The sequence below is a fragment of the Prionailurus bengalensis genome, chromosome A2 (assembly GCF_016509475.1).
Source record: "Prionailurus bengalensis isolate Pbe53 chromosome A2, Fcat_Pben_1.1_paternal_pri, whole genome shotgun sequence".
NCBI lineage: Eukaryota > Metazoa > Chordata > Mammalia > Carnivora > Felidae > Prionailurus > Prionailurus bengalensis.
The window spans coordinates 109,494,390-109,638,568 of NC_057348.1; the positions used below are offsets into that span (position 1 = coordinate 109,494,390).

Sequence of the window (144,179 nt, forward strand, 5' to 3'; positions counted from 1 at the left end):
CACAGTTATTAGGTTTCAAATAATTATTTTGTTTCTAAATTTTAAACTTGAGGGGAAAAGGTTATTTGCTTTTGCTATTAGTTTTTCTTTTTATTGTGAAAATTTCAACATATGGAAAAGTTGAAAGCATAATACAAATACCTCTATACTTTTCACAGTGGTATATATGTTTGTACCAACATGCATATATGCGTATGTTGGTGTGTATTTTTTTTTTTTTGGCTAGATCATTCTTAGATTAAGTTACAGACACAAGGCTATTTCACACTTAAATGTGACAGCAAGCATTTCCTGAGAATAAGGATCTTCTGCATTACCACCGTACAACTGTTGGTCCTGAAAATGTTTATGCCCAGGCTACAACCTACATCACGAAATCAAAATCTTTGTAAAGAAACCCTAGACATAAGTATTTTTTAAAGCTCCCAAGTGATTACAATGTACAACAGTAGAGAACCACTGTTTACAGATCTAGTAAATCCAAGTTAAACATTTTCAAGAAAGAAAACATTGTTTTTGCTTTTTAATATGCATAAGAATGTGGTAATCTTCAGCAGGTCTACATTACAGATTTTAAAGCAAAATGTCACAATAATTTACATTTCCTTACGTTTTCTGTACATGTTTAATATGATTTTTAAAAATATCTCTTTCATATAAATATATTTGATCTTCCTTTCAATTTCTTCTATATGATCATTTAAAGTGCATAAACTGTATCGTTATGGGAATCTCAAATACATTTATCTTTAAAGTTAAATAACTTTAAACAAAAATATTTATACATGTGTAATTTAATAAATTTTTAATAAATCAGATATGAATCTTAGCATGTAAAACATAAATCTTCTTCATAATCTATCATGTCATCAAATTTCACATTTACAAGAATACAAGTTCCAGCAAGCAAAAGTCAAAATCTAAATGGAATACATGTTAATATTTTAAGAATGTTCTTTCATGTGTTAAAACTCTTGATGTTTCTTATAACAAAACATTAACCCTAAGTAAACAAAAATAATTTTGACTAATAAAATTTTCCTACATTTTATTGTAGTTGACTTGTTCATATTAAGATTAGTATTGGCCTAAGAGGTATTTCTAAAAGTTTTCAACACCTATTAATCACTTTTTATTTTTGGCTTCTGCCTATGACATTGTCATAGATTATCCAAGAAGGAAAAAAGGTATTAAGCACTTAGAAATAGCCATTAGATATTTATGTCTGATCTTTAGTGTTAGAGTCAAAGCAAGTGATGTATAAACTGATTAATTTTTAAGAAATGAATCAAACCAGTACACAGATAAATAAAATATTTTTGCCTGGAATAGATGTCCTAAGACCTGACTTCTAGGCTATCATAAGCAGGCCACTTTATCTCCCTGGGCCTGAAGCTTCTCATCTGTTAAAGGAAGGGTTTAGCTATGTCACAGATTCCCAGACTTTCCCAGTTCATGGTACTCTTAGTGTCTCAGTAACTTTTTTCACAACATCACAGGGTAAAAGAAATACTTTACAATTCCCATTATTAAGTAGTTAGGGCCAAAATCACATATGTCTGTCTTAACCACTTTGTAGCTATTTAAAAAAATTTATTTCATTCTTAATAAGATGTGCACATCTGTCGGCACTTTACAAATTCTCAAATCTTGAAATTGGATTAGAATCACTACCCTCATTTTCCGTTCCACCGTCATTTTCTCATGGTCCTTGTGTTTTATAACTACAACTTAACAAAACCCAGCATCACAAAGGTATGATGTCATCAAAAGGAAGAAGTATGATAATGTTGAGGCTCTGAACTACATGGAGCTGGTGGTTTGCATAGTGTCCAGCTGATGTCATTGTGTTGGCTAAGTGAAATGGATGAATACATGTACTGTGACAGAATAGGGTTAGCGTTCAATTTAGTTATTTCCCTTTATTCTAAAACAGCTACTATTTATAATAGCATTCCTAAAACCTACTTCTTTTTCTCACAATATGTAGGAGGAAAAAGGAACACACAGACCTATAGCTGCGTCTGAAACCTTAAAAAGCCATCCGACATAAATGAAATAAGAAGGTAACATTGCTTTGATAAGGCAGTAATGTATTCATAAACTCCTAAAGGCATTTTTTTTTATTATAAGAAAGAAAGAATGTTATTACATAAAAATTGCTCACAGAAAACTTTTAAATCTTAGTGATGGCCAGAAACCACACTTTGAGAATCATGTTCAACAGTGGTCATGTTAGAAGTAGCAAGTGATAGTTTTTAGAAAGTGACAACATTTTTTTTTTAAGGGCATTATACTACAAAGACTGATTTCATTGACATACTAAGCAAAATTTGTCAGGGAAGTGCATGATGTCACTATTAAAATAAATCCTGAAAATCATATTGTTGGTATACAAAAATCAATTACTAAGACTGTAATATAGTATAGCATCATAGGATTTCTGGATAATGAAAATAGTCCTGAAGTCAAGCAGAAAATTAGGGTATGGAAGTAGGAGAAAAGACAGAGAATGACTATACCAAGTAACTAACAACCTTAAAAAGGGTGGACATTTTGACAAATCAAAACTACACTGAGATACTAGGTCACCTTAGAATCAGGGTGGCTAAAACTGATAACTCAGGAAACAACAGATGTCGGCGAGGATGTAGAGAAATGGGAACCCCCTTGTACTGTTGGTGGGAATGCAAATTGGTGCAGTCACTTTGAAAAGCAGTGTGGAGGTCCCTCAAAAAATCAAAAATAGAACTACCCCACAACCCAGCAATAGCACTACTAGGAATTTATCCAAATGATACAGGAGTGCTGTTTCTAGGGGCACATGTACCCCAATGTTTATAGCAGCACTCTCAACAACAGCCAAATTATGGAAAGAACCCAAACGTCCATCAACTGATGAATGGATAAAGAAGATGTGGTTTATATATGTACATATAATGGAATACTACTGGGCAATGAGAAAGAGTGAAATCTTGCATTTGTAACAACGTGGATGGAACTGGAGGGTACTACGCTAAGTGAAAAAATCAGTCAGAGAAAGACAGATGTCATATGTTTTTGCTCTACGTGGAATTTGAAAAACTTAAGACCATGGGGGAAGGAAGTGGGGAAAAATAGTTTCAAACAAAGAGGCAGGCAAACCATAAGAGACTCTTGAATATGAAGAACAAGCTGAGGGTTGGTGCGAGGGAGTGGGGGAGAGGGGAAAATGGGTGATGGGCATTGAGGAGGCCACTTGTTGGGATGAGCACCGGGTGTTGTATGTAAGCAATGAATCATGGGAATCTACTCCTGAAGCCAAGAGCACACTGTATATACTGTATGTTGGCTAACTTGACAAGAAATTATATATTGTTTTTAAAGGTGCACATTTTGTAAAACAAACAAACAAACAAACAAACAAACAAACAAAAAAACCCTAAGATTGCTTCATGGGATTTAATTCATTTCATATACTTCTTTTCTAAAAGGAGCTTCAAGTTACACAATCAATAAATTAAGTTTAAAAATGCATTTTTCACCCCAGAAGTTCCTCTGCTAGGAGGAAATTATTTGTTTACACTTTATACATTTTACATAGAATGGTGATGGACAGGAATGCAGAGATGGAGAAATAAAAGAGAAGGTCAAATAGAGACAGCAAAGTCTGTCATTTTTGGGAACTTGCTCCCTCTTTTGCCTTGAGCTGAAAGCTAGCTTTCCCTGAGGCTGGACATCTCCCAAATGGTGCCTAATTATTTTCTCTCATCACACATCCAGGGTATGGGGTCTATGTCCACTTCCTTCCCTGTTGTCATTTCCCAGATCACTTTTATTTTATCAACTTGTAAAACTAAAACAAAATCATCAACCACAAAACAGACCTGGTTTCCTTTTAGGTCATGCTAGAATACCCTCCTCATCACATCTTTATCTTTCTGACCAAAAATTACCAGCTACTGCATCTCACCCATTGTCCTTTCCTCCAGCTTCTGTGGTGTAGTGCTCCTCAAACTTTATGTACACTTCAGTTATCAAAATTCAGAATTCTAATTCTGACTCAAATTCTATTCAAAATTCAGATTCTGATTCTGTAGAGACACCCAAGTGAAGTCTCCATTTCTTATAACTTCCCGAGAAGCCATGGACCACCATGAAGAGTAAAGCACTAGAGGAGATTTTTCTGCCATTACCTAATCTACTATAATCCTAATTCTCCTGTTCTGCTTTGGAACTCATTCTTCCCTGCCCTTACTATTTTTAATATCTATTGTTCCTTCACTACACCTTGTCTTTCTTAACTGCTTAAGTAGCATCCATTAAAGCCTGCAGGCTCACTCACACACACACACACACACACACACACACACACACACACCTACCTCAATTTAACCCTTTACTCCCCACTAGCTACCATCGCAGGTCCCTCCCTTTCACAGCCAAACTTTTTTAAAAAAGAAACTATTAGAAAGAAAGAACTGTGTTTGCTTATGCCATTTCTTCACCCCCAATACAGAAATAGATTGGATTCTGTATCTGCATCAATCTTACTTGCAGGTCATTAGTCCATCAACATAATGTTCACTAAAGTCACCAATGGTTGCATGTTGAGAAGCCAACAAAGACATTTTCAGTTCTCATCTTATTTGAACCTATCAACAGCATTCATTTCTGTGAACCACACCTGATATTTTTCCACATTGTTCTCTATGACATGATGGTCTTATTTTCCTGTTATCCTGTTATTTTCCTGTTTCTAGTGACTTTCTCACTTGGTTTTATAGGACCACAATCTTCTATCCAGCTATTAGATATTATATATTGAAGTTCTTTGGGACATAGTCCTTTTCCAGTACATATTTTCTAGTATATATTTGTACCGTATAAACTCCATGCTCTGTCAACCAAACACTTTTTTTTTTTTGAGAGAGAGAGAGAGAGAGTGCATGCATGAGCAGGGGAGAGGGGCAGAGGGAGAGAGAGAAGAGAATTGCTCTTCTCCATGCTGAGCATGGAGTCTGATGCTGGGCTGGATCCTGGGATCCTAGGACGCTGGCATCATGACCTGAGCTAAAATCAAGAGTCAGACACTCAACTGAATGAGCCACCTAGGTGCCCTTAAATGCAAATGACTTCTAAATTTATGTCTCCAGCTTACACATCTTCTTTGAATTACAAACTTGTATGTCCTATCACCTACTTGACATCTTCTCTTAGATGTATCAAAGGCACTTCAAACATAAGAGATCCGAGCTATATTAGTGATTTCCCAAAAGTACATGCCAGTATCACACAGCCAGGTACATAGTCCAGAAAATTATTAAGTTTTTGATACATCCTCTTCTCTGTCATATATCCACTCTATCTTCTGAGGCCTCCCAAATGTCTATAGAATGTAGTCTACTTACTTCATCTCCACCATCATCTCCATCCTAGTATCAATGATTGTCATCTCTGGGCTCAGCTACTACAAATGATTTCCTAAGGAGTATTACTTCCATCCATTCTACTCTGCTCCTCCTTCTTTAATCTATTCTACACCCTGCAGATATGGTATTATTTTTGAAACACAAATTTCACCATTTATGCCTTGAACTTGTTTTGATCCCTTGTATCAGTCAAGCTTTTTCCCACTAAAGCAATGTTGCTTGTACTGTTTCAATGGCTTGGAATGTTCTTCCCTCCTTTCTCCTAGGTAACCCTGCTTATCCTTCAGACCTCAACTCAATTACCATTTTGTTTTTGTTTTTGTTTTTGTTTTTATTTATTTATTTATTTATTTATTTATTTATTTATTTTTGGAAAGCCTATCTTTGCCTGCATGACTTGGACAAATTCATTTACTAGATCACCATATTCCTATATTCCTTGACAGGCTGTTATATTTCTGGTTTTGTTCACCATTATCTTCCCAGTACTAGAACAATTCCTGACACATAGGTGTTACTCTCAAAATATCTCTTGATGAATTAATGTATGGAGAGGATAATATCAGTTGAAGAATCCCAAATGGTATGGGATTTGAGCTGGGCACTCTCTGTAATTATTGAAGAATAAGGTAGAGGGAGATGAATAGGGATATTGCAAAGAACAAAATGTAATAGCACTTTCTTTAATAATTAGGAAGGAAGTCGAAGAGGAGTTGAAGATATTTCATAGGTTGATCTAGAGAATGGTAAGGCCAATGATAAAGCAGTTTCAGCTAAATAAAATGATAAGCTCAATTTATCCATCAATGGCACTTGAGGTAAGAAACTTACCAGTCTGGAAAGGGCTTGAAGACGTGTTAAAATGTAGGATAGAATATGGTGTGAGATGTCATCTAGGCATCCTGGTCTAGATGCACTTTGTTGCTGACAAGCAAATAAACTTCTCTGTGTTCACTATCTTGGTTACCAGCACAGAGTAAGAAATCATGGGCCATTTGAGTGCGCTTTCTTCTATTTTCTTATCTCTTTTTATCATCATCTATTTGTTCTTTTCTGTCCCACGGCCACTTCCTTGGACTTTCACCTGAACTATTTCAACAACTCTCTTACTACTCCCCTTGCATCCAGCCTTGCTCTCCTGTAATACAGTTTGCACTTTCCTCCCAGAGTGATTTTTCTAGGACACCACAATGTCACTTTCATGCTGCGTATCTTTAAAAGGTTTCCACTGACTACAAAATAAAATCTAGACTCTTCATCAAGGCTTTCTGATTTGATCCTAGAAGTCCTGAAGTTCTCTTCCAATGCGTCTCTCCAATCATACCAGACCACTTCTTATCTCTAAGTGCCTCCTTTCCTTCTTCGTTGTTTCCTTTCCGTCCTATCGAAATCTGGCTGGAGAGTAACAAAGTTATTCTGACTGGTAAGGAAACAACAACAACAAAAGACCAAGGAAACTCTTAGCCTTCCAGTTCAACTCAGATGTGGCCTCCTGGATGAAGCTTTCCCCTCTAGGAAAATATTTAGAGTCCCATTGGTTATCTGCCAGCTCACTGTAACTCTTCGCCAAAAGTTAGCTGAGTCACTGTCTCTCACATAGGTGAAGTTAAGCTCACTATTTGGCATGTCTCCTTGAGCTAGTCTAGCTACAGAGTTTGGCTCTACGTAATCTGTTGTCACACCTCCCTTCTAGAGGTGTGGAAATGTTTCCACAGAATCCTCCCCTTGACCTAAAGAAGACGGCTACGCGGAGGGGGGAGGGCGTCGTTACGTTTTACGTCATCACGCGCAGGGAGGGTGGGGCCCTCAAGGGAATGTAATGAGGGGCGTGGCCAAGTGGCATAGGGCGGGGCTACAACGAGCTGGGCGGGGCCGCAGTGGAGTCGGGGCGCCTCTGCTCTTCAGCCGCTGTGCACTGAGTCCAGAGGCAACGCTGGGAGAGTCCCCTCGACGCTCGGTCCCGAAAACGTGATCAGGACCACCGGCTCAAAGCAGAGGCAGCTGCGTAGTCTAGCGGACGCTGGTGGTACGGGAGTGCGGCCGAAGTCTGAGCTCTGCAGGCGGGAAGCACCCGGGATAGGGGAAGCCCCAGGAGCAGCGGAGCTGCGCCTCCCTTACCCGAGGGGCCGCGGCGACGGTCACGGGGCGCGGCGCCACAGCGCGCGACCCAGGCCGGTATTGCAAACAGGCTGCCCAGGCTCCTCCTCCACCCGGGCCGCCTACCTGCGGACAGCGCTACGCCGCCTCTGCCGGTGTTGAAGGCACCTGCGCCGCCTTGCTCTCCGGTCTCCGCCCCTCGCCCCTCAGCGCCAGGCCCGGGCGGCGCACCTGGACGCGCGGGGGCTGCGGGAGCCAGGGTTCGGGGCGCGCGGCGTCCTCGCGAGGACGCAGGTGGAGCGGGCGCGACTTCGTGGAATCCGGCGCCGGCCGCTGCAGTCGTCCGGGTCGCTCCGGGTCCCGGGAACCTGGCCGTCTGCGCCCGCTCCTGGGGAGGAGTCGCCGCCGGCGGGGCACCATGAACAGCAGCAGCTCTCACATCACCTACGCCAGTCGCAAGCGGCGGAAGCCGGTGCAGAAAACGTGAGTGTGCAGAGCTAGTCTTCCGCGCGGAGTGTGCGCCACTGCACCCCGGTGCGGGAGGCGGCCCCACCCCGCCTCCAAATCCCCGCCGTGCAGAGATTAGGTTCATTCGCGGTACAGTCCGTGGAATCGAGATTTAGAGGCCGGCCGACAGACCCAGGCCTTGGATTTTTAGTTTTTAATGATCGCGTTTAAAAAAATGCACCCCCTCCCACTTCGCGGTGCACACGCACCCTCCCGCACCCCCACCCATCTGCACCTCTCTTTTCTGTTGTCTTAATTTGTTGACTGGTCTAGCCTGCCCAGTGGGACTGGTGGATTAATTAACACAAAACCGCCTTGAAATCCTCTTCGATTTTTAATATTCTCATTGGTTGGGTTAGAGGACGGTTATTATTTTCATCCTGGTAGGGCCAGATGTTTTAAAGAGCTAAACACGTGCCGTCTGCAAAAAAGGGTCTGAGTTCCTCTGAAGGTATTTTTTGGTCTCTGCAACCGGCTTTCTCTTAGCTCTTATTTACTTATTTGGCAGTAATTTTGTAGCGCTCAACGTGATCATATCGGTGAAATGTATATACAGGGGAGCAGGGATGAATTGAGTGTAGTGGACAGGATACAGCGGGGGATTTGTATTTTCAGCCACCCTTTTGGGGACTTTTCTTACCACTTTTGAAGTGATTTTAGGGTCTGTAAAGTGAAAGATTTAAAGCTGGAATTACTGAAACACGTTTGCATTCTTAGCATTTTTCTCTTTTTCCCTTCCTTCAAAGTTTTATCGATTCTAATAGATTAATTAGAAACTTAGATATTTGTTTTGGTGATATATATTTGTGTGAGATGGTAAATACATTAAAATAATGTTTCAGGAAAAAAATTAATGCTTGACACAGATTGCTGAGATCGTTATATTCACGTGTTTATTACTAATTTGATCTTTGAGCTACTTAACATTTTTTCAAATCTTCATAAACCATTTTAAGAACAGAAACGTTTACTCAGAACAAGTCAGAGTGTACACTTTGCTTAAAACTCAGTTTAGATCACTAATCCAGATCAGAAAAATCACAATTCAGAATTTGTGTTTGGAACCAGTAACAGGTTTAAAAGTTTCATTATTCTGAAGTTTTAATTTCCTTTTAGAATTTCAATTATAGTTCTTCAGGTCTAGACTTGGCCTTAAGAGGAGATACTAACCTATAAGTAGACTGATTAAAATTTGGAAGTCTTATCCTGCAGTGTGGCTGGCATTAGGAATACTGCCTAGTCAGCAGTTTTCTGCCTTGCCAATTCTGTGGCATTGGCTTAAAATACTTATATTTTATAAAGGAGTCCCTTATATAAAAATGTATTTGTCTAACTCGGCCTTGTGTTTGGTGGTTATTTAAAATAACCAGAGGCATCCCAAATGCCTCTTCTATGTATTTGTTAATACAGTAGTATACTTAGCCTAATTATAAAGGCAGTATCATGGATTTTATGTGTATGGTCAGAAAACTTGAAGATCTCCGTGATGAATTTTTAGGTTTTAATCATTGTCATAGCAAAGCATCTAGATGACTTTTTTTTTTTTTTTAATCAAAAGCCTTAATGTTGTATTCATTATAAAGTTTAACATCTTTGGCTTTTAGTTAGCATTTTATTTATGTAAGATCTATCTTTCGTTGTTTTATTTTAGCGTTTTAATATACTTCAGAAAACTTGTAAATACATTTGTATTTAACAATCTCTTGTAATACAGTATAACTAAAGCATTATCCACGTTCACATTCATTTTATTTTAGTATAGATTTTATCAGATCTTTATTGAGCACTTTGTGTTGCTTGTAGTCATATAAATGCCTTAACATGTCACCGTATCGCTCCCTTAAGGAAAGCCCAGTGCTGGCATTTGCAGAATCACGTGAAATTGATTATAAGTTGTTTTTACCTGAATGAAAAACGGATTACTTTATAATGCAGTTAGTCAAGGTTTATTTTAGGAATGTGGCCATTAAACCTAATGCTACGTTTAACATGCATTTAAATTACTAGTTTTTAGCTAATGAGGTCTAAAATATGCCCGCATTATCAGAAAAACACTAGTCTGAGCTGAAAATGGTATTTAACTTTGATCCCTTAAGTGAGAGTCATTTTATTTTACTTAAAGAAAAAAAAACATATGTTGTATCATAATTATAGGACTGTTAACAATACAGTCAATTTAATATCCAGTTTCATAAAATTTTATAATCAAGTATGTGACAACTTTAATCTGAAGCTCTTCCAGTGCCTCTTCAATTGACTGTATTAAACAAGATAATCTCCCCCTAGTGGCAAGTCTAACATTGAAAATTATCTAATTGGCACCAAATACAACTTAAATGTGTTAAATTTAATCCCACTAAAGTATCTTGTACATAGTAGATGCTCAGTAAATGTTTCCCTTCTTTTTGCAATAATTAAGTTAGGAAATTAAAGGATCCTAACCAACCTTGCACCAGACCCATGTTCCTAAAGGAAATTTCCAAAGATACCCTTAGGCATGGATTCTACCGTTGCTTTCCTTAAGGTGTTGCTCTATATGTAATCACTCTGCTTAGAACACAAACAAATGAAATTCTTCTTTTTAATTTAAATTAGGTTCCTGTTTTGTTTTCTTTGGAGATGAAAATATTGTTCATTTGTTTAGTTACTTTGTCTCATGAAGGTAGGTGAAAAGGATACCATTGAATTAAATAGAATCTTTTTTTCCTGTTGATAATAACTTTGTATATATTTTTACATTTTTTAAAGTTTTGTTACTACTGGAAAAGTCGAACGGTACTTCAGTTTACTGTTTTTCTACAAAGTTATTACTGATTGTTGGTAAATAATAGGTGTTGAGTAAATGACATCTACACTTAAAAATGATAGTCACAGCAGTGGTGATCAAGACAGCCATCATGAAATGCCTGTATGGGTAATAACTTCTCAGTATTAGATGATCCTGGTTACCTCATTAATATACTAGTTATATAATACAAAAGCATGGTCTTTGTTGCTGTATTTGCTAAGTTACTGTTTATTTAAGCTTCATACGCCTCATTTATATATAGTAGTGGAATAAAATTATATATTGTTTTACTGAAAGTATTTCATATAAATATACTATGGTATCATTTCCCAAATAGCTTTTAAAATAAAGGGATAGGTCTTTTCACTTCCATAATTATTATTTTATCATATTTTTCAGATAGCTTTCCTTAGTTTATGCATAATGACTACAGAGATCCTTACATATTGGAACTATGAAATGAATAAGTGAAAGTGTTTAGTTGTCAGCATTTATGAAAAATAACTGGCAGAAAGAGGGAAAAATGAGAAATAAATGGAAAGAGCATTAGGTCTAAACTAAAGGATGAGGCCTAGTTTCCTTGCTCTTGTAGATCCAAGCAAGTGATTGACCAGTAAAGGAGCATAGTCAATACCTACACAGTCAGTCTCACAACTAAAATGAGAAGAACAGAACTTTTTATAAACTGTAAAGACTGTAAATCATTGTTTAATGATATAAATGAAATGGAAAATTCTATTCTATAAATAATTATAGCTTACATTATCACAGAACAATCAGTTCTCCTGTAAGAGGCAGTATATGATTATGTTCTCAATTATGATTATGGCTGAAATGTGGTACTTCACTGACATCTAAACTTATATAGTGCATGCTTAGCATTGTATATAATTAGGACAGTTACTTAGAAATAAATACCATGCAAATCTCTAACAACAGTACCTTTCTACTTCCGCAGTTTTTTTTTAAATGGATTTTTTTTGCCCAAAAGTTTATCAAAAAGCTACTGTTCATTAGTACTTATTGTGATATATATATGCACGATGTTTTACATTTTATTTTATTTTTATGATGGTAGCGTGAAAAGGTATTACTATTTATTTTATAGATAGGGATCTGGGATTCAGATTCAGAATTGTTAGGTAGCAAATGAGAAAGCTGAGTTTGAATATCAGATTTCAGGTCTTATGGCTACAAAGCTTATGTTATTACCAACTTCACAATAATGCTCAGGTAAGTAAGTTTAGTGATTTTTATGGCACACCCATATACTAGGGATTTCCTTAATGCCCCCATTTCTCCTTAAATAATTAGTGTTATTTGCAATAATAACATTAATTAGTGTTATATGAAATAAATGATTTTCTGTTTGCCAGACTTGTGCTTACCTCCATACTTGCATTCATGGTCTTTCCTCTTGGTCTTTCTTATGATTTACTACCTGCCTCCCTTCCTTTATAATTCCTATATGGTTTTCAGTGGCTGCATAGTACTCCATTCTGTAAATGTTCCATGGTTTATTTAACTATTTTGGTTTTGGGGGGAAACTCTGTTACTTCCAACTTCTTAATATTTTATCTGGTATTTCAGAGAATATCCTTGAGATACATGAGTTTCTATGCAGATTCTTAGTTGTTTCCTTAGGAAAAATTCCTTTATGTGGAATTTGGAGGTACAAAGGTGTGTATGCATACTTTCAAGGTTGAGCCAAATATACTTTGAAATAGTATCAAATTACTCTACAAAAAAATTTATTCCTGTGGATAGTATGGGAGAGTGCCTGTGTCCTTGCATTTTTGCTTTAAAATGTGAATTGTCCATTTCATAGGCAAAAAAGAGAGGAGGGGTAGGTAATTCAACTTAAATGTTGGGTTTGTGAGTGTGTGTGTGTGTGTGTGTGTGTGTGTGTGTGCGCGCGCATGCGTGTATGAAGTTGTAATACTAGTAGTAATAGTTTATTTGCAGATTTTTCTACTTGAAGTGTATTGTTTGCTTTGTCTTATATTTTTCATTTTGCTCTTTTCCCTTTGATCGAAATACTTTTTTGGGACAGTATTCCTATTAAATAACACATGCATGGTTAAACAAGTCGAGGGTATGTGTATCATGCTATCTTTTCAGCATATTAGGTATTTTCTGTTGATGTTTTATTGTCATAGTTAAAGTGATTGTTACTTCATATCTCCTCCCCCCTCACCTTCTTCACTCTCCCAATATAACTTTTTCACTGTTACAGATTAAATTAACTTTGGGTGTTTCCGTATTTTTTAACTGTAAATATTGTTTACTGCTGAGCTAAGTAATATACTGTGAGTACATTTTCCTTCCTGTTCTATGTTATCATTGATTTTGTTTGTACCTATTTTTCATCTCCGTATTATTTATATCTGGGTTTAGCTATCTTTTAGGTTTATAGGGTTCAGATTGTTTCTGTCTCTTGTTTTCCTTTCTAGCATGAATTATCTGAAGAGAAGGATCTTTTTAGAGAGCTGTGTACTTGGCTGTCACAAAACCAGAAGTGACTTACTTACCTGTCTTTTTAGACCTGGTTTAGATGCCAGATCTTCATGAACCTTCCCCTATTGTTCTACCTGCTCTTACTTTCCTGAACTCCTGAGCATCACTTTTATGGCAACTGTATGGCACATTTGTTTGATATTGCCTTCTTATAATGCATCTCCTCCTAGTAAGAAAGATAAGTTCTTCAAGGTTAGCTCAGGCTTTTATTTGCGTTTGTAGCCACCAGAGCTTCTTAATACCATGCACACGGTCAGTATTTACAATTATTTACTAAACAATTGACCACCTCTTAAAATTGTCATGTTTTAGTGATTTTAGTATAGTAGATACTTTTTATATGGGTTCCAAAGGACATACTGAAAAAAAATGTACATTCATATAAGAAAGGAAAAAGGAAACACTTTCAGTGACTTTTTTCAGGATTTTGGAAGTAACTGTAATTTCTAGGGCATCTTTCATGTTCCAGGTTTTCACTGTTAAAGTCTTGTGCTAGAGATTATGTGCTGTTTGAACCTTATTGCCTATCCTTAGGAATAGCAAAAAGGGGGAAAGGGGAGGACTCATCACAACTATACAGTGGCAGCAGCAGGTGATTGAAGAATTCTGGCTCATTAAAAGTGACTTTCAGCTAGAATTCTCAGAAGTTTCTGTAGATTTTTCCCCCTTCATCTGGGAAAGTAAAATATCCAGCTGTATTCACCCTGCCAATGAAATAAGGCTTTATTTGTGTCACAGATCACCTGTCCAATGTTACATTAATCATATAATTTATGACTTGAAACATTTAACATTTACTTTCAGAGATAAATAAGTACACACTGAAGCCATTGAGGTGGAAATGGTGAATGAATGGCTTGAGTAAAGTCAGTATGGGGCAGAGATTGATTGAGGATTATTTCAGTTTCATAGCCATTGGCTAAAGTGAAGAGTAGTACCGTATCACATGCTAAGAAGGGGGTGCCTAAATTCTGGAAAATATAAATGAGAAGACACCCAGGTACAGGAGCTGGAAATAAAGATTAGCAATTTATTGGTAAATTGACAGAAGCAGTGGGAATAGATTAAATCACTGAGAGGAAAAAGCTGATAGAGCAGACTCAGTACTGCGATAGGTAATCTGTTAGAAAACGTTGCTTTAATCTCATAGGATTACTGAAACTGTATCTTTGCGTGACATTTGAGGTTTTATGATAAATGTCATATGAAAACATAAACATTTACAGCTGTAGTAACTTATAGTAACCCAGATTAAACTGGGTTAGACATTTAGCTTGTTTTCAACACTGGGCGCAAGTGAGGAGTCTAATAGACACTCTACACTGGGATACTGAAAAGGCTTTAAAGATGGCACTCATACTAGCATTGGATGTGGCGTTGGGCTTGTCAATAGCAGTACTTACAGCATGCAGGGCTTTGAAAACAGAAGCATGGCACACAGTCAGCTAGAGTCTTGATTTCACAACAGTTTTGATTTGCAGGTTGGGACAAGGTTTTGAGGTAAGGCTTTAAGAAAATAATAAATTGCTTCTTCGCTTTATCAACATCAGTGGTCTCTCTATGTCAAGAGATATCTTAACTTCAGATCTCCCAAGTCTAAGGTTACAGGGATGTTTGTTTATATTTCAAATATAGCCTCTCATTTAAATAGGTAGTTGGCAGTATATATTTTGGCATAGATTTAAAGGCGATACGAAAGTAAAAGTACTAGCATAACCCAAGTCAGGTGTAACTGATGTAAGTTTACTTTTTCTATCTAATTATTATGCGCATCTTTAAGATGTGTAGATAAGAATGAAATACTTTCACAAAATAGTTGTAAACATTTCTCACAAAATCAGTGACAGAGTATGCCACGTTGGTTGCTTTAGTTTTAACAGTAGTGCATTTGAAATGCCACATCCGGTGGGTACTTCTCATTTAATTTTTCTGTGTATTTGATTTTGTTTTGTAATATCCAGAATATTCCAACCTGGTTCTTTTCCTGTCTTCTTGTAATTCCTCCTCTGTTGTCTTTGCCTGTGCCTCTTCCCCAATGCTATGCCTAAATGTCTGTATCATCAAGCTCTGTCCTCTCGTCTCGTTCTCTTTGTTTGGTGTACCTTCCATTAGGAAGTATAGTCCTTACCCCAACCTGCTTCTTCCTCACTCCATGTTTTCCTCTTCCGTACTTCCTGTGCCCCATCAGCAAACATTGGAGTCTTGCTATATAGCAAGCTTTATGATGGGCATAAAGTGCTGTGTTGAAGTATCTCATACCAGGCCTTACTTACTTTCTTTCCTATCACTGCCTTTGGTCAGGTCCTGATAACTCTTTTTCCAGATACTTTTGATCAGCAAACATTAATTGAAGGTCCACTCTGTGGATAGTACTATGTTGAGCACTGGGGATACAAAAACGATCAAGTTTACAGGCATAAGAGCAATAAACAAGTCTAAGTATTACCAGTTGCATAACACGTAAGAAATTTGATCTCATGCTAAATATTCCATAATGTGTATGATAGATAACACATTAGAGCTGTGGAAGGTTTTATGTTTTGCAAAGAAGTAGGTTCATCTAGCTCATGGTTGAGCATTGCAGAGAGACAGCACAAGATGGACAGCAGGACTTCATGGAGCAATATCTTGAATGATTTTTTTTTTCTTTTTTTGTATCGTGATTGTTATTTCTCTGCGTCCTCTTAGTTTGTCTTGGTTCATTGTGTTACTGTCTTGTCCCCAATGTTTTATAATCATTACTGGAAAGCTACCAAGAGTGCAAGACAAAATGCGTTTCCAGTTTATTGGAAATACTATCTGCACAGGATATTCCTTAATGGAATGGTTGTATAAGACATTTGCTTAAGATGCATAAGGTACAGAAGTAGTACAAGAGGGATCCATTGTGAGTAGGTCAGGGAGGACTTTACAGAAGTCATCTAACTGAGCACGGCTTTGTAGCGGATGAGACAGAACAAGAGGATTCCGGGGAGTAACATGTATGAAAGCACCAAAATATATATTGATAACTAAGTACTTTCTTCTGTCTGGAGTATAATGGACAAGAAAGGCTTTGGCTGCAGGAAATGAGACCCGAGGAATAGTTAGGGGGCTATAAAAGATCAAGAGGTGTTTTGCTTCTAGGCTAAGGAACATGGGCTGTCCAGAGCGACTGAAATTTTTAAATCCGAGGAGTGTTGTAGATTTGTATTTTAGAAACAAGTGCTAGCTTCACTGAGAGTTGCCCTACATTTCATGCTCGTCATCGCCAGAGTCAGCTTAGTAAAACACAAGACTGGTCATGTAAATCCCAGCTCAGAGCTTAAGATGACTCCCAGATACCAGACTCTAATTTTACACCATTTCTGTGAGGAAATTGTCTGTTTGCTCTATCTTGAACATTTTTTTTTTTTCATCAGATACCCGCACAGCTCACTCCTTCGTTGTATTTATGTCTGTGCTGAAATGTAACATCAGAGACCCTTCCTGGCTATCAAAACCAGCATGCTTGTCACTCTTTAGTTCCTTATCTTGCTTTATTTTTCTTTTTAACACTTAGCAGCTCTGAAAGTTATATGTTTATTTATTCACTCAACTAGTTATTTATGTTTCCTGCCACTGGAATGTAAGCTTCATGAGAACAGGAACATTAGTACATGTAATATAGTTCACTGCTGAGTCTTCTGTGCCTTGCCCATGGTAGGTGTTTACTATTTGTTGCATGAATGTGGCCACAACCACTTTCCCCTTTCTCTTCTCTCTTGTACTCTATGCTTCACACTCCGGACAGGGGACTTTTCACAGGCCACTGTTTCTCAGCCCTGCCTCCTCCTGAAATCCCGTTCATCTTTAAAGGTCCATATCAGATACTACCTTGTCTATAAAGATCTTAATTCAAGTAGTTAGTTGCTCACATACTTTGCTCCCATAACACTTTTTGAATATGTAGGAGAGGAATGTTTTCCTAGACTACCCAGGACATGATAACTGCAAGTAAATATTTGTGTCAACAAGAAATTAATCAGAGAATTATTCAGGGAGGTAGACATGCATTATAGGTAACTTTTGAAAATCATTTGATTAATTGAAAAAATTTAGAGATGACTTGAATTTGATTACAAATGCAGTATGATTAAGGAAAAATAGAGAAAGAATCATCTGTTTCTGTTAAGTATGCAATTACACAGTCTGGAGAAAGTACCTGATTTATTTTGTATGTATGCCATATACTTTATCAATTTATTAATTCTTATTTTTGTAGAAATAACATGAACTGGGGGCGCCTGGGTGGCTCAGTTGGTTAAGCGTCCGACTTCGGCTCAGGTCATGATCTCAGTTCGTGAGTTCAAGCCCCGCGTTGGGCTCTGTGCTAACAGCTCAGAGCCTGGAGCCTGCTTCGGATTCTGTGTCTCCCTCTGTCTCTGCCCTATCCCCACTTATGCTCTGTCTCTCTCTGTTTTAAAAAGTAAAACATTAAAAAAATAAATAAATAACATGAACTGTAATAAAAACAGAAATAGATAAGTTCTGAAGAAATTACTTGTTGGGAACAATATATAACAAACATTAAAATTTTTATTGACTTTATAAAAAGATTTTTTAATATTAGTTTCTGAGAGAGAGAGAGAGAGAGAGAGAGAGACAGACAGACAGACAGTGAGTGAGTGGGGGAGGGGCAGAGAGAGAGGGAGACACAGAATCCGAAGCAGGCTCCAGGCTCCCATCTGTCAGCACAGAGCCCAACACGGGGCTTGAACACGTGAACCGTGAGATCATGACCTGAGCTGAAGTCAGATGCTTAACAGACTGAGCCACCCAGGTGCCCCTTTATTGACTTTTTATTAATTTTTAAATAAATTATTACTTCTCCACATACAACATTGAAAACATAAAGTATCTAGAAATATTTCGATTAAATCAGCACTATATTCAAGCCAATTTCTACTTTTGAAGATGCCATCATTTGAATTGTCGAAAATGCCTTTGTCTTCTCAATAAAGGCTGGAGGGAAATGTCTTTGTTGTAAGAATGCCCTGCATAAGATTTTATTTTTCTGGCAAATGGAAAGGTGAAGAGGCATGATCTTTGTTTTTTGGTTTTTTTTTTTTTTAGTATCTTGTCTATATTTCATTGTGTGTGTGATGATCTGTCAGTTCATTTTAAATAATGAATTTCTGCTGTGAAATTCTGGCTAAGACCTTTCTGTGAAGTTATGCAGTTTCTCATATCTGAACTCAGGTTCTACTCTTAACTATAAATGTCTTTTCTCTCAGATGAAAATCATGCTACATGTTGGGGATTCATTGAATTTTCTAAGACATAAGCTATGAAAGCTAATAATTAAGTAGAATTATTGACCAGCCCTAAATGCAAAATTTGCAAGGAATTACAGTTAACCTCTAATATCTGTCACTCAACAAATATAAATAACCAAAGCCAATTTTTTTTAAATATTGGAGGACCCCATTAAATGCCTAGATGACCATATAGAGGTGCCAGAAGGACTTTGAATAGTTGTCACCGACAGGATGAAAGTGTTAAATATAGGAAGCTGGGGTGATTAGGGTAGCTCCTATTTATCTACATCGTAAATGATGCCAAGATGCTTCTTGAGGAAGATAGCAAAGGAAGCATAATCTTCACATAATTAATTGCAGATTTCTTTTTCATTTCTTTCTGGAACAGTGTCTGGGTTTGAAAAAATAATCCTACTGGATTTGTTACTGGGAATCACTGTACCACAAATGTATGAAGTGAAGGAAGTATGAAGTATATAAGATGCACTCAGCATTTTCTTGAGTTCATAAGCTTTTAATAAAACATTATGAGGAATTTTACCAATTTTTTTTTGTTTTTCTTAATTACGATACAAAGGAGCCTTTTGAAGGGATTTACGTAAACTTGAGTAGACTTTTTGGTGTGTGTTTCATTAGAGAAATACCTGAAGAGCTATAATGCAATATAAATTTTTACTTTATCTATCTTATTTTGTGGTATTTTGTTTGTTTTTCAGTGTCAAGCCAATCCCACCTGAAGGAATCAAGTCCAATCCTTCCAAGCGACATAGAGACCGGCTTAATACAGAGTTGGACCGTTTGGCTAGCCTGCTGCCTTTTCCACAAGATGTTATTAATAAGCTGGACAAACTTTCAGTTCTCAGGCTCAGTGTCAGTTACCTAAGAGCCAAGAGCTTCTTTGATGGTAAGAAGAAGTTTTGTTTATTGCTATATATTAAAATTTAAGTAGCAGAGCCAAACTTGTAGTATTTCTAAAAATACATGTTCCAGGTTCATTCATCAGAAAGATGCTTCCACTTGCCTGATTTGTAGTGTCATTCTGTGAAAATCATAGGTTTGAAAGTTATGCCCATATAGTTTCCAGTTCCACTACTCCTTCCAATGCAATTGTTTAAAGTCTCTGTCCCCCCCCCCCCCTTCTCTCAATGAAGGGAATAAAACACATATACTATGACATATTTTTGCTTATTTCCTTCAATATGTTTGGGTAGATATTTATTCTTTAAAAAAATTATGTACACTTCTACTACTATATATTAACCGTGTGTTTACTCCAGGAAAATGTAAATAATTTTTTTTCCACCAGAAGAAGTATTACATTACAGGAGTCAGAATTGGATTTCAATCTCATTGTGCCATGATAAACTATTTGATTTTAACCAAACCATTTACCATCCCTGTACCTCAGTTTACTCAGCCATGTAGTTACTTTCTAATCATATATGATTTCATAGCAATTAAGTATTTTATTGGAAATTTTTGTTGAAAAATAAAGTTTCGTTGTATATTCTTATGTAAAATAATTCCTCACTTTCTCTTTTTATCTGTTTATATGTCAGAAATAGATTTTTTTTCGGGAAATGTTGATTCTTTTAAATATATCATGCTATTTAACAAATAGTAGTAAAGAATTAGTGATAAAATCTGAGTGCCCTAGTCAGTGCTTCTCAAACTTTGAGTATCTACAAATCATATAGGGATCTTACTAAGATGGGAGTTCTTATTTAGTAGGCTTAGGTGGTAGTCAGAGATTTTGCATTTTTTTTTTAACATTTATTTCATTTTGAGAGACAGAAGTGAGACAGAACAGCAGTGGGGGAGGGCAGAGAGAGATAAGGGACACAGCATCTGAGTCAGACTCCAGGCATCTGAGCTGTGAGCATAGAGCCCGATGCGGGGCTCAAACTCACAAGCTGTAAGATCATGACCTGAGCCAAAGTCAGACCCTTAACCGACTGAGCCACCCAAACGGGCCAAGATTTTGCATTTCTCACAGGATCTCAGATGCTGCTGCTGCTGCTGCCCTAGATCCATCTACAGATACTTGAATTTATAATATGTGTTTAGAATATTGGAAAACAGTTATTCCCCTGCAGGTTTGTATTTAAATGGTTTGCTGTGTTTAGTCTGGGCATTTTTTTATTTGCTTGCTGTGTATGATCTTTATTTTGGATAAAAACTATGTAGTTTAACAGTTGTGATTTGAGCAATGCACACTGATTATGAGGATAATCATTTCAGGTCAGATTACATGTTTAAAGGTTCATAGTAGACACTTAAAATGGTTTCTTATCTATAAAGTCTTTGAATTTTCCTTTACACCAGATCCTTCATCTCTAGGATGGGTTATGTGGGATTCGGTGTGTGTGTGTGTGTGTGTGTGTGTGTGTGTGTGTGTGTGTGTGTATGTGTGTGTGTGTGTGTGTGTGAGAGTGTGTGTTTATCAACTAAACAGTAATTCTTTGATAGAGTTGGAACTAGAACCCTGGTTTCTGGATGCCCTGTGTTGTTTTTCCTAACCATCTTCCAATTACTTCTCTTTTCTGGGAACCATTTATATAGCACAGTCCTGAGGACTTTCCCCTGATCTGTGGTTCTCAAAGCATAGTCCCCAGATAAGCAGCAGTAGTGTCACCTGGGAACTTGTTACAAATGCCAGATCGTGGGCCCACCCTAGACCTGCAGAATAAAACTCTGGTAGAGTGGTGGGGCTGGATGTATGTGGAAGTTTGGGAGCCCCTATCATAGACTGTAACCACTCCCAGCTTTGTGGAATAGCTGTCCTAATCCTCAGCATTAGTTCACATGCAGTGCTTACTGCTTGACCTTGTGGCAAGGGGTTCTATGACAAACAGGATCTGGTTTCTGCCCTTAGAAAGTTGACTGACTAGAAACCAGAGAGATGTTATTCCTTGACTTTGGTAAAGATGCATTGATGTTAGTCATTTTTGCCTTTTTGTTTCTTGCTCCTATATGATAGGAAATCAAACTATAAATGTTAGAAAAGGGGCACCTGGGTGGCTCAGTTAAGCATCTGCCTCTAGATTACCGCTAAGGTTATTATCTCACCGTTCCTGGGATTAAGCCCCATGTAGGGCTCTGCCCTTTAAGCATAGAGCCTGCTTGGGATTCTCTCTCTGTCTCTGTCTCTGTCTCTGTCTCTGTCTCTGTCTCTCTCCCTCTCTCCCTCTCCCCCACTTATTTGTGCATGTGTGAGCACAAGTGTCCCCTCTCCCTCTCTCTCTGTCTCTCTCTCTCTCAAAATAAATAAATACACTTAAAAAAAAAAAAAAGAAAAAATGTATACATTGTGCCCTGTTTAGAAGTAGTGGGTAAGGGGCTCTTGGGTGGCTCAGTCAGTTAAGCATTGGACCAATCTCAGCTCAGGTCATGATCTCACGGTTTGTCAGTTTGAGCTCTGAATCGGGGTCTGTGCTGAAGGTGCAGAGCCTGCTTGGGATTCTCTCTCTCCCTCTCTCCCTCTCTCCCTCTCTCCCTCTCTCCCTCTCTCCCTCTCTCCCTCTCTCCCTCTCTCCCTCTCTCCCTCTCTCCCTCTCTCCCTCTCTCCCTCTCTCCCTCTCCCTCTCCCTCTCCCTCTCCCTCTCCCTCTCCCTCTCCCTCTCCCTTTCTCTGCCCCTTCTACACACTGATTCTCCCTTTCTCTCTCAAAAAAAATTAAAAGAAAAGAAATAGTGGGTTAGCATTGAACCTACTTAGCAAGTAGCCAGGTACCATTTAAGCGCTAACATAATTACCGTTTTCTAGGCAGTGTGTGTGTTTATATCTATGCACACACACATATGCTAATTAAAGTAATATATGTATGTTTAATGTATAAATTTATATAGATATATTTTTTTCATGAGACACATGTGTCCTGTTGAATACCACAAGTAAGGTAGATTTCAAACCTACCTTACAAAGAATGTTATTATAGCATAGCTGGGCTCCTTTTGGAGATCTTACATATTAACAGTTATTTTCTTAGCTCTTCATTAATGAGTTAATTTTTCATTCTGGTTCAGTGTATTTAACAATAGGATCTTATTATCCTTCATCATTCCTTCATCAGTTACATTACCTTTAATTTTAGGTCCTTTGCATTACAGTTTTTATTTTTATTTTTTTTATTTTTTTATTTTTTTTTTTAATTTTTTTTTCAACATTTATTTATTTTTGGGACAGAGAGAGACAGAGCATGAACAGGGGAGGGGCAGAGAGAGAGGGAGACACAGAATCTGAAACAGGCTCCAGGCTCTGAGCCAACAGCCCAGAGCCCGACGCGGGGCTCGAACTCCCGGACCGCGAGATCGTGACCTGGCTGAAGTCGGACGCTTAACCGACTGCGCCACCCAGGCGCCCCTGCATTACAGTTTTTAAACTTCAGTGTGTATCAGAATAACCTGGAAAGGTTATTAAAAGGCACATTCTAGGGCATGCCCCTCTTATTGCTGATTCTGAGTGGCTTCAGTGTAGAACCAAGGAATCTGTATTTTTATTATGGATCCTAGATGAGTCTGAGGCATTGATTTAACTTGGTTTTGATTATGCCTGAATTACTTAAAAAATTTTCTCTTTGCCTTCAGAAAAACAAATCCAAATGTACAAAATTTTAAGAAGAATATAAATGTGTTTGCTTAGGTTTTAGTGGAATGTATACCCTAAGTAGTTTCTAAGTTGTTCACGGAATTAGACGGAAACTGAGAGATACAATCAGTAGAAAAGATTCCAGTCTTTTCCAGGCCTCCAGTGATGTAGGATGGCAATTCAATATTTTGAAAGGACGCAGACAATTCATTTTTCAAGGTAATGTTTAAGATCTGAACAGATGCTAAATGCTACAAACCAGGAGACTTGGAGCATGCGGACAGTTTAGGATTCTAATGTGCAGTAAAACCACTCTCCTACTAGGGAAAACAGTATAGCGAAGTGAGGGGAAGCTCTAAGTGAATAACAGGATGCAAACAGGGGGTGTGTGATTCCTGCGGAAAGAACAATATAAACGAGTAATCATACAATCTTGTTAAAAAGGAAACTCAAGTTTTACTGTAACAATAGATATTTTTCCAAGAAAATACATCTATTTATTGCAAGTTTAAATAATCCAGCTTGGGTGGATCTTCTTAAACTTTGGAGCCATGACTCTAATACTGCTCTGACTGTCTGAAAAGCAGCACTTAGGATTTAAGTACACTACTATTTATCCATTTCTAATTGATCAAAACATTCTGAAATACAACTTTGAACAAAATATTTATTTTTCAAGTATGATAAAGTTAGCACTTTCTTTGACACTGTTAGATTAAAATTATTATATAATACATTTGTAATTCAGGATTGCACTTTATTCTAAACCCTGTGCAGGTGCCGAATTCACAAAAAAGAAAAAGAGGTAGAAAAAGATTTCTGCTCTCTAATAGCTCAAGGTCTAGTGTTTCAGCAACTGTGACAAATATAGTATGTGAAATCCTTTAAAAATGTACCTATTCAGTATTTATAATGCACTACTTAGGGAATATTTCAAAGTAAGTAAGAAGATTAGAAGTTTTGTTAGTTATTTTAGTTTGAACTGAAGAAATAATTGAGGGAATCTTTGAATGCTGAATCCTTGAAAACTTGTAAACTATATTCTAGAAAATAAAGCTCAGATAATTATTTTTCAGTTCGTATTCTGTTTATGCCACAAATGAAGTAATCATTACAAACATTTTCATTTCTATATTATAGTGCTTTGGTTTTTCTGGTGCACTTAAAATTCCTATATATCGCCTGTTTCACTAACTAGAATGGAAACTCCTTGAGGGTATTATGTGTACTGTTGTACCTTAACACACTTAGAACAATGTCCGTCCCATAGTAGGCATTCAGTAAATATTTATTAACTCAGTTTCACTAACTTATATCTGAAAAACAATGTAAATTTCATGTTGAAATTTTAGATTATGGATTTAAATGTACAGTTGTGGGACTTAGTTTCAGATGTTAATATTTTGCTTTTGCCAGATACTCTCTCTGCTAGTAGCCAATTACAGTTATTGGTTCTATTGGGTTTATTTTCTATCTATAAATATGCAGATATGAGAAATATTTTATGGAATTGTAGCAGTAAATTTTTTTACATGGTCTCTGATTGGCTGGGTCATACAGTGAAGTGTGTACAAGAATTTAAAGATGCAAATGTGAAAGCTACATACATCTTTTTAGGATGAATTAGTATCAACTGTATCCTTCTCCAATCAGTACTTCCCTTTGCATTCCTTGCCTGTCTCTCTGCTCCTTTGCCTTCTCTTTATGAGTATTGTTCCTGATTCGCTGGTTCTTTGCTTCTTTGTTGGATGCTCCTTTTGTACCTGCCGGCAGTCTGGCAGTCTTGGGACTTAAAAAAAAAATTTTTATTAGTGTAGATGGAATGTGCAAATAGAGCTAAGTATTAAAAAAAAAAAAACTCCCTTTTGTAAATTTGATAAGAATAAGGTGATACTTTATTTTTAATTTATGGACAATGGACACACGTAGACATATTTTAAGGATTAATAACAATATTAATAATGATAGATTAAAATAGTAAAAGCTGTTGAAGTTCTATTCAATTTCCTCAGTAACATTGCTCTTCTGGGTTCTCTTTTATTTTTCTGTGCCTATTTCTTTTTATAAAGACTCCTCTAAATTATGTATCTTTGAAGTTTCTTTGTAGAGTCTTTTCTGTCTTTAGAAAATTAATACCCAGGGGCACCTGGGTGGCTCAGTTGGTTAAGCGTCTGACTTTTGATTTTGGCTCAAGTCATGATCTTGCAGTTCCTGGGATCGAAACCTGCATTGGGCATCTGCTAACAGCAGATTCTCTCTCTCCCTCTCTCTCTGCTCCTCCCCACTGACTGTGCACACACACTCTCTCTCAAATAAATAAACATAAATCAATATTGAAAAAAAGAAAAAAATACCCACAATCCAAAATTGATGTTTTCTGATGTTGGTGATTAAACACAGTAAAGTGCCATTTTTGCCTGTCAAGGCAAATTAAATCAGACCAGAGGGGAGCCTGAGGACAGTTATAGGATCACATAGAGCTGTGACCTGACAAGTCAGTGTGGACTTAGGTCCTGGAAATACAGAATGGAAGACTAAAGTCTTTAACATTATATTTAAACTTTTTCACCAAATTCTAGAATGTTAAGATTAAATCATACTTTTTTAATTAAAAAGAAAAGAGGAGCATAAAAGGAAGACCCAAGTTACAAAATGAGTATTAAACTCAAATATCATGTTACCTCTGAGAGGGAAAATATCTAAGAAGTTTAAATAATTTACTGACTGTGACCAGTAATAGTTTATTCAGGGAGACTAGGATTTGGGTGGTTATAACCCAGCCTTTAAAATTGGGTGGTATTAAGGGAAAGGCTTGTTTCCTCTTGTATTGTGTCTATTAGTTCCAAGTCTAACAGTGGACATTGGGTTTGTTGACTGATTGGAATCAGTATGGTAATGTCATATTCTTGGTAAGAGTAATTGTAGCATCTAAAAAATTTGAGTTAGATTTCATTGTCTCTTTTTAAAATATTCATTATTATGTCAGTGTTGCATTTAAATTACTTTACTTTTGGACAGCATTCCCAAAATTACAATTCATATGTCTGCTGAGGCACAGTATCTAATGAGGTAGAAAAGGCAGAAAAGTTTTCTTTCAGTGAGGCAATAGTACGGATCAGTGGCATGTAGTATTATGTCAATAAAATATTCATAGTATATATTACACCATTAAAATATAATTATTAACTGTGAAGTCTTTTATATACTCCATTATATATGTCATGGGTTATATTTTGTGACATCTTTATAATTGAGATACATAAATTTAACCTGTGGAAAGGAAAACTTAAACACAAGAAAGAGATGATTTTGTCTAGGTTTCAGTAAGCCTGACAAGTTTGAGGACCTGAGATCTAATTCCCAACTCCTGCATAGGCAGCTGTTATAGGGGGTAGTTTCTGGTTATTTTAAAAGCTAAGTAACATAGGGGAAAATCATTCTGAACCATTACATGTACTTAAAATAATCACCATTTTATAAAGTGTAGTATTATTTACATAGTGGAATGTTCTAAATTCATGAAGTCTAAAAAATGCTCTAAGAGGGGAGGATAACAATAGTTAACTTACATGATGTGGTGATCTAACATTTAGTCAACCTCATTGTCGAATATGGATCTTTGTTGACTTTATTTTAAATTAAAAAATTGCCCGTGCTCTTTTCTTGGTCTTCCTTTTGTCTTTAGTTAACAGTTCATTTCCAGTTCATTAGGTTTTCAAAAGAGAGCTATTGTGTTTATTCATCTTGAGCTTGTGTGTTTCTCTGGATTTCAATCCTGTTTTGGTGTCTGAGTAACCCAGAACACTGTCTTGAGAAACATGTGCAGAGAATGAGCTTGAACAGGCAGAGAAATGAATTAAATAAAAAGCCCTTTCAGGGGTTGAAATTTTATAAAGTTTAAGGGTTTTATTATATGTGTGCTTTTCATTCATGGGATTTGTATGCTAATTTCATCTACATTAATTATATAATTTTGAAGTTACTGTATAGCAAGTAGTTTGCAAAAGTTTCAGCAATGTGGTACCACAGCAAATGTGATTTCTTAATTCCAGAAAGTTCTATGGTAGGTTTGTTTGCGTAAATGATGAGCATGTTTGAAATCATCATATAGGATTCAGTTTCACTTATGTGTGGTGTTATCTACCTTACTATAATTGAACTATATATTTTTTTCCAGAATTCATATTCTAAACGTGAAACTAATTATAACATTCATGATAACTACATAATTAAAGCTATAAAATGTAAAGATTTAAAAATGTAAAGGTTCTTTTAAATTTTAATGTATGGACTTTCTATAATCTAATCAATGTAAACTGAAACAGGGACAAATAAAAGGAATAGTAGAATATTTTTGTTGAGTCCAGTTGAAGTTGTATTAAATCCTGGCTCTTACATTTAATAATATGATCTCTTTGGATAAGGAATATACTTTCTCTTTTCTTCAGATATTGTAACTTACAAGATTCATTAGATTCTGTGAATAAGTTTAACATTTTATGATATTTTATATAGGATACTTTCATCACTGAGTATTCATTTGCTTTGATAGGTATTTTCAAAAAAGACAACAAGTGCATATTAAAGATTCAGACTGAACCTGAACTTGCTATATCTTTTATTATGTTTTGCTTTTTTTCCTCTTGTAAATTTACTGCTTTTTAAATGGGTTTTCTCTTTGATCATACTTAGCGTTGTATGTCTGTAGGATCCTTAATTGCTTGGCCATGAGCAGGTCCAGGTGGTCATAAATTGATGCGTTTAGCTTTTTTTTTTTTTTTTAGGAAGATTACCATTGGGGTAATATTAAAAACAATTTTTTTTAATGTTTATTTTATTTTTGAGAGAGAGAGACAGAACATGAGCAGGGGAAGGGCAGAGAGAGAGGGAGACACAGAATCTGAAGCAGGCTCCAGGCTCCAAGCTGCCAGCACAGAGCCGGATGTGGGGCTCAAACCCATGAATCATGAGATCATGACCTGAGCTGAAGTCTGACACATAACCTACTGAGGCACCCGGGCACACCCATTGGGGTAATATTAAAGCCCTCCAACTTGCAATTTTTCCTTTTTTCCCCCAAATAAAGATTTTAAATGTCTGTAGTTAATTTGATATTTTTTGTGTGTTGATTTTTGTGTGTGTGTGTGATCTGGTTAATGCAAATCTACAGCAGCATCTTGTTGTAGTGTTTTAGAAATTGTATTTACGTATAGTAGAAAATTAATCACTTTAAGGCCTGATATAGTTACATTAATTAATCGCTTTAAGGCCTGAAATATAGTTACATTACCATTAATCATTTTTAGTTAGTAATCATATTTATGTCGTATTTTGAAATCATGCTTTTACAGCTTTTCTACTTTTTTTTTTTTTCAACGTTTATTTATTTTTGGGACAGAGAGAGACAGAGCATGAACGGGGGAGGGGCAGAGAGAGAGGGAGACACAGAATTGGAAACAGGCTCCAGGCTCTGAGCCATCAGCCCAGAGCCTGACGCGGGGCTCGAACTCACGGACCGCGAGATCGTGACCTGGCTGAAGTCGGACGCTTAACCGACTGCGCCACCCAGGCGCCCCCAGTACTAACCAGGCCCGACCCTGCTTAGCTTCCGAGATCAGACGAGATCGGGCGCGTTCAGGGTGGTATGGCCGTAGACTTTCTACTTTTTGATCAACCATTTTTTCAAAAAAATTTTAACGTTTATTCAATTTTGAGAGACAAACACAGAACATGAGTGGAGGAGGGGCAGAGAGGGAGACACAGAATCTGAAGCAGGCTCCAGGCTCCCTGCTCCCAGCTGTCAGCACAGAGCCTGATGCAGGGCTCGAACCCACAAACCGTGAAGTTATGACCTGAGCCAAAGTCAGACACTTAACTGACTGAGCCACCCAGGCACTCCATAGCTCAAATTCTTGTTTGTTCAATAGCTGGAGATTTAGATTTTGGAATCATTATAATACAGTTGAAATAATATTTTAAACCATGAAAGTGAATAAAATATTCCAGAGGAGAGCATATAGAATAAGATGAAAAATACCAGAGATTAGATGTTTTAAGGAGCAGTGAAGGAGAGCAAATCTGTGTGTACATGGAGTATGAAACTGTGCTGAGGTGAGACTTTGCTTAAAGATGCCTTCATTTGGATGTATTACTTGGCAGTCAAAAAGAATGAAATCTTGCCTTTTGCAACAAGGTGGATGGAACTAGAGTGTATTATGCTAAGCGAGATTAGAGAAGTGTCAGAGAAAGACAAATATCCTATGACTTCACTCATATGCGGAATTTAAGATATAAAACAGATGAACATAAGGGAAGGGAAGCAAAACTAATATAAAAACAGGGGGACAAAACATAAGAAACTTAAATATAGAGAACAAACTGAGGGTTGGTGGAGAGGTTGTGGGTGGTGGGATGGGCTAAATGGGAGGAGCATTAAGGAGGATACTGGATGTTATATGTAGGGGACGAATCCCCGAATTCTACTCCTGAAATCATTACAGCATTATATACTAACTAACTTGGATGTAAATTTGAAGATGTATATCCATGAAAAAAAAAAGATACCTTCTTTTGCTATTTCAAGTTCTTAGAGGCTCAAAAGAAAATTGCACATGAAAGTGTAAACTAAAACGACATCAGAGTCCAGAGAGAAAAATTACATTACTGCAGGAGATCATTTCTGGTCCCTGACTGTCCATAGAGGCCAGAAAGCCATTCAGGTGCTTGCCGTAGAGGTTGGGAAGGGAAACAAGCAAGTCACTTCGAATCAATCTAACCTAAAATTGATTGAATTATTCTGCTTTCTTCTAGCCTTAAATTTTCTCATATGATGTGGCGTGCCTCTTATGGTCACTTTTACAGATATTGTTGTCAACTGGAGTGTTAATTGTGTCTAGTGTCATTACGTCTGGTCTCTCTGTTATGGAGTCAGCCTCCTGTCTCTTTATCTTAGGATGGCAGAGGCGGATTGTCACGGAACAAAAGCACAGGCAGGCAGGAGACATAGAGGCTAAGCCTTTGGCCTTAGATAAGACCTTTAACCTCACTGTTGCCCAGAGCCTTCGTCTCAGCATGGACAATAAGAATGTTTGCCTCCCCCATGTGCTAAGTTTGTGGTGGATTTATCCTAAAAGTATGAGCTGTATGAAGTGAATTTTACAACTAAAATTTTATATAAATTATAATTATTAATTACGGAACACTGATATTTTACTTCTTTTAATGGGCAATTTTGTTGTCATTGTTGGATATGCGTAGAGGCCTTTCAGACCTGGCGTTAATATTCTCTGACAATCTCTTGAGTTAATATTATATTTTGATTTAGAGATAGAAATTTGCTAGTAAACTTTTTAACGTTTAAGCATAATATGTAATTATTTCCCCATATTGTTTCCTCTTCAGAAGTGGCACACACTGAAATCTAGACACTTTGTTCAGGGAAAAGTGACATGGCTTGCTTTGGTGAGGAATACACTGTGGGCTATGTGCTACTTGCTGTATTTGTATATATACAGAATTTTTTGTTACTGCTTTATATTTTAGTCTTAAATTATGTGCTTCTGTTTTGATCTTTATAAAAGTGGCATTGAGTCATTTACTGAAGACATTCATATTAATGAAAGCACTCTTTAAGCAGAGGAATAATAATTTTAAAAAAATAATAAGAGAATGAGATTCAGAACATTTAAAAGTTTATGAATTTCTAGTCACTGGTTCTCAAAATGTGTCACCTGGTCCCAGCATCACTTGGGAACTTGTTAGCAACGCAAACTATAAGGCCCCATCCTAGATCTCCTAAATCAGAAATTTTAGAGGGTGAGGTCCCGCAGTGTCTTTTAACAGCCGTAGCCTTATAGGTAATTGTACTGTCTATGAACGTTTGAGAATCACTGCTTTAATTGGTTACATTCTTCTACTTGGAATGCAGTTTGAATTCCAGTCTTGAATATGTAGAAAGCTCAGTGCAACTCTTTCCCCACTACAAAGGTAAACTAACTGCTCTTGTTGGTTCCATTACCTCAGGGCCCTAACACAGTTACAGTAGAATTGATTATCACTAAATGGAAAACTGGGGAAAAGTTAAATAACATCTTTGGAAGTCAGTTTCCACTTACTTGAGAGCAGGAATAGGTCTAACTTTTAAGGACTTACTTGGCTTTAAAATAATGTGTTTTAGATTGGCTAAAAAGATAGACTACCAGTCATGCAACCTACATTCATTCTTAAAGATAGAAGCGTGCATTTGCATTTTCAAAAACTGAATTTACTTTATTTCTGCCTTTGGTGATTAGAAATTTGTAGGTAGAAAAAAAAATCTGTCAATATCATAGGGGGAAGTATTGTGTAAACTATATAGACCTAGTCTTTGTGTCCTAGGAACTCAGCATGTTCAAGAACTCAAGAAAAGTAGCATACTTTTCTTGAATTTCAGTTTCTTCCTTCTTTCCCTCAAAAGAAGAACACTTCATTTACAAACAAAAACTTAGAGTTGAAATATTTCTTTTACCCCAAAGTATGTAGAAGAAGCTCTCCTTAGGTACAGTTAATATATTATTTGGAAATTATTTATAAATACTTATCCATATTGGACTAAACTAGGAATGTTTTGTTTATATTTAAGAATTACTGCATTACTTAACTCTTCCTAATTTATAGAAGTTTATGTGGTTGAATTTTATAGTGATAGCTTTGCTCTCTCTTATGCTTATATCAGTGTGCAAATGGAATTTAACTTTTTCTGCCAGAAGTAATAAAGGGGATAATAATTATTATAAAATAAATTGAATTTAAATCAATAAGTAGAGATTTAAAAATCTTATGCTTTTTCCTGGCAAGATACTTACCATGTCATCTTTCTGTTTAATTACAAATACAGTAGCCTACAAAATATAATTTACCATATGCAATATCTCTTCCTCATGAATTTCTCTGTTGAACACTTCAGAGCATGCTTTCAAAGAGGAAATATTTAGTTTATAGGAGAAATGGAAATCCAAGCTTAGATGTATAAGGAAGGAAGGTGTCATATAGGAAATGGATATGGTTAAATACACGTGGGAGTTAAGACTTGAATCACTTGTTTAAATGACCATTTGATAATGCTCTGATGATATTTACCCTCTAGATTCATTCATCCATTAGATTAAATTCCTGTATAATGGCTTCAGTGACTTCTCAATGAAGAATTAGGTGAAATATTTTGATGCTATAAAATCTTAATATTCCTCAGACTGTTCAAAGTCACATCTTTATATTTTAGAAAGTGTATTCTTGCAGATGGGGAGGATTTTAACAAGTGTCTGTTTATTATAGCAAATGCTTCTCATGTAACAGAATTGGCTGTGACTTACTTTCAGATGTTACATTTTGTTTCTGTGAAATATTGTATATTTCATTCCAGTGATGTAATGTGTAAGTGTCCTATGCATCTGATTATTCATATAACTTTTGTAACAATTCATCATTGTAAAGTGCTTTCAAATCTATAATGTATAGGCATCATAACAGTCCTAATAGATGATATTCATTAATACTCCCTGTTTAGAAATGAAAATATGCTCAGTTATCTCTGGTGTGCATTAAAAATTTTTTTTTAAGTTTATTTATTTTGAGAGACAGTATGAGTGGTGGAGGGGCAGAAAGAAGGAGAGAGAGAATCCTAAGCAGACTCCATACTGCCAGTGCAGAGCCTGACGTGAGGCTTGAACTCATGAAATCTCGAGATTATGACCTGAGCTGAAACCAAGAGTCAGATGCTTAACCGACTGAACCACCTAGGTGCCCCTCTGATGTGCATTTTCAGTGTCGATTTTCATAATGATTTCAGGGTATATCAACTCAACATATAGCCCATTATCTCAATTATCTCAATCCTGGGCTGTAAATTGTGATTCTAAGTATTACTTAGGTACTCCACATCTTACTTTAGCTCTAACAAGAATTTGTCTCCAGAAGTATCCTTGTCCTCACTTAAAGATGAAGACACTAAAGGTCAAAGGTTGGCATAGGTGAGGAGTCCAGCATGTGGTTAATAATAGCTTGCACGAGTAGGCTACCTGGGTTTGATCTAGACTTCACTGCTTTAAGCCCTCTGACCTGGAGACGGTTTCCTAACCTCTCTAAGTCTCAGTTCCATTGAAAGGACAAAATAATACCAATCTCCCAGGATACTGTTTGGAAGACTGATAAGATCTAGTGTATGGAAACTGCTTGGCATACAGTGTGTGCTCAGTTACGTATCACATCTTATTACTAAGGAAATTATTTTAGGCCACTTCGATGGTATGAAGTACACTGGTGCCAGTACCCCAAGTCATCTCACTCTTCTGTGGCTTTCTAATCAAGGCGAGAAATGCATACATGAAAATGACTAGTATTAAAGTAGCTCAAGCAGTTTTAAGAAGGGAGAGGTGGTAGGTATGATGTCAGGAAACAGAGGACAAACTTCATGGAGGGGCATAGTTTGGGACTGGAGGCCCAGACGTAAAGTAAGATCTCTAAAAAGTCACATTAGTATATTTGTAAAACGAGAATGCGAAGGGAATGCATCTTTCCTGGACTCATCTTTGCACAGTATTTATTTAAATTCTTATTAGCCTTATTAACTAGTTATTAACTAGTTATTAACCTTAAACCTAAAAGCAACAGAAATATCTTTGGAAGAACTCTCTGGTGATCCCTCCCTAATATGTAGTCACTTTTCCTATTTAAGCAGTTACACGTATTAAACATAAACCTTCCAACATTTAGAATTGTAAGCCCTGTTGTTTAAAAAGGGTTTGTTTTCTTTTTTCTTCCAAGATCCTGTAAAACTTTAATTAAATCCCATTTTGCTACTTAATCATTTCTGACATTCTTAGTTCTTTATTTCTATAAGTTCTATTCCCAGCTAAGGGCAGAGTCTGATTTCTAATTACATTGGCTAATATCCCTAATGCAAAGCCAGAAACAAATTGTAACTTGTTCTGAGTTGAATAGTGTCAGTGGTCCAGTAGCTCTGGTTGGAACTGGCACCAGTTGTTTTAATTGAAAATTAATTTTAAGAGATTCCTGATAATTTAGACATTTTAAAATTTGATACTAGTAATATCTATCCATTTTTATAATTACATACTTTGCTTTTTGCAATGTGTAGGTTTTGGTTTTGTTGTTTTCTTTTTAACAGTAAATCTTTTTTTCTTTAATATGAAATTTATTGTCAAATTGTCTTCCATACAACACCCATTGCTCATCCCAACAGGTGCCCTCTTCAATGCCCATCACCCATTTTCCCCTCTCCCCCACCCTCCATCAACCCTCAGTTTATTCTCAGTTTTTAACAGTCTCTTATATTTTGGCTCCCCCTCCCTAACTTTTTTTTTCCCCGTTCCCCTCCCCCATGGTCTTCTGTTAAGTTTCTCAGGATCCACATAAGAGTGAAAACATATGGTATCTGTCTCTCTCTGTATGACTTATTTCACTTAGCATAATATTCTCCAGTTCAATCTACGTTGCTACAAAAGGCCATATTTCATTCTTTTTCATTGCCACGTAGTATTCCATTGTGTATATAACCCACAATTTCTTTATCCATTCATCAGTTGATGGACATTCAGGCTCTTTCCATAATTTGGCTGTTGTTGAAAGTGCTGCTATAAACATTGGGGTACAAGTGCCCCTATGCATCAGCACTCCTGTATCTCTTGGGTAAATTCCTAGCAGTGTTATTGCTGGAAACCCTCTTGCACTGTTGGTGACAATGCAAACTGGTGTAGCCACTCTGGAAAACAGTGTGGAGGTTCCTCAAAAAATTAATAATAGATCTACCCTATGACCCAGCACTAGCACCGCTCGGAAGTTAACAGTAAATCTTACTGATATTTGGTGTAACTCTTTTTTTTTTTTTTTAATGTTTATTTACCTTTGAGAGAGAGAGACACAGAGCACAAGTGGGGGAGGGGCAGACAAAGAGGGAGACAGAGAGGGGGACATAGAATCCGAAGCAAGCTCCAGGCTCCAGGCTGTCAGCACAGAGCCTGATGTGGGGCTTGAACTCACAAATGGTGAGATCATGACCTGAGCCGAAGTCAGACACTCAACCCACTGAGCCACCCAGGCACCCCTGGTGTAATTCTTAAATGGTGCCTTGCACTGGAGCTTTTGGAAAAGTGAGAGTATAGTTAACCCTGACATTGTGAGGTTTTAATGCACTCAAATTTGACGATTAGAAAGCAAGCAGCAACAGAACAGGAAAGGAGAAAAAGCCTTTTTCTCTTCTACTTACATTGAGAAAGATTAACCATTTCCTTTGGTCTTGATTAACTGTTAGATCAATTTATGTACCTCAAACTATTTTTTTGGCCCAAGGAAATATGTTCTTTGGCCTCTTGAAATTGTTACATTCAGAGGCCAAACTTTTGGCCTCTTCTTTCAAAGTAGTATGTTTCAAGTTCTGCAAAAGCAAGAACTTGGCATAAGATTCCAGTGTGACACATGCACTGATTTACCAGAAAATATACTTCAGCGTGAAAATGTTTTATATGTGAGGCTTTGCTCAACTGGAGAGAAAATCTGGTTATTAGTAAATCTTGTTTTTTGCCAAGCCAGATTATCTTTGGTGCAATAAAAATCTAATGAAATGAGTCTTAAAAGGAATGTCAAAGTCAGTTTCACTTAATGATTTCTCTTATTTGACATTGAAGGTTAAAAATAGATCAGAAAAATGGAAATACTGTATTGTAATTGTATCTAAAAGGTTGCATATTATAACAAGATAATCTATAGGATCTGGGAAACACTGCTAATAATTTACCATTTATTGAATTACTATTGAGCTGCTGAATGCCAGGAACTTCACATATATTCTCACTACTCTTCACAATAACCCTGCAAAATTGTTTTTTTGTTTGTTTGTTTTTGATTACCGGTTCACATATTAGGACAGAGGCTCAAAGACCCTACACATTTTAATAAATGGCAAAGCTAAGATTCGAACTTAATTCTGCCAGATACTACTATTAAATGAGATAATATTTGAGAGTGCTTGGAAAAATTCTAAGAACATAGCAGCTATTATTAGTACCCTCAGCTGTGGTGCCTCCCAAGCTACACACACACACACACACACACACACACACACACACACACTATTAAGAAGAGAGATGGGAGGGTAGGAGAGAGATCATTATAACATGCTACCTCCAGAAGTAAGCATCCCACCATGGCAACAGACTTCCCCTTCAATCCATAATCCACAAGCAGTTAGGAAGGGGAAGGCATTTTACAGGATGGAATACATAGAATAAACATAAAAATGTACAAATCTTTTTTTGTGGAAACTTTAAAATATTCTAGTGAGACAAAAAAATATAGATATGAACAAAAGGAAGAAAATGCATGTTCTTGGATCGAATGATTCAAAATCACAACGATGTTAATTCTACATGAGTTGATTTATAAATTTAGCAAGACTCTGCTAACAATACTAATCCCTTTTTTACCCAAAAGTTAGACAAGAAGATTCTAAACTTGATGGAAATATATTTCTTAATAAAGCATATGGTTGATTCTTTCTCCTCACCACTACTAGTTCACTGTTTAGATAAGTGTATATTAGTATGAAAATAATTTATTTTCATGAGTAAAGAGAAATGGGAGGCGTAGTTATAGAGGTACCATGCAGGTCTTTAAAACTCTTAAGTTATGTGCCAGAAATCATAATGAGCTCATCAGAAGTTGTTTCTATTAATTTAAATAAATTATTTATTTGTAATTAATAATTTTTAGCAATCTGTCCATTGACTTGGAAACCGCTCATTGACAAAGGAATATTTGCTTAGTCTTATAGTAGCAGTAGACACCGGTATTTCAAATTGTGTCTTTGTTAGGTATATAGAGACTTTTCCATTATAGCCCTTTGAAATTGCTCACTCTATCGTTGCTTTTTCCTTTTCTCCACAGTTGCATTACAGGCCTCCCCAGCTGACAGAAATGGAATTCAGGAAAACTGTAGAACAAAATTCAGAGAAGGCCTGAGTCTGCAAGAAGGAGAATTCTTATTACAGGTGAATTTTAGTAAATATAGCTTCTCCTAACAAAAAACATTGTAAATGGAAGACTAATTGATCAGTCTTTTAGTTACTCCCGTTTACTTAGAACTCACCCAGGGTGCTTCATGCCATGTTTACTGGGACTGCAACAGTGGTATAATGCTACTCTATGAAAAAGTGTAATGGTATCGAGTAGATGAGAAGTCTACCTATCAGTTTCCCTATTGTATTTCTTTATTTTATTTTATTTATTTATTTTTTAATCTTTTTTTTCAACGTTTATTTATTTTTTTTGGGACAGAGAGAGACAGAACATGAACAGGGGAGGGGCAGAGAGAGAGGGAGACACAGAATCGGAAACAGGCTCCAGGCTCTGAGCCATCAGCCCAGAGCCTGACGCGGGGCTCAAACTCCCGGACCGCGAGATCGTGACCTGGCTGAAGTCGGACGCTTAACCGACTGCGCCACCCAGGCGCCCCAATTGTATTTCTTTAAATAGCAAAACTCCTACATTATTTTTAAGGTTCTCATTTAAGACACCGAATTTATATGTACCTTTTCAGGACTATAGCTTCATTAAAGCAGTTAATTGTATTTACTTAACAGTTCAAAAATGTTCTTACCTGAATTTTATTTTTCACTATGTTCTTAACTCTTAGCTATGGGGTATGTCGTATCAACACGCTACAGATTTTCTTAACAGCTGTAAGTCCTAATTTTTGTTTTAGAACTTAGTTTCTAGATTTGTCTGTGAAAATATTTTAATTTTCTTTTTTTTTTTTTTTACTCTATTTCTTGGAATTGATAGGATGCTTGATTGTCAGCTAAAATTCTCAGGTATTTATTTTGTTAAAAAAAAAGATAGAATGAGTATGTGTGCTTTGATATGTTATTACTATTAAGTGATCATCTTCAATTCTACCCGGTGAACCTAGTGAAGAACTTTTGTTTGCCATTGTAACAGAAAGTAGCCGCAACTTTTGGTAGCTCCATTAATTCTTTCTGAAAATGCTTATGTGTAACCCAACAATTTATAACATTTTTTATTATAATTTTGTAATTATGAAAATTAAGTTTTGCACCCATTAGGTTAAACAAATTAAATATATTCAAGCATGAGTACTCAACCTGTCCCTGGCTGAGGATGCTTATGTATATAATAGCTTGAAACCTAAAGACTCCTTCTTCAGGTTATAGGAAAACATTCTAATAATTGTTGCTTCATGTGATTAAACACACACCATGGGTTATGTAGTAAAGTAATAAGGAAGTCCTTTATTTCAAATGAAAATAATCACATATGGAATGCTTAGCATTTGGTAAAACTGTTTAAATTATGGGCCAATGATTTTTTTTTCCCTCATAGAATATTTAGGCAAATTGTAAACATATTCTATGTCAACGACAAAGAATAAAAATAATACTAATCAAAAACTAGTCTCATTTTTTTAATTATCTGAAAATTGAAAACATTTAGGTCTTTAAAATAGATGCATCTGTTATGAATTATATTGCATATCAGTAGTAGATTTTCCATTTGGAAGCATCACATGTTATCTGATTTGCTGGTATCATGCTTGGCTGTTATCTCTTCTGAAATAGCTGACCAAAAACCTTGTAGACACGTGAAAATGGCATACTTCATTATATACAGTTGCCATATGGCATCTAACTTTATACTTTCAACATGTGATTATCAACCAATTATCCCTCAGACATAGAGAATGTTTCCAGAGGTAGAGTATACCCTCTGGCATGAAACTTTTTAATGAGAAATCTTTTCCTTTGGTTTTAACTAAGGAGATACATAAAGAAAATGTTACATAATAGCTTATTAGCAAAAATTTTAAATAATTACTTTTAAACTTAGCTTAAATTTATTACTGTTTTACCAGGAATAAAAATGAAAAAAAAAATGACTTTTTGTATCTTCTCATTAGCCATTATTTATTTCAGACATTTATTTTCATTTATTTCATCACGTTCTGTCTGGTGCTACTTACTGTGGTGCTGATTATAATCAAAAGCTTTGTTGTTGAGTTAACAGCCATTGAAACAATAAATAACACTACTGATTGCAGTTTATTTGTCTTGCGTTAAATAGTAAGTGAACCTCAACATGACTTTCGGATAGGTAGGGCAAATTTTTGTAAGTCTAAAGAATGATAGTTTCTTTCATTAATATGTAATTACCATATTTTTATTGACTCTTTCAGTATAATAACTTTCTTCCATATAGTATTTAAGATCATTTGAGATATACATAAAATCAGGATGCATATATTCTTTTTAAAGGCTTTTTATTTCTGACAATTCACCGTCTAAGAGAGTGTGATATTATAACTTAAATTATCTTTGTGTCTTCTGGCATAATGAGCTCATTGGAAAGTACTAAATTCGTTTCGCTGTTTGAGAAAGCAGGACACTCTGCAAAATAAAATGCATATGATAAGTGGATACTCCTATCTAAAAAGAAGATATTTTTGGAAGGAAAAAAAACAAAAACGGTATATCTATTATTACTGCCAACTGAAATTTAAGAATAATTTGTAGGGTGTTAATGAGTAAATATTTAAGTTCCTGTTGGGTGCCAGCCCCATTCCTTCTGGGGAAATCACCAGGCATTGTAGCCATAATCTCTGAAATCAAGAACTTTAGAGCTCAGTTGGGATTAAAAGTGTAACAGTCCTGCCACAGCTGGCGAGCAATACTCCTAGAGGAGGCAGACCATGATAGGTACGTGGACAGGCTTCATTGAGCAAGGCTAGTTGTTTCCTGGCTCAGCTTCGCTCTGTGACCTTTGGCAAGTTGTTTTGCAGTTCACCTCGTTTACCTGATTGCAATACTGGAATATGGCACCTACCTCAATGGAATGTTGACGAATAAACAAAAACGTTTAGAAAAGTGGCTGTTAAATAGTAGATGCTGTTTATTGTCTTTGCAGTCAGTTTTGCAAGCGTATATTAGAGATCAAGAATCTTGAAGATGAAAAAATTAGAGTGAAAAGGAAGACAGCTGCTGTTCATCTACTGTATCTAATAATTAAGGTAGATACTTACCTGACTTTGCTAGCATTCTAAGCACAGTGGCAATGTCTTGGTAATTCTCTAGTTCCAGTACTTGATAGCTGTCCTCTTCAGTTTGTCATCATTGATTAAGTGTTGAATTAGCTAATTGTTGTCATTATATACCTCAACAGTTCACAAAGCATGGTCATGTAAATATTTGCTCATTTCCACAACCTTATAGTAATGGTGCCTTATGTTAATTGAGTGCCGACTCTGTGCCAGGTGCTAAGATGAAATAGGCTCTTAACCAAATTGCCTGTTTTTCAAATGATGACACTAAAATTTGAAGGCATAAATAACCAAAGCCACAGAGATAATAAGAGACTGGGAAAGTAATCCAGTTCAAATCTGACTCCAAACTGTATGGTTCTCACTAAACCACACCATGTCTCCTTTTACATGAAGAAGAGGAGAGCCTCAGAAGGGTTTAGCCCTGATAACATAGCAAAGAACACATTGAACTCTGCTGAGCTGAATTGAAGCAGGAAACAGTGAAGGCTTATAGAAATAAAATATGTGATAACCATAAATGTTTAAAGTGATCTAAATAAATACTCTTTCTTTTATCCAAGAGTATAGAAATATTAACAGTGGACTTGAGTAATGATTGAAAGAATAGAAAAGAGTATAAATTTCCAAGCTGAAAGTAGGGGAGCAAAGGGAATAATAAAAATAAAAAATTGGCCAAAAGCAGGTAAAATTGAAAGAAAAAGAAGTATAATATAGATGGAAATAATAGAAATAGCACATATAAAATGATAGCTTTAAACTTGACTATATTAGTAATTAGATGGAAATCTGTCTTATATAAAATGACAGCTTTAAACTTGAATATATTAGTAATTAAAGTGTATATTTGTATTACATGTATATTATGTGTATTTTATGTGCAGTCCATATATGTGATTATATTGCCAGTAAAAGTTTTTAAATTGTTTTAATGCTTTGGGAGTATTCAGATTTCAAATTGCTTCAATGTGTGAATGGTCTGTGCAAAGATGTTCTATCAAATTTCTCTTCAGAAAATAATAAGCATCTTTACAGACTATCTTTCTCTAAAAAGCAATGTGATAGATTCTAATACATGTTTATACAATTTAAAAAACATGTACAATAAAAATATGCAGTATATTTAAAGCAATATCTGAAGCACGAGGAAGACAAAACCAATTTTACTGAAGTTACTGTGACTGAGCATTAAATTTAGCTGTAAGCTTTTCCTTACCTAAATCAAAAGGTATGAATAGATTCCACTCATCCCACAGTATTCAGTGTATCTGTGTTTATGAGGTGTGATTTTAGCCATTTTAAAGAGAAAAATTTTCAGCAATAAAGTAACAGCCTTAAGCAACCTCATTATTTATGAGTGACCATATTGTTATTTAGTCACATTACTAATTTTAGAATCTTTTTCTAATTACTAATCTTTTTCTTTGTAGGCTCTGAATGGCTTTGTGCTGGTTGTCACTACAGATGCTTTGGTCTTTTATGCTTCTTCTACTATACAAGATTACTTAGGGTTCCAGCAGGTAAATATATTTTTCTTGGGTCATTTAAAATCTTTTTAGAAATTAACTCTATGTATCATACATTTTAGGGATGTAATTGATACTTTGTATATAGAAAATGTCAATTAAAATATGCTTATAAAATAAAAATCATCTTTTTGCAGCTAATAATTTCTATACTGTTAATAATTTACTGCATTATAATTTTCTTAAATGTTTTATGAGATTCATGGATATTGTGTTTCATCTTTCACTTATTAAGGAATCTCTTATATATTAGGAACATTGGCTGGGGGGCAGACAGGAGATTATTTGCCATCAAATTAGTTATGGATACTATGGAGGGCATGCGGCAGCTCTGAAATGAATGAGGTGATATGTAAAGGTACAGGCAAAATATCATGGTTTGTATCTTTAATTCTGACTTAATGCTGATAATGGAAGCTTTCCTGATGCAAATGGTATTTAAGCATAAGATTCAGAGGGTGGACTTCAGTGTAGGAGGAGCACAGGAAAGAAGAGATAGAAGCACTACCATAAGCAGTAGACTGGACGTGCTTAAAGAGATGAATGTATTTGGTTTGTTTAATGTTCTTGAATAAATGGTGCATAAATGGAGTGGTGTTTGTCATATTTGAGGGACAAGAGCATCTGATATGATGTGAGAACAGTTTGTAAGTACACTTGACTGCTAGCTATTCTTATGTATCACTAGTTCTTAAATTCTAATGTGTTAAGACTCACTGGAAGAACTTGATGCAAAACTAAAATCTTTGGTCCCCACTCCGACATACTCTGATTTAGTGCGTCAGAGTGGGGCCTATGAATTCGTATGTCAAACAATCTCACAGGTGATGCTGAGACTGCTGGCTTGAATAACAGTGTCTACACTGTTAAACCGACTGAAGTTTAAAGTATGTTAAGTACACAGTGGAAGCCTCTAAGCTTTTTTTGTTAAGGGAACCTGTGCTACAGTCTTGTTTCTGAGAAGAACTCTGGTAATCGGGTAATGGACTGCATAGAGATGGTTTAATGCTAGTTACGTTCACAAGGAGGTTTAAGTCTAGATAGCTAAACCAGCGGAACCTGGCTCTGCGACAAAGCCTATCTTGTGGAGAGTCAAGTGGTAGAAGAAGGATTCTGACCTGGTAAAGGTATAATCCCTTATTCTTCCAGAGTGGACCGGAAATAAAAATCTAACATTAAAGAAAGTCATTAGAGGACAGTGAAAGAAATAATTTAATACTCTTAAGCTTAGAGAAGTCTAAGACAACTGGATTTTCAGACAAGCGTTTGTGAAAGAAATAGGATTTAAAAGATCAAGAAGTGGCTAAAAAGACACAGAACTTAATGTGTTGCCATGAAGGAGTGAAGAGTTGACTTCTATAATTGAAGAGCATTCAGCTAGGGGAGTGATGGCAAGGAACTCTTGCTCACCAGTGACAGTGCTCCCCTCTCTCTAGCTTTTCCTACCTTGGATGACTGGACAGCTCTGTGATCATCTGTCTGATTCATGTGCATTCATCACCATTAACGACCACCCCGTAATGTAGCTACATTTTGAAATTAACTTAGTAAGACATATTTTTTTAATCACGGCTTTAAAAAAATTTCCCTGTATGTTTTTTCTTTAGTCTGATGTCATACACCAGAGTGTGTATGAACTTATTCACACTGAAGATCGACCTGAATTTCAGCGTCAGCTGCACTGGACATTAAACCCTACGCAGTGTGCAGACTCTGGACAAAGAATTGATGGTAAGAATGTTTACCGAAAGATAGTGTTGGGGAGTTTTTAATGTAAGTCTGTGAAAAGAGGCAGAGAACCTTTGGAGGCATAGAACTCTTTGGTTAAGGTTGGGAAGAAGTGGAAAGACAGGAGTCTGCAGTTGGATGTCACAGCCAAGTCACAGATTGAAGACCTAAGGAATATTTTGACAAATGACCACCATTGATGAATTTCAAGCAAAGAAGTGTTACCATACTTGGTAATATATTTTATACAAATAACTTTTGAAAGATTGGAAGGAATGTATAAGGTTGATCCTGGAGTGTGTAGAAGTTGTTCTGTCTGTAAAATGCACCAAATAAAAATCCAAAGGTAAAATCTTTTCTCAATCAATGCTTTTAGAAATGTGTGAAGGTGCTAAGAAGATAAAAAGTGTTAGAGAATATGAAGATTATTGACAATAGAAATAAAAACAAAACTGAGTAGGTGAAGTTCTGTGTAGTAAAAGTGATATTCTGTACGTGTATTTCTTTTCATTAGCTCCTCTTCTGAAAATGATTCTTCATTTCTGTATTCAGAATAGAATCTGGTTAAGAAATTAACACAAATTTTATCTACCCCAAAACACCTGATTGTACAGCAAAATGGGATGTAAATTTGTGTTGCTATTATTTCTCTAGAAGCTAATGGCCTCCCGCAGCCAGCAGTCTGTTATAACCCAGACCAGCTTCCTCCAGAAAACTCTTCCTTTATGGAGAGGAGCTTCGTGTGCCGACTAAGGTGTCTCCTGGATAATTCATCTGGTTTCCTGGTAAGGTGCAAAATCTAATGATACTGGCAATTGCAGTTCAGAAAGTAAGAAATAAATGTTGAAACCATTTTCTTCGGTTAGATTTGAGTTTGATTTTAAAAACCTCCTTTATAAAATAATTGCATGAAGGAAAGTAACTTTTTTTTTTCAGATTTCTAGTATCTTCCATAACTCCAAATCTCGATCTTTTAAGATATAGTAACAAAGACTGAGTGAAATAACATGGACTTTGTATCTTGGCAAAATATTTCTGGGACTTTTTTATGTAAAAGAGAACTTAGTAGCCGTTTAGCAGCAGACTGCTGCTTTAAACCCTGTTTGCATTTAATTCCTGCTGAACAGAAAATTATCATGTCCTTTGCTACACAGCTACAGTAACTGCCATATAGAAAAATGGTTGTAGGGCCACCTGGGTAAATCAGTCAGTTAAGCGTCCGGCTTAGGCTCAGGTTATGATCTCATGGTTTGTGGGTTTGAACCTCGTGTTGGTCTCTGTGCTGACAGCTTGGAGCCTGGAGCCTGCTCCAGATCGTGTCTTACTCTCTCTCTCCCCCTCCCCTGCTTGCAGTCTCTCTCTAAAAAATAAATAAAAACATTTAAAAAGAAAGAAAAATGGTTGTATATTCATGATTGCAAAGTAGTCATCTGGTATGAGATGCTGTTGTTCTGAACACCTGAACAGGATAATCAGGGAGCAGCTTTCGCAGGATGCTCAGATTCATACTGTGTTTGTCCTTAAGGAAGTGCACTCCACTAGGCACAGAAGACAGTACAAAGCATAGTGCATATTACTTTTGTGAATTAGCAGGAATTTGAAGTAACCAGATCTTAAACATTATTAGCAAACAGTGATTTTTGTTAATGTGTTTATTTCTGAAGATAATTTTGCTGACCCAGAGTTAGAATTGTGCTTTGAGATAGCTTTCCTAGTATTGATGATCAGCTAATATGTATTTCTCAGGTGGAATTTGCATAATTGGGTCTTTGGTTCCTTGTGCTGCTACCATATCACACTGAGGTCAGAATCATCCCTCAGCCTGATTAATACTGTTTTAAGCAACTAAGTTGATCATGTTCACATTTAAATCATCTTTGTTTCCTCGATCTTCTTTCTAAAAGTACCCTTTATTGTTACTTTGAGTTCTGCATTCTTTATGTGATTTTATGATTAATTTTAGCATTTTAATGAAATTGCATTTTATCTGTATATGAAAGATTGCCATGAGTTGTGAAATAGAGCATGAGCTGTGGAATATAGCTCATCTCTATTTGAAAATTAATGTGTACTTGATGACTTTATCATTATTCGTTCATTCAGGAAACATGTATTGAATGCCATGGGGGGAAGGAGCTACGTCCTCTAGGTGTGAATGACAGGGCATTTATGAGCTCAGAAGATGATACGGGTATTTTTGTTGTGACAGTTAAAAAGGAGTACCTTATTGGGCTGCCCCTTTAGCATCTAATTCGTATTGCCTTTTGGGATAATTATAATGGGCTTCTTGTGGAGAAAAGAATGGATGTAACATCAGTCAGCCTCAGGAACTTTTATGGAATTATCAACAACACTGGAAATGGCCATGATTGAGCCTTTGGAAATTAACAGTTTTAAAGGGTTAATTTTAATAAGCCAGTTTTGGTTTTTTAAAGGCAATGAATTTCCAGGGGAGGTTAAAGTATCTTCACGGACAGAACAAGAAAGGCAAAGATGGGTCAATCCTTCCACCTCAGTTGGCTTTGTTTGCAATAGCTACCCCACTGCAGCCACCCTCCATACTTGAAATTCGAACCAAAAACTTCATCTTTAGAACCAAACACAAATTGGACTTTACACCTACTGGTTGTGATGCCAAGTAAGTAAAACTTGTTCAGTTTTCTTTCATTAAATGTATATTTTGTTGTAGCAAATCTCTCTTAGTATGTAAAATATGTAGTGTAAATTATAATGTTTATTATTAAATTAGCTGTTATTTCATACTCTTTCAGTGTAGCCTTTTAAAATAATTTCCTCAGGCTCACAAATCCTCTTGTAATTTTTTTTACGATACTTGTCACAGTTTCTGTGTCATAAAGATGATTTGCTTGTATTAGTAAGATTCACTATCCTGATGACATTTGTTGGTTTGTTTTACATTTTTTAATGCACAGACTCTATTTGATTTTTAGCCCTAGAAGTTGAGTAACTTCCAGAAAATTATGAGGTAGACTGTGATATTAGCATTCATACTGTGTCAAAACCTATAATTGGTTTTCCCCTAATATGAAAATGCAGACAGATGTGAAAAGCTTTGCCCCTTGAAATGGAATATATGCTTTCTAGGTTTTTATTAAAGATTCTGTTTTACCTACATAATCTACTCTGTTAGATCCATCTTTAGCCATGCTAATTTTCAACAGTTTTTTTTCAGAAGAAGAAAATAAAACTGATATTAACAGTCATAAACAAAAGAGAGCACTTGCATGAATATGGTTTTTTCTACTGCTCATCTGAAATTCTGAATCAAGGAAAACAGTGCAGAAAATAGCATATAACTGATCAATTAGGTTATTTCATTTATGTTAAATTTTAATTTCTTATTTACCTTTTTTTTTTTTTAAACAGAGGAAAACTTGTTTTAGGCTACACTGAAGCAGAGTTGTGCATGAGAGGATCAGGATATCAATTTATTCATGCTGCTGATATGCTTTATTGTGCAGAGTACCATATCCGGAGTAAGTTGTATTTTGTTATGAACGTGTCCAAAAAAACTGCATATATTCTAGTACATGTTTCCAATTTTACATAAGGTAATGAGTTTAAAGCAACTGGCTAAACTTACAGTCGATGTCAAACCATTATGATTAACCTGAATTACACTCAATTTATTAACTGCCTTACACCTACCATGCAAGAGTCTAGTACTTTAATTACTATGAAAATGAACATTTTGCCCAATGTTTTGCTTAATTTTTAATGGCATTTTAATGGTATCATTAATTTATAAATCTATGCTAATGTAGATTATGCTTTAAAATGGTTAAATAAATTCCTAAGTGGTAGAAACATTCCCTTTTTATTTTTTTATTTTATTTTTTTTAATTTTTTTTTTCAACGTTTATTTATTTTTGGGACAGAGAGAGACAGAGCACGAATGGGGGAGGGGCAGAGAGAGAGGGAGACACAGAATTGGAAACAGGCTCCAGGCTCCGAGCCATCAGCCCAGAGCCCGACGCGGGGCTCGAACTCCCGGACCGCGAGATCGTGACCTGGCTGAAGTCGGACGCTTAACCGACTGTGCCACCCAGGTGCCCCTAAACATTCCCTTTTTAAAATGAAATTAATTTTAATCGTTTTGTTTTCCCCAAATTGTGTACCCTCTCTGTAGTTAGATGCATTACCAGAATTTTCTGATTTAATCTTCCCTTTAATCTACTAAATAATAAATTTAGTCTTGGGGCGTCTGGGTGGCTCAGTCGGTTAAGCGACTGACTTCGGCTCAAGTCATGATCTCCTGGTTTGGGAGTTCGAGCCCCATGTCGGGCTCTTTGCTGACAGCTCAGAGCCTGGAGCCTCCTTCGGATTGTGTCCCCACTCTCTCTCTCTGCCTCTTCCTACCTCGTGCTCTGTCTCTCTCTCTGAAAAATAAACATTAAGAAAAAAATTTTTTTAAATAATGTTTAGTCTGATGTAAAAAATAAACAACTCTGAAGAACTGTTTCCATACATTTTAATATATTGTGTTTAAAAGTTATCAAGACATATATCATCTTTGGTGATAAAAGAAATATGTCCAAAAAATATGTCATAGGGGCTTTGTTTCAGAGGTTTTCTTTAAAATGTTGATTTCAGGGGCACTTGGGTGGCTCAGTCAGTTAAGTGACTGACTTCGTCTCAGATCATGATCTTATGGTTCTTGAGTTTGATCCCCACGTGGGGCTCTGTGCTGACAGCTCAGAGCCTGGAGCTTGCTTCAGATTTTGTGTCTTCCTGTCTCTCAGCCCTTCCCTCACTCATGCTGTGTCTCTGTCTCTCAGAAATAAACATTAAAAAGAAATAAAATGTTGTTTTCAGGTTTGATAATTTAATTTTTGGATTTTGTTTTAGTGATTAAGACTGGAGAAAGTGGCATGATAGTATTCAGGCTTCTCACCAAAGACAATCGATGGACCTGGGTTCAGTCTAATGCACGCTTAGTGTATAAAAATGGAAGACCAGATTATATCATTGCAACTCAGAGACCACTGACGTAAGTACAAAGACAAAATGTTACATGTATTCATTTCTTTTTTTTTTTTTAATAACACTTTGGTTTTTAAATCCTCTTACATGAAAACCTCAAAATAAATTTTATGAGAATTTTCTCTGGAAGTAAAAACTGAAAATATGTAAAGAAACAAGGCATAAATGAAGGACATTGAGAAGACAAAATTGACAAACTTTATTGAACAACTAAATAGGTGGAATTACAGAAAGAGAATAACCAAAGAAAACTCCAGGTTTTTTCCTGATGTATGAAGAAAAGATGAAAAGCTAGTGCCATATATAAAATAAAATAAATGCATAACCGTCCTGTGCTTAGTACATGTTTTCTAAACAAGCAGAGGTTTTTGTGTTTCATATAGATTCTATAAATAAGCATTTTGTCAGATATTTGTATTAGAAATGTTTTCTACGCTCTAGAGAGCTGATTTTTTGTTTGTATGTGACTTGAGGTAAGATCAACATTAATATTTTCCTTTATATGTATATCCAGTTGATCAGAATCACTTATTGACAAGGCTGCTTTTTTTCCCTGCTCCACTGCATTTTGATCAGGGGATTGTGTCTGTGGTTCTGTTTCTGGATTCCATTAGTCTACTTGTCTGTTTTCACCTCAATAGCACATTATCTTTATTACTACATCTTTATAGTAAATCTTGATATTTGTGTGTCAGCTTACCATATTAGTTGAGGAATTTTTGTTCTCCTCTAGCATTGTCTCCTCTCTTCTTTATCCTTTATATTTTAGAAATAAGTTGTCAGATTTCACCGGAGTATCTGTTGTGATTTTGAACGGAATAGCATTGAAACTATAGTTTATTTTGGGATAATCAGCGACTTTACAATACTGACTCTTCCAACCCTTGAACATGGTGAATATATGTATGTGCATATAGGTACATGAGTCTGTACCTATGTCTTTGTCTTAATAATGGGTTGTATTTTTCTTACCTGACTCTTACGTATCTTTTTCTTAATTTTATTTCTAGTTGTTTGATGTTTTGTGATGCTGTTTTTAAATGGTGTGCATGGTGTGGTGCCTGGGTGGCTCAGTCGGTTAAGTATCCAGCTCTTGATTTCAGCTCAGGTCATGATCTCATGGTTGGTGAGATCGAGCCCCAAGTCAGGCTCTTGTACTGACATCATGGAGCCTGCTTGAGATTCTCTGTCTGTCCTCCCCCTTCCACTCTTTTGCTCAAAAAAATAAATAAATAAATAAAACATTAAAAAGAATAGTATGCATGTGTACACCAGTTTCTAATCGTTGAATTTTTTAATGCTGGCTTGTATTCAGTGAACTTATTGAAATCCACTTATTCTCATAAGTGTCTGGATCCTTCACAATTTACTACATAACATTTGCAATAATTTTTTTAATCTTTAGACATTTATTATTTTTTAAAATTCCTTTATTGCACTGGTTAGGCCCTCAGTAAAATGTGAAAGAAATAATGATATCAGGTTTTGTTTTTGTCTTATTACCAGTCTCAGGGGGAAATCTTTTAATATTTTACCATCAAGTATGATGTTGTGGTAGTGCTTTTGCTATTAAATTTTATATATATATATATATATATATATACACACACACACACACACACACACACACACACGTGTGTATGTATACACACATACATATACAATATCTAGATACTACATGCATACATATATACACATATACATTCTGTACATTTATATACGTTATATTCATATAGCCATACAGATTATATATTTTGCTACTAAATATATATTTTTAAGTATATGTACACTCATGTATATATATGTATAATATATATATTCATGTGTGTGTGTGTGTATATATATACATATACGTTTTTAATTTAAGAGCTTCCCTTCTCTTTAGTTTACTAAATGTTATCATCATGATGGGTGCTGAATTTTGTTAAATACTTCTGGATTCATTAACATGATGATTTTTCTCTTTTATGCTGTATTTCCTTTTCATTTTGTAGTATCTGTACTGACTTTTAAAGAAACATTGTTATTAGCAAATTGTGCCTTCTCAAATAATATTGCTACAAAGCCATTAGTTTCTAATCTTCTCAAGGATCCAACTCTTGGTTTGTTGATTTTTCCTATTGTTTGCTTGTTTTCTGCTGCATTAATATCTGCTTATTACTTCTTTCCTTCTACCCTCTTTTTGCTATTTTTCCAGCCTTTAAGTTATCAATTCCCCCTTAAGCACAACTTTAACTACAGTCCTCGTGTTTTGATGTGTCTTGTTTTTTCTATTCATGATTTTGAAATATAGTAGTATGTACTTTTTACATTGGGGATTTTCTGGGTTTTTTGTTTTAAAAAAAAATTTCTTAATGTCTTCTAGAGCGAGTGCACGTGAGTGGGGGAGGGGCAGAGAGATAGGGAGACACAGATCCGAAGCAGGCTCCAGGCTCTGTTCTGTCAGCACAGAGCCCAATGTGGGGCTTGAACCCATGAACCTTGAGATTGTGATCTGAGCCGAAGTTGGACACTCAACCGACTGAGTCACCCAGGTGCCCCTGGTGTTTTTGTTATTGAATTTTACATCAATTCCACTGAAGTTAGAAAACATTCTGTGTGTGATGTCCGTGTTTTGAAATTTGTATTTTTTGTATAATTTATGATCAAATGTTTTATGATCAAATATATAGTCAGTGTTAGTAACATATCCCGTGTGCTCTGGTCAAGAATCTATGTTCTATTGCAGGTATAGTGCTCTTCATTTATCAGTGGTTTCATTTGGGCTGTTCATATTTTTACTATTTGAGTTTGCTTGTTCTGTTAGTTATTAAAAGGTTATTGGTTGCATTTTCTCATTACCAATGAGGCAGGACATCTTTTGTATCTTTCTAGGACATTTTCCTTCTATGAATTGTCCATTCATATTGTTTGTCTATTTTCTCCTATGTTGTTTGCCTCTCTCTGGGTCCTCATTGGAGCTCTTTACTTCCTATGGGTGTTAAGTTGGATATATTTATACACACACATACTATATGTAGTATACATGTGAAATTACAGACATTACACATTTGATCCGTGCATTAACTTGATTTATGAATGCTTGTGCCATGTAAGATTTTTAATTTTTATGTCAATTATGCTAGTATTTTCCTATAGAGATTCTCCATTTTATTTACACATGACTCTTCCCACTCAGATTTCTAAGATTTTTTAAGTATAATTAACATACAATATTTTATTAGTTTCAAATGTACAACATAGTGATTCAACAATGATACACATTATGTAGTGCTTACCGTAAGTGTAGCTGCCATCTGTCAGCATATAAAGTTATTACAGTATTATTGACCGTATTCCCTGCGTCGTACTTTTCATCCCCATAATTTATTATAACTGGGAGTTTATACCTCTTAATCCCATTCGTCTATTTAACCCATCCTCCCAGCACCTTCAGTCTGGCAACCACCAATTTGTTCTCTATTTATGAAACTGTATCTGTTTGTGTGTGTTTTGTTAGTTTCTAGATTCCATGTAAGTGAAATCATATGGTATTCATCTTTCTCTAACTTTCACTTAGTGTAACACCTTGTAGGTCCATCCATGTTTTTATAGATAGCAGGATTTCATTCTTTTTTTGGCTGAGCAATATACCATATCTTCTTTATCCTCTCTTCTGTTTAATAGACAGGTTGCTTCCATATTTTGGCTATTGTAAGCAGTGTTGTAGTAAACATAAGGGTGTCTCTATCCTTTTGAGTTAGTGTTTTCATTTTCTTTGGGTAAACACCCAGCAGTGAAATTACTGAGTTGCGTGGTGGTTATTTTTTTAATATTTTGAGGAGCTTCTATACTGTTTTCCACAGTGGCTGTGCCAGTTTACATTCCCACCAACAGTGCATGAGGGCTCCCTTTCCTCCACACCCTCGCTACCACTTGTTATTTCTTGTTTTTGATGGTAGCCATTCAGACTGGTGTGAGGTGATATCTCATTGTAGTTTTGATGTGCATTTCCCTGATAATTAGTGATGTTGAACATCTTTTCATCTGTCAGTCGTCTGTTATATTCCCTGGAAAAATGTCTATCAGGTTCTCTTTTTAATCAGATTCTTTTTGGTAAGTTGTATGAATTATTTATATATTTTGGATATTAACCCCTTATTAGATACATCATTTGCAAATATCTTCTATTCAGTAAGTTGTCTTTTCATTTTGTTGATTTTTTCACTTTGCATAAGCTTTTTATTTTGGTGCAGTCCTAATCATTTGGTTTTGTTTTTGTTTTCCAATTTGTTGGCATACAATTTTTCATATAGTCTCTTATATTTCTGTAGGGTTGGTTGTTACTTCTCTTTTATTTATGATTTTATTTATTTGCATTTTCTCTCTTTTTTTTTCTTGATCCTCGCTAAAGGTTTATTGATTAATGAAACCAACAGCCTTTGTAAAGATAATCATTTCTTTGTAGTCTCTATTTCATGTATTTCTGCTCTGATCTTTAGTATTTCCTTCCTTCTAACTTTGTGTTTATTCTTTTTCTAGTTGCTTTGGGTGAAGGGTTAGATTTGTTTCAGATTTTCCTGGTTTCTTGAGATAGGCCTGTATTGGTTTCAACTACTTAGAACTACTTTGGCTGTGTCCCAAAGATTTGGACCACTGTATTTCCATTTTCATTTGTGTCCAGGTATTTTCTGATTTCCTTTTTCATTTCTTTGTTGTTCCTTTGGTTTTTTAATACCCTGTTGTTCAGCCTCCATGTATTTGTGTTTTTTCTAGTTTTTTTTTTTTTTTTTTCCTTAACAGTTTATTTCTAGTTTCATTTATCTGTGGTCAGAAAAAATCCTTGTTTGGATTTCAGTCTCAAATTTACTGACACTAGTTTTGTGACTTAACATGATCTGTCTTAGAGAATGTTCTGTGTGCATTTGAATGTGCATTCTACTTCTTTTAGATGGAATTCCCTGTTATAGATTAACTCCATCTGGTCTAATGTATCATTCAAAGCCACTGTTTCCTCATTAATGTTTTGCCCAGATGATCTATCCACTGATGTAAGTGGGGTGCTCAAGTCCCCTACTACTGTTGTATTACTGTCATTTTGTGTCCCTTTATGTCTTTCATTTAGGCTTCATGTATTTACTGATCCTCTACTAGGTGCATAGATATTTCCATTTGTTATATCCTTTTGTTGGATTGATCCCTTTATCATTATGCAACGCCCTTCCTTGTCTCTTGTTATAGTCTTTGTTTTAAAATGTATTTTGTCTTGTAAGTATTGTTATCCCAGCTTATTTTATTTTGCTTTCATTTGCATGGAAAATACTTTCATATCCCTTCACTTTTAGTCTGAATTTGTCTTTAGTCTGAAGTTAGTCTCTTGTAGGTAGCATATAGATGGGTCTTGTTTTTTATCCAGTCACCTTGTATCTTTTGATTGAAGCATTTAGACCATTTATATTTAATTAATACATTAATTGCCATTGTGTTCACTGTTCTGATTTTTTTTTTTGTAGTTCTTCTCTTTTCCCTTATTTTCTTGCTTCCCTTCTGATGGGTATCTTTCTTCAGTGTCATACTTGGATTTCTTTCTCTTTATTTGATATTATTTTTTAAATCTTTTACATATTTTTGGTCTGCAGTAACCTTAAGGTTCATATGTAACATCCCAAGTATATAGCAGTTTATATTAAGTTGATGGTTGCTTAAGTTTGAACACATTTCTAAAAGTACTATGTTTTTGCTGCCCTTTCCATTTTTTATATATTTGATGTTATGTTTTATCTTTGATTCCCTAAACTAATATTTAGATCTAATTCATTTTTACTGCTTTTGTCTTTTCATCATCATAAGGTTAAATCATGCATTTATAAATGATTGATCTCCTGCCTGTACTCTAGGTTTGCCAGTGACAATTTTCCTTTCTTAATTTTCTCACTTCTTGTTGTGACCTATTTTTTCCTGAAAGAAGTCCCTTTACATTTCTTTTAAGTGGTTTAGTGGTGATGAATTCCCTTTAACTTTTGTGTGGGAAAGTTTTCATCTCTTCTCCAATTCTGAGTGATAGCCTTGCTGTAGGTTTGTTTCCTTTCAGTACTTGGAATATCTCATGACAGCCCCTTCTGGCCTGCAGAGTTTGGCTGCTTCCTGGACCAGAAAACCTGTTTCCTTCCCCAGTTTAGGGAATTTTTCATCCCCTTTCCTTCTGTCTTCTTCTTCTAGGAGCCCTATAATGTGAATGTTTGATGTTGTCTCAGAGACCCCTTAACTTATCCTTTTTCTTTTTGCTGTTCTCCTTGCCTACTTTCCATTACCTGTGCTCCAGGTCACTGATCCATTCTTCTGCATCGTCTGACCTGTTGTTGATTCCTTCTGTATTTTTCATTTTAGTTATTGTATTCAACTCTGATTTTTTTTTATATTTTATGTCTCTTGGCTGAAGCAGTCACTGAGTTTGTCTACTCTTCTCCCAAGTCCAGTGAGCATTTCTTTGAACTCTTTATCAGGTAGATTGTTTATCTCCATTTTGTTTAGTTTTTCTCAAGTTTTGTCTTACTCTTTTGTTGGAAGTGTTATCCTATCTTCTCATTTTGACTTTCTCATTAGGTTTAACAGGTACTCCCAATCTTGAAGGAGCAGACTTGTGTAGAAGGATCTCCTATGTAGGTTGCATGTCTCTGGCACCTTTGGCTGAATGACTAGTGCTATAGTGGGCAAGGAGTCCCCAGTTGCTCTGCACAGGGGTTGCCTTGGCTGGGATGGTTAATTCCTAAGTGTTATAGTTTGTTTTTATAGTTGGATCTTTATTCCACTTTGAATTTATTTTTTTCAGGAGGATTTCAGGGGTGGTAACTGAGAATGGATATAATGACTAAATTCTAAATCACTTAAATTTTTCTAAGAAGTTTTCTAACACTTGTTATCTGGAACATTTATGTCAAAGTAAAGTTCATGCTCCAGATCAAACTCAATTACAATGTATTTTGCTTTTATATTGTTTTTCTATTACATTTTTCTAAGTGTTTGATATAACTTTTTTTTTTCTCATACCCAATTTTAGAGATGAAGAAGGAACAGACCATTTACGAAAACGAACTATGAAGTTGCCTTTTATGTTTACCTCTGGAGAAGCTGTGTTATACCAGGTAAACAACCCTTTTCCTCCCATGATGGATCCCTTACCAGTGAGGACTAAAACTACTGCTTGTGGAAGAGAGTCTGCTACCACATCAACTCTAAATAAGGAATCTTTCAATCCCAATTCCCTCCTGGGTGCCATGATGCAACAAGATGAGTCTATTTATCTCTATCCTGCTTCCAGTAACACAGCTTTTGAAAGAAATCTTTTTAACGAACCTATGAATGAATGCAGTAATTGGCAAGACAGTATGGCACCAGTGGGAAATAACAGTATCCTGAAACACGAGCAAATAGGTCTGTCTCAGGACATGAACCCAGCAGTCTCTGGAGGTCAATCAGGGCCCTTTGCAGACAACAGAAATAGTGACTTGTACAGCATTATGAAACACCTAGGCATTGATTTTGAAGATATCAAAGACATGCAACAGAATGAGGAATTTTTCAGAACTGACTTTTCTGGTGAGGATGACTTCAGAGATATTGACCTCACAGATGAAATCCTGACATATGTCCAAGATTCTTTAAGCAAGCCTGCCTTCCAGTGTCCCGGTTACCAGCAGCAACAGGCCGTGGCTGTGAACTCAAGTTGTATGGTACAGGAGCACCTGCAGCTAGAACAGCAGCAGCAGCAGCTGCAGCACCAGCAAAACCTCGTAGCATCGGAGCAGCAGCAACAACTGTGTCAGAAAATGCAGCATATGCAAGTTAATGGCATGTTTGCCAATTGGAGCGCTAACCAGTCTGTGCCTTTTGGTTGTCCACAGCAAGAGCTACAGCAGTATAATGTCCTTTCAGACTTACCTGGGACCAGTCAAGAGTGTCCCTACAAATCTGAGACGGATGCTATGCCTTATACACACAACTTTATCCCCTGTGATCAGTCTGTGCTACCGCAACATTCCCAGGGGCCACAGTTAGACTTTCCCTTAGGGACCTTCGAACCATCCCCGTACCCTACTACTTCTAATTTAGAAGATTTCTTCACGTGTTTACAAGCTCCTGAGAACCAAACACACGGACTTACTCCAGAGCCACCCATAGTAACTCCTCAGACGTGTTATGCCGGGGCTGTGTCCATGTACCAGTGCCAGCCGGAACCTCCGCACGGCCACGAGGCCCAGATGCAGTACAATCCAACCATGCCGGACCCACAGGCATTTTTAAACAAGGTAAGGGTTTTCTCAGGCAGAGTAAACCTTTTTAGTGATTCTTCTTACATTTATAGACATCAATTATAAAATTTTTATGTGACTGTTTTTTAATAAGCCAGTGCTTTTCCAGTAGTAGTGTGTTACTAATAGATCTTTTTTAACTGAACAGCCAAGGAGGAAAAAAATCAAGGGCTACAGCAACAAGAATATGTCATATATTGTTTAGAATAGATCCTTTGGTTTATCTCTGTTCTTTGTAATTATAGGACCCTTTAAAAATTCAGACTTCAGAGGCGCCTGGGTGTCTCAGTTGGTTAAGCGTCCAACTTTGGTCGTGATCTCGTGGTTTCTGAGTTCCAGCCCCACTTTGGGCTCTGTTGTTCCAGAGCCTGGAGCCTACTTCCAATTCTGTGTCTCCGTCCCCCACTCACTCTCTGTCTCTGTCTCTCTCAAAAGTAAATAAACATTAAAAAAAAACCACCTTTTTTTTTTTTAAATATCAGACTTCAAATATATATTTGCATTTTTAAAAGTAATTTCTTAAAGCTCAATCTTTTTTGTATATATTAAAATCAGGTTAAAGTCAATACAGTTGTGTTTTCAGACCCTTAGTCCTTGGTGATCCCTGAATTCAGTCTGAGGGTCCTCAGTGTTCTATGGCAATCCCTCCATGTTATCTGCCCAATCCTCATTTCATCCTTCAAGATGGAATGTTTTTTTCTAGCATCTTGTAAAAAAACATAACTTACTGGCTTTCTCTCATGTGGTCAAGCTGGGTACTGTGCTAAATTTTCTACTTGTCTAAAAGTTTTGTTTGTTTATTTGAGAGAGAGACAGATCGAGCAGGGGAGGAGCAGAGAAAGAGGGAGAGAGAGAGAATCCCAAGCAGGCTCTGCACTGTCAGCACAGAACCCCATGGCAGGGCTTGTACTTATGAATTGTGAGATCCTGATCTGAGCCAAAATCTAGAGTCGGACACTTAACAGGTTGAGCCACCCAGGACCCCCCAGAATTTTTACTTATTTTTTAAGGGGCTTGAACTCACAACCCTGAGATCAAAACTCACATGCTTTACCAACTGAGCCAGCCAGGAGCCCCTATATTTTTAAACTATGTCATCAGAATACGTCCAGCAGCAAGCACACTTTAAATCTAAAGTAATTATATATATATATATTTATGTGTGTATATATATATATACATATATATATATATTTTAGATTTAAACATATATGTGTGTGTGTGTGTGTGTGTATATATATATATATATTTAGATTTAAACAGTAATGGTAGCTGCTCTCTGTGGCCACTGGGGAATACATCATTTTTTCATTCATGCTTTTCTGTTAGAAAATGTTGAGTTCATTTTATAGTATAATTAAATAGGCTTTTGAAGAAAATCTTGATTTAAACTAAGTTCAGTGGTTTCTGTTTTCTGTGTATTATAGGTTAGCAACAAAGATTCAAGTTAACATTTGTAATTGTCTTACATTTGGCTTGTATATGAGTTTTTTGATAGAAAATGGTAATGAAAGTTTTTCTTATCCTCATTTCTGACATCTTCAATTATATCGGAATTATTCAGTACACTCTCACAACATTGCTATGAAGTACCATGGATAGGTAACTTGAGTAAGTTGTTGACAACTTAATTATTTACGTAACCTAAAATTTCATTACCAGGTTCTTTAGAGTTTTTTTTTTTTTCCTTCCCTCCCTGCCACTTTGTATTACTTCTTTATCAACAGTGAGTTAATAGCAAGTCTGTAGACCTATGTATTTCCCTAGGGAGTTACTTTTAAAAATTGCCTATGTGGCTCACAGTATTATTTTATTGAATAGCATTGTTTTTGATAATATACTCCAAGACAATTGCTGACTTGCATTGTGTTAATGACTGGTAAGAGTAAGTTACTCAAAGGCTACCATTCTCTGCATAATAACTTCCATTTGAAGTCTCCACAGCTGCCATTCACTGAAGACCTGGATTATATGACTTTATATATTTAATGTGTGTTTTAGAGGATCTTTTAAATCTGTGTTTCAAGGAATTAAGGGTATGATTTTGATCTATATGAAAATTTCCATAACTTTCACTAACTATATCCAATACAAAGGCCCTATAATCTATAAAAGCGTACAGACTATGTATCTTTTTTTTTTTCAGTATCAGCTATAGACTCATTAGACTATTTGCATTATAAGAGGACAAGAGCAAGCATTTTATTTGATAAAAATCTATAATTAGGATACTTTTTAATAGTACTTACTAAAAGCCTGTAACAAATAAAAATGGTTTAGGAAATCATACCCATGCTGTAATATTTTAGGAATATTAAAGATGCTTCTATCAGAAATGACCTCTTATAGAAAAGTTCTACGTCTGCAGTCCAGTCTAGTCGTTTTGAATGCAGTCAAGACTTTGGTACCCAGAACTCGCCTGAGATGAAATCTGGTCAAAGCCAACCTATGTATGACGGATATATGTAACTGTGATTCATAACTGGTACTCTCTGATCCATCATTTCCTATCCAGACCAAAGGCAATTTGTTAATCAAATACTCTCCTAATACCACTTCTGAGCTGAGACCCATGTATCACACATCTGTACCATCTAATGGAGAAACCAAATTGTTATAAATGCAGCTAATACATAATATTTGCTGTGTTGGTCTTCATTGAATGATGTAAAGGATCTGAAGTTTAACATGCAAGGCAAAGATTTTAAAAATACTTTTTAATATATCATTTAGTGGCTTAAGATACTTGAAAAATCTAATAAGTTGCATTGCTATTTTTGTTTGCAGTTTCAGAATGGAGGAGTTTTAAATGAAACCTATCCAGCTGAATTAAATAATATAAATAGCACTCAGACTCCCACACACCTTCAGCCCCTTCATCACACGTCAGAAGCCAGACCTTTCCCCGACTTGACATCCAGTGGATTCCTGTAATGCCAAGCCCATTTTTCACCATGGATTAAAGAAGATTACAGAATAATAGAACTATCAGTGTTGGACATCAGCAACTTTACATGGAGGCATTGATGTATGTTGTTCGCACTATTATTCCAAACCAAATTTTAATGTTTTTAAGAGTTAAAAAAAATTACCAAAACTACATATACTATAGTCATTAAAAAAGAAAGTGTACTGCCAGAGAGAGGGAGATGCTATCTTTCTTTCACTTTATAGTCTGAGTACTAGAGAATATACAAAATTTATTCAGGGGAACTTTATGACACTTTTAAATAAAAAATTTCTGTCAGAAAAAAATGGAATACTTTTGAGTTTTCAACTTATCTATTCTTATTAGTACACCAAATAACAAACTATTTCCTTTTATCTTCTGCTTTTATCTCAGATGTTAAAATAAGTGGTTTGGTGCTTTTATAAAAAGATAATCTCAGTGCTTTCCTCCTTTGTTGTGTAAGTGCCTCACAATTTTTTATACCTATAACACTGTAGGATGTATATTTGATAGAAAGTAAACTTTTTAATAACTTTCTGCACACAAATGTTATTTGTATTTCTTAAATTCAGTCCTTTGTATTAGTCCAGGCATGTTTTAACTGCACTACTCACCCACTTTCTTCAGGAAAAGGGCAAGTTATGATTGAAAAAATATTTATTACCTAGTTGCTTCTACATATTAAATGTTGTTATGTGCCTTACGTTGAAAAATTTTGAAAGTAAAATGTCTTTCCAAATTATTTTTTGATCATCAAATAAAGACTGCAGCACTAAAATGTCAACAGTGTTTTCGGGAGAAAGAGATACACTGCAACTTACCTTTACTGAAATCTCCACCATGGTGGTTCAGTGTTGCAGGTGTGCAAAGATCTGCTTGAATGGGACCGTGTTTATCAACTTGCAACGAGGAGGAAGTAGCTTTATTTCTAGCTCTTTAATCACCATTTCACTGTGTATAAATTCTTTCAAAACTACTTTAGACCTAGAATGAACTTTAAGGTAGAATATGTTGACTTTATAACTTTCACTTACTAGTACAGTGGAAACTATTTGTTTTTTCTCATATTTGAGGAGCGTGAAGTTTGAACGTGGCAATGTTTGATGCAAAGTATTGTTATGAGTGACACGATTGGTGCATTTATATAGTTTATAATGAACAAAATTATATTTAAAGTATTTTGAAGCTTTCATTTGAAAATAGTCTATACCTTATATGTGCACGTAATTTGAGTCTTACATATATTCTTGCGTCTTTTCAAAATATCAAATAATGAATCCAACTGCTTTTACTTTGGTCTTAAGACACCCATGCCATTCTCTTAACTTCAAACATTACATTGTTTCTAGGATACAATGGCCTTTATTACTGGGAAGGCAAATGATCCCCCTGCCAACTTTACTGTCCTCAGGTAATTTTTAAAAAAGACTCCTTTATTTAAATGTGACATCTGAAGGGCAGGCACATTTTTCATGTATTCTATAAAAAACATGACAGAATCTTAAACCAAGGTATAGTATTAAAATGCACTATTTTCACTTATTTTTTTTTTTTAGTAAATTAATGTATATCAAAGTGGCTTCAGAAAAAATATGTCCGTTCTATGAATTTTCAGTTCATACTTTGAATCCATAGAATCAATTTAAGGAAAAAAAAAACAATTTGTCTAAAACATTTCATAATTTGTTTCCAGTATGAGGCATCACTAAAGATTTAGACCAGTGGTCTGGCTTAATATTCCATTTTTACATTTAAGCTTTTCATTAAAAGCCTTCACAATAACCATTTTTGTTAGTGTCTTCCACATGCCGTTGGGTGAATTATTTAGTGGAAAAATAGGCTTTTTAAAGTGTGAATAGGATGACAGTTCTACACTTACAAAATTAAAAACGTTTAAAGCAATATTGTATATTTTTATCTATATAAAATCAAATGTATCTAAGAATAATAAAATCACATTAAACCAAATACACATTTGTCTGTATTGCTAAGTGCCAAACAGAGAATGCTCCGTGTGCTGGTCTAATGAGGGACTCATTTCTTAGATAATGTGCACTTCTGAGTATGTGGGTATGTCTAATTTGAACTTTTCCTAAACCAAGTTGTTCTTCCGGTAACAGGAGATTTGCCTGTGTTCCAGTGTTCCATTCATTACTCTGCACCGACTAGCATTTTTCAGTATTACTAAATTTTTGGTAGATGTTTTCATGACTTTTTTCTTCAAAATATTACTGCATACCTATGTCATACATACATTTTTTGTTCAAAATATGATTTATAATATCCTTATCAAACAAAATTGTATACAATAATATATGGTAATAAAATCAAGTATAAATAACATGTTTTAATGTAAATTCTTTCTGGTTCATATAGAGGAAAAGAGCATGTTTAGTACAGTGTTTCAACGATATTAAAGGCAATCTATAATATTGAAGGAGACATGAAGCAATAATTTATAAAATTCTGCCCATGGATATTTTAGCCTTTAAATGGATATAAAAAAGGCTCTTCAAGTAATGTCGCAGATTAAAATGCTTCTGAAATGGAGCACTCTTTTAAACTTTGTATTGGTGTTACAGATGTAGTGGTGTTAGTGTCTCAGATTAAATTTTAAAACTCCGCTTTTAATAGTATTTGTTGAGTTTTTAAAACAACTCATGTTGTATTTCGTTCTCAGATTAGAAAAATTATTGCTTAAGCCTATCCTCTAACAAATATAAATGATACGTTAGGCCTTTGGCATTAAACTCAGGAAAACATTCACTAAGAATGTTGCAATTAGAATTATTTGAAGAAAAAAAATCCTAAACAGTTTTCATTCTATTAACTTTTTTTACATTAGTCTTATGTTTAGCCATTACAATCATTACAATCATTAGATATTTCTTCTCAACACTCGACATAGAAGCATGGCAAGTGACCAACACCATACCTAATTTGGACATTTTAGAAATACTGTGTCTTTTGTCTAAGAGTTCCATATTCAGTTTTAATCATTTGATCTGAAAACATCAAGTAAAAAAATCAAGATCATGATAATTGTCTTTGCTTTCACTCCAGTGGCTTCTATCAGCAGGAATGACTTCCAGTTGTGCCCCTTCACCGAGCCTGCCAAATACTGACCAGTGGTGTTAGTTACTCACAGGACTGGATACTACTCTCATGTTTGCCTCCCAGTGTCTACGGATGACCTTGCTTCTAGTGTTACTAATACAATTGAAATCATCAGAAACCTGTAACGCATCCTTAGTGTGTCTGTACCTTGACCTCAACAGTGCCACTACCCTTGATCTCTTAGGCTCACCTACAGTATGTGAGGAGAGCTTCCCCTAACTTCCAGATGAATACCCTTCCTTTCCAAGTCTTGTGCACATAGTGTCTACATTGCCCCTGTCCAGTCTTTGTTCTATAAACTTCTCTCTGTGCTGCTTCTCCCTCCAGCCTGGAAAATACTTACTTGACCCTGCATCCTTTTCTTACTAAATTCTTTACCTCCTTTCTCTAAAATTATTTTTTATCTCCTAAAATCTTGTTTTATTTTTCATCTTTCTATTAAAATGCTTTATGGACATTCACTTAACTTCCTTCCCACCAGAGGCTAATTCTATATCCCTGCAGGCCAAATTGTACCATTCGTACCATCGATGAACTTTTTTCTTCCCTTAGCTTCCGTGACATCCATTGTTCTGCAACCTTCTATTAGTCCTTGTCTTTCCTGTGTTAGCTACTCTCCCTTCTCCCACCTGGTGACAGACTTGGTTCTGACATTTTGTCTTTTTTTTTTTTCCTATATACTGTACCTTTGGAAGCTCATCCATTCTGCAACTCCTGCCTTGATGATGAACTGCTGCAAAACCTGTTATCTCTTATCTTACCTCTGCTAATCACTGACTGACATTGTGGAACATCTTCTCCCTCTGAGAGCATAGCAAAGCTTAGCACACAGACTCTGGAGTGTGATTCTTGGCTTTGTACATACATGATATGGATCATTGGGAAGGTGTCTTACTCTGAGTCATAGTTTCTACAAAATAAGGATAACCATAATACCTGCCTCACTGGATTGTTGGAGGATTCAATAAATGATTTATGATCAACTACTTAGTTCCCAATGGCCCAAACTGGAACAATTTGAATAACATAATAACAGCATTGGATTAAAACCCAAAGAATAAAATAAATATTCTGAGTCCATCCTGATCTATATAAATGATTAAACACATAAATGAGCAAGAAGGGGTAAATTTTCCTTACAGAAGAATCCTAAGTGTTTGTAGATACTACACTCTCCAATAGATGGAGCTTAGTACCCCTTCCTTTTGAATGTGGGCCAAACTTAGTAACTTGCTTCCCAAGAACAGAGTCCAGAAAAGGGGGAAAAAAAAAAACATAATGACTTTACACTGTAGCAATCTGGCAAGCACTGCTTTAACCCAGTGATTGGGGTTCACATCACCAAGGGTAAGTCATGGCAGCGTGTTCTCTCTAACTGATGCTCTGACAAGCATACTTCAGCTCTACTGAATCCCAGTCTAATTGTGTGAAAGTATCAGACAAACCTGAAGTGAGAAACAATGCACAAAATTCCTGAGTATTCTGCAAAATGTCAAGGTCAAGAAAAACAGACCAAGACACTGTCACAGACCAAAGGAGACTAAGGAGGTAAATGGGCACTAAATATATTACGGCATCTTGGATTGCATCCTGCCATTGAGAAAGGACACAGCTGCAAACAAGGGTCCAATTCGACAAAAAACAGCAACAGTTACAGAAATCCCAATAAAGTTTGCTTGACATTAATTTATTTCCTTGTTTCACCAATGTCCCATGGCTATGAAAGACACTGTATGGTGTTAGAGCAAGTTTTCATCCCCTTCATTCAGGTTCCTCTATTTTTTCGGGGTGCTTGGGTGGCTTAGTCTGTTAAGCAGCCGACTTCAGCTCAGGTCATGATCTCGCAGTCTGTAAATTTGAGCCCCACCTCAGGTTCTGTGCTGACAGCTCAGAGCCTATAGTCTGCTTCCCATTCTGTGTTTCCCTCTCTCCCTTTCCCTCCCCTGCTTGCTCTCCCTCAAAAATAATAAACATTAAAAAAAATGCTCTGTTTTTGCATCTCTAATTTAAATCTAAAATTATTCCAAAATAGTTTACTTAAAAATCATTTTCTGGGGCACCTGGGTGGCTCAGTTGGTTAAGCATCTGACTTTGGCTCAGTCACAGCTCATGATCTCACAGCTCATGAGTTTGAGCCCCATGTCCAGCTCTGTGCTGACAACTCAGAGCCTAGAGTCTGATGCAGATTCTGCGTCTCTCTCTACTCCTCTCGCACTCTGTCTCAAAAATAGACATTAACAAATAAATCATTTTCATATTAAATAAACAGTTTGATGATAACCACATAGCAACTACTCAATAACTATCTGCTTTTACTATTTCCCTGTGATATCCATGCAACCTCTTCTCAGTTGGAGGTACATCTATGCCTGACACTAATCCTTTTTTTACATTGTTTTATTTTATATTTGAGAGAGAAAGAGAGAGAGAGACAGAGCATGAGCAGGGGAGGGACAGAGATGGAGACAGAATCTGAAGTAGGCTCCAGGCTCCACGCTGTCAGCACAGAGCCCGATGCAAGGCTTGAACCCACCAACTGCGAGATCATGACTCGAGCTGAAGTCAGACGCTTAACTAACTGAGCCACCCGGGCACTCCACGACACTAATCCTTCTCAATCTGTTCACTGTTGATTTGATGAACATCTTGGTTTTTAGTCTCCAGGTCAATGTCCCTTTCCACTTTTATCTCCTGACATCATCATCCTCAAGGATCCTTCTGTAATTCCTACACATCAACTCTAATCATGTACTTTTCCATTCCAGATGAGTACAGCCACAGCTCAGACTTGGAGCGCATGTAAATGCCTTCACTCTGCCAACTTGTAATTTGCTTTTCTAATCACACTATTTTCTCTCCTTTCCCAATCCTGTCTTCTTTGTTCAACTAGCTCTTCACCTTATTGTCCTCTCCAGTTCCTAGCGTGCAGTCCCTTCTTTTTCAGTCCCTCAGCCTGGACCTCAGTATCAGGATTTCAACAGTATTTTTGCTTATATACTTGAATTGCTCACCACCTCCTTGGCAACCGCCACTCCCATCCATAGCCTGGGCCAAAACACCTTCTTTTCCTGGTCAACTAGACAAAGTGACAGAACTGATGGCCTCACCAAAAACGTTTACCGTGTCTGTGGCAGCGACTGGCAATAGCATCTTCCCTTCTTTCATTGTAGGAGAACTGTGACTTTCCTCTGGTCACAATGAGGGAAAAAGACTACATTTTTCAGCCTCCTTCATGGATAAGTGTAGCTAATGTGCGTTTTGGCCAAATATATGAAAGGAAAATCTGTGTGGTAACTTCCAGAAAGGATGCCTCAATACACATGATGCAGTGGCACGGAACCTAGTTTGCATTTGCCCTTTCCTCTGCTAGCCAGCACGTGTGCACATGATGAAGACAGAGCTAGAAGTTCCCTGGAGCCTATAAAACAGACGCTAGAAACTAGAAAGGTGAAGCCACAATAGGATGAGCCAAGGTTCCTCAGAACTTAGAGCCAGAAACCCAACCTTTGTCTGCCTATCTCTGTACCTCTTTTATAGAAAAGATAAGACTTCAGTCTCAGTTAAACCATCTAATATCTATCCCCCACTCATCTAACCCCATCTTTCTAATATCTACCCCCCGGCCCCATGGCCTCCTCATTTCTGGCTACAATAACATTCTAATTTGACTGGAAACAATCAGACATCAACTTCAGTATTCTACTCTTTGACTTTTACGTTTCTGTCAACCATCCTCTCAGATTTCCCTTACTCCACTTTCTCACATCTTCAGTGCAATGGTTTCTTCAGCATACAAGCATAGTCCATTCCCTTCTAAGGAAAAGAAATCAAACTATATCATTCTTCTGTTTTGTTTTCATTACTGAATCGAGCAGCTGGCGATGACTTGCTTGCTTTACTTCATCACTGGCCTCTTATTTAATCTTCACACTCTGAATTTCACTATTTACAATTTTATGGGGTGCAAATATGCTATTAAGGGGAAAGTTTTTCTTCCTTAATATTTTCTTTCCTTGGCTTCCATATCATTGTCCTCAAATTTCTTGATCTCGGATCACTCTTTGTCCCTCTGTCCAACCTTCTTTAACTCTACAGATAGACATTTTTATAAGGTTTGGTCTGTCCCTTTTCCTCTTGTCTCTGTATGTTTCTGTCTTCATGATCTCACCTAATTATATCACTTATGTATGACTCTGTGTGTGGTCTAGACCATTCCTCTGAGTTTCTGGCCCGGACTTTCCATGGTTTATTTTGTACAATATTTAGTACCGTTTTTAAATATCCTACAAGAACCTTAAATGGTCTTTGAACAAAACTGAATGAATCATTTTCCCTCATAAATCTAGTGATTCTCCCATCATTTTTGTTCACACCTCCATCTCTGTGTTTCCCTCTCCATTACCATAGGAGTCACTTCCACTGCACAGTGGCATCTTTTGTTTCTGTACTTTAACGATCTTACAAACTTTAGATTACAATCACAGCTAGAACTCAGCTAGAGTGATGTGCTGACCCACACCTCGGAAAAGGCAAACTAAGGGGCAAAACTCTTCTACATAAGATGGCAAAGGAGTGTGTAGGAGACAAACAATTATAGGGATTGAGAGAAGTTTTAAAATTAAAGACATGTTTTCAACAAGCAAGGATTTGGGAGTGGTTAGAGAGAGGGAGTAGGGAATCATTCATTCCATGAATATTTAGCCAACCAAGTGCAATAGGGTGCAGTTTGAGATTGATGTTCAAGAACCCAGTTGAATAGTTTCTATTTTACTCCCTCCCATCAGGAGGGAGTCCCTCACTAACGGTCCAGGTCCTTAAGGACATGGGGTCCATGAATGAACCAGAAATAGTCTATTTTCCTGGGTGTTCATGGGCCATCTTGCATCCATATCATAGGAGGAATGCTATAAAAGTTAGATTTCTGAAGACACTTCATGCTCAAAAATCTTGAGAATCTTGTTTTTTTAAATTGCTTTTTTTACATTTATTTATTTTTGAGAGACAGAGAGAGACAGAACACAAGTTGGGGAGGGGCTGAGAGAGAAGGAGACACAGAATCCCAAGCAGGCTCCAGGCTCTGAGCCATCAGCACAGAGCCTGACCCGGGGCTTGAACCCACAAACCACGAGATCATGACCTGAGCCGAAGTCGGACACTCAACCGAGCCACCCAAGTGCCCCGAAAATCTTATTTTTAACAAGCATTTCTGACGATTCATATGTACATTAAAATGTGGAAAACAACACATTCTTATGATTTAATTATTAGAATGTGGAGGCCCGCCCTAGGCTACCCTGTCCTGGGGACCCTCTGACTCCCACCTGAGAAGTAAAATCACCTTCATTAGCTAAACTTGTCTGCTTTCCTAGTATATGATCTTTAAGATATCAACACTTGCTTGGATAGAATTTATGTCTGTCCAGTTTGCTTTCCTGTGCTGTTTAATTGAAACTTTTAAAACTTCACCCTAGGCAGAACAAGTTTTGGCCTCTTTCCCCACCTCCAATCCCACCACCAGCTTGGACAGGATCCACAGGATCCTAAGGATCAGCTTCTGAAACTAGGCCCTAGAAAGGCCCTAGGCCCTAGGCCCCAGGCTCCAACGAAATTTTTCAGGAGGATGGATAGACAAAATTATATCTGTGGTATCTGATGTATACAGCCTGCATGAAGCAACTCACATTTTAAAACCAATAAGAACCATGAGGGAATACAAATTCATACATAGAAGAATAGGAATCAGGAACTAAGACATTGGAAAACAAAAGAATTGTCTGTGACATGATTGCTTCAGATAACTGATATACTAACACGGGGGAAAAAACATTGTTTATGGTACAGAAGTTAATTGAGGATCAATGATAAAAGTTACAAGCTATTAGAGTTTACCTTAATGTAAAGAAGACTATCATTAAAAGATACTTGGAGATGAATTAGGCAGATATGAAATATAATGATCTGTCTTTAGAAATGATCATTTACAATTTATGAGAAAATTCAAAATTCTGATGTGTATATATATCACATTATCACTACTCAATTTCCTTCTACTTCTGACAATCTGTGATTACATAATTTCTGTGTTAGATATGATCTTTGGAATGATTTATTTCGTGTCCCCCCATTTTATGTTTGAAAAGAAAACAAAAACTATCCTGTACAAGTCTCTTTAGTTGGTGATACACTGACCTCATATATCTTGAGTTCTGGTCCAGTATATTTTCCCCAATACAAGAAGGTCACATTAGTCTCCACTTAGGAAAATCAAAATACTCAAATAACTTTTTTACCCTTGATACATGAAACTGCTTATTTTCTTTTATTCAGAATTATAGTTTCAGATAATGCTGGATATTGTAATGCTTGCAGAATGTCTATACAGTTATTCTCAACTCCATTTTTCCATGATGCTGTATCTTTAAAATGTTTTCTAAACTACCTATTTATTGACATTTTAGGGTATTGACATCCAATTTGAGGACTCTGGCATAAAGACCTAGAAGAGAGACTGTAATCTGTGTTTTAGAATTAGGTTAACATAGTTAGAATTTAACAAATTATAAGTGGGTATCTATTTTCTAGGGTATTAATTTCTATTCCCTTTGAAGATACTTCCCTTCCTCTTAATTGTATCAACTGATTAGCATCTGTGTTGGTTCCCCACAAGGCAAGACAAACATCTTGACATGCACTTAAAAGAAAGGAACCCTAAACTGAGGGAACACTCATCTTTTTTAATGGTGGTAGGCATGCCTGACCCTTTGCTGTGAAAGAAGACACTACCTGTTCTGAGGCTGTTCACTATGCAAACATCTTGAAAAGATTGTTTCTGAACAAAAGAAATTGGTAACTTCTGCAAAATTTGCAGAAAGCCCACAGAAAATTGCCTCCATCACTTATGACTGTTCTGCTTGCTCTTTCAAGCATACCGCTTTCCTTGCTGGACATGCTCCCCATTCTTGACCACAGAGATAACATGACAAACCAGAAATACTCTCTATCCTCAAAATACATTATTCTAAAGCTCCTTGGAAATTGTTCTGAAACTGTGTCTTTAACACTCTGCCCCAAGTCCTTGTCCCAACGCAACATGCCAGGGTACATTATGTTTGAACTCTGGCTCTCCTCTCTTGTTAGACGTGTGATATGAGGATCTTATTTAAATTTTATGTGCCTTTAGTTCCCTTCTATGTAAAAAGAAGATAGGGACACCTGGGTGGCTCAGTCGATTAAGCCTCGGACTTCTGTGCAGGTCATGATGTCAGTTTGTGAGTTGGAGCCCCATGTTGGGCTCTATGCTGACATCTCAGAGACTGGAGCCTGCTTCAGGTTCTTTGTCCACCTCTCTCTCTCTGCCCCTCCCCCACTCATGCTTGCTCACTCTCTCTCTCTCTCTCTCTCAAAAATAAATGAAAAATATTTAAAAAAAAAAAGAAGATAATATAATGAGGTTTACCTTATAGGATCTTCTGGAAAACTAATAGGATAATACATGTAAAGTGCTCAGCATAGTCACTAGCACGTGATAATAAATGTTAAAATTGCTAGCTCTTAAAATTTTTGTAAACTCTATTAGTTGGAGTAAAGGCCAATCTGGTAATAATGAAGAGACCAAAAGTGCATCGTGTCAAAAATAGACATTGGTCTATTATAAATAGGCTTTACTCCACAAAGCCACCCAGACAGGTCGGGCAACCCTTCCATCCTCAATATGCTCTAGCCACTGTCTTTTCCAACCAGGAGGAAGGAAAGGAAGGAACTCTCCCAGACCATGGATCTTTGAGAAAGTAAGTTAGAAATTACACATACTACACTTCTGCCCACATTCTGTACCCACGAAGTTAGTCACGTGGTCACACCTGGTTGCAACCATCGGCCCAGCTAACATTATTTTTCTATGGAAGAAGAAATAGATTTTGGTTGATAGCATAAAGCATTTAACAAAAAACAAATAGCACTTCTCTTTTCCGTTTGAATTTTGAAGCTATTGAGAAATAAGGAAGAAATATGAAAATTTGTCATCATTACAAATGGTAACTTAGCCCAAAAGTCAAACAGGGATCACCTGCTCTATTCCCCAGTCTTACATCTAGACCTTAGAATGGACTATTGTGAGATGCTCTGAGCTGGCAGAGCCAGCCTAGTTTTCCATGTCACTGCCTCTTACACTTTCAGCCAAAGGAAAAAAAATGGGAAAAAATATAATCCCTTGTGCCCAGGACCACTGATGGATTTGTTTCACATATTTGAAGAATGTGGACAGTGGCTGTCACCCACTTGGCCTTTCTCCTATGGAGGGATGAGCAAGATAAAATGTTGGCCAATAAAACTTAGGAGCATTTACAGCAGATAGACTGGCTCAGTGCAGAAGTGGTGCCTTAAGATAATGTGATGATGACTCTGAATACTGGTTTTAATCCTGTCTGCCTTTCCAGAGGCTATGGCAGTGTCTTCATTATCATTCTCTTTGACACTGCTTTTGTAAAATTATTTGCAATGTCCATGACATTTTTTGTTTGTCGGCCCCTCTCATATTCCCAATCCTAGTTGTCTAACATATTGTACTGTTTCCTATCTTATAGATTCTCAGTTTTCTTGGCTGGACCAGAGAACCAAGAGGGCACCCAGTGTGATGACTTGAGAACTGATGTGTGGACACCAGAGAAACATTGCCCCAAATCTCTTATAAATAAGTGGGTGGGACTGTGGGAAGGTTGTTAAGTCCTTTCTTTTGTAGGTGGGGTTATATTGACACTTATGTCAGGGCTACCAATCCTCATAGCCTGATCAGAAAACTCCACTTATGCATAGAGATGAAGAAATAGAGCCAAAAGGCAAAGCTGCCTGTACAGGTCACAGAGGCAGTAGTGGGTACAGAATCCAAGCTTTGTACTTCTGAATTAACAACACTTTCAATGAGTAAATTTTCCCCAGGCCATCATTCAAGGGCTTTGCCATATTGCTTAATCCAGATTATCTTGCTGACTCATGATACATCCCATAAGGTAAATATAATTGTCCCAATTGACACATGATGAAAGTATTCTAAAAAAGCAATCAAAATGACCAAGATGATTGTGGTAGACAGACTAATGCCTCCCCCGCCCCAACTGCCAAAGATGTTCATATTTGAATCCCCAGACTAGATAGCAAAAGACTTCGTAGATGTTATTAAGATGGAGATAGGAAGGCTATCCTTGATTATCTTGGTGTATACCAAGTTCCTATGAGGAAGGCAGGAATGTCAGGGTCAGATAAAGAGATGTGATGACAGAAGCGTAGGTCAATGAGAGAGAGAGAGAGAGAGAGAGACAGAGAGATTTAAAGATACTCTGCTGCTTGCCTTGAAGATGGAGGGCCACAGGCCAAGGAATATAGGCAGCTTCCAGAAGCTGGAAAGGGCAAGGAAACCAAGCCTTCCCTAGTGCTTGAAGGCAGCTCTACCAACACCTTGATTTTAGGATTTCTGACCTGCAGTACTACAAAATTATACATTTGTATTGTTTGAAGCCACAAAATTTGTGGTTATTTGTTACAGCATCAATAGAAAACCAACACCATGGTTATAAATTTTCAGAAGGCAGGGGAGCCATTATGAGGAAAATATTTACTCTGCCATTATAATACTATATAGAGAAGAATAGACAAGCTGTTCTCCATATCTCTTCTTGGCCTTTCTGCAGGGGAGGATCAGGAAGGTCTGGCAGTGTTCCCCATCCTTCCTCTCCACCCTTAGACACATCTGGGCCTGCAAAAGGACCTCCACTTTATGAGGATGATAGTGGTGCCTGATGGGCTCCAGCCTTGCTTTGGCATTGCAAAGAAATGTGCAAGAACACAGCCAACTCACAGCTTCATTACAGCTTTGGCTTTTCCAGATGTTTAGCTCATGTCAGAAGCCAGGAAATACATTGCTTACAGCCCCACATGTGTTTCTGAAGAAGGTCCTGATAAATGTGTCTGATCTTTCCAAATAACCCAAAAAACTGGCTTAATTCCTAGAAGAAACATTGCTTTATTTCAGTAAGTTAGACATTACACAAGTAGCGTCAGATATGCATCTTTAAGTGTTTGTTCTGCATTTAAAATTAACAAAACTATTTTGCACATCCTTTTACAGCCATGCATTTAAAGTGCTTGAGTATGAAAAGTTTTGGGTTTTGTTTTTTTTTCCTGGTAGGTACCATGATGTGATCATGTACTCATGTCTAATAAAGATCATTAAAAAAGAATAAGTGGCAAGAAGCATATGCTTAAGAAATAGAATTTATAAAAAAGGGAGGAAGCCACCCAAAACTATCAGAAAAGCTTTTTTTCTTTTTTCTGAAGATAGTACAGCATACATTTGTTCAATGCATTATTTGCACAGCAATTTCCTATCCATTTTCAGAATTAATTTTGACTACTCTAGTATAAGGGGAGTTTTTACTGAAAACAATCAAAAAATATTATTCAGCACACATAGCGACTAACAGGTGGCATCAAAGACTCTGCTCAAGTCATCTGTCTTCCAAGTTCAAATTTTGATTATTTTTTTTCCAAGTTCTAACTTAAAAAAAAATATTTCAAGGTGGTCTCTGATCGGGTACAAGAGTTGAATCGTCGATTTAACTACATGCACCAAGCAGCTACAATTTCTCTTGAAGGTCAAGTGCTCAACTGGGTTAACTCTCAGATAGCAAGGCAGGATTACTACTTTGGAATCTATTGAGGACTTACTATTGAAAAGTTATTATCACTATAGTTGAGTAAATTGAGGCTAGAATGGGAGATAATTAATGCTTATTCTACCTAAAATGCTCCTCATTTGTCTAGCAAATAAAACCAAATTTAAGATTTGGCCATTTGACTGACCAATCATTCAGAAAGTTTCCCTCCTTTATTAAAGTGAAATATAAAATTAAATATCTCCCACTGAACATTCATCAGCTAAGATGTTCATGATGGCTCCTCGCTCTTGACAGAACTGAATCTTTCCTGGAAAATTAACGTGTGCCTCTCTGCACAAAGTCCATTTGTAAAATTTATACTCACATTTGTGTATTTATCAAAGTTCTTAATTGAAAAATGGACATTGCAAGACTTACATCAGTATCTATTTAAAACAGAAGTATGACAACACTTAGATAATAGACTCCCATGCTTTCTTTGAAATCACAGCTACAGCATTTAAAAATTCATTTAAAAGTCATCTTACCAAACAGATTTAATAGTACAGAAAGGAGCTCTGACTTCTGTTTTTCTTCCATGTTCCAAGTATTCAATATACAATTTTTCACTAGCCTTTCAGTATTTGAGGAAGCCACACTTTTTTTTGAAATAGATTGACCAGAATTGTATTCTGGCTGTGGTATGCAAGAGCTTTGAGTTAATGTCTATTGTTTCCTTTGCTAGAACTTTCTTCACAATGACATTTTTAAAGCTATTTTAGTCTTAACAGCACATCAAGTCAATGTCTTCTGAAACTACAAAATGTTTTTAAATGCATGGTTTTTATAGAATATGAGTCACACAAGATGTCAACATGTGGATTTGATGATCAAATAAGTTTGGGAAAACTTAGGCAAAGAAAAGTTAATCAGATACCCTTTATTACAGGTCTCTAATGTGTTACTGCATATCATCATTATCCAAGAGAGGGAACTGGTGTTTAATATTTTCCAAACTTACTTGACGATGGAACCATCTTCAGAGCTCATCCAATGATGTTAGTTATTCCAAGGAAAATACTTTGAGAAAATTCTGAACTGTGGTAAAAGATCCTAGGATCTTCTCTTGGACTGTTCCTATGGTTCAGAGTCCTATTATTTTTTTTTCAACGTTTATTTATTTTTGGGACAGAGAGAGACAGAGCATGAACAGGGGAGGGGCAGAGAGAGAGGGAGACACAGAATCGGAAACAGGCTCCAAGCTCTGAGCCATCAGCCCAGAGCCCGACGCGGGGCTCGAACTCCCGGACCGCGAGATCGTGACCTGGCTGAAGTCGGACGCTTAACCGACTGCGCCACCCAGGCGCCCCAGAGTCCTATTATTTTATAGGTAAGATTAGAATAGCTATGGTATGCCCTTTTACATTAAACTTATCTGCCATTTCTCTGCCTAAGCACATAGATTCCCCAATCCAGTTTTTTAATATGTGGAAGAGTTTAATGTTATTTCCACACCCAAAGTACTCACTGTATGGTCTCTTAGCTGTATCACATATAAACATACTCGAAATTTTTCTTTTAGTCAAGATTAACCATCACAAAACTCTTTGTGGTTTAGGCATGTTATTTTCACCATCCTCGCAGAGAGTTTCATTGAGTTTTGTTTTGGTGTTTTTGATCTGAATTTTTATTGCGGGGTACTAGGAAAAGCAGTTTTAAGAAATTACGGCATTTACAGTAGGGGATGTATTTAAGTCCCTTAGAAAGGATCCATATGCTTTCTTAGTGTTAGAACTAGGAAAACAGCATGTTTTCTCCTCATCAAACTGTAATTGACTCTCTTTTTATTTTGAACACCAGGCAACTTAAAACCAAATCATAGAACAACTAGAACAATGATTTATGCCTTTAGAGCTTGCACATTTGGGTTACATTTTTATCTCTCCCTAACTTGCATTAACCTCCTACTCTAGTTTATATTGTTACTGCTTTATTTTGCATTTATTTTTCTTTTCACGCTATCCTATTTTATTTTATGTGTTCTCATTCTAACCAAATTCATTTTTAGTTCTTGGAATAATTTTTAAGAATGTAAAAAAAGAAAAGAAAGAAAAATAATTCTGGTTCCAACCGTGACTACTACACGCTGCGGTATTGGCTATAACTGGTGCTGTGAGATCATTTAACATTCATCGTTTAATTTGGAATACAATGTCAATGATGCTCATGACATGATTGTTTTCCTGGTTTTATAATGGTGCCAGTGTACACGTTAGAAGATTCAAATTCTTTAATCTTCCTTAATTGCTTCAGTTAAAAATCTCCAAGTGCCTAAAAGTTTGACACAAACCATCGAGATAGTTATGAATGAGGAGCTCAATCAAGCTGGAAATGTAGGAGGTTCCTGAATTCCCCTTCTCCCCCACACACATCAGATCTATAGTTACAAAGCAATTACCAATGAACGAAATCTAGAAACTAATGAACAACTCCTACACATTAGGCAAATGAGAAAATACCAACATCAAAATGGGCAGGAAAGGCTGAGGTACACTTTGCCATAAACCCTACCCCTGGCACAACACCACACATTTGGGAGGGAACTCCCAACTCTCAGCTTCTCCCTGAGGAGCACAGGGTTTGGACCTAACATTTAGTACTTAACTTTTAAGACTTTCAACTGAGGGACAGTCCCCCAAAACATAAAGCTAACTAAGACTGTGTCCATACCAACAGCAAACAAAGGAGCAGTTGTTAACATTGTGGAAGCACTTGCTGTTAAGGCTCTGCCCCTAGGATTCAGTGCAGAGAGAGCAGGCAAAATTGCCCGTCATTTAGTCTTTGTCTGAAAGCGTACATCTGCAAACTTTGAAAGCTGCTGCCTCAGTCAGGCTTCTAACTTAGCATACATATAGGGGCTGGCTGCCCTCATCCCTGAAAACCAAGGAAACTGACCAACACCTCTCCCACTGACTGCTTGTAATCTTCTCCAAGCCACCAGTATCTCCCTAGAAGGAGCATGTATAAATGTCCATGCCCCAGCTTTTGCAGCTTCTGCCCAAAGGGTGAATCCCTGGTATGCCTACTGTAGTGGTTAAGGGGTTTCCACTTACAAATCCAGTAAGACTATAGAAGTCAGTCAGGATCACCTTCCTATGGCTATATACCTGAGCCCAGGATAGACAAAGAATGACAGAACATCCATCTCCTTGTTTTTCCCTGAAAGGGACTTAACTGCATACATTTTCAGCGGCTGCCTGAGCTTCCAGCTTCCGTTTAATCTACATCTGGCACTGAAGGCACTCCTTTCCTTTTGGACACTGATAGGTCTTGGCATGCCTTCAACTACTGGGATTCACTAAGAACAAAAAGGCAGCTTGGACAATCACAAAGGTTGAAAGAAAACTGAGAGCCCAGGCCAAACTGATAGATAAGGTTTATCTCCTACTTGAGGCCACTCTGTTAAGACCTAGAAGGTGGATGTTTTATCTAATGCACAGAAACCAACAAAAAGGCAAGCAAAATAAAGAAACCAAAGTATGTTTCAAACAAAAGAACAAGATCAATTTCCAGAAATAGATTTTTAATGAAAAAGATGTACATAATCTACTTGATAAATAACAATCATGAAGATATTCACCAAGATCCAGAGAGCAAAGTATGAGCAAAGAATTTCAACAAGAACAAAAAAATAGAAAATATTAAAAATTACCAAACAGCAAGCACCTGAGTGACACAGTTGGTTGAAAGTATGACAGCTCAGGTGATGATCTTGCGATTTCAGAGTTTCAGCACCACCTCGGTTTCACTGCTGTCAGCCTGTCGATGGAGAACCTGTTTCTGATCCTCTGTCCCTCTCTCTCTGCCCCCCTCCCCCTTGCACTCTCTCAAAAATAAATAAATATTTTTAAAAAGTCTACCAAACAGAAACCATAGAATTGAAGAATAAATTAACTGAAAAATTCAATAGAGGGATTCAATAACAAACCCAATCAAATGAAAGAAACAATCAGTAGACTCAAAGACACAGCAGTGGGATTCATCCAATTAGAGTAGCAAGAAGAAAAATCAAGGAGAAACAGTGAAGATAACTGAAGGCAATTATTGGACACAATCAAGCAGACCAGACCAATATTCACATGATAGAGGCTCTACAAGGAGAAAAGAGAGAGAAAGAGGCAAAAAGCTTATTCAAAGAAGTAGTGGCTGAAAACTTCCCTCATCTCAGGAAAGAAATGCACATCCAGGTGCAGATCCAGGAATCCTATAGAATTCCAAATGAGAAGAATCTGATGATATCTACACCAAGACACATTATAATTAAATCACCAAAAGTTAAAGACAAGGAAATAATCTTAAAAGCAGCAGTAAAGAAGTAAGTTGTTACATACAAGGGAACCCTCAAAAGACTATCAGCAGATTTTTCAGCAGCTACTTTGCAGGCCAGAAGGGAATAATAAGATATATTCAAAATGCTGAAAGAAAAAAAAAAATACCAACATGAATACTCTACCTTGCAAAGTTGTCCTTCACAAGTGAAGGATAAATCGTTTCCCAAACAAAATCAGAAGGTATTCATCAACATGAGACTAGTCTTACAAGAAAGGTTAAAGAGGGTTCTTCAAGCTGAACCAAAAGGATGCCAATTAGCAAAAGGAAAAAGATGATATAAAATTCACTGGTAAACATAAATATATAATTAAATTCAGAATACTCTAATGTGGTAAATGTGGTAGGTAAGTCACTTACAACTCTAGTATAAAGATAAAAGTTATTAAAAAGAACCATAACTATAATCATTTGTTAATGGATACACATGGTAAAAATGTATAAATTGTGACATCAAAACATAAAATGTTGGGAGAGTTAAAATTCAGAGCTTTTGTATACACTCAAAGTTAAGTTGTTACCAGATTAAAATAGACTGATATATATATATATATATACACACACACACACACACACACATATATATACATATCTATGTGTGTGTGTGTGTGTGTGTGTATATATATATATATATATATATATGTTTTATGTATATAGCATATATGCCTCATGATAACCACAAAGAGTAAATACACAAAGATAAAGCTAAGCACACCACCATAAAAAAATCTTCAAATCACAAAGGAAAAAAGGAACAAAGGAACAAAGGATTTCTAAAATAACCAGGAAACAGTTAACAAAATGGCAATAGTATGATCATACCTATCAATAATTACTTTATTTTTTTATTTTTTTTTAACGTTTATTTGTTTTTGAGAGACAGAGACAGAGTATGAACAGGGAACGGGCAGAGAGAGAGAAAGACACAGAATGTGAAGCAGGCTCCAGGCTCTAAGCTGTCAGCACAGAGCCTGACGCGGGGCTCGAACTCACAAATGGTGAGATCATGACCTGAGCCGCAGTCGGACGCTCAACCGACTGAGCCACCCAGGCGCCCCTATCAATAATTACTTTAAATAAAAAGGAAGTAGGGGTGCCTGGGTGGCTCAATCAGTTAAGCATCTGACTCCAGCTCAGGTCACAATCTTGTGGTTTGTGAGTTTGAGCCCCACGTGGGGCTCTGTGCTGGTAGCTCAGAGCCTGAAGCCTGCTTTGGATTCTGTCTCTCCCTCCCTCTCTCTACCCCTCCCCCACCTCCTCTCTCTCTCCATATATCTCTCAAAAATAAATAAACATTAAAAAAAAGGATTAAAATTCTCCAATCAAAAGACACAGAGTAGCAGAATGGATATAAAAATAAGACTGAATTATATGTTGTCTACAAGAGACTCCCTTTAGCTTTAAGGACACACATAGGCTGAAACTAAAGGGAGAAAAAAGCTATCTAATGCAAATAGAATCCAAAAGCAAGCAGGGGTAACTATACTTAATATCAGACAAAACAGACTTTAAGCCAAAACTGTAATAAGAGACCAAAAATATTGTTATACAATGATAGAGTGGTCCTTTTAACTGGAGAATATACCACTAGTAAATATTTATGCACTCAGCATACGAGAACCTAAATATGTAAAACAAATTTAACATCTAAAGGGAGAAAAAATAATAATGGAGGGGTACTTTAAAATCTGACTTTCAACAATGGATAGATCATTTAGGCAGAAAACAAATTAAAAAATGAACTCAAACTACACTTTACAAAAGTTATACCTAACATATATTTATAGAAGTTTCCATTCAAAACAGAACACATTCTTCTCAAATGTACACAGAATATTGTCCGGCCTAGAACTTATGTGAGGTCACAAAACAAGTCTTAATAAATTTAAGAAAATTGAAATATATCAAACATTTTTCCCAACCACAATGTTAAGAAACTAGAAATCAATTAAAAGAAGAAAACTGATGGGGCACCTGCGTGGCTCAGTTGGTTAAATGCCCAACTCTTGATTTCAGCTCACGTGATGATCTCATGGTTTGCAAAATTGAGTCCTGTATTTGCTCAGCGCTCATAGCACAGAAACTGCTTTGGATTCTCTCTCTTGCTCCCTCTCTGCCCCTTCCCCACTTGTGCTCTGCTCGCTCGCTCTCTCTCTCTCTCTCTCTCTCTCTCTCTCAAAATAAACATTACAAAAGAGAAGAAAACTGAAAAATTTAGAAATATGTATAAATAACAGACTCCTGAAACACCAGTGACTCAAAGAAGAAATCAAAGTGCAATAAAAAAACATCTTGAGACAAATGTAAATGGAAGCACAGCATACCAAATTTATGCATTGCAACAAAAGCAATTCTGAGAACAAAGTTAATAGCAATAAACATTTACACTATGAAACGAGAAAGATCTCAAATAAACAACGTAACTTTACAGCTCAAGAACTAGAAAAAGAACAATAAATAAGCTCAAAGTTATAGAGGAAAAGAAATGACAAAGATCAGAGTGGAAATAAATAAGATTGAGACTAAGAAGACCATAGGAAAAATTGATGAAGCCAAGAGCTGGGTTTTGAAAAGATAAACAAAGTAGACAAATCTTTAGCCAGGCTCAAGGAAAAAAAAAAAAAGAAAGAAAGAAAGAAAGAAAGAGAACAAGAAAGAGAGAGAGAGGATTCAAGTAAATACAATTAGAAATGAAAGAGGAAACACTTCAAACTGCTAAAACAAGAAGTACAAAAAACTCTTAAGAGACTACCATGAACAATTGTGTGCCAATAAATTAGACAACATAGAAGAAATGAATAAATTCCTTGAAACATACAACCTACCAAGACTAAATCATGAAGAAATAGAAAATCTAAACAGACCAATTATTAGCAAGGAGACTGAATCAGTAATTAAAAACTCTTCAACAAATACAAGTCCAGGACCAGATGGTTTCACTGGTGAACTCTACCAAACATTCTTAGAAAAATTACTATCAATCTTTCTCAAATTCTTCCAAAAAAAAAAAAAAACAAACAAACTGAAGAGAGAAAACTTCCAGACCCATTTTATGAGGGTAGCGATACTCTGATTCTGAAGCCAGGTAAGGACACTATGAGAAAAGAACATTACAAGCCAATATCCCTGATGAGCATAGATGCAAAAATCTTTGATAAATATTATCAAACTGAATTCAACAGTTAAAGGATCACAACACCAGAATCAAGTGGCATTTATTCCAGGGACGCAAAGACTGTTTAACATTTATAAATCAATCAGTGTGAAACACCACATTCATAAAATGATGGCTACAAATTGTATGATCATTTCAATAGATGCAGGAAAAGCATTTTACAAAATAAAATATCCTTTCATGATAAAAATCACTCAACAATCTATGTATAAACAGAACATATCTTGACATAATAAAGGCTATATATGACAAGCCCACAGCCAACATGACACTTCATAGTAAAAAGCCAAAACTTTTCCTATAAGATCAGGAATAAATCAAGAATGCCCACTCTTGGTACTTACATTCATTGTAGCATTGCAAGTCCTAGCCAGAACAATCAGGCAAGAAAAATAAATAAAAGCCATTCAAATTAGAAAATATGAAGTAATAATTTTCTCTATTTTAAGATGACAGGATATTCCATATAGAAAACCCTGAAGATAACACTCAAAAATTGTTAGAATAAATGAATTTAGTAAAGTTGCAGGATACAAAAATAAACAAAAATCAGATGAATTTCTGTATACTAACAATGAATTATCAAAAAAAAAGAAATTAAGAAAACAATACCATTTGCAACTGCATCAAAAAGAGTAAAATACGTAGGAATAAATTTAAGGAAGTGAAAGATCTAAGCAGTGAAAACTATATTAATGAAAGAATTGAAAAATGGCATAAATAAATGTAAATCTATTCTATGTTCACGGATTTAAAGAATTAATATTTTAAAATGAAAATACATGCAACACAATCTACAGGTTCATTGCAATCCCCACCAAAATTCAAATGACATTTTTCACAGAAACAGAAAAAAAAAACCCTAAAATATGTATGGAATCACAAGAGTTACTGAGTAGCCAAGGAATCTTAAGAAAAAGCTAGAGGCTTTCAAACTACATTACAAAACTATAGCCATTAAAACTGTATGGCATTGGTAAAAGAACAGCCTCATAGATCAATGGAGAAGAGTAAAGAGCCCAGAAATCAGTCTTTGCATAAATGATCAACTAACATTTGATGAAGGTTCTAAGAATACTGAATGAGGAAAGGATAGTGTCTTCAATAAATGTTACTGGGAAAACTGTATATTCACAAGCAAATAAACGAAACTGTACTCCTATCTTATACTGTACATAAAAATAAAATAAAAGTGGATTAAAGATTAAAAGTGCAACCTGAAACCTTAAAACTCTTAGAAGAAAAACATAGGGAGTAAGCTCCTTAACTTTGGTCTTGGCAATGATTTTTTGGACTTGACACCAAAAGTAAAGGCAACACAAGTAAAACTAAGCAAGTGGGACTACATTGAACTGAAAACATTCTTCTCAGCAAAGGAAACAATTGACAAAATCCCAAGGCAACCTATACCATGGGAGAAAATATCTGCAAACCCATATCTAATAAGGAGTTAACATCCAAAATACACAAGGAACTCATAAAACTCAATAGCAAAAAAGCAAAGAACCAAATTAAAAAATGGAGAAAGGACCTGAATAGACATTTTTTTTCCAAAGAAGATATTCAGCTGGCCAACAGGTACATGAAAAGATGCTTAACATCACTAATCATCAGGAAAACGCACATCAAAAGTATAATGAGATATGACCTCACACCTGTTAGGATGGTTGTTATCAAAAAGCCAAGAGGTAACAAACGCAGGCAACAATGTGGGGAAAAAAAGTCACCTTTACACACTGTGGGAATATGAATTGGTATAGCCAGTATGGAAAGTAGTATGGAGGTTCCTCAACCAATTAAAAATGGAAATATCCTATGATTCCAAATCCTACTTCTGGGTATATATACAAAAGATATAAAACCATTATCTTGAAGAAGTATCTGTACTCCCTTGTTCATTGCAGAATTGATCACAACAACTAAGGTATGGAAACAACCTAAGTGTTTGCTGAAGGATAAATGGATCAAGAAAATGTGTTATATAAATACAATGGAATATTATTCAACCTTAAAAAAGAAGGAAATCCTGTCATTTGAAACAATTTGGATGACCTGGAAAGCATGACCTGGGGAAAAAAAGACAGACAGAGAAAGACAAATATTTCAATATGTTGACTAAAAATAAAAAAAGTCAAACTCAAAACCCAAAGAGTAGAAAAGTAGATGCCAGTGGCTGGAGTGTGGGAGAAATAGGGAGAAGTTGGTAAAAGGGCATAAACTTTCAGCTATAAGATGGATAAGGTCTGAAGATCGAATGTATGACATGCTGACTAGAGGTGATCATACTCTATTTTATAGTTGAAATTTTCTAATAGTAGAACTTAAATGTTCTCATCAAAAAAGGGAGGATTGGGGTCAATGTGTGAGGTCACATATGTGTTAATTAAGTCAATGAGGGGAATCCTTTCACAATCCATCCGTCCTTCAAATCCTAACATTGTACACTTGAAATATCTTATAATTTTATTGGTAAATTTCACCTCAATAAACTTTTAAAAAAAGTTAGCCATCAATAGTAGACACTGTCTTTATGAGGGTAGCATAGAGTTTCCCCAACAGCTTAAAAGAAATGCCCCCTCTGTCCTGATGTGGAGCATGGTTTCTCTCTTGGGGCATCAGTGACATTTTGGAACAGCTAATTCTTCCTTGTCAGGACAGCTGGTCTGTGCATTGTCAGATGCTTAGCAGCAACCCTGGCCTCTATCTAGGAGATGCCAATTACAGCCCCACCAGGAGTATGACAACCAAAAATTTCTCCAAATACAGCCAAGTGCTCCCTGGGAGTCAGGAGAGGGGGTAGGAAATTGCCCTTAAAACCAGTAATAGAAGAAGGAGCATTTCAGAAGGATGCAGTTTTATGTGTTGGTAATGGCCCAGGAAATCGAATTAAATGGTAGAATTTTCTGAGAGGTCCTATGTAGCTCCTATAGCAGTCTCTTTTCCAAGTGGCCCCATGAAATTAGTAAAGAGCTCTTTGTTCTGTTGATCCTGGCTAGAATAGATCACCTGGTAGAGAGTCGGTTCAAAGGGAGACAATTATTCACAAGACCAAGAAGAGAAGCCTTGATGCAGTAAATTATGCGCAATGATAATATGTTTATTATCAAACAGTAGGATTAATAATATCAACATTGTTCATCTTCATTATTTGCTTCAGCTTAGAAAATATATGTCCGATGTAAAAGACCAAACATGAATCATGTTTGCAAAAGTTGTACCTGCTGTTGTAAAAACATCAGAGTAAAGGAATGCATACAACAGTGAAAGTACCATCTCCGCTCACCGCTCTGCTTCCTAATGGCCTGCTGTATTTATCTATCTATCTATCTATCTATCTATCTATCTATCTATATATATATATATTTTAATTTTCTATTCATAAGCAATCACATCCATGTATTGTGATGTTTGCATGTGTGTGAAGCTTTTTTGCTTCATATAATTCAATTTTTTTTCTTTCTAGGAATTTGGGTAGTCATTTATTGTATGCATATGTCACAAATTATCCAATCTGTCCCCTATTAGTGGGAATTTAGGTTATCATTTTTACTATTTTACTAAAATGTGGAAATAATCATCTTTATGTTTACATCCTTGTATGCTTTTGGAGATATTACTGTTTGCTAAATTCTTAGTATTGCAATATTAGCATCAGAGGATATGTAGATGTAAAGTAATGAAAGGTAATTGCCAAATTGCTCTCAAAGATTGTAGCAATGCAAATCCTACTACAGTGTTTAAAAATGTACCAAGTATTAATAACTATTCTATGATTTTTACCATTATGATAAAAGACATACTGGGGTGTGTTTTTTTCCCCCACAACAGATGGTACATATTTCAAAAAAAAACAGCCTCAGAGAGGTAGATATTTGCCTCAGTTTATAGAGATAGTAAGTGACAGAGCTGAACAGCTGGGTAGCTTGGTTCCCCAATTCATGCTCTCTTCCTCCCGCAGGGATTTTCAAGCCAGGCTGAGCACCTGAAACACCCACAGAGCTGTAAAAAAATTGAGATTTGCTTCTCCATAGATGCATCTTTGTTTTTTAAATTCCCTGGTTGACTCAGAAGAACAGGTGTTTCTCTGCTTACATATAGGAGATTTTTTCTGAAGTTAACATTGTAAACAGAGCAGATGGCCTTCTGGGAATTTAACCTCCATTTGTCTTTTCTACATGTGCCCTGTTCACAGAGGGGCATGAGGTGACTCTTGTGCCACATTAGCAAGGAATCAAAATAAACTTTGTCCTTCTTGGAGAACGCAAGGGCTAGTTTTTTCTAAGGTCCAACCTCTTCCTCATGGGACAGTAAGAATGGACTAACTAATCTGTGGAGAGTCCCAATGGCCCAAGCAGGAAACTGAACACATCTGGGCTGCAAGGCCAGCCAGAATGTGTGTGAGTAGCACCCGACATGAGCAACAGCTCCAGGTCTGCAGTAGCCACTAGCCTGGATGCCCCCTCAGGTATCCCACCTCACCACCTGCCATGGAAGCAAGACAAAAGCCCTCTGAGATCTTGAATGAACTGGAAAGAGGAAGTAACACTTGCGTTTAGCTCACCTAGTGGTTGGCAGCTGGACCAAGTTCTAATTTGATTTGGGAGGTGAAGAAATGTTACATTATTTCTATCTCCAGATCATAGAGCAGTTTATACCTGGCTACTTGCACCATAACAAACCTATTTTTTGTGGGAAATGGTTTACAGTAAAAACAAATTTTACTTTTATGCTTTAATTAATTCCCATTTCCAGAGAAAAAATAACTTTGAGGGTCCCCCCAGTACTTCACAGGAACAGAGATGTGGCGGTGTCCATGATTTGGCTCACGGTTGTGATCCTACAGCCTCCTGAATTGTGCACACAGAAAAGCAAAAGATTATCTCCCCAAATTACTCTCCAGACGTAGCTCTTGAAAAAAGCTGAACTGCAGAACCTTTTCATCCTTGTCAGTTGTGCTGAAAGCTCTTCCTACACCTGTACCCAGCCTTTCTGGTTTCAAAGGAAGCGGGCCACTTCTGCTTTGGGACTCAAGTGGGGTGACCAGAACCAAGTAGGCATTGCCCAGGAGTCCCCAGGCAGAGCCTGCTTGTGCAGACAATGGCAGTGCTTGATAATGGATAATTTATACATGATGTTCAGGCAACCAAGACGGCAAAGAATGTCCCTATAAAGAGTAGACCTGAGTGCCAAGTGAGAGAGGCACACCCCAGACTTGAGTAGGCTCATTTTCAAGGTTGGAGGTGGAATATTTTGCATAAGAATTCAGTGACTATTAATTAACACGGGGTAGTGCATCTATGACTAGAAATCCTCTTTTTCTCAAGTTTACACGCATCAGGACAACTCAGTTATAAGTTATGTGTGTAGTGGAGAAAAATACTATTTTCCCTCCTTTGTCAGAAGCGGAAAAGAACTTTCAGATCCTCTCATCCCTCCCTCTTTCCTCTTACAAATGACAACGCTAAAGCTGAAAGGGTAAACCAACTTGCCTAATGCAACACAACTAGTAATCAACAAATGCTCATCTATTTTGATAAGAGTAAAATCCATTTCATTCACACTATCAAAACTTAGGCCTTCATTAGCACAGAATGAAGACATCTAGCAGTGCTTCTTAATCTTGAACACACATAAGAATTCCGCACTCTTAGATAATGTTAGAATGCAGATTCTGCTTCAGTAGGTCCAGGCTGGGCCTGAGACTCTACATTTCCAACAAGCTCCTAGGCAGCTCCCAAGTTGCTGGCCTACGCTTTTGAATACCAGGTGTTTACAGGCAACACCCTGGCCTGGTGTGTGTGGACCCGAGCCTCCAGCAGGAAGGTATGCAATACTTTCAATGGAGAACTATTCTTTCCTGATATGGTAACGAGTTGTCCCATCAGAGAATTCTTTTGGTATGGTTAAGGTGAATGCAATTGCTCCTGAGAGCTTCTTTCAGAAAAAAAGTAAAACTAAGAAGATGAATCGTTTCAATGTCTTCTATTTGTGTAAATGCTCAAATTGGATTCCTGTGTGTCCTTGGCAGAGGAACCGTCTCATAATTAAGACAGTTCACATCTGTATCTCCCACTCAGTCTGAGCATGCTTTGCTTCCTCTTAAGTAAAAATCAACATTGCAAAATCGCAACTAGGCAACTAGCAAAACGTTGCCAGGAAATACAAGTGCTAGATTTCGCTCCTAACAAGTTCCCATCCCTAACCCACGTCATTCTTTCCTACATGCATTCATTCATCACTCACGGGTTTCTCAACCTCGGCACTGTTGACATTTTCGGACCAGACATTTGTTGTGGAGAGCTGTCCTATGCATCATAGGATGTTCAGCAACATCTCTGGGCTCTAGTCATCTCTTAGTTTGGGTGCTATATCCTAGTATTATAGATTTGATGGCTTAAACACTACACACTTATTTCTCACAGTTGTGGAGGCTAGAAGACCATGACTAGGGTGCCAGCATGAACGAGGTTTTGGTCAAGGCCCTTTTCCTGATTTAGAGACTAGCATCTTCTCATTGTATCCTCCCTCATATGGCAAAAAGAGAGTAAGAGCTAGCTCTGCTTCTCTTCTTAGGAGGACACTAATCCCATTATATAGGGGTTTCATGACCTAATTACCTCCCCAAGAACCCATATCCAAACACCATTAACCTAATGTGAATGAATGAGGTATGTGAACATATGAATCTTGATGGGACACAAATAATCAGTCCATGGCAACCCACTAGATGCCTATAGCACAACACCACCAGTTGTGACAACCTTAAATGTCTCCAGATATTGACAAATGTCCTCTAGAAGGCAAAATCACCCTGAATTGAAAACTGCTGCCTTAAAAAATAATAATTCTATGTTGGCAAAGACAATTAGCTTAAAACAGAGGTTTTAATTTTAGCATATAGAGTTAAGTAATTTTAAACCTGAAAGGAGTCTCGGAGCTTTACTGTATTTTGGGGTCACAACTGAAGTTAGGTTAAAAAAACATTATCATTAGGCACAATTCCTTCTGTTCAAATGGTAAATTCAAGGTATTCCATTTTTCAACGGCACCAATTCCAGCTAAATAAAATCCCATATTCTATGTCTAGATGGAGTTTTTGCTGATGTGGTAGGGCATGGAAAGAAATCAATACCATTCTCTGTTGTCATAAGTACAAGCTTAGAAAAGGTGAGCCCAGAGCTGTATGGAGGCTCCAACATGTTCCTAGATCAGGCACCATTCAGCTGGGTTGTGAAATGTCTTCATTGTACGTAAAGTGTGAAAATACAAACATCACTTCAAGATAAGTTCCCCACCCCCTACTCAGTGCTTGTGAGCCATCCAGCTAGCTAAATTCCAGAGTCCTTTGTATTTACTTTCAATGACAGTAGGTCAGCTTACAATATGCCCCATGTGATTTTGAAAGAGGCTTTCTCACTGCAATATTCGTGAAACATGTTTTACTAATACCCTATTGACAAAAGGGAAAGAGAAAGAAAGCACGTGACAGAGCGAGGGCAATTTATCAGTTTTTGCCTTTTGGCAAATGCTCAACAACAATGATTTACTAAAGTAACCACTTGTTATTAGATTTGTTATCTCACTGGTAAAAGAACTCTGAAGTCAAACATATACTAAGTACTTAAAAACTCATTTCATGTTCATACATTCTCTAACATTATTAAAACGTGATGGCCTGGAAGGATGTCAGTGTCAACCCAAGTTATTTATGGTAGCTAATAATAATAGCTCGAGGCCCTGGCACAGGGCCAGGGTAAAGGGGCCCTTTTCCCGCCATCTCCTCTGCTGGAAAAAAAGGGAAAGCCTGTCTCTCTCAGCTCTGTACTGGGGGTGACATCCTTCACCTCCCACTGAATACAGTCTGCTGGCCTGCAGCTAACCCCCACCTCTATTCACACTCAGCTAATATTTCTCATACACCCACCATGTGCCAGATACTGACTCAGGCACTTCTACATCATTTATCCATCTTAATTTTTGTAATACATTCGGACAGTGCTGCGGAATGTAAGGAAAAACTGACATTAATAATGCCAAACCTATTTTAGAGTTCTTGGTGCACAAAAAAATTAAAATTCATTTTTTAACTTTGCAATTTTTACTTTATTTCATTAATTTGTATTTTAGCAAGAGAGAAAGAGAGCATGACAAGAGAGCCCGACGTGGTACTCGATCCCATAACCCTGGGATCATGACCTGAGCCTAAATCAAGAGTTGGATGCTCAACCAACTGAGCCACCCAGGGCCCTTTATTTTATTTGCTTTTTATCATTTACCTCCTTGCTTGATTTCTTTATGCAAAAAAATATACTCCCAACATTTAGACGCAAGTATCTGTTTTCTAAGTTGACTCATTTTTGAAATATTCTAGCATGATTCAATATTTAAGACTCATGAAGTAAATTTGCCCTTGATAAACCAAACATCCCTTGGTAAGATGACTAGCCACCTTTTATCTTCTTTTTAATTCTGAATCTTTAATTAGGTTTGTTACATAGCAGTAGAAAAAAACAGAAAAGTCATCAAGCTTGTCTAAAAATTAACGTAATAGGATGGGGAAGGACTTTTTGTGTTAACCACGAATTGCGGCTCATGCTATAAAGCTGGAAATGGGAGGTATTTTAAGTTTATCGATCCTAATGAGAACTGCCAAAAAAAAAAAAAAGGTGGGGGAGGGAGCAGACTAAGCAGCTGTAGCAGCTGAATAGACCCTTCTGCAATCAGCCCAGTCCCCAGTGTGTTTAAGGACTAGACTGAGACAGGATGGGGGGGGTGGGGGTGGGGGTGGTGGTGAGGAGGACAGAAGGAAGAACAGTGATGAATGCTTTGTAACAAGCAGCCTTCCCCTCCCTTTCCCACCATTCATCCCCAAGGAACATGAGACGGGTGAAAGGTGCTTCTAAGAGAATCATTCCTAGATATTAATTAGCAATTTGTACCAAAAAGGAAGGTATACGACCGAATTAATTTCACTTATCTTAGCTCACTACCTGTATTTGGTGGCAGCAGAAGGGAACTGAGAAGGGGGAAAATTATGTCACATCCTGCAATGATAGCCCAGAAGATGAGGATAAAGACACTTATTTTGCAAAATGTTATTTATCACTAAGAATAAAGAGGTGCTTGCTTCACCTCCATAGATCCTCAACCTACAGACTTGTTTATTTTGAGAAAGAGCGAAAGAGTGCGCATAAGCACAGGAAGGGCAGGCAGAGAGAGACAGAGACAGAGACAGAGAGAGAAACAGGAGAGAAAATCCCAAGCAGGCTCCACACTGTCAGCATAGAGCCTGACGCAGGGCTTGAACTCACAAACCGTGAGATCACGACCTGAGCCAAAATCAAGAGTCACTTAACCAATTGAGCCCCCAGGCGCTCCAACCTCAAGTGATTTTAAAACATACCTGCTGCCAAGCCCCTCTCCAGAAAAACTGACATCAGGATCTTTGGGGGTGAAGCCAAAAAGTTTTTTTTTTTTTTTAAGCCATCCAGGTGTTTCAAATATGGCAGCAGGTTTCAATAGAACTTCCAGAAAAAAGCAGCTCAGGGAAGCTGTCCAAGGACTAGGCTGAACAGTATGGGCTAAAAATACTGGGATAAAATAACTTCTAGCCTTATGATGGGAGGGAATATGGCATCCTGGGGCTGCTCTTATGTCTACTAGTCCTATAAACTTGGCCTCTGGGCCTCCAATTTTTGTCCTTAAAACGGCACTAGCATTATCACCTGTCTTCTGTGATTGCAGTGAAGAAGATAACCCACATAAGCTGTGAACTCTTCCTGGTAATGTTCAAGTGCTACAGAATGAGCTGCTGTTAGTATAAGGTTATCTTGGAAATTTACACTGCAATACTGCCATGTATCAAGTTCTTTTGGGTTTTTCGAGCACTTTATAAATGTATTTTATTTCAGCTATATTGCACTATCCAAACAACCATGCCAGACTGAAGTGCTGTTTATCAGATTTTTCTCAGTACCAGAAAAAGCTGTGCTTTGCCTGACCAACTAGTCTGTTTTCATTTTTCTTTTATTTCAATTTGGCTACTATGAATCTTGCAGTCAGTTTCTCTTTGCGTTAGCAGTTAGAAAACTAATGTGACCCATATCTCAAAACTAAATAAAACTGGCTTTATTATGGTCTCTGTTGTTTCACTTCCTTAAAATCTGAGCTTTGATTTTATACTTTTACCTGACATCTATGTACATTTTACATAGAATATTTTAAATGCTTTTATAACATCTGTTTTTGTAAGTTGACTCAAGTACTTTGTACAATGAAACCAGCTTAAGTTAATGACATTAGAAGCACTTTTCTATGATGAGATCCAGACTAATAGGTAATTGGTTAAATGAAAAATGCAGTGAAATGCAGAAAGTCATGAAAACATGATGTAGATATATATCTTCGGTTCTTTTTTAAACTTAAAACATGTAAATGTGCGACTTTTGATTGATCTTTTGATATGAAACCAAGTCCTGTCTTTAGACATAGAAATTTACCTTCTCAAACGATGGCACTTGTCACTTAACTTCTACCGTTATATCATCAGTTAGTTACTAGACCAATTTCTTTCTTCTTCCTCTCTCTTTCTCTTGGGTTCATGTGAGAGTGGGGAAGGGGCATAGAGAATAGGAGAAAGAAAATCCCAAGCAGGGTCCATGTTGTCACCATAGAGTCCAACTCGGAGCTTGGTCTCATGACCTTGAGATCCTGACCTGAGCCTAAACCAAGAGTCAGATGATTAAACAACTGAACCACCCAGGCACCCTAGACCGATTTTATTTTTAATGGAATGAGAACCCAGAGACACTTGCAAAGAAAGCATAGTACGTGCAGAATCTCTCTACAAGTGTTACTATTTCCTCCCTGATCGCTAACAACTTTCTTGCCTACACCTAATTCAAAGTATTTTTTTAATGACTCCCTTTCTCAAAAGGTTTTAAAAGTTTTAACTGAAATCTCATGTGTCCAGTATATTTCTTCCTTATTGCATTTACTTTTTGTAACATTTCTAATGACAGTTTGGGGAGAAATAAAATCAATCTCAGTCAAGATATAACTCAACTAACGGAAACAAGAGTGAAATGGATCTATTCATTGGGAGTGGTCTGTGTTCTGGAACTTTGATCTGGGTGTTTTAGACAGAATGAAGAGTCATGTATAAACTGTTGACATAGAGAAATAGCTAACTGAACAGTCCAGTATAAAATATATACCTAAATTTGGTAATGACAACATTCCAAAATATCGGAATACACACACATGTGGAAGAACATGAGCGGATTATCATGCATTTGTGTGTGTACATGTCTAGATGTGTGGGTATGTGCATGGGTTTCCCCACTGAAGATTCTTTTCCTTCTCTCCCTCTCATTAGTATTGCTCTTGCAAGGACATGTCAACACCTTTCATTTGGTAGCTATTTCCAGCATTGATGCAACTTTAGTTTTAATTTTTTTTAATATTTGCCATATAGTTCAAAAGGTGTTTCTTCAGCTGACATTTGCTATTTGCTGTTTCTTAGTATTTCAGGGAATATTTCAGATTTTTCCCTGAAGTAAAAAAAAAAAAAAAAAAAAAAAAAAAGGTTGTAACACATAATCTTAGGCAGAGCACATTCTTCATCTTCAGGGCTCTTTTTTAAATTTCTTGATCACTGTGCCTCAAATTGTACAGGAAGTAGTTCTTCACTTAGGGAATTAACTTCATAAAACAATTGATCTCCTCAAACTAGCGGGAAGATTTAACTTTGATTGAGTAATGAAAACTTTTACAGACTAAGAGGTCAAGTTCTACTTCTTTTGTGGTCAAGCAATTCACATAGCAACATGTCCCCCGAGACTTTGCAGGACTCTCAGAGGAAAGGAAATTCATGGGAGGATGGGAGAGATGGTCCTGGGGACAGGACAGAAATTCTCTCAGGTGAACTCACCAAGAAAATTGTACTTAAAATGAAAAGGATTTAAAGCTAAAGATTGTATCTAACGGCCGTTAATCCAACCAGGTTCTATCTGTAGAAATGTATAATGTTTTATGTGTAAAATATGGAACTTGGACCAAGAATACGCACCTGTAGGACCATGGAACACCAACTGTCAAGTTTCAAAAGGTAATTTAAAATGAATTTACCCAGGGTTACCGGATATTGAAGCACTCTTACATTCTCTCTACCAAACATCAGTACATATACTCTCTAATGCCTATCTGCATCCACCACTGCTCATCTTAATGATTAACATGACAAACAGAAAAGGAAATGAGTGGAAATATTTATTAACTGTATTTATTTAACCAGTATTAACCATAATTTAGCCATATTTAATCATATTAAGTTGAATCACAAAGTTCAACTGGATGAGAGCCAGTCCCTCCGCTCTATGTGGTCACACTGATTATTTCAGGGTTCTCAGAATGACTGGGCAGCTTGTATAACTGTGCTTTACTATTTTTAATCGTATAGTTCTTAATTTAGAGGTTTTATGATCAATCCCAAGATTTAGCCCAAAGCACTTTGTTCCATTGCTGAAGAGTATGTGAATATTCTATGGGTGGTGGATTTCTATTAAGAATGTCTATTAATTTTAAGTTAGTATATATGCCCCCTGAACATTTTAAACATGGGGAGAATTGTGAAATGTTTAGGAAAGCTACACACATGATAGCCAAGCATTTTAGTCCCCTTTTCTAGAGACCAAAGGATTAAATATTCATATTAAGGCAGAGTTGATCATTATTCACAGAAGGAATGTGAATTGGATGAATAATTAACATTTTTTGGATCAGAGCCTAATGAATCACCAACTGAAGAGTTAGAATGACCTGACGTTAGATCTTAGTATTTTAAAGCATGAAAACACTTAAGAGCATTGGTCAAGGGCTGTTCTTGCCTCCCAGGAAAAGCACTGAAGAATCCAATGGGGTACAGGGAGCTTATACCAGAACTCAGATTTAAGTTTTTATATGAATAGAAAACAGAGTACACTTTACTAACATTTGGTCCACTATTTGATCCTGATGCCATGGCTATTGGTGCATTTCCAAAGTCATGCACTGCATGTGAGTGTTCCAAGGGATAGGAGGACTCTCCACAACCCAAAAACATCCTTAGTTGTTTAAAACCTTTTAGAATGTAGAGACATTTTGCAATTTACCTATGAAAAGTTTTGTTACAATATTCTTCTAGATGTCAGAATAACCTGTCTTGATTTTACTAATACACTTCATTGCTTTTGTTTATGTTATAATGATTTTATCTACATTTTCCTTTAATAAATCTGAAGGTGACAAATTAAGAAAGTTCAAAAAAGGAATTGGTAGTTTCTCATCTCTAATTGAAAGGATCCAAATATCTCTACAAATTTTAGTTTAAGATGGTGCATTTCAGCTTTATCAGCTTTTAAGATGTAAGATACAGCATGTATTTTAAAAGCTGAAAAAAGTACATGTTGTATCTATGTCTCCAGAGGCAAGAGAATAAAAGCAAAAAATGAACTACTGGGACCTCATCAAAAGAGAAAGCTTATGCACAATGAAGGAAACGATCAGCAAAACTAAAAGGCAACCAACAGAATTGAAGATATTTGCAAACGACGTATCAGATAAAGGGTTAGTATTAAAAATCTATAAAAACTTACCAACTCAACACCCAGAAAACAAATAATCCAGTAAAGAAATGGGTAGAAGGCATGAATAGATCCTTTTCCAAAGAAGATATCCAGATAGCTAACAGACACACAAAAACATGCTCAACATCATTCTTCATCAGAGAAATACAAAACCATAATGAGATACCACCTTACACCTGTCAGAATATTTACAATTGGCAACATGAGAAACAACAGGTGTTGGTGAAGATGAAGAGAAAGGGCAACACTTTTGCACTGTTGGTGGGAATGCAAACTGGTGAAGTCACTCTGGAAAACAGTATGGAGGTTCCTCAAAAAAAAAAAACACAAAACAAAAATAGAACTACCCTACAATCCAGCAATTGCACTAGTAGGTATTTACCCAAAGGATACAAAAATACAGATTTGAAAAGATGCATGCGCCCCAATGTTTATAGTAGCACTAGCAACAATGGCCAAATTATGGAGAAAGCCCAAATGTCCATCAACTGGTGAATGGATAAAGAAATTGTGGTATGCATATACAATGGAAAAAAAAATCAGCCATCAAAAAGAATGAAATCTTTCCATTTGCAATGAATTGGACAAAGCTAGAACGTATTATGCTAAGCAAAATAAGTCAATCTGAGAAAGAAATACCATATGATTTCACTCATATGTGGAATTTAAGAAACAAAGCGGATGAACATATGGGAAGGGGTGAGGGGGAAAGAGGAGAGAGGGAGACAAACCACAAGAGATTCTTAACAAAAGAGAGCAAACTGAGGGTTGATGGGAGGGAGATGACTGGGAGGTGGACTAGATAGGCAATGAATACTTAGGCGGGCACTTGTGATAAGCACTGGGTGTTGTATGGAAGTGATGAATCACTGAATCCTATGCCTGAAACCCATACTGCATGGTATGTTAACTAAAATTTAAATTAAAAATAATAATCTTAAGTACTATGTCTCCTATTACTCAATATATTAGTCTGATGTGTTTTAATTTGATTTACATGTAATCCAAGCTAACAGTTTTATTATCTATCCTATCAAGACTTTGTAAGGTCCTTTGGTCTATAGAAACAGCACACAGTTCTGTCTTCTTTATAAACTGCTTTAAACCATAGACTCATATATTCAGAGAAGTTAATTTTTTTTTAACAACAGATACATCTGAAAGAAAACTGAGTGGACTGAAATGTTTAATATAAATGTTCTTACAAACCCTTCAATTTTTAATTAAAGCTCCTACCAAGTGAGCCCCCTTAGGACTCTAAACCTATCCTGCTTTTCATTAAAAGGTAAAGTCTGACAGAACTTCAGAGGATCAGATAAATCCTAACAATCCCGTAAGCAGAGCCAAACTAAAGGAAAATTTGCAGAAAGTGATTTTCCCCCCTGGTCTTCCTCCAAAAAATCCAACTCTCCTTCTTCTATATCCCCAAAGGTGTACTTAATCAGAATCCCACACATGCTTTATTTTAATTTAGGGGTGAAACTTCTCATAAAAATTTAGCCCTGTGGAGGTTAAAGTTTCTTCCTTCTTTTGCCAAACAAAGTTTGCATTGTTAACTTTAAATTTTTTTGCAAAGAAATAGCTTCTTTTTCCATAGACCTTATGCATCTTTAGTAAATTAACCAGCTGTGTGGTTCTAATCACATTGCTCTCTGCTGCCACAGCAAACAAGCAGGGTTTGGAGAAGAAATCAAATTGATTTAAATAAAAGGAAACTGAGAATAGCTATACAGTGTGATTTCAAATGTGTACCTTCCCTTAGATTATTTATTAACCTCTTATCAGAAAATGGAGCAAAGACCAAAGTGCTTATTTCACTAGGAAGAAATGTGATGATTCAGTGAGTTGCTCCCTACACAATCAATAGAAAGCACATGTCTTATTTTTCCTTTCTGGCAAGTGGTGCTGTATGTAAGTCCTGTATGTAAGGTCATGTGTAGTACGTTTGTGTCTAAAAGCACATTCATGTTATTGGAAGTCATGTGTAAAGGACTGTTGCCCCCACTTCTATTTGATTTTAATATTAAGTAAGTGGGATGCCTTTCATTTATCATAAATTTGAGCCAAAATAAATTTGCCCCAATCTGTGCAGAGCCATCATGTAAGTCTAGATTTAGATTCTTTAGCAAATGTGCAACTTTAAATGATCATTACGCTTCCATAGAATGTCACCGAGGTTAAATGAGTTACTTCCTGAAGAAAACAGCAAGCCAAGATAAGAACGATCTATAAAATTGGCTATTTTCTAAAAATGATTTATTTTTGAGAAGAGAGAGACGGGAGGGGCGGAAAGAGAGGGGAACAGAGGATCCGAAGTAGGCTCTATGTTGACAGCAGACAGCCAGATGAGGGCCTCAAACTCATGAACTGTGAGATCATGACCTAAGCCAAGGTCAGATGCTTAACCAGCTGAGCCACCTAGATGCCCCTAAAATTGGCTGTTTTAATCATACAGTTGACAAAGCATGCCCTCCTTAGTTTTAGATTAAGGCCTTATCTTTGTTAGTATAAGCAATCATTTTGGGAAAGTGCACCGAATGCACATAAATGAAAATGGTAGTTTATTATTACTTTTTATTTCTCATTAAAAATTAGTCCATGTCAATTACAGATAAATAATATTACAGGGAAGCAACTACAATAAAGTGAAAACAAATCTGTAATCCCACCAGTAGGAAGTAAACATTATCAGTTAACATTCTGATATATACATTTCTAGTCATTATAAGCTCAATCTGTGCTAAGGCCTTTGTGCTGTTGTTTCTTCTGCTTAGAATGTTCTTGCCCAGATCTACAAGAGCCTGCCTCATTCAGGTTTCAGTTCAAATGTCAGAGGCCTCCCCTGACGGGTCTAGACAAAGTGGCCCATGCCCAGCCTTCCAGTCTCTATCACATCACCCTGTTTTACCTTCTTTCTATTCCTTAACAGTGCCTCAACTTTGTGGTTGTAGTATGTTCTTCAACACTTTTTATCAGCTGTTACCTTTGGAGCCTGTCACCCATGTTAGACACATTTTTGTTTTTCTGGAAGAATTGTCAGTGGGTTCATTGTAACTGACCATACCATGAAAATTATTCCATGTCAGAAAGTATTTTCCTTGAATATTATGTGGTGGCTATACACTTGCCATGTATATATAGGTATCTGAAAATCATAAATTATTTATCATCATTCTAAAATTGCAGGACCTTTTGTTCATGTCCAATTTTTCTCTATGTTAACCGTGCACTGATAAGCATCTTAATAGCTACATTTGCATGCACATTCAGGATTACTTCCTTAGGAAAAATTCTTCGAAGTAGGATGGTTATATTCAGGGGTATGCTCATTCTAAAGCCTCTGGAAAAATGTAATAAATTATGCTACAGAAATATGGAACCAATCAACATTCCTGCTAATGATGTAGGAAAGTGTTCATTTACTATACCCTTGCCAATCTCTGAGCGTTGTCATTTAAAAGTCCTTGCTGGTGCTATTTTTAATGTAAAAATGAAGTTAAAATTACAAATACTTAATGTGCATGTTTTCATCAAGCCACCATTGAGGAAAAGTGATCAGCAGTAAGCCTCACTATTGCCTTGGAGCATTTATTATGAAGTGCCTTTAAATGAGGATCTTCCCACTGTCAGCTGGAAGACTTCTTGGTTTTATACATCTTTATTAATTGCAAAACTGAAGCAGAATTTAAGAGTCTCCAAATGGACTGCTTTAATCTGCAAATATTTTTAATACATTATTCAATGCATTTAATGCTCTAAATACAGATCTCATTTTTGCTTCCATTTAAAAAATTATGCAGAAAGAAATCATCTGAGGCTAGAAACTAATTTGGTTTCGCTATGGTGTTTGGAAACCATTGCTAAACACCCAAAACTCTTCAATAAGAATTGCACAAACACTAGTAACACCTGAAAACTACATGTGTTTAATGAGAAAATTAAATCTATTTCCCGACAAACCCGTGCAGAAACAGAAGGAGATAGATTAAGTGAGCTCTTCTCGTATAGCCAATGTTGTTTTCGTAATTCATGGTTCACGGACTTAGTAAAAAAAAAAAAAAAAAAAAAAAAAAAAAGACACTTAAAAGAATAAGCTAAGCGGTGACTTCATGTAAAAGATTCTACATGGAGGACACCCAGAAGCATCACAATTTCATCTTGAACCCACGTATGGTGTTAGCCACTAACAATAAATATCAGGCCAAAAAAATAATTTCGCATCAAGAGTATCAAGTGATCTGGAGCGCCTGGGTAGTGCAGTCGGTTGGGCGTCCGACTTCGATTCAGGTCATGATCTCGCGGTTTGTGGGTTTGAGCCCATACTGGGCTGTGTGCTTACAGCTTAGAACCTGGAGCCTGCCTGGGATACTGTGTGTGTCTCTCTCTCTGTTCCTCTCCCATTCATGCTGTCTCTCTCTCTCCTTCAAAAATAAATAAAAACATTAAAAAAAAATTTTTAAAAAACGAGTATCAAGTGGTCTTGAGTCAGTATAAAACAGGCAGAACTTCTAGGTCTTAAAAAAAGCAAGCACAGATAGCTTTCGAGGACCACCGTGGCTAACGTGGAACCTGAAAATGAGCTGGGTGTAGAAATCAGCATTACAGTCCAAAAGACAAGTGGGAGGACAAAGGGACTTTTTGACCATAGTTGGAAATGTGTGAAGGGGTATTTGCTCAGGAGACAGGTGACAGACCACTACATGCGGGTCAACAGAGTATTGGGGAAGTCAGATGCAGGCAGACTCCAGAGGATCTTAACCTGTAATGTGAGCATATTCACAGAAAAACTTACTGAGAAGAATCAAAGGGGTACAATGATCTTGCTCGTTCTATGGTTTAATATCTTTAGGTAGAAGACAAGATTTCAACCAGAGTTAAAACCTCCTCTCTCCTTCTCTAGATAATGCGAACCTCAACAGAGTCAACTGCCTTCAGTAGTCCTAACTTACAGCCTATCATTTAAGACCTTCTACTGTGGGTTCCAAACAGTCTTTCTGATTTCTGTCACTTCAGTTATCTTATATTTCAACCAATCTGAGTGACTTGTCAACAGTTGTTCCTTTTGCTTTTGCCTTATTTCCTCATGCCTTTGTTTTCATTGTTTTATCACTCTGAAAAGCATAGATGTTTGCATGTACCTAAACCTAATTCAGTCAGGCCTTAGCGGAGCACTACCTTCTCAGTTAGGTATCTCTTCCATCCTTGCTGATCATTTATCTACTGTCTCTGTGCTAGTATTAACTCCTTCTCCCCCAAATGATAGCTACTCCTATTCTTAACCCTGGTCCTCAGTTGAATTCTTAACTCCATGAGGGCTGACATCATGCCCTTCTTTCTTACATCAAGTGTTTCAATAACTTCCCCTTTTAAAAACACATGAATGTACAATGTTAGAAATATAAAGTCAGAGATTACTAGCTGTTCTACCAGGTGAAGACATCTATGCACCTTGTTGGATGTTTACTTTCAGCCTTTTTTCTGTTCTTTTTTTATGACCTTGCTAAATATAAACTTTTATGTATTTGAAGTATACTAATAGCTAATCTCTGTTCAGTGCTTTCTAAGAAGCAAGTCCTGCTTTAAGTTTATTTATTAAAGGGATTCACAACAACTGTGTGAGGTATTTAGTATTTTATCCCACTTTAGTGATGAAGAAAATGATTCAAAGAGGTTATGTCACTTGCCTAAGGACAAACAGTAAATAATTGGGAATTTGAAAATAGCAAGCTGCAGATAACCATGCTTTCTAAAACACTCACATACCTCTTAATATGTGAAGCAAAATGTTTCATCTTATAGATGTACCATGATTTACTTAACCGTTTAGAGGACATTGACATTTAAGTTGCTTTTATTTTTGCCATTTAAAATGGCACTGTAATGATTGTTTGTGCCCAGTATTTTTTTTAAGATGAATTATTAATCCAAGTGAATCACTGGGTCAAGACATGCTTATTTCAATTACCTGTTTCCTAAAAGAGTTTCAAAGACCATGGTTCCTGGAGCAGTCATTCAAGAGTACTCCAGTAACCATCTATCACTAACCCTGATTTTTTTTCTTTTTAGCTTTTATTGGTTAATTTCATGGATAAACATATCATGGGTCAACAGTTGGAACGAAGAGCTCCCTAACAGAATAGAATATGCCTGTTGGAATTACTACACATTGTGTCTATATGCGATATAGTTTAGCAATCTACTTGCGTTGCTTCCAGAAATAGAGAAGTTTATAAAATTTTAAACTTTTGCTTTTCCATGTTATTTCTTATATACCTTTTCAATCTATGAGGTCCTTGTTTCTTCAGTTATCATAGTTCTTTTTAAAAATGCATATATGGTTGTTTTAGTATTTCTTATTCTACCTCTTATAAACTTCTCAATTTGATAGGACAGTGGAGAAAATCATCAGAATTTGAGAAACATGTATTTTCTCTAACTATTTAATCACTTCACACCAAGAGCTCGTAGTCTTATACATGCATTGTGAGAGGGCGCCTAAGAGCCTTACAGAATCCAGGCCTAACACAAATGATTGTTATTCTTGGCCTGGAACTTTTCTTTTATGCCAATGGCTGTGATTTGATGAAACAAACTAAAATCACCCACACCACAAGTTGCTGGTATTGCTGGAGAGTTCCACTGATTGTCACAGCTTTGGCTTTGCTGTAAGAGAAAATGAACATTTCTTTCAAGAGAGGAAGTAAAATACCTGAAGAAGTATTTTATGTTTTTTAAGAAAAAAAAATATGTGATGCAATGGGCAGGAGTTTTTGTTGCCATCCTTTGAGTTTCCTTTTTTTCCTCTTATGCTGTGGCAAGTTAAGTATTTACATTATGGCACAGCTGGCTCATGGGAGCTTCAACATTCATGCCAAACAAGGACAAACTTTGACCAAATAACAGCCAGAGAACTAATACTGAAGCATCAACTTCAGCATTTTAAATATTTAGGGTTAAGTTTAATAATACTCTCTTTGGAATACCAAAGAATTTTAAAATCAGCTCTGTGTCCAGTTTAAAAGTTTTAAGCATTATAAACATTTGTGGAATACATGCAATTTTTACTGGTATGGCCTATTTTTATGAGGTGTGGCCATAAAGCAGTAAGATCAAGTTTAAAACTTGGAGACACGATAGCATTATTTTATAGTGATTACTTTGAAGGTATAATGCTCCTTTGCATGTAATTTCTACAATCATTGTTACAAAATTCTTTAATACAAATATCACATCACATATACAAAAGAAATTTGTGATTATTAATTTTAGCCCTTAATTATTCCTGCCAGTTCTCTAAATATTTTACCCAAATTCGTTTATCGTACAAAGTCATGCAAAGCAAAATCATTTGTCAACAATGAATAATTCTGGGTAAGCAAATGAAGAAAAACCTCATTCCTAATAAAAAAAACACAAAAAATTAAACAAACAAACAAAAAAAACACTGACATATTTTAAGTCTCAAGTAGAAATGATACATCTACTTCTTAGAATGGATGAGAAAATGGATTTCTTGTAACTCAGAATTTTATTTATTTTTTTAATGTTTATTTATTTTGACAGGGAGAAAGACAGTGTATGAGCAGGTGAGGGGCAGAGAGAGAAGGAAACACAGAATGTGAAGCAGGCTCTAGGCTCTAAGCTGTCAACACAGAGCCCGATGCAGGGCTCAAACCCATAAACAATGAGATCATGACCTGACCAGAAGTCAGAAGGTTAACCAACTGAGCCACCCACGTGCACCTGTAACACAGAATTTAAGTTCGAATTTTGTATTAGAAATTCTTATTAAAGTTAAATCAGAATTTTTTATTAGACATTTAGAGCTGATTAATTTCAACACAGACGTAAATAATTATGAAAATGCTGTCGCAGACAACACATTCCCAAATGCACACCTACAACACCTACATAATAAATTAAGACTACGTACCTAGAAGGACAAAGGATGAAAGATTAATTCAGCTGTAACATTTGTTGAATGATTCCCATCAGAAGTCTTTCTCCAAGAAAGGGCTCTTTGATGGCAGAAAAATCTTAGCAGAAATTCCTTGGCAAAACTTTTCAACTGGAACATAGGTACCAAAACGTCTGCTTGTAGTAGAGTGTGACTCCTCTCAGCGTGCACTTGCCATCTCTATTTTGTAAGATGTTCATTCCCAAAGAAATATAGGACTTAACATGGCACAAATTGTTTCTCCATCTTGTTCCTGCTAAAATCTTGCTCTAACTTTTCAGTTGAGTTGAATTAGGGATGGAAGCCCTTTGAGTGGCATAGGGGGCCTGTTGTTTCCTCCACTCATAGTACACTAACAAAAACCAATTTTTATTATGTATCTTGAAATGATACCATACTGTTTCCGTCATCTTTCTGAAAAGAAAATTTTTTACTGCCAACTTCCAAAGCCTAAATTCTGTCCTAGAGTTTACTATTCATGATCTATGCAAATTATCTTTCGACAGTCTCATGATTTCAAATTAACCTGTGTCTTTGTCTACTATTTTGCCTCTAGAAAGCAAAGAACACACTCTATGTGAGCACAGTCTGTCTTATCTACCAATGTTTTCCAGTGCTTGGCTAGTTACTATTTATTTAGTCAAGAAAAACATACCTTTATCCCACTGATGTAGCATTTTCAAAGCATAGTATATATGGGTTTTCCTATCCCCACTACCCATTCTTTTCTTAAGCCATCATCCAAGTCAAGGATTGGGAGACCAGGACACAAGGCTTCTTTCCTAAATCCCAATCCCTCCTCACCACAGACAAGCAGATGTCTAAGTATGGTCCAGGGACCCCTAGAAAGTTCCTGAGATCATTTCAGAAGGTTCATGATGTCAAACTATTTTCATAATAATACCGAAATGCTATTTATCTTTTTCATTTGTTTTCTTACAAGGGCACAATGCAGTTTTCCAAAGATTACATGACATGTGATAGACATCAGAGGAATGATACTAATAGATGATGTACTTGTGTATTCCTGTGTTTTAAAAGTATCTGTTTTAGGGGATACCTGGGTGGCTCAGTCAATTGAGCATTAGACTTTGGCTCAGGTCGTGATCTCGCAGTCTGTGAATCCAAGTCCCCCATTAGGCTCTGTGGTGACCGCTAAGAGCGCGGAGCCTGCTTCAGATTCTGTGTCTCCCTCTCTGTCTTCCCTTCTCATGTTCTCCCTCTCTCTCCCCCTCTCTCTCCCCCTCTCTCTCCCCCTCTCAAAAATAAACATTAAAAAATTTGCAGTATCTGTTTTAGGATGTTAAATATTAATAACTACATCCCACATTAACATAGACCTTTGAGGCCCTCTCGGGACCCCATGCATGATGATTACACATGGTTTTAAGAAGTATCATATCAATGTTTCAAATAAGCAACCATTAACAGACCCATAGAAAAGCCATTCACCAACAGCAGAGATCCCTAAAACCAGGAAATACCAAGAAACCCAAGATCCTAAATAACCTTCTATCCATGCAGCACATGCTAAATTGCACAACTGATAATCTATATCCAGGTACATCAAACAAATCCTTGCATGAAGAAAGCACTGACGATTAACTTTGAAGCAAATGTTCTAAGCATGTTTTAGATTTCTCCCATGGGGGAGAATTTGTCATGTTTCTCTTGGAGTGTGGGGCTTGGGGACAATCTAAAAATAATCAAGAGCAAAAATTTGGCAGCATTTTGAGAAGGCAAAGAGAGAAAGTCTTCCCTTGAACCAATAATTAACAAACGATACATTTTTCTGTGGGCTAGATAAGGAGCTGACTGCAAGCTCTCTTGAAAAGGAAGAGCCCCCACGCCCACCCCCGTCACCTTTTTTTTGGCTGCGAACACATCTATTAGTGAAACTGAGGGAATGTGTAAGCTGAGAGGGCTCCTTTACTGCTCACACACTCACGTGCTCTTTCTCTCTCAAAAAGGAAAAAAAGACAAAGACAAACAAAAAGAAAAAGAAAATTGCTGATACGTATACAAAACGATAAAACCTCTTTGGAAAATATTCTGGCCTTCTCTTACAAATTAGGACCCAGAAATTTCACTCTTAAATATTAAATCAAGAAAATCCAAATTATATTTCTACAAAATCACCCAGAGGTGAATGTTCATAGCAGCTCTGTTTCCTAATAGCCCCAAACTACCAACAACTCACAAGTTCATCAACTGGTGAATGGATTAACAAACTCTGGTCCATCATACAATAATAGATTACTCAGCAATGAGAAGGACATACTGATATTCCCAACAACTTGGTTCATATCCAGAGAATTATGCTAGAGAAAAAAGCCCAACAAAAAATAAAAAACATTCTACAATTTCATTTATATGACACTGTAGAAAAGGCATAACTATAAAGACAGAAATATGTTCAGGAGTTGAAAGGGATCGGGAGAAGGCAGAGACCACAATTGAGCAAGAAAAAGTTGTTTGTTACAGGGGAAATGTTCTCTAACTTGATAATGGTGGTTGTTAAAAATCAAAGAACTGTACAGTTATGCACAGTAAAATTTGCTATACATATAATTCAATAACCCTAAAATAAAAATATTCCTAAATGAAAATAAGTGTATACAAAAAAAAATTAATATCCCCCCATGAAGAATAGAAATTATAAACTGGATGAGAGCTTTCAATTTTGATATTATGCTGGCCAACACCTTTTAATACCCAAAAAACAAAACTATTTATAATCTGAGTAATTTATCAGATATACCTGATAAATTTTGAGAATCAGAAGTGGGAAATTAAAGGCTACAGAGTAGATTCAAAGGGACAGAACTTTAAGGAAAAGGGGGAGGGTACATTTTCCTCTAGGATATATGAAAAATTTCTTGGTCATATGTTCAAGTAGAAATGTTAGAGACATGCTAACTCCTGACAAATTTGTCACAACTTCCTCATCTTAGCTTTCAATATGACCCTACCTCTCTTTCCAGCATTGTCTCTTGTGAAATTTTCACCCCCAGCTCTGTCCCCCATACCCACAACCTGCCTCACTCTTCTGCATACCTATTATTTCCTCTTTCTAGAATGTTCTTCCTATTTTGGCCATTTGGAATCTTTCCTAACTTCCAAGGTTAACTTCAAAAGCTCTTTCATAAAAGCACCTAAGAAGAAACAGCTGGGATGCCAAATCCTAAAATCCTTTACAAGCTGCTAGTGGCATATGACACCATATTGGTGTGATTTCTTGGAGTTATTTTCATGGGATTCACTCCAATTTAAAAAAAAAATGGGCTCCTGATTTCCAGATAGGGATTTCCAGATAACAAATCGTGAACTCTCTTCTGCTCTCCACACAAATCTGGGTCATTTGTACTTCACCCACTGCCCTTATCTCTTTACTCTAAGACTAAGAGTAAGAGGATCCCAATTTCCAAAAGATACTATCACAGCTGCTGCTTCAGAACAGTGGACACTCCCACAAAGACCACATCTGTGATAGGAGGTGAGAGACAACATACAAAAAGGAGATTTAAACTCATCCAACTTCCATGGAATGAATGAATGCTCTACTCATTATTAAAGGATCTTAAATAAGCCTATTTGAGGATATCATTTTCTCTGTCCCATATTCATTGTGCTAGTATTCTTCCATCTTGGAGAAGGTGGTTATATTAATTAATCTGTATTTGGTATTTGTTTTGAGAATGGGAATAGTTACTTCTTCCCTGCAGATTATAGAGTGACACTAACAAAGGCTTTTCCTGATCCACTACCTAATCCAAACTCCCTTATAAAATTTATTTGGCCTATAGCATTGTTGTAGACATATGCCTACATGGGAGGCCATGAGAACATAAATTCTGTATTAACAGCGTCTGTTTTTCTACTAATATTTATATCCTTGGTAGACACCAGCACAAAGGAGATATTCATTAAATATTTATCAATGTTAAAGTAATTAAAATATTCATATATTAAAATCCCTTTTGAATATAACTTAAAGACTTTCTTGAACTACATTAAAAAGTTAATTTATTCCTATTTCCAGAAACCCTTCTCCATAAAATAATCTCCCTTTAAGATTCTCTAAATATATGGACCCTTAAAAGGTTATTGTAGGATGTGACGCTTATCACCTCATTACATACAATCCTTAGAAAGTCTGTTATCCATTGTAATAGTTCTTGTGAAAGTACATAGGCCAATTTCATTCTACAACTCTTTTGCCAAGTTCAAAACCACAATATCTTCGCTGCTTTTATTTTTCTTCCAAACACCATAAGTTATTATAGTATATGATGCATTGCATACTTGCCAAAGCATTTCAGCCAGATTTTTTGTTACACAAGCACGAAGGCATCCAACACTAACAAACAATTTTTCTTTCTACTTTTATATAAATTCAGAGAACTAATGCATGCTTCTATGCCTTTGGGTAGGGAAAAAAAGACATCGCTAACATTTGAAAAGTATTGTGCCAAGCCAAAATTCTGAGATATGTTCTTGAACTGACATATTTTTTCCCCCAAGTACAATTTACTTGGTATATACAAGTTTTGAAATACTCTGAAATGTGTTGCTTATGGATCCAACACGATGACTATTGTTTTGTTGTTGTCTGCTTGTTTTTCATAATTTACTATGTTTGCGTTATCTCGGTTTTTGTTTACCCAGCTACAAGTTTAATAATCCTATGTGTCTGAATTTTAAAAATTGCAACACACACACTTACACAGATCTGAGCCATCATTTGGGGATTTTTCTCAACCATCTAAAGAAAGGCAATGACATTTTTCTATCAACAAATGCAGCTTAACAAGCTGTGCTCTAAATTTGGCCTAAAGATTTTGCATCAGTTTCTCTAAGGTTTGTACACTAAGTCAATTTATCTATACATTTTTATAAGAAAATACTAGGTTTTTTTTTTTAATACTTGCATCATTAGTCTGAGAAGTAGACTCACCACAAGAGAATCATCAAAGACTGTGGAATATTGCAAGCTATGCATGGAGAAAAAGCCAGAAGATGGTGCTAAGAAAAGGCAACCCATTCAATGGATGGATCCGTGGTGTGTTAAGACATGTTTTTCGTTTTCCAAAAGCTCATTCAAAAATGTTTGAGATGTAGTGAGGAAGGTTATTTCTGTTTGTGAATCAATGTGACAATTGAAACCTGTCAAGGGATACAAGTCACATTTCTCAATGAAATGATTCAAATATTCTCCAACATTCTTCAAAGCCGTATTACCTAGATGTTCTTTTCTGTGCCTTAGTAAGAAGCAGCCATCACCACAACCAGTTTGAAATGTGACATTTTAAGAGTGACTGCATGGTAGAGTTATCTACAACTCAAGGCAAGATCAACATGACACCAAAATAACTAGCAAAGAATGGGTATTGCTCCTTGGTCTGCGCAATACAAACCACCAATTGTACAGATTTCATTTCCTACCTGTGCATTACCAGAAGGAGTCAGGGAGCCAATCCAGGTGACAGTTATGGTCAAAATGGTCTTTATGGCCTAATAAAACCAGAGTTTTAAGATCTGGACATATCCTGCCAACCATATCTCAGATAATCACAATGATGATACTGACCAAAATTTAGAGTTGGAATTCTTACAAAAAAAAGTTACCTTGCTAGTGACATTACCTTAGCTAACTGGTTGCTTTTTGGTCTTCTAAGTATACCAACTGGTGAAACATCTAGTATTGCCTCACTTCACTGTAAAATTCAGGATAACTTTGAAGTTTCTTGGGAGATAACTGGCGGTAATTGGAGATGAGAAAGGAGAATAGTTCGAAGCCAGAAACGATTTTTATTTGAAAATATTAACATTATTGTATACACATATACAATGGCACCAAATGAAGTGCTAGGTTCTGAATATATAATGGACAATGAAGCAGATATTGTTTCTGCCTTCTTTTCATTCATTTTCTAGCAGAAGAGATGCACTTTAAACAGTAAGTGCAAAAATACATACTCCAGTATTACAAAGGAAGAGAACAGTGGATTATGAAAGACCAGTATTGAGTGACTCAATTCAAATGGAATGGCTACGGGAGGCCTTTTTGAGGAAGTAGATAAAAATGAGGAATCCACAGAAAAAGACAAGATTTCAGGTCGACAAAAGGCCCTCAGGCAGCAATAAGCATGGCCTATGGGAGAAACAGCAAGCAGTTACAATGGTAGAAGATTGTAAGCAAAAGGTTGGGTGGAATGTTATACGCTAAACAAGTAAATAGAGCCAAATCACACCAGACCTCAAAAGTCAAGGAGAAGGATTTGTCTTTTATCCTGAGTAACTGGAAACCAAGAAGAGCAAGGAATAAGCAAAAAGTAATTTGTATTTAAGAAATTACTGAGGGGGAGGGGTTGCCTGGGTGGCTCAGTTGATTAAGCCTCTGACTCCCGCTAAGATCACGATCTCATAGTTCATGAGCTCTAGGCTCTGCACCAATGGCTTGGAGCCTGGAGCTTGCTTCTGATTCTTTTTCTGCCCCCCTCTCTCTCTGTCCCTCCCCCACCTGCACACACACTGACGCACACGCGGTTTCACAAAAATAAACCATTTAAGCTTTTTTTTTTTTTAATTAATCTGGCTTTTGAGTGGTATGTAGTGGAGGCAGGGGACAGGGTCAATGCTGCAAGCTGTCTAAGGGTGTGTGTATACATGTAAACAGGGATGGAAGATCTATTTTCTGCAGTCAGGATGTTAAAACACTTCACGAGTCCTTAAGACGTTTTTGCATTTGAACCTTTTAAATGGAAAATAATCACATAAAAAAGTGCTTAGAAGAGAGTAAAGCTAGAGAGAAAAGAATCGTAGAGGATGATTTCTCGGAATTTCTCCCTTTACAAAGAACTATACTTTTCTCATCACCAGGGTAGGCTGACTTTCAGGCAGTGTTTGTATTTGTGTGTCATTCACTTAAATACTCAAGTCTAGGTGCAATTATTCATTTCCTCTTATAAACTTTCCATAAAGGAATGCATCTTGCATGTAGATGAATTACAAGATGTTCTACCTCGGCTTGTTCCTTGGGGCAACATTTGCCATTCTTTGCTTTTCAAAGGGTTAAGTCAGGAAACATTACTATTTCTTATTACATGTTGTCAAATAATCCCCATCAATAATATGTGTGGGAATATTTTCTGAGAGGCAGTTGTTCAAAGCACAGGTTTTACTCATGTCGTGGCATCCATTGAGGGGCTTTCCAGACTTCCACATTCTTAGATTGCCACAAGTGCTACAAGTCTACTATTTGGAAGTCATCTATAGTGCTGCTTAAGATTTTCAAATGTTAAAAAGAATAGTGCCTTCACCAAAAAAACCAAAAACCAAAACCACCACCAATGTTTAATATATGTGTTTGTGTATATGTACATGGGCTATTTATCGTGGAGAAGCAATACAAGCTGGAATGTGTGTTCACATAAAAAGATAGTCTGATATTTTACTATGTGGAAAAAAAAACCTTTTTATCTCACATATTCATTCACTTCCCAGTCACCTCAAAGAACATGCTATTGTTTTCAAAGTCCACTTGCAGATCTACAAAAGCTAAGCTTTTAAACTAGGGATTAAGAAGCTAGAAATCAAAAGCCCATGTTATTCTATCTTGACGGTAACGGTCACATTTCATGACCTACCATTTTCAAATATGATCAATGACAGGGAGCCTATTCTGGTGTCAGATCCTGTTTTGGTGGCCTCCAAAATCTCCGTTAGTTGGGAAGAGAAGAAACTAAGTGAATCTCAGAACATAAAACTTCCCATTTCATTAGACGGGTGTGTGGAATAGCCTTAAGGAAAAAGGAAACATTTTTCAACTTCAAATCCCTTTCTGGACACATGTCTTTAGGAGGAAGCTCTAGTGATTGGATCAAAGTGTCATTCTACCCCCCAGCCCCCATCAAAGGACAATAAATACAACTTTCCCAGAGGAAAACTAGTCCAGCCAATTAAGAGACAGGACTTTAGGATATATTGCCAATTACTGTGCTTCTGTAATCTAAGTCCGTGTTTTTAAAATCTAAATAAAAAATTGTCTCTATGTTTCCATTTTAAGATTAATACATGTAAATCAAACAGATCCTTTGAGGCAGAGCTTAAAATCTCAGGCTTAGAGGTCAGGCAGCTTCCATTCAAATCCTGGCTTAACCACTTATCTGCTGAATTACTGGGCAAATCGTTAAATCTCTGTGTCTGTCTTCAACCTTTAAATGGGGATAAAAGCAGAGCTGACTTCAGAGTTCTTAGAAGGATTAATCAAACTACCTCATGCCTAATATGAAGCACAACCCCGTAGACACTCATACATTATCATCACCCAGCAATGATTATTAGTATATTAACTAAGATGACCAGTTATTATGTTCAAAACAATTATTTCACTTTATACTGGCAGGAGTCTAAAACATTGATATACTTCCACGTGTTTTCAGGTATTTGAGTATATGATCCTTGTAGCAGAGCAGATCAAAATCTGTGACCTGTATGCAGCCAGCACTTTCTTTTTCTTCCTTACAGCCCGTTACCCCACAACAATCACAGAGGCACTCAGTCTAACACCTGCACATTCCAACTGAGAAGTTGATTCATTTGTAGAAGCATCTTAAAAAACGTCTCTCTCTCTCTCTCTCTCTCTCTCTCACACACACACACACACACACATTATTCAATAACTACAAAATAGAATTTCAGACACATGAATAAGAACTAGTAACCTGAATGCCAAAATAAAAATCTAACTCAACAGATAGAATAAACGGTGAGACTACAATATCTTTTATTTTTTCCCCTTCTATTTACTTCTTAGGTCATTTTCTCCTAAGGTGGACCTTCAACAAAACCTAGATATAAAATAAATGTTATCATTTTGTTATTTTGCTCTCATATGGAATTCAAAAAATCTACATGGAAGGTCACTAAATTCTACCTAGCTGCAAGAAAGGGAAATGATGAGCAGTCCTCAAGAGCACATCCAGCTTCCTTCCAAAGGGTGCCGCTCACACAGTTGCATACACCCTTCCTGTCGCCCCAGGTGCCGGAGTTGAAAATATCTCAGCACTTGGCAATCTTGAAGATACTCTCTGCGGTGGCTATAAAAAGACTGGTCTTAGCTCCTGTCAATAGGGTAGCACACACTTCTGTATCATTTTACCATGAGGAAGTTTCTGGAGTTGCCACACCCATGACACCTCAACTTCTCTTTTTCGACGTGTGTAAATTTTTTCTACTTCTGTGTCTCAGGAGTAGGTTTCTGGTGGTTCAGTTATTTCCCAGGCTTTTACCTGAATGTGGGCAACCTCAGCAGCAGGGGCTCCTGGAAACATGCTTCACCTGTTTTTCTCAGCATATAGGAGAACCATTGACTGGACTTATGAGGGAAGTGGTTGGTTGCAGAGGTTCCCAAGTTCTTAACTGAGTTAAAAATAACAACTTATATTAATCTTTTGACCATGGCAACGTAAGTACTGAAGTCCCTTTGCTTTCTTTTACCTCAAACAGGAGTTAAGAGAGATGTTGGTTTCTAGGTTCTGGGAAGCCAATAGTTGGGGGTTATTTTTCTTCCTGCCTATTGTCAACATTACTTATAGATTTAATTGTTTTCATTTTATTTACATTAGAATGAGGGAGGGGGGAGGGCGCCTGCAAGTCAGGGAGAGGGGAAGAGGGAGGAGGAGGGAGTCTGTACCTTAGCCTCAAATGGGTATCAATCTTAATCTAACTGTGACACTCACCAGGGCCTATCTGGTGATTAATGCCAAGATCTCCACACAAGGTGATCAGGTGGTGTAAGGGAAGATCATGACTGAACACACACAGGGACCAGTGAAGAAACCTGGCTATAAGGAGCTGGAGATGAAGGGGAAACTGGGTGCATCTGTTTCTGGTCTAGAAAGAGGAGGGTTTCCTCAGCAAAGGCTTTATTCCAGTTTCTTGCCAACAGCTAAGGCAGGAAGTCCAGATCTCACTTAGTATTTGATCTGATATTTATAATTTTTAATTCAAAGAAAATTTTACTACAAAATATGGAGAGGCAACTCTCCTAGCAAAGTTCAGCTTGGCATGAAGCAATCTTTTTCATTAGTGACTGTGGAACAGTCACTAGTGAGCCTGCATCCTGCCCCAGCCATGTGGCTAAAAAAAAAAAAAAAAAAAAAAGAAAAGAAAAAGAAAAAGAAAAAAAAAAAATCAAAAATCAAACCTCAACCTGGTGTTCTAGTGGTGAAGTGGCTTGTAACTCTAGAACCTTCCACTCCAGTTATTCCAAGAGCAGCTTTATTCAAGTTGGCTTTTGTAGCTTCTATAGAATTGGAAAGCTGCCATTAAAAGAAGAGCACCTACCCATTTAATCACTAGTAATTTGAAGCAAATAAGTATGAAGGACAAATGCAATAAAATCAGCAAGTAACAGGATTTTAAGCAATGGAAAAATTCTAAGATGGGATGGGGCATTTTTAGAATAATGACAGTGCTGTCTTCAAAGACAATTGGTTCTTTAACAATTTTTTTTTTAGAAAATTGAGCTGTTGAGACCTATGTCCACTACCCCATTGGACAGAAAAAGGATTGGGAAAATTTCCTTGGTTTGTTATTATTTCTTGGTAGACCTCATTAGGAAAGCAGGCAGTGTGAAAAAGAACATACTACATGTTGGTAATGGCAGGTGCTGAGTTAGTGTGTGTATGTGTCTGTGTGCATGCTTATGTAATAAGAAAAAGGCATCTGATAATGTAAGGAAGAAAAGTGATTAATAAAGCAGATGATAATTTCACAGGCTACAAAAGGAGCAAAGACCTGATGGGAATTTACTTTACTTAGGAATTATGATGTCACTGGTGACCCGACCAAGGGTAGATTCTGTAAAATGCTAAGGGCAAACCCTGGTTACAGGAAGGTGAAGAGTAGACAGAGACTTCCTTTTCCAACAATATTGGCAGAGTAAATATCCTGAAAAATGATCCTGCTGCAAAGCTCCTGAATGTTTGAGTTGGAGAGAGTAAGAGAAACGATCAGAGTCATGAGAGGCCAAAACTTGTGGGAAAAACTAACTCAAAGAGTTGTAAGCAATGAAATCATCTGTTAATTCCAGTAACCTAGAGCTTCGGTTTTGACCTTGACAAACTCAGGTCTGTACTGGTCAAAGAGCTGGATTCCAGTTCTGAGACCTGTAAAGAACCGAATCTTCAGTTAAAGTGTCAATTAGAAAAAAAGAAAATGCCAACAAAATATGCCTTGAATTAAGAAATAAACAAGATGTCCTCTGGTAAGTCTTAAGCCAGAGCTAATCCTCCTATAGGCCAGCGTCCCACATTTCCCTGCCTGCAGTCTGATAGAGACTTCAGCAAACCCAGGCTTAAAGCTTCCCCAAGCGCCTGTCAGAAGAAGGTAATAGTTTTCTCGAGATGAATCAACCATCAAATCAAGCCTCAAAGAATTTCCTCCTGTCAAGTTCCTACCTCATCTCAGAATTTAAAAGTACAAAAGAAAAAAGGCAACAGTGAAAGAGTTTCATCAGAATGTTTCATCACATTCAACAAATCAGACCTAGAAAGAGCTCAGATATTCCAATTGTTACATTTCCAAGATTAGCGTATTTCAAGTAAAACAAAAACAAAAACCTAACAAACAAACAAAAAAACCCAACAACAACAAATAAGGAAGGGGCGCCTGAGTGGCTCAGTCGGTTAAGCCTCAGACTCTTGATTTCTGCTCAGGTCAGGACCTCATGGCTCTCTAGCTCAAGCCCTGTGTTGGGTTCCGTGCTCACAGCACGGAGCCTGCTTGGGATCCCCTCTCTTCCTCTCTTTCTGCTCCTCCCCTGCTCATGCATGCTCACTCATGCTCTCTCAAAAAAATAAACTTCAACAAAATACGATTAAGGACAAAGTGACGTATAAAGAAAAGTGAGCAGTTGAAATAAAAATCCACAATAACTTGGACATATAGAATGAAAATACAGTTAAAGTAAGAATTTGATAGGTGTGCAGGGCACCTGGGTGGCTCACTTAAATATCTAACTCTTGATTTCGGGTTGGGTCACAATCTCACAGTTTGTGGATTCGAGGCCCAGGTCAGGCTCTGCACTGACAGTGTGGACACTGCTTGGGATTCTCTCTCTTTCCCCCTCCCTCCCCCCACCTCTCTCCCTCCCTCTCCCCCTCCCCCTCTCCCTCTCCCTCACACACACACTCTTACAACAAATAAATGAACTTTAAAAAAATAATTTGATAGGTGTGCCACTTACCCTCAGACATGACTGAGGAGAGCAGGAACAAGCTGGAATATGGATCTGAAGCACCTTGCCCCAAGAGAAGACACAGAGATAGAGAAGAAACATGAAAGCAGTTGAGGGACATGAAGCAAAGAATATTAAGATGTAATCTAAGTCAAATCAAAATTCTAAAAACAAAAAGCAGAGAAACAGAAGGGATGAGTGAAACAAAATAAGCTCAGCCTTATGCAAACTAGAGAATACAAATGAAAACACCTTTAAAAAAATCCAGAGAGATGGGGCACCCAGGTGGCTCAGTCAGTTGAGCGTCCGACTTCGGCTCAGGTCATGATCTCACGGTTCCTGAGTTCGAGCCCCACATCAGGTTCTGTGCTAACAGCTCAGTGCCTGGAACCTGGTTTAGATGCTGTGTCTCCCTCTCTCTCTGCCCCATCCCCACTCACACTCTGTCTCTCTCAGTCTTAAAAATAAATAAAACATTAAAAATTTTAAAAAAATCCAGAGAGAAAAACACACTACCTCCAAAGAAACAACTGGAATGATAACTGAATTCCAAACAACAGAAGGCAGAAACTGTAATATAGGATCCCATTTATTAAAACAATTTTATAGCTACATACCTAGAATTATATACTACTATAATATCACTTTAAGAAAATAAAAACAAGAAATTCTAAAATACATACTTCCAGACTAAGAAAAAATCATTTCAGAAAAATTAAGTTCAAGAAGGAAAGGTGAGCAAATAACATAGTAAAAGTGAGTGAACTTAAACAAGTATTAACTTTATAAAATAATACAACATAAATTTAGAGTATATTAGTCTTCTATTGCTATGTTACAAAGTACCACAAACTTCATGGCTTAAAACAACGAGTATTTATTATCTCTAAGTTTCCAAGGATCAGGAGTCTGGATACAACATAGTTGGGTTATATGACCTGGGGTCTCACATGACTGCAGTCAAGGCATAAATGAGCTGTTCTCATATGGAAGGGCTACTGAAAAAGGATCCATTTCAAGTTCATTCATATTATTAGCAAAACTAATTTCCTTGAGGCTCTACAACTGATGACCCAGACCTTTTCTTGGCTGTTAGCGGGAGTCCACTTTGTTTCATAGAACCTCCCACAAATGACATCTAACTTCAAGTTATTAAGGACAATCTCTCCAGTATGTAAATAATGGACATATCATCCCATCACCCTGGCCATATAATGTAATCAAGGTAGTGACATCCCACTATTTTTGCTATGTTCTATTGGTTAGAAGCAAGTCACAAGCTCTCCCCAAACTCAAGGGGAGAAAATTATGCAAGGACATGACATACCTTAGGGTATTTTCAGCAAGAGAGTTCTAAAAATAATAACCAAGGGAGAAATCAAACAACTAGTTAGTCACAAAGAGCATGATCAGAGTTAAAATGTGCTGAAGTCAAATGAAGATGCAGATTAATTCTAAACTGCATTAAGCATAAATAGCACAAAACAAGAGAGTAAAAATAAAAGTAAAATATAAACCTACATTTTTCAATGAAAGGGTAAACTAAAGTTAATGTGGCTATACTAATAGCAGATAAAATAGATAAAACTGAACTTAAGGTAAAAAACCTGGTTTCAGGGGCGCCTGGGTGGCGCAGTCGGTTAAGCGTCCGACTTCAGCCAGGTCACGATCTCGCGGTCCGGGAGTTCGAGCCCCGCGTCGGGCTCTGGGCTGATGGCTCAGAGCCTGGAGCCTGTTTCTGATTCTGTGTCTCCCTCTCTCTCTGCCCCTCCCCCGTTCATGCTCTGTCTCTCTCTGTCCCAAAAATAAATAAACGTTGAAAAAAAAAAAAAACCTGGTTTCAGTTAGTGGGTTACTACCTAATGATAAAGAAATTGCACGCACCAAATTTCACAATTCCAAATGTTCACAGTAAAAATTAGCAGAGAGAGATCCATAAGTCATAGTGAGTGATTTTTGAGATATATTGGTTGGCAAGTGATAGATCCATTAGTTTCCCCCTCCCCTCAAAAAAAAACCCAGTAAGATATAGAAGACTTTGAGAACACAATTAACAGGTTTTCATTGTATTATGTAGAATAAAATACAAAACAATTAGAGAAAAACCTTATTTTCAAGCATTCATGATACTGACTATATAGAGAAGCCATGCAATAGTTATGAAACAAATATCAAAGATTTAACATGAATCACATTCTAGAACTACAACAAAATTAAGTTTGAAGTCCTTAAGAAGATTATGAAAAGATTCATGTTTAGGAATTTGAAAACACTTCCAAATAACACAAAGCAATCAATAAATATTAGAAAGTTTTATAATTATAAAACAATTTATGTATCAAAAAATGTAGAATATAGATATTTCACAGAAAGCAATTTATAGCCTTACATAGTAAGGCTTTTGTATTAGAAAAGCTAAAAATAAATTAAGCATACATCTTGGTTTAGAAAAATATTAACAAAAATCCCAAACATAGGAGGTGATAAAGACAGACCCCAAAATTAATAAAGCAAAAAATAAAGATACAATAAGGAGATCAACAAAACTATATCTGTTCTTTGAACACAAATACAGATGTTTCAGAGAAATTGATCAAGAAGAAAGGGGAAATATATAAATAATGCTGGCGAAGCTTCCGAACTAACAAAAACTGGAATGATAGCAAAATGTTGCACACAATACATTGAAAACTTAGATGAAATGGGCACATTTCCAGAAAATTATATCCATATCCAAAAATGGATATATGAAAGAACTAGTAGATCTGTGCCATACTGTAATCATTGAAAAAATTCTACTGCGATCTCTCATAAAACATCCCATGTCCCACGTCCCCAGGGTGACAACAAATTCTACCAGATATATAAAGAACAAGTAATTCCAATGATCACATACGTTCTTCCAGAAACTAAACATGATGAGACACTTCTTTTTTACTTGTTTGATGAGATTATAATTTTGATTCCAAAACCCAGTAAGCAAAGTCTCAAAAGAAAAATTATAGGTTCAGTCTTTATTATAAACACAGATGCAGAAATCCTGTGACAAATTGGCAAACCAAATCCAACAATATATTAAAAAACACACTAAGTTGACTTTCTTCAAAATATAAGCTAGTCAACATTTTTGAAGTTAATTTATATTAATAACAATAACTGTAAAAACTCATAAAATCATGTCACTTTTTTGCAAGTAAGACAGATAGTGTTCATTCATATTAGAAATTCTCAGCAAACTTGAGTTTAAGGAAACTTTCCCAACTGGCAAAGAGTGTGTATCAACTTTTCATAAGAAACATCATAGTCTTTGGTAAAATGGTAAAATCATTCTCTTCCAAAAGAGGAATAAAATAAAGATACTCACTATCACCACATATATTTAACATTGAACTAAGGATCTTAGAAAGCACATGAAAACAAGAAAATTCAATAAAATATGTAAGAATAAAAAAGAATGGAAAAAAAACCTCATTATTTGCAGGTATGACTATCTCCATTAAAAACCCAAAGAAAGGTACAAACTATATAAATTAGTAAAAGAGCTTAATTCAACAACTATAAATAATCAATACACAAAACTTAAACAGAAAATACAATTTGTAAAATTAAACATACATATTTTTGTAGTAGCTTTTAAAAGACGTATGTTAAGAAATATGTATTCATAAATAAAAGATTCAATATTTTAAAGATGTCAGTTATCCCCAAATTGATATACTGAGTCCATGAAATTTCTTCCAAATTCTACAATGGATTTTCCTTGAAGTTTAAAAGCCTGATTTGACAATTTAAGTGGAAGGATTAGAGTCAAGAAAACTGAAACCAAGCATGGAGACATGCCCTTACAGATATCATGGTTTCTTTGGTGCAGAAATAGATCAGCTGAAGTGAAGAGCAGGCGCTGAATTAAACCAAAGTTTCCTTATAAGGAAACTTGGTGTAGGCCAGTTTTGACAACGCGATATGTGAGCAAAAGAGGAACGACTCAATAGGTAGTGCCCTGGAAATGGGTATCCATATCTATTTTTTTAATGAAAATGGATTCCTACCTCCTATCTCACTTAAAAATCAGTTCTAAATGGATTTAAAAATTAAGCGTCAAAGTCCAAACTTAAAACTTTTTGCATAACCAAACGGAAATAGATCTCCGTTATCGTGGTGTAGCGAAGGATTTAACAACAACAGCAACAACAAAAAAACTGAAGAAAACAATTAGTGAATTTGACTCTATTAACATTAAGAACACCATCGTGTTCATCAAAAGACAGGCTAAAAACCTAAAAACGAGGAGGAAAGATGTGCCACAATTGGAAAGATGGGTTTGCCAGCTCTATCACTGAAAAATTAGCATTCAAAATTTACAGTTAATACTTACCAAATAATTTTTTAGGTAGAAAACGGGGAACATAAATACACAAATAGCCAATTAAAATATGAAAAGTACACAATCTCATTACTAAACAGAAAAATAAACAAGCAAACAAAAAAACCGAACCAGAAAAGCCAATTCTGCACATTAGGAGTTTGGACAATGCCCCATCCTAAAGACAAGTACAAAGCTGAAAAGAATGAAACATTAACAATCTTTCTTGGGTCCAGAGAAAAGTTGAGAGCAAAGAGAACGTTGTGCCCCAGATCGGAGGGAAAGGACAAGAAAGGGTGTTGCCACTTACCTGAGCAGATTCACTCGTGGAAAGCACGCTGGGAACCAGGAACACGCTAAGAAAAAGCCTGGCCTGTCCTGACAAGTTGCTTGACATCAGTGTGGACAACTCTGAGAGTTAAAGACTCCACAGGAACCTAGCCATGGGAGGCCACAATACTTTAAGTTTTGCTTCTGAGACCTCTACCAGGTTCCCACAATAAATATCAGAGAAAAATGGTGCTCTGGCAGGGGGAGGGGAAAAGGAAGCATTTTAAAATAAACCGAATCATCTGTGTTGTTCTTAAACAAGGACTGACTTCAGGAGAAACTAGTTGATGGGAGCTTAACTGGCCGGGATATTATCAGAGCCCAATGGACCTGGGCAGGGAGGTAAATCCTAACTCCAGTCGGCTGTAGTCATCCTGTCCCACCTAAGTGGGGGAGAAGAAAAACAAAAACACTTGTGAAGTTCACAGTCCAGAGACATAAGATCACCAAAACAGTGAAACCTAGTCACTCAACAATAAGAAAACAAACAACCATTTAAGATGGGCCAAAGGTTTTAAGGTATTTACCCGAATAAGTTGAAAACTTATTTCCACACAAAAACCTGCATGTAGGTATTTATAGCAGCTTTGTTCATAATTGCCCAAACTCGAATGCAACCAAAATATCCTTCAGTAGGTAAATGGATAAACTGAAGTACATCCAGATAATGGAATATTAACACTAAAAAGAAATGGTCAAGCCATGAAAAACATGGAGGAAACTTAAATGCATATTACTGACTGAAAAAGGCCAATCCGAAAGGCTACATATTATAAGATTCCAACTATATGACATTCTGGAAAAGGCAAAACTATGGAGAACGTAAAAAGATTGGCAGTTGCCAGGGGTTGGGAAAAAGAAGGGTCAAATAGGCAGAGAACAGTAGGTTTTCAGGACAGCAAAAACACTCTCATGTCACCCTAACGATGGATACGTGTCGTCATTTGTCCAGATCCAGAGAATATGCAACACCAAGAATGAACCATAGTGTAAACTACAGACTTTGGGTGACTGGCATGTGTCAGGGTAGGTCCAAGATTGATAACAAATGTGCCATTCTGGTGGGGTATATTAATAAAAGGGGAGAGTATGCAAGTGTGGGTATAGGGAGTATATGAGAAATCTCTGTACCTTCCCCTCAGTTTTGCTGTAAACCTAAAACTGCTCTAAAAAAATAAAGTCTTAGTAAAAAGTTTTTTTTTTTTTTTTTTTTTTAAAACAAGGGATGCCTGGGTGGCTCAATCAGTTCAACACCTGACTCTTGATTTTGTCTCAGGTGGTGATATCATGGTTCGTGAGTTTAAGCCCCACATTGGACTCTTGTGCTGACCATGGAATTTGCTTGGGATTTTCTCTCTCTCTCTCTCTCTCTCTCTCTCTCTCTCTTTCTCTCTCTCTGACTCTTCCCCTGCTCTCTCTCTTTCTCTCTCAACAATAAATAAACATTAAAAAAATCTTTAAAAAGCTTTTTTAAAACAATGAAATATAATTTTATATCTAACAGATTTGCAATTTTTTCGTTATACCATGTGATGTTAAGAATGTGAAACAATGGACCTTTTAAACATTGATGATGTTGATACTAACTGGAACAATAAATCTGCAAGATAATTTTACCTTATGTAGTAAATATAGATATGTCCTGGCCTAGAAAATTTCTCACACGTGGCATAAGAAGACATGTGCAAGAATGTTTACAACAGAACTTTCTGTGTAGAATAAACCACAGTAAATACTTGAAATCAAATATTTTTAAACTACGGAACCATAATGTCCTGTGGTTCAATAGAATAATAGTGACGACTGGAAACATCTATTTATAGTAAATTCCTGTGCTATAACACATTATGAACCACAACTTCTCTGCTTAGCAATATAGATACATTGCACAAACCTAGTGTGGAATAAAAACAACAAACAAACGAAGCAAGTCATAGAAGAATACAAACAGTATTATAGATATGATATAAAATCAAAACATATAAAATGAAATTGTATTATTGAGGTCTATATAAATTATAGAGAAGCAAATGAAAAAGAGCAAAAATTCATGATTGCTTTGTAGGGGAAGGGGTTGGATTCAGAAGGGAAATACAAGCTTATTTTTTTTAAGGTTTATTTATTTTTGTGAGAGACAGCAAGCAGGGGAGGGGCAGAGAGAGAGGGTGTCAGAGGATCCCAAGCCGGCTCCCCACCATCAGTGCAGAGCCCGAGGTCGGGCTTTAACTCACAAACCATGAGATCATGACCTGAGCCGAAGTCAGACGCTTAACGGACTAACTCACCCAGGCACCCCACAAGCTTATTTTAAAAGCACTGATAATATTCTATATCCTAAGCTGAACTCTGGACACATTTTAATTACCATTTACATCTTATATATACATATCATTTTACACATGTAAAATATTTTTTAATACAAACTGATAAAGCATAGGTGAGGAAGTGGAAGCTAAGAGCACCTTTTTTTTTTTTTTTGTGGACCCTTAGGTATGAGAGAGGGAGAAGGGGAAGAAATAGGTGGAGCAGGAACCAGAAACAGAAAGGAGTATGGTTTTTTAGTCGAAAGTAACTTAACTACGTTAATCTGTTGAAAATGAGAGGCTGGTATGAAGAGAGAAAAAGGTGATGGATGAATCAGGTAAGTGAGGATATAGGCAGAAATGAGAACCAGATAAAGGTTAGAGAGAGACTAGCTTTCGCCAGAGGTGGGTGTCTCTCTTCCCAATGAAATGGAAGGGGATAGTTTGTGATACATGCAGATCTTGGCTGAAGGAGGTCAAGAAGTCAAAGTGGTGCTGGTCTGATGGTCAGTGTTTTCTTATGATTGTGAATTTCAGCCATCAGGTGAAAGTGATAAAATACCAAGGGCATCAAGGAGATTGGCTGGTAGGAGATTAAAGTGATTTCTATGAGGCTGAGAAAGAGAAAGCTAAGCTTCATGTTTTCTTCAGCAGGTGCTTGTGTCAGGCACACTCGGTCTCAAGGGGATGAATTAATAACCCTTTGGGTTTAGGCAGACACAAGTCAAGAAAAGATAAGACAAGCTGGAAGGATAGAATGAAAATGGGGAGTAACACGGTGGTGGTCTTGATGTGGTCAAAGAACTGGAGCACTGAAAAGAAGGGATTGAGAGAAATAGGGATTGAGAGAATAGGAGAAGGGATTGCTGAAAGCAGTTTAAGAATCCAGAACAGGCAAATAAGAGGGTGCTGGTAAGTTCCAGGTGGGAGGGACCAGGCAGTGCTGGTCCCTGGAATTGAAAAGATCAGGGAACTGCACAGAAAGTTTGTTAGTTCAGGCTGTCTGCATTGACATTGAAACCGGCTAGGAAATTGGTGGCAAGAAAGAAGATGATCAGAGTGCTGAGGTCCTTGATAAACGTGGAGCGGTGACAAGGGTGTCGATGAACAACAGCAAGGAGGGTACAGGAAGGTCGTAACTAGAAGGCAGGAGTCCCAAAGTGAAGGAGGTTTTTTTCTCTGGGGAATGAGAATACATGGTTTGAGTCTGAGGAATGAGAATGAATGAATAGGGTTGTGAAGCTCAGAGGGTCTAATAACCAACCACTTGTGTATGCGATGCACACCCTGTGGGAGAATAAATGGACTTCCTTTGAAGATAAAGAGGATCCCCAGGCCCAGCTCTAGCATGTGGCAGCACAGCCCCTGCCTTCACTCTTATCTTCAATTTAAAAAGTGTTGTCCTAGCAATCCTTCCCCTGCTGATCTGTATCTGGGCTTTGCACTTATCTGAATTAATCTGCCACCTAACGATTCACTGTAATGCTTAGCTATACGTCTGTCTTAGCCAATAGACTGCACTCTGCTTAAAGGAAAAGCATGTAATATTTACCTTGACGTCCACAATATTTAGCAGAGTGTCCAGGATATAAAAGATGCTCAACGAGTGTTCACCGAATAAGTGAATGGATTGTGTGTTTGTATTGTGGACGAGTTTGTGTGTGTGCACTTCTTGCAAGAGTTGCTCGAAATGAAATAAAGTTGCCCCAGAGGGCAGTTATAAAGTCTAATCACCTGAGAGGGTTTGGGGTGAGAAATATGTGACTCTGGAACTCAGGAAAAGTCAGGAGAAAAATAATGACCATTATGGAAATGATAAAACCATCACAGTAACTTTGTGAATAGCAGAGAGGGGAAATGCTAAAAGAGCTCCCACTGGTATCGTATGAAATTAATAATGATCTAAATACCTCCTATGAAGTTCTTCATTAAAAACACACTTCCATAATCTAAGTACTGTAGATTCTGAATTCAACAAAGGGAGCCTTGTTCTACAGTGTTTGAAATTAGACTTCTATGAAATCAAGTTTATCTTTAGAAGTAGGTTTAAGAAAACTGAAAAGATTGGTAATAGCAAAGTAAATATGGAACAGATGTTGCCTCAAGGAGGTCCTGGATAAATTTGTATTTTGATATGATGCTAATGAAAAAGGGTGGTGTCATTGGTATGATTTTTGAAAAATGTATACATTTTCTTCCTAATCTGCAGTGTGTAAAATTTCATGAGAGGCTGAACAATTTTAATAAGTATTAAGTGGGCTTTGATTTTAGATTTAATAGGTCATATATTTTACAAAAACTACCAGATGAGATTTTAGAAGTACAAATCTTCCTCTTTGTTCAAAGGAAGACTTTCTCTTGGAACAATCTGTTCTAGTCCTCATAATTACGTTTTCCTGGGAGATGGGCCTAAAGAGATAAAAAATAATAACCTAATAGTACATATGATGTGTGTAAACGGTAAGGTATTCCCTGATGTCATTACAATATTGGTGTGCTAGATATCCTGTAAAGATTTAAAGGTAAAATAACAATAAATAGAATATGCCCATTCTCTAATACTTACAAGATTTATGAAATTTTAGAAATTAAAAAAAAACCCTTTGATATTTTATTTCAATATCCTAACCTTGTTGTATGAAAAAACAAAGGGAGATTAATGATGAATGGCAGAACTGGGACAAAGGTCAGATCTTCTGCATTTCAGGACTATACTTTCTCCCCTTCTCTTTTGCCTTGTGCAGTAGTTCCCCTCATATTTGGTTTTAGTTTTTGAGGTTTCAGTTACCCACAGTCAACCATGGTCTGGAAGCAGATGACGTCTGACTTATCATCAGAAGATCGATACTAGCTTAACGTTAAGTCACAATGCCTACCTCATTCACCTCACTTCACTTTATCATATAGGCACCTTATCATCCCACATCATCACAAGAAGAAGGATTAGTACAGTATAATAAGGTACTTTGAGACAGCGAGAGAGACAGAGAGAGAGAGAGAGAGACCACATCCGCAGAACTTTTATTACAGTATACTGTTATAATTGTTCTATTTTTATTATTACTTATTGTTGTTAATCTCTCACCAAAACTAATTTATAAATTAAACTTTGTCATAGGTATGTATGTATAAATTCATAGTAATTATATAATCATATATAATATATGATAATCTATATAGTAATTATATAATAGTTATATAATTATATAATTATATATAATAATTATATATAGTAATTATATAATCATATATAATATATGAAAATATATATCATATAATATATAATATACTACTGTAGTCAGAAACTGTTTTCATTATACTTACATTTGATATCTATATGAAAACGCCTTGGCTTTTACACACAAGCAAAGTGATATTTTAAAATTAAAGTTGAATTTTTGTATACTGATTTGGACTTTAATAGAACTAACAAGAATGAAGGAAAGACAGTTCCAGGTGGAAAATTATTTCATTAGAGAAAGAGGATCCACAAGAAATCCTATCAGCCAAGACTTAGAACTAAGCAGAGACTTGATATTCATAAATGTTCTCCAATAAAATATCTAATAGATATGCCCCTTTTCTAAAAGCTATCACAAAATTTTCATAATAAAGAGATTCGTCTGTGCAAAGATATTCCACTACTATAACCTATTTAAAGGACTAAATGCTGAACCATGGGGCCCAAAGTTATACAGAACCAGAATTGACTAATTAGAGACCCTCTTCAGGTTCAAACGGCTGGATGTTTAAATAGAGGCTTGGCTAAAGCCTATCTATTGTTCTGACTTCCGCTAATGGCTACATAAACCTGGAAATTTCTTTCTCCCTTCCTCCCCCAATTAAACATCTGCTAGGGTTGAAAGCAGAATCTAGAATGTCAAACCCACAGAAATGTTATGGTTTGGGCACATTTAATCTTGGTAAACTGTTAAAAAGATCTGAGTAGGTATTTGGTTTTGTTTGGGACTAACAGCAGACTCCAAGGCAGAAAAACTCATCAAGAAGTTTAATAGCCACTTCAAATAAATGTTGGCTTAAAGAAAAAATGTAAAAGCCATACTTACAAAAATATATCAGATGATATATATACATATATATATATATATTTATATACACAAACATAATATTTTCTACCATTGAAATTTAGGAAAGCTGAAGAAAGTATCCAATTTGGCCCTCAAGTATTATTTTTTATTTGGATATTCCTATCTTCTTAGAAAGAAGATAAAATTTAGTCACTTCTCAGATGGTACCTACACTTGTGTTGAGCACAGCATTATGTGTAGACTTGTCAGGGCGCCTGGGTGGCTCAGTCGGTTAAGCGGCCGACTTCGGCTCAGGTCATGAGCTCGCCGTCCGTGAGTTCAAGCCCCGCGTAGGGCTCTGTGCTGACAGCTCAGAGCCTGGAGCCTGTTTCAGATTCTGTGTCTCCCTCTCTCTGACACCCCGTTCATGCTCTGTCTCTCTCTGTCTCAAAAATAAATAAACGTTAAAAAAAATTAAAAAAAATAGACTTGTCAAATCACTGTTGTACACTTAAAACTAATATAAACATTGTGTATCAACTGTACTTCAATGAAAATAAAATGAATAAGAATACCAAAGGATATACTACAGTAGAGCACACAAAGATTTTTTTACAATATCATTAACAATAGAAAAAATTGGAAACAATGATATAGAAATGATTACATAAGTTATGATTTGGCTAACAATAAAAAAGTTTAGTTGATTCTTTCAGCAAAAAGAAACTTCTAGTCTAATTTTTGCTCCTCAATCTCCTTCCTAGTGCAGGAATAATAATTAATCTGTTCTAAGCACATAGCTATATTGCTTTCCTCTCTACTTCTTATTTAAAGTAATTTGTAAGAATTTGGTTTCAAGAAAATTATCTCCAGTCTCTTATCCAATAAGAGTCACTAAGTCATTTATTATGTACTCAGTGACTCTGTGGTAGGGCAAAGTGTATTTTGTATCTTGAGAAGTATATAAAACATAGGCAGAAATCTTGATATCCGTAGTATTTTCCATAGAGTTTTATATCAATTGGCTGATCAACCTCTTGTGGATAAAGTAATGGGCAAAACTTCAGAGCAAATCTCACTGGAATGTTGAGTTTCCTGAGATGATACCTTATTCATTGCTGTAACCTAACTATAAAGAGCCAGACACACAGTTGTGCTCATTTAACAGCAAATGTGGAAGGAATGAAGCCTTCCTACAATTAAGAATCGTGATATCATCTTCAGATGACTGTTTCTAGGAAGCACTGGCTCACAAACATTCTGTCTTCCCTTCTTTTATCTTCCTTACATATTATGAGCCACATGATGAAGATTGACAGAAGCTAAATTTGCTATTCTGTAATGGATTATTGATCCTAAAATGATTTTTTCTCCTACAAGAAAAATTACAAATTCATTTTTTCTTGTTTTTAAGAATATAACCAAGTTCTGCATTTATTGTTTACTTTTCAACAGAGTGTGCTTTGTAGTTAATATCACCTTTGGCCACCCTGTCAATGCTACTGTATTCATTTCACCCAAGAGGAGGTACATGCCTGCCTTGATTTTTCCTGTGGGTTGTCAGTTTCTATTTTTTCTTCCACTGAAAAGAGCCAATATTACTCAAAAAAGTAGACACTTGGACTGGCTGATCCAATGTGTTTTTTTCAAATCCATTTCTCCCCTGCCTCTCAGGGGTGAGTGACGGTAAGGATAGTAGGAGTTAAAACTCAATTTCCCAGCCTCTCTTTCAGCTATGAGTGGTCATGTGACACAGTTTTAGCCAATGAGATGCAAAACTAATAGCTCCTAATGCTGTCTTTCCTTGCCCCTTTCTTCCTGCCTGGAGCATGGATGGTAGAGTGACCACCCTGCAAACTTGAAGATTAAAATCTTATGCTAGGAATGGCAAAGAAGAAAGCTGTAACAAGCCTAAAACATGTACCACATTGTGAAACCCACCGCACCAGCCCTGGAGGACCTACCTGAACTTCGTTTTATGTTAGAAAAATTAATCTCTTTCACTGTAATTTTGGTTTTATATTGTTAAACACGATCCTAACGGATACACTGGAAAAATGTATTTTGGGTATATAGGTCAATAACGTTAGGATGATTTCCAAAAAATAAATATTTACAAATGATTTATTTATCTCTGATACAAAAGACAACAGAGAAAATGTCTCATTAAGATGATTTTTTAAAACAAGGCAGTTTCTTTTGTTTTGTTGAATGTACGTACCAGAAAACTGATAGTAATTCTCATTCATTTAAAGCAATACCTCAGGGGGCCTCTAAACTCATGGCTTTATAAACCCAACTCGGGGATTTATTGAGAATAACTTAATTGAATTATGTTACATGTTTCTGCACTTAATCTATTGGGATATGTTATTTTTACTGAAATATATAAAGAAAATTTTACCTTATATTCAAATGTGACTGAAAAGGTATTATAATAATAGCCTCTAAAAAGTTCATTGCAGTATAGAATCTGAAACTGTCAGCACACTCTACTTCATTAGCTTAAAGTCCGTTGGTCTCTGTTGCGCTTTGAATGGATCTTTTGCCCGTGCATCACTTTGTAACATCATGCACGGGTTATATGTAAAATGTTGGTTCGGTGACTTACATTGCTTTTCTAAATGTGCACCCATTTCATCATGTAACATAGAAAAAAATCATATTCAATAATACTAAATTCATTACATAGAACAGTCACTAGGTATCGGGAAGCTGTTAAACTTACAGTGATGGATACGTTTCTCAAAATTCTTTCACCAGAAAGCTCAGATTTTATCACTGACTAAAACACTGCCAGTTGTTTTCCTAGAAGGAACAAGCTCACTTTGATCATTTTCAAGGGAATGTCTATCAAATATACAGCTCTGAATGACCAAAGCTCTTTGTCAGTCATCCTTTCTTTTTTTAAATGTTTATTTATTTTTGAGCGAGAGACAGGGGCAGAAGGACAGGGAGACACAGAATCTGAAGCAGGCTCCAGGCTCCCAGCTGTGAGCACGGAGCCTGACGCGGGGCTCCAACCTAAGGTGGCTGAGATCATGACCCGAGCCAAAATCTGACTGAACCACCCAGGTGCCCCAAGTCTTCCTTTCAAGTAAGAAGGGTGTCCCATGAAAAAAGTGACAATTCAGCTTTGAATTCAGTCTATAGCACTTGTGCTGTTATGCTTGTTTGTCCTTAAGGCAGTCATCATACTTGGTATGCTTCAGGTTCATTTCCTATTGTGTCATAGAGAATATTAAAAACACATGTACTCAGGACTGATAATAAAATAATTTTTACTGCTTCCTCAAGGACATTCTAAAGTAAATATTTTTGTCTTTTTGTTTTTTTTGTTTTTTACAGTGAGTATGTGATGGCAAAGAAAACAGTGACAACTGGTACAGTTTGGTGTCACCTCCCTGATGCATGATAACGGCACCAGAAGTTTATCCACTATTGTTTTTGTATCATTGGTACACGCGTCAATACAATGTAAAAAGCAAATAATGTCTTAGTATTATTATAAAAATACTTTTGAATTCAGGAACTGCCAGGGATACACACTGAACTGCAGTTTTTTTTAACGTTTATTTATTTTTGAGACAGAGAGAGACAGAGCATGAACGAGGGAGGGTCAGAGAGAGGGACACACAGAATCTGAAACAGGCTCCAGGCCCTGAGCTGTCAGCACAGAGCCCAACGCCGGGTTCGAACTCACGGACCGCGAGCTCATGACCTGAGCTGAAGTCGGACGCTCAACCCACTGAGCCACCCAGGCGCCCCTACACACCGCATTTTGAGTACCAATGCCATATAGAATATTAGATGGACCAATAATGAAACCAAAAATACAAAATATATCAAGAAAAGCCATTGCCACAGGAACCCAAGTTATTCACAGCAAGGGACACTGGTTCATAAAGAATGAATGCTTTTGTTGAAGTAATTGTACCTGTATTCTAAAAACAATTACTGGGGCGCCTGGGTGGCGCAGTCGGTTAAGCGTCCGACTTCAGGTCACGATCTCGCGGTCCATGAGTTCGAGCCCCGCATCAGGCTCTGGGCTGATGGCTCAGAGCCTGGAGCCTGTTTCCGATTCTGTGTCTCCCTCTCCCTCTGCCCCTCCCCCATTCATGCTCTGTCTCTCTCTGCCCCAAAAATAAATTAAAAAATGTTGAAAAAAAATTTAAAAAAAATAAAAACAATTACTAAATTAGGACATAATTATTTTTTCTTGTAATATAAGTAATATATGCTAACATCTGGAAAAGCATGAAGAAAAGAAATTAGCTATCCCCTACGACTGCCACAGATTAACTATTGTTGACATGTGACATATTTCCTCAATATTATATTATAAACTTTTAACCTATCATTTAAAATTCTCTCAAAACATAATTGTTGTGGACAGTAAAATGTCCTATTTTCAAGTGATAAAATAATTTTCCAATAATTTCTATAGGGTTGGATAGGTTATCTCCAATTTTTTTTCTATCACAGGCATTGCTGCCAACATTAAATATAGATGTGCATTTGGCTATTATTAGGTAGACATTTTTAAATTTAATTTTAATTAAAAATATATCTTTTAATATTTATTTATTTTTGAGGCAGAGAGAGACAAAGCACGAGCAGAGGAGGGGCAGAAAGAGAAGGAGACACAGAATCCGAAACATGCTCCAGGCCCTGAGCTGTCAGCACAGAGCCTGATGCGGGGCTCAAACCCAGAAGCTGTCAGATCATGACCTGAGCTAGTCAGACTGAGCCACCCAGGCAGAAATTAAATTAAATTAAATTTTAATTAATTTTAATTTTAATTTTAATTAAAATTAATTTTAATTAAATTAAATTAAAAATTAATTTTAATTTTTACAGAGAGAACACAAGCAGGAGAGAGGGGCTGAGAGAGAAGGAGAGAGAAAATCTTAAGCAGGCTCCACACTCAGCACAGAGCCCAATGTGGGACTCAATCCCACGAGCCTAGGATCATGACCTGAACTGAAATCAAGAGTCCAGCACTCAACTGACTGAGCCACCCAGGCACCCCAGGTGTAGTCAGACATTTTAATTTAGTCATGTTCCAATATTTCATTGTGACTTTAATTTGCGTTTTCTTAGTAAATAATGACACTCAGAAAACTTTTCGTGTGCCTCCTTACCATTCATATATCTTCACTCATAGATCTTCGTTACACTTTTTCTCTTGTATTTTTACAATACATGTTTTCGGAAAAGTTTGATTCTGTTACATATACCACTTAGTATCACAGTTCTTTTTCTTTATAAAACATGTTGTGACTTATTACAGAACTTATATTGCTCATGGGAAATAGAGAAAAGTATGAAGAAAACATAAAAGTGCCTCATAATCTGACCACTAAGAGATAACCACTGCCAGCCCCTTAGTTTATTTTTCCAGTCTTTGCCTTATGTGGTTTTCCATAATTGAATCAATATTGGATATTCATTTTAGCGTCCCACTTCTTTGTTCGTTTCAATACTTTATCATGAGCATTGTTGTGCATTGTTAAATATTCTTCCCATATCACTCTCTCTTCTTCCTACACCACCCACAGGAAATTAAGGTTTATCTAGGGCAAATATGTGCTAGGTCATAAATAATAGAAAACTCCATTTTATAAGGTAAGGTATTGGGGAATAGGACTAAGTTGATATGGGTGCAAGGCAAGGTTGCCGAGAGCTGGAGCAGACAGGAAAGCACAGTGAGGAGGAAAGATGAGTTAGTGAGGTGATAGCAGGTGTGTGAACCAAGGAGCAAGGAGCAAAGACGCAGAGGCAGGAGAGAGCAGGGCTGTGCTCTATGAGGGCCATGTAGGTTTGAGCAAGGACACAGTGAGGAGAGCGCCAGGATTGGTTTACTTCAAAAGATATGGGAGGGTCCAAAGTTCAGAGGTCCTTTCGAGCCTGGCTCTCTGTAGAACTGAAATGTGTTTGGAATTACATCAAATGTGGTGATCTGTGGGAGAAAGGCCAACTTAACAGCGAGACACACACACTGTCAGTCCCAGAAAGGACATGCTGTTGCTAGAAATTGTATAAACCTCCTTTGGTGAATGATACATATATTTTCCAATTTTGTGCTAATGACAAATATATGAGACAGGTGTTATTATTACTGGCACGACTATGATCATAGCAGTTTGTAAAATGAGTAAATTTAGTCCACCTAGATTGAGCCATTTGCCTGCATTCACTACTTGTCCCAGAAGTCCTAGGCAAGGAGCTCAAACCCAGGCCCTCTGATCTCAGGCAACCCTAGTTACACATGAAAATCAAATATGGAGCTTTTAAGACTTTCAATGCCCACTTCTACGCCTCCTGCTCTGAATTTCTGATTTAATTAATCTGAAATGAGACTTAACTGCTGGTGGTTTCAAATATCGCCCCCCGCCCCCCACTTTCAGTTCTTCCGCATTTGAGAACCACACTGTTACATCACTAAAATGTTCTTCGGGTGATTACGGAAAGCACCAAGACACTTTCTCCAGGACATGCTGAGATTTGAATTTTCAATTTGATTACTTTCTTGAACACATAAAGGATTTCTCAATAAAATTTATTATTAAGAAATGTACACATGTGATATGTTTTCTGCATCTTTCATATGTGAGAATGTCTTTTTTATTCTACACAAGAAGGATAATTTAGGTAAATGTGGGCATTGGTGGACCAATTTTCACTCAAATTTTACAGCTATTTCCCCACTCTCTCTTCTGGCATTTATAGTTGCAGAAGGCAAATCTGATGCATTTTTTTTTCATTTTGATGAATTTAGATTGCTTTTTTCTTGAAACTTTATTCTTTGTGTCATCTTTTCATTTTTTAAATAGCTTCAGTTTTATATTTGTTTTTTTCTGATACATTCTGAGAGAGCATCTCATGGTTAAACTCTGATTCAATGTTTGTAATTCCCTCACTGACTTCAATAAAATTTCTAATACACCGACTATATTTAATTCTGAAATCCTAAAGTTTCTTTATCTGGCGTATCTAGCCTCTCAGTGCATCCTTTTGACTTCTGGCTCTTGTGTCATGAACTTCATACTCTTGCTACTATTGTTTATGTCAAGAAGTATAAACAATACTTCTTTTATGTTCTTGGGTAGGAGTTACTCTCCCATGTTCTGAAATATATTTTCCCTTGTTTTCTTTTGTTTGACTTTCTTTGCTTCTAATGCAACAAGACTCAATGTTTGTCAACTGATGGGCATATGGATTTCCCTTCATGACATTCAGTGTCTGTTGGAAACTAGCTATAATTTGGCTAGAAGGCAGGTCAATGAAAGTTCCGTCCAGCCCAATTCTTAGTTTCTAGGAAGCAGTCTCCATTGTAGTGATTCTGTCTGTTTTGGGCTGGTCTGGGATATTATCCTTTTCACTGACAATGTTCCAAACAGATTTAATGACTGTAAATTTATAACATCCAGTTAGAATTGTCATAAGGGCTTCTTGTGTTTACCTCAACTTATACCACTTTTATTTATGGGATCAATATCTCCATAATGCAATGTGACAATGATATTTTCTCTTTCCTCCCTTTCTTCAATTGTCAGATAAAGTACAAGATGCCCAGTTAAGTTTGAATTTCAGATAAACAACAAATAATTTTTAAGCTTAAGTGTGTCCCATAAGTATTAGGGATATACTTAACACTAAAAAAGTCCTCTTGAGTCCCCGTGTACTATTTGGGACATGGTTATATTAAAATATTGTTGGTAGTTTATTTGAAATTCAAATTTAATTGGCTATCCTCTGTTAGTATTCGCTAAATTGGGCAAACCTCCTCACTACTCTCAGGTTGTTTTCTGGGAGGATCAGTCTCTCATTTGTATAGGAAGAACTATAGTGAGTACATGTGAGTACTCACTACTCTCACTCATGGTAGTGAGTACATGTGAGGCACAGAACGCTCTCTGACTGCTTCATCAGGCAGTACGCCCATGCAGGAGAGGGACACCTCAGTTTATTCACTGGTATAGTTCTGGTGTTTCTGAGCCAAAGGACAAATCGTGCGGGGATTTCTCAACGTTCTTCAGGCAAGGCAGCTTGCTGTGTTGCAAAGACTTGGCATCAGTGGCTCTCAGTTGTGTTTTTCGATCCAATTCTATAAATCTTTCAGTTGGATGTAAGAGCTCCAAGATTCTAAAAATTCAAGGTTTTGGATTTTGTTAGTTTTTATCTTTTTGTGTGAGAAATCAGGAGAGGCTGACTCTGAGGATATTAGCCAGACATTACTGGAAATCAGACTCCTGGCGCTATTTTGTGTGTGTGTGTGTGTGTGTGTGTGTTTGCATGCTTGAGCTACAACTTCAGAAGCATTCTTAGAGGCCCAAAATGAAGGAGGCAATTATTTTTGGCTTCATGAATCCTGCCAAAATGGAATCAACTGTGATATCTAAATCTATCTCCTCAACAGCAAGGCAGGCTTTTCTGGAAAAGGCTATGGTGTTGCTGGATACACGATTATGTTGCCTAAAGTACATATTCCAGGGGGTTATGTGGTTCAGTTTTTGAGCTTTTACCCCTTTTGAGTGTCCACAGATAAGTATTGTAGTCATTGAGGGCTGTCTGGCCAAGTATTGTTTTTGTCCTAACAAGGAAGAGCCTGTCAAAGGTATACTCATCCTTTGCCTGTTTTATAGCTACCCGACATAACACAGGCATTTTTTTTTTTACAAGAATTTCTTCTTCCTGCTACTCTTGGGAAATAGTCAATCATGCCATCCCTGACAGAACTTAAAATCACACTTATATGAAGGACCATCTGCTACTGGCTGTTTGGCAATCCTCAGAGAACATGAAAACAGGCTAAGTATAAGAAAACATCTTCAGAATTGGTCTTGACACTCTTAGTTCAACCGGTTCCCAGCTACCAGCTCTTCTTAAATAAGTCATGCATTTAGCTTAGTTCAAAGCCTGACAAAGGTTATAGATCTTGCTTTTGTGTAAATGTGCAATGTCTCATGCTGTGTTTCATCTTCTCAAACACAGGCTAACCCACCTGCTTTGCCTATTTGATTTCCTCCAGCTGGCTTCCCATTTGTCTTCATTTACTCTCAAGGTTTTGGTTGTATTGACTTATAGAGGAGGTCTCCTCATTTATTTCCTGAAGATTTTCTTTCTACAGCTGTGCTATTTGGTCAGCAGAACCCAAATTTGGTAATAACTGTATTTATTTGTAGAACAAGATGATGGATTTCTTTTGTAAGCAATAACATACACCTTAAGAGGTAGATACTGATGAGGAACTCATGTGGAAAGAATCGTTTCTTCCGCAGCCATTTGTCATAGGTGTTGAGGTAAGCTGGTGTGATGCCACATAACCAACAACCCTGGAAAGCCCTTTTTTGAACTTCTTGCAGTGAGGACAGGCTGTTCTGAGAAAGAAAACCTCTCGAGGAGAACTTTTAAACAAAATGGTGCTCACTTGAGATCCAGAAATGGAAAGATTAAAGACTGTTCTGACTTGGATCCTATTGGGGCTGAGTATTTCTGGTCCTGGGCCCACTTGGTTTTGTTCTGTCCCCATTCTTGAGGGACTGATCTTCAGCAGAAATATGCTCCACTGAGCAAGACAGGGAAGCTTGAAAAATCCTAAGACATGAGTGACTTACGCCCATGAACTTCACTTTTTTTGATCTGTAAAATGAAGCGAATAATTCTTCATTAGCTCAGGTAAGGGCTAAGCTGATGAAACAAAGAGATCTCAAAATATAATGCTTTAAAAAAGACAATGGCTTAGATTAGAAGTCTGTTTCTTGCTTCTTATGTAAATGTGTTAAGGTAAGCATTGGAAGTTGGGTGAGCATTCTTGCTCCTCTAAGCAATTGAGGGGCATAGACACTTTCCATTTTGCCAGTGGGTCATTCTGTAGGACGTATTCCACATTCACGAGGAAAAAGCTGGGTCTTAGTAAATCCAGGAAGCCTGCATGGAGGGTGAAAAGAGGAAATCCTGCATGAGCAACTTGCTTTAAGAAAGTCCTGCATGCAGAGGTTTGGCTCTTCCCCTCACAGTCCATTGGTCATGTGACTAAAATTCTCACCAATGGAATACTGAGAAATGTAATCTCAATCAGGGAGGCTATGTGCCCAGGAAAAAGGGGAGAATGGGCTTTTGAGGGCAAATAGCTACTAACCAGAAATACCAATCTCAAAAGCTAGATGTAAAGGTTAAATAAGCTATTTTTAGAAGTGCTGGGCACATGATAATAGAGAGTATTACCAAGAGCCTAATGCTCAATTAATAAAAAATGTGATAATAATTAGGAAAAAAAGGAGGGGGGATTAGAAATAATGCACAGTTCTAAATATAGACATAAGAGGAATGGAGAGAACAGAGCCAGGTCTGGGAATACCTGAAATTTAAATACCTCTCATTCCTGAATGGTTTAATTAACTGAGTGTCACAGTGGAGTTTCGGTATAGAATAATTCTCTTCAGAGATTTCTCTAAAACTATGACAGGATGAGGAGCCATTCCTTTTTTGTTATAGAGACATGTCTTATACTTTTTGTCTCTAACTCAGTTCTTTAGAAATTATAGGTGATAGATAACTGCTACTTTATTATTTGCTGTTCAACCAAATTCAGCATTGAAAGTCCTAAGGTAATAAGCTTATGAGCAGATTAGACTCTGACTGGGGCCTTGTCAGTTGAGTAGTTCATGTATGAATTTCTGAGTAAGGCATTCTCCAGATTACTGTGATTTCTCTCTCTGTAACTTTGGAACTATCCAAGGGTTTGGACAGTATATGCTCAATAATACATGTGAAATGTTTGAATCATACAAAAATCTGTTTAAAAACTTAAGAATTACTGTGACTTAAAATCAGAAAAAAATGAACATTTGGGTAGTTGTTTAACAAAAACAAAGTTTTGTGGGAAATAAAATCCCTCTAGACTTCTATTTGCATAACTGTGCTTAATAAAAAAAGTAAGTTCCATTTGTTATAATTTACGAAATTTTAATTCTTACTTTAACAAAACACATGTACATATTTATATGACTGTAAGGATACATGTTGCAAGTCAAACAGGTTGCTTTTGGTGGATGAGGATATGGAGGGTTGTTATATTCTTCTTTTTATTTTTCTAGTATTTTCTGTCCTTAAGAATGAGATAATTAATGGGGGGAATTGGAAGGTGGAAAGAATAAGACTTGATATAATCATACCTTTTAATAGATCTTGTGACTACATATGTTCCAAAAGGCTTTTCATATTGTCTGGAATAAAAAGAAACTAGTATCCCCATTAAATGACTAAGGGAAGCGGGTACAATGTTGGTTGTTTTTTCAAGCGTAAAACTAAAGTGTAAAGGTATTTTGCATGCTCCCCAAGACAGTGGTGGGAACAGGACTGGAACATGTAACACGTCCATTCAAGGCCCCCAAACTCATGAAATGTATTGTTCACAGAAACATTATGAGTGCAAAAGACTGACATTTCCTCTGCCATTGTTTCTTTCTTTAATGCTCCCTGGTGCCCCATACTCTTCCAGGAAACAGCTCCCCACTCCTTCCGCTTAATGAACATCAAAAGGTTTAAAAGCCATTTGTGCATCCATATGTATTCATTGTGGAGACTGAAACCAAATCCAGTTTAAGTTCTCAAGTAGGAACTCCAACGAGAATGGTAAGACTACTCCGGGATATAAAGGAGAAGCCTCTTGTATTCATTTTCCACATCCAGCAAAATCTAATGTAACCAATGTCCAATAAAAGATTTGTCTTTTAAACTTCACTCTAAATTTCCAGAATGGAGTTAATTGTCTTTATGGTTTCTTCAAACACCCTCATACTACAGATTGGAATCTCTGGCAATGAATTTTTAATATAAATAATTGAGTGGGGGTTGGGTGGGGAATAGAAATTTCCAGCTCTAAATGAAAAGTACTTATTTAAGAAATCTTACTTCAGAAGAGTGTTGCTATTCTGGCCTAGGGTTCTAGACTCATTCCTTACCCTAGCATTTGCTCTTACCCAAACATTATTTTCTCATTTTCCACAAATTGGTAACAAAAGTAATTTTCTTAACACAAAATTATAAGAGGGGTAATATTGGTTCACAAGAAGAGGATGTGTTATATTCTTGTCCTATATACATAACTATGATTTAACTTACCTATTGTGGAGGTAAGGGGGAGTGGAGTATAGGAGATACTAATAAATCTACAGCCTGTCTTGCCTTTTAGAGAAGTTTGTTTTATTTTTCTTTAAAACTTTAGGTGAAACATGTTTAATTTCTCATTTCTGTTACTTGTCTATAACTCAGTAACTGGGTAAGACAGGGGGAGAATGTATGACTGAAATGTCCTATATTAATATATTTATAGAGGTTCTTTTGTCCCAAGAAAGTTTGATCTTAATATCAAATCTGGCTTAAGAAATCTCAGTACTTAATAATCAAATCTGGCTTAAGAAAACTCATACATGGTTTTTCGAAGTGTACTTTATGAAACACTGTTCTGAAGCACTGTTAACAGGTATTCTACAAAAACTAGCTGATCTCAATTTTTCAGATGTACAAAAAACCCACCTGTGAACATTCTCCAACAAATGAAACATAAATCTTAGAAAAGACATATGGAAATAAAAACTAAGGTTGAGCAAGGAACCAGTAAAACTAATACCTGTCTAAATAATTGTTGAAAGTAAGGCTATGCAGCTAAATGCCTAGGTTAAAGAATTGCTTTAACAAAAGGGGAGGTATATTGGGGCACCTGGCTGGCTCAGTTAGAAGAGCATGAAACTCTTGATCTTGTTCATGAGTTCAAGCACCATGTTGGGTGTAGAGAATACTTAAATAAATAAAACCTTTCTTTAATAAAAGTGTACCTGGGATTCATTTCAGAATAGGGAATAATTAGCCCCTCCCTACCCTCCTGGTATCTTTAGATTTAAGTATGAAAATAATTTCATGGTGCATCTTCTGTGGAAGAAAAATGAGACCAGGGATCTGAGAACCAGGCCCATAGTAGGAAAAGAGAGGTTACTGCTAGGTCACCAAGGAGTCATCTATGAATTATTATTATGCAAAACTCTGCAGATTGAGTTTGGATAATTTCAACCCATTGAATGTATTCTATAATGTGAATAATTAATTGTTTATTTTCTAGAAAAGGATTACTACTTTGTAGAGTGGAGAAAATAATTTCTTTCCTGGGGAAGTATACTGCTGTGAATTTTCTAGACCATGCTTCTCTTAAAGGCAATAGTCCCAGGGAACAAGAACAGTACATGTCATGATCTTGGCAGCCTACAAAAAAGTTCAGTTGATGCTTATCATCCTTCTCCATTACCCAAAACACACAAACAGCTCTGTAGAAAATATTCAGAATTGTTGTCTTTGGATGGTGACTGTGTCTTATTTTTTTATACTGTTCTGTAGTTAGCCAATTTAGGTTCATGCTTATTTATTATTTTACTTTTGGAAAGGTGAAAATAATGCCTTACTTTTCACATTAATAAGGATCATAAAATACTTGTACATATATTTTTTAAAAATATAATTTGCTACCAATATATAAGGGAAAGAGACTAAAGAAAATTACACACTAGAAATGTGTGAATTGAAACATCTGAGATATAGACTGAAGAAATTCAGCCAGGTTTTTAGTTGCAACTTTGGTAAGACTGGCTTAGGTATGGAACAGACATCTTAAGATATCTTAAGAAATGTGATTTAAAAAAAATTATTTGTTTTTATACTTAATATTACCTGGAGTTTCATACTCGATGGCCTCTTTCTATAGCCATGCTATTTAGCTATTTAGCTATTTAGTTCTTCACTCGAGAATCTGTGTGATCAAAATCTACTATCTCTAAATATTTAAGGTTTTCTGTAAGTTCAAATGTCCATGTTTTTTCTTCCAAAATATGTCCAAGGCATTATGAGGGCCCTTAAATCTTTTTGGTGTGTCATGAAGAAAGAAAGAAGAAAGAAAAGAAAGAAAGAAAGAAAGAAAGAAAGAAAGAAAGAAATGAAAGAAAGAAAGAAAAACTTATTTCAAAGGTTATGGTAAAAACTCGTAATGTTGAGTAGCCTCCTATGACCTATATATGCTTGAGAAAAGAAACCAGACAGTCACTTTCTCCCTGGCAAACACCTTTAACACAGAGGTGGATTTACAAGTTTAACAGAAATAAATGAAAAACAAATAATTGTAAAGAATATAGTGTACTCTCGGGGCGCCTGGGTGGCGCAGTCGGTTAAGCGTCCGACTTCAACCAGGTCACGATCTCGCGGTCCGTGAGTTCGAGCCCCGCGTCAGGCTCTGGGCTGATGGCTCGGAGCCTGGAGCCTGTTTCTGATTCTGTGTCTCCCTCTCTCTCTGCCCCTCCCCCGTTCATGCTCTGTCTCTCTCTGTCCCAAAAAATAAATTAAAAAACGTGGAAAAAAAATTAAAAAAAAAAAAAAAGAATATAGTGTACTCTAAACTCTTAAAAACCTCAAATCTTTAAAATTTCTCACCCTTCTTGCATGATGCCTAAAGGGATAAGGATGTACTCTGGGGAGTTTGGGAGACCATGCCTCCAACCCTCAGATGTTGATGGGATATTCCTTTTCCATAGCTGTAGGAACCCTAATTCTGGCATGACCTCAGTTGTGTATACTTCTCTTCATTTCTTTGAAATTATGACTCCACACATTCCCCTATAAACTTCACTCAAAGGAAAAGAAACATCTTTATATGTGGCCAATTGTTTATCCATCCACCCTGTGTCACCTTTCTTCTCATCATCTTCCATCAGTATCATCATACATTGAACATCTAAGAAAACACCAAGCACTGGGATTGGTGCTCACATTATATACTCTCTCTAAGATTCTCTTATTTGGCCCTCCTACCCCAAAAGAACTGCCTTTGGTTTCTATGTCTTCAGAAAACATTCTCTTTCTCATCAAACTGAAAATACCATCTTGGGTAAGATGCAGGTGCAAGCAAGCATGGCATAGTAGAAGGAGCATGAGCTCTGAATCAAGGAGACTTATACTTCGTTAGGTATAAACCTTGGCTCCTCTATTTACTAGTCATGTGAGTTTTGGTGAGTTGCTCTCTCTGCACCTCAAGGTTCTCACCTACTATGTCTGTTGGTGTGTCTGCTTCACAGAGCAGTGAGAGGAATTCAATGAAATATAAATTGTCTTGCGTAGTGCGTAGAACATGGGAAACAATAAATAGTAGCAATTCTGATGCTAAGAGATAGTTTCCACTTGAGTTGATACTGACATGTTTCAGAATGGTTAAGTGGCTTTTTCATGCCCTCTTATGGGCACAAACATGATGTAGAGGGCATACCCAACAAATATGTATTGTAATTGTGAATAAACAAATGATATACAGTCTAGACTAGTGAGTGCTTCTCTTCGTTGTTACAAGTGTTATTTTAACAAATCCTCCTTTTTCCTCTTCGTATATAAATTAATTACAGTTTCATATCATCCTCATCCTTTTGTTTGATCTTCTCTGCGTTTTCTTAAATTGAAAAATACCAATAAATTTAGATTAGCCATAACTGAATCATGGTTTTCCTTCTTTTTGCCATTTCCTTCCTTTTCATCTTCATGTAATTTAAACTTTCCACATCCTAGAGTGAGAAATACGAGTTCCCAGTTTTTCCACAGCCTCAATAAGAGTGCTGGAAAATGTTTTAATGGACTGCTTGAACCAATGAATTTTAATGGTTTCCCCACATCCTCCTGAAGATTTTCATATTTAACTCTTCTCTTTGTCTGGTGTCTTTAACATCTCAGCCCCTGCCTTGAGTTGTAAGGAAGTGAGCCTGTGCTAGCAGTACTGGAAAAGCTATTCCTTAGTTTAAATGGCAGCAACGATATTTTGCATCTAAAATTAATTTTGCATTATTACTTTCACACAGTTCTTTCTCATTTTCCTTTGTTTCTTGTTTGCTTGTTTTGAAATGAAAATTCATAAAATATTTCTCTCTTTCCTCCTCTTAGTGATACCAAGATGTGACAAGGGCTCTAGAACGAATCTTTAATTTGTCCGGGGACCCAATAGGTACCCAGTTTTAAAAATGTTTTTCCCATATTTAAATCTTCCTCAAAATCTTACTCAAACTTTTCTAGAAAAGTTATGTTCTGGGCACGTTATGTTTTTACCAAAGTGTCTAAGCTTTGTTTTTATCATATCAGGCATATGACTTGTGAGTTTTCCTTTATCTGTGAGAGAAAGTTGACCTTTTGTGCTAATTCCACTTCCTGGTGAGTCAGCCTTCTTTCTCTTGGGCTTGTCTCTTTGCTCAGTGCCAATAACTTCTCACATTCCATGGATTCAGCACCTACCTCTCCTTATCCAAGTTCTTCTTTAAACCGTTTATACCAGCCCTATCCTTGACATAGTGGCTTTTTCATGTGGCCAGTTACTTAATTTTTCAAAGCCTGTTTCCACTTAAGAAAAATGAAAATGAAAATAAAAATAACACATCATTGGTCACCTACTCAATGATATCAAGTGGAAAAAAATCCATACAAATGAGGGTTACTAGTAATGACAATCTTTTCCAGGAAGGAGGCACTGGTAAAACAATGAGAATTCATTTTATCACAAAAATTTGACATCCAGGCAGCTACAAATAGGAAAATTTATTTAATCTCATTTTTGTTCTCTCTACTAATTTCGACTGAAATTATCCAGGTTCTATTTTTCTTTATGCATTTCCAGTTCAAAATAGTAGAATGGAAAGAAGTAAAAAATAAATTTTCTCAAGGCTTTTCAACGCTTCCTTATGTATTAAGAGTAGAAATGAGAAAGCAGTACCAGGTACTGATTAATTTATCCAGCAAATACTTAATGAGTGCCATCTTGCCGCTATGTCACTGCTTCTATATAGAAAGGAAGTATTCCTCTGAGACATTCCCTCACTTGGTAGAGGTCATCTGTTCAAGGAGCAGAGCACATGTGTTTCCCCAACTACAGAAAAAGGATATGCCAAGGATCCTACATCTCTATTCAATGATTCCAAGAGCTGAGCTAAGCCCTTTTATAAATAGCAAAAGGAAATAATTAGACTATGATTCCAGTAGAAGAATGCATTGATTTCACATTCTCCTTTACTATGGTGTATTTTTAATAAGGTCTGCCTTTGAATTAGATTTCAGCATCAAGGCTGATCATTTTTCATGCTTTTTGCTTCTCATAGCCTGGAATTACCTAGTGTGTGGATGTTTTCTTTTCATAACTACAAAGTCCTTGAATAAAACAGCTAGTATATAAGGCTTTTAGAGGAACATGTGTGTCTCTTAACTTTTTTTTTTTTTGATAGGAAGATACTTAGTAGTAAGGAGTTTTCATGAGGTCTAATTAGAAGGTCTCTTTGCAATCCTAATGCAAGAATGGCAGCATATAAGTCATTATATGAGATCATTATTTTCATCTAGAATCCTCCATCCCTGCATAATGAGTTTTCTCCCAAGTGAGCACCATTTTGTTTTTAAAGTGAGTGTATTTTCTAGTACTTAAGGCTTTACCTAACATGGTGGCAATTCATTTGACTTGCGAATCATAACATTTATCTCTTACATGTATTTTTACCTCTTCTAAATCTTGGCTTTATGGTATAATTAAATTAATGGAATATACTTGCAAATTTTTACAGTTGCAAATTATAATATGATTTTGAAAATATAAATAATTAACACTCAGGGAAGATGGGACGGTTTCATAGGAAAAGTACTGGATAGAAATAGGAGACCGGGATTCTACTTCCAATTTTGCTACTTACTAGCTGTGTGAACTTGGGAAAATAATTTAATTTCATTTAAATTCAGTTATTTTCATAAAGCAATAGGCTAGATCCTTTCAGTACTAAAATTCTAAAATAATTTTCCTTTTCCAAATGAAACTAACCAACTATCTAAACACATTGAGTGATTAAACTTTCATAAGAGACCTAAAGAAACACTTTGAATTTTTAAATAATATTTCCATTTGAGGTAGGAAAGTGTATAAAAACAGTAATTTCACTACTCAGATAATCACTTATTAGAAAATATATGTATAGGGTTTAAAAAGAAATCCAGACATTGGAAGAAATGAATAAAATGGAAAGTTGTCATCTCCATTACCAGTGGTCACCATTCCATTTCCTAGGAGATAAATACTGTCAATATTTTTCCCTCTTTTAGAAATCATGGTACACTAGGAAATATATGTGTTGCTTAAGTATTTCTTAATATACACAT

At 36.6% G+C, this 144,179-nt stretch overlaps 1 protein-coding gene across 2 annotated transcripts; it reads left to right on the plus strand.

The window, feature by feature from the left end:
* The first annotated feature begins 5,740 nt into the window (after positions 1–5,740).
* Positions 5,741–61,754, plus strand: AHR (aryl hydrocarbon receptor). Of its 2 annotated transcripts, none has more exons than XM_043589032.1 (11): positions 5,741–7,991; positions 19,316–19,503; positions 37,125–37,228; positions 41,721–41,810; positions 43,424–43,547; positions 44,199–44,329; positions 45,980–46,182; positions 46,932–47,041; positions 48,414–48,555; positions 55,585–56,833; positions 59,624–61,754. In XM_043589032.1, the coding sequence occupies exons 1-11, from the start codon at positions 7,927–7,929 to the stop codon at positions 59,768–59,770; spliced, it is 2,553 nt and encodes an 850-aa protein (XP_043444967.1). In that variant the 5' UTR covers positions 5,741–7,926; the 3' UTR covers positions 59,771–61,754. The 2 variants fall into 2 exon arrangements, with proteins under 2 accessions (XP_043444967.1, XP_043444969.1); XM_043589034.1 differs by having other exon boundaries at positions 44,202–44,329.
* Positions 61,755–144,179: the final 82,425 nt, after the last annotated feature.

What these genes read in the sequence shown, in the direction of transcription:
- AHR (XM_043589032.1), top strand. Translation starts at nt 7,927, where the DNA reads ATGAACAGCAGCAGCTCTCACATCACCTACGCCAGTCGCAAGCGGCGG. An exon ending in CCTACTGGTTGTGATGCCAA is followed by an intron (nt 46,183 to 46,931) that starts GTAAGTAAAACT and finishes TTTTTTAAACAG; the next exon opens with AGGAAAACTTGTTTTAGGCT. An exon ending in GCAACTCAGAGACCACTGAC is followed by an intron (nt 48,556 to 55,584) that starts GTAAGTACAAAG and finishes ACCCAATTTTAG; the next exon opens with AGATGAAGAAGGAACAGACC.